This window comes from Rhododendron vialii, chromosome 6a, assembly GCF_030253575.1.
Source record: "Rhododendron vialii isolate Sample 1 chromosome 6a, ASM3025357v1".
NCBI classification, from domain to species: Eukaryota; Viridiplantae; Streptophyta; class Magnoliopsida; order Ericales; family Ericaceae; genus Rhododendron; species Rhododendron vialii.
The window spans coordinates 9,866,577-10,010,755 of record NC_080562.1 but is presented as its reverse complement, the minus strand read 5'-3'; the positions used below and the strand labels follow the sequence as shown (position 1 = coordinate 10,010,755).

Sequence of the window (144,179 nt, the reverse complement as noted above, 5' to 3'; positions counted from 1 at the left end):
GAGCGGCTCTGATCATCTTTGCGGGAACCGAGACGAGCGCAAAACGGATCTGTGCATGACTGCTGTGCAGCAAATGTTGTACCTGTAGCTTTTCTGACTCTCCTATTCTATTAATCAGGGCGGAAAGTCTATGGGTACATACATTTATGTACATACATCACATACATACGCACTTTAGACCTGTCTCGGGTCCTATAAAAATAATCCGAACTGCTCATTTTGTTCAAAATAGTTTATTTACAATCCTCGTAAAAAATCAACTCAACGCGATACAGGTAAAGGCATTTATGATATATCCAACTTTGCTTTAGAATTCAGGCCTAGATTCTATAGCAAAAATGGATGTTTAGTAAACGCCTTCACCGATATCAGGTTGAGTTAATTTTTCATAGAAATCATAAACAAACTATTCTGAACAAAATGAACGGTTCGGATCTTTTTTGTAAGACTTGATACGGATTTAAAATGTGTATGTACCTGATGTATGTACCTATAGCAACACTCGAATGATCAGGGTTTTCTAGCTCTTTTCCTTCTCCGACAAAAAAATACGACGGTATCAGAGCCTCTCTAGGGCTCCCTCTTCTCTCCGACGTCATACGACGACGACCGGTGATCAACTTCTGGCCACCGGCGAACGACTATTGCTCTCGAAATCAACTGGTTGAAGACACCATGGACGAGACAGATAACTCAGAGGGATTCAATCAGAGACTAATCCAGTAAAGCTCAATTACACATATTTATGTAGATATTTGTATCTATATGTGTGCGTGCGTTTGTATTAGTGCTGTTCACTTATGTTTATTGGACTTTTAATAGTTCAATTATTTCTTTGTTTAAGCAAGAATTCGACATTCGAACTCGGTTAGGGTTGGTTCTTGTGTTGTACCGAGACGGGGTTAAGTTTTGATGTATTGTTTTATTTGGGTTGTTTCAGAGAAGCTCCCCAGTTAGGTGCATTATTGAAAGAAATGAAGGATGGACTAGACGCAGTGAGAAGTAAAGTGCAAGCCATAACTGCAAAGGTAAAAATTTCATCTTTTGATTGGGCATTTGAGGCATGTTGCTCCTCAAAACATGAGCATATATTCACTTTTAAACTGGAAAAAGGAAAACAGAGAAAGAGGCAAGTATTGTATTTTCCATTGTTCCTTTCAGATGCCAGTTCAAAAGCATCAAGATACAGTCACTTTCCTTACCAATTTAACCTTGTGATTAACACTGCATCATTGCAAACTCCTTGCTTCTGTAAATAGCACATGGTCAATCCACCATTAACACATCATGCATAGATGGCAATCATACCATCAGTACTCCCTCCGCGGTTCATACTACCTCAATTACTACCAGCATTGCTCTTAATATCATTGCTCTCTCCAATGCATGGTTCGAAGTAGCAGTTTAGTCTGCACGTTTTGTTGTGGAGAAACACCGATCAGACGATTGTTCTTCCTGCATATGAAATTTTCATTTCAAACAGTTTCATTGATGTGCTTTATTTGGGATTTTGCTTTGTAGAGGTTATATCACATCTCTTGTTAATTTTTCTCCTACTGGCCAGTATATGGGCAATGGTTAACCGTAGGTTTGAGTAGGTGGTTACTATAATGAAAATTTTCCTTGTTAGGTGAAAGCAAACCATTATCCAACTGCTGATGGGATAAGTTACCTTGAGGCCAAACATTTGCTGCTTCTAAACTATTGCCAGTCAATTGTCTATTATTTGCTTCGCAAGGCAAAAGGATTATCAATCGAGGGACACCCCGTTGTTCAGAGCCTTGTGGAGATAAGATTATTTTTGGAGAAGGTATTGATCAATTTATTATTGTTTATGTTACGTCTGTTCTCAATCAGTAACTCACGAAATTCACCGGCATTTTGTTTCATTCAGGTTCGTCCAATTGACAAAAAGCTGCAATACCAAATTCAGAAGCTCACAAGGGTTTCAAGTAGTGTAGTCGATAAAGGAGGACTGAGTGAGAAGGAGGAGGATGCAACTGCAACTCAGAAGGAAGAGGATCTGTTGAAACACCGCCCAAACCCAGACATGCTTGTGAATATAGCTCCTGAGGTGAGTGAACCATATTGAAGAATTACGTCTACATTATTTATTTTCTTAGCATTCTTTTTAACGTTTATATTATCGAGGAGATTAAGGTACTAAGGAATTCAACGATTATTTAAGTTTGTATATGAAGTTGACATGGTTGGTCATTTCTGCCACGTTTTCCTAAAATTCCATCTCCATCAAATATGATAGGATGGTGTCCATCTGTATCGACCTCCGAAATTCGCCCCAACTTCTATGGAGGAAGAGAAGATCTCTAAACAGGAAAGAAATGCACTGAGGAAAGAGAGACGAGATGCGCGACAAGCCAGCCAGAGTGGATATGTGAAAGAATTGATGGACGATCTTGAGGGAAGACCCGAAGAGGTATGTTGAGGATTTGCATTAACTGTTTGCTAATATTGGATGACTGCAGTATTATTGAATTGATTTTCAAGTATCTATGGATGAAATTCAGGTGAGAGAAGTTGTTGGAAATGAAAGTAGGGAAGTTACCAGATATATGGCCAAGATGGACGAGCGGGCCAGGCAAGAAGAGGAGCTTTTTACCCGTGCTCCTCTCACCAAGGTGGAGAAGCTGAAAATGAAACACGTGAAAAAGTCGGGAAATGGGTAAGTGCAGTAAAATGTGAAAAATAATGTAGTGCAGTCTTTCCAACCATGCTCCATACGAGCTTATTAGTCTCATAATCCTGAACTCATGGTATTTATGTTTCCCTCTTTTCCACACAACCTGTAAATCTTGATTTTCTCTGCTTATTTGTTCCCGTACGTGCCACATTATTTTTTTGTACACAGGTTGGATGGTCTCACAGACAGCTTTTATGATGAAATTAAAAGTTTACCCTTGGTGGACAATGCTAGTGAGCAAATGACAAGCTTTGGTAATCACAGTGGTGGAGAGAGAAGACAAAGGAAGTGGAAGGTAATTGAATAAAGGAATTTATATGATATTTGTGCTTAGAAATTATCTGCCTTGAACTAATATGCATTTCTTTGGCTATTATTTTGCAATTTTTGCTAATGCATTAATTTAGCATCCTTTCCAACTTAGGCTCTGTTTGTTTCGTTGCAAAACATTATAATCATTTTCCAGTGTTTTTGATTAAGAGGTAAAGTAGACAGAGCCTAAGTGAATAAGAGGTCAAGTAAATATATTACTCATTTTCTTGCAAATGACCGTAAATGATTTACGGTGACAACCTCCGTAAGTCATTTTGGCACCCTCACCTGAATTCGACGTTGAGTCCACTGACGATTCCTTCACCCCTACCCCACCGATTACTCCGTTACCCTTCTATTGAACAAACCCCGCACCCTTCACTCTGTCTCGAACTCAGATTTGTTCTGAATTCAGATGCCATTGTGCAGGAACCAATTTTTAACATATGCTCTGAAATGTATTTTTTCAAGTGTCAAACCAACATCCAAAAATAACTTGAGAAAAGATTAATTTTTACAAAATCATCTTGGATGTGAAATATTTTACGTTGAAACAAATGGACGCTTAGTCTTCTAATGACTTCTCTTCTAGCTTTGAAGTAAGAAGCACCTATTGCATTGCTTGATGAGGACGACAACTAGAGTGGGTTTTGTTGGCCTAAGGGTCTGAACAACATTGCCCGGAGATCTACCTTAGGCCTGTCATCCATATTTCAACCTGATCATTAATGTAGATGAGTAATGAAGTTACCTCTCGATCTCTAGTTCTCTACTACCTAAAGCTTTTAGATAAGCTAGTTGTCAAGGACATGGGTTGCTGTCAAATTTGGGATTGGGTAGGATTTGAGACAGCATGCCTGATTGCTTGGAAAATTCGGTTGTTTTGACGGGTTCAGAAAGCACACGTAAATGGACCAGCCTTATGAAGTTGCCACCAACATGCACACACTTACAGAAGTTCATGCTGTTTCAGTCTGTGTATAGCATTTTTCAAATTTATGTTATGGAGTAATTTAATTGTAAATTAGTATATTTTGTAAGCCTATCTTTTGCTTCAAATTCAGCTTTTATCCATTGCAAATACATTTTGAGAATTTGTGCTTAGACCTTTCGACGATTTTGCTCATTTCAGAGGAGGCACTAAGGACAAAAAGCTCAGACTCCGTTTTTATTGCTGTTGGAAAATATGCAATACCGCCTTTTGAGTTGTTTGCTAGAGGAACTAGAAGCTTATATTGGTGCGTGAAATGTAGGTTTCTAACATGATTCGCATGTCATGTTTCTGCTGGCTCTGGGACCTCATTTGTCAGACAAATTTTGTTCAATGTTAAAGAGGACTTGGTAATCTGAGTAACTTGCGTCAAAATTTTATGGGAGCATGCCAAATTTCGATGTGCTTTCTATTGGTTGGGTCACTTCAATGCTGTTTTATTTCTGAATGCCGTCTTTACTTGATCGGGTTATTTTATTTTTGGAGGCCTATCTTTATCGTGCACATCCGTAGGGGATTATGAAGAAATTCTCCAGTGGCTGCAGGTAATCTTATAGCATACTACATTTGCAAAACAAGTTTTTATTGAGTGCTGTATACCTACCTTTCTTTTCGTTCTTCTGTTCTTACATGGGTACTTCTATGCCCGGTAAACCAAAAAGAAAAGCAGATATTTGCTCATTCTTCCTCAATTTTCAGCCCAGTAACATGTTAGTTTCTTTTACTATAGTTGCTCTTTACTTTGTTATATCCTTGATGAATCCAATGTACAAGACAGAGTAATGGTTAGGAAGAATGGAAAGAAGATAGTATTATTTTGATCTTTAAAATATGAAACAAGACTATTCTTCAAACATTCATCTACGTAACAAGATTGAATCCAACTTGAAAAAAATAAAAAAAAATGAAAAAAATGAAAGTAAGAATAAAAATGCAAAAAATAAATAATAAACCATTGAATTCTACCATGAAAAGAAAGGACCTGCTATGACGCATTACTTATATTTCCTATCCCTTCATTTTTTTGGTGTAGATGTTAAATTGCTCATACGCAATAATCAAGTTAATTGGACATCAATAGGTATCTCAACAAATCACATTTGAGAGGAATTCTAAAGATCCATTTTAAATTCTAATTTTCCAATTCTCTTGAAACAAGTATGCTTTGACCATCCCTAAAAGAAAAAAGAAGTATGCTTACCGATATCTGATTAACCTATTTTTTCACATAAGTGATTTATACATAGTAACTTGCAAAATAAACGGCTCACATTATCAAAATAGAACCTGTGAGTTCCATATCTTTTCATATGAGAATCACAAGTGCAGATCACGCGGGAGGGTTCGAATTCTTATGCAACCACCTAATAACAATAATAACGTATGGAAGGATTTGATGTACGCAAATGCATTGGCTGAAGAAACTATGATGAGATCCATATTTACAGGATGATATTTATCAATTTTCAGAGTCCTGCTTGAGAGGTTGAGGTATATTGTATACAATGAGACCAGCCAAGAGAATCATGCTGCCAAATACGAAGAATGAGCTCAGATTTGTAGCTTCAGGCAAATAGGGCAATGGAAGGGAAAGAACGTAAATTGCAATTGGAACTGCAAAGTAAGAGAAACACCCTCAGTCAGAAAGAAAAAAAAGTAACACAAAACTACTAAATAAGAGAGAGAGAGAGAGAGAGAGAGAGAGAGAGAGAGAGAGAGAGAGGGAGGACCTGAGGACATTGCAACAATAGAAGAAAGGACTGCAGAGGAAATCTTTAGAAGATGGAGCACTGATATGTTGAATGCTATGTTGTTCACTATATAAAGGATGGGCAATAATGGAGCTCCATCGCAACCTGATGGCAACAGACCGGGAGAGAAACGTTAAAGCCTATGTATGTATCATTCGAAGGAAGCAAGTCCAGACTATTTTCCCATATGAATCGAACAGACCTTCTATTTACCAAATTTACCAAAAAATCTGAGCAGTTAAATGATGTTGTGGCTTTTGTTCACGCAAAAATTTATATGTAGTTACTGACTCCTAATCTGCTTGTGAAGAAACCACATGAACCCAATCACTTTTTGCGAGTCAAGAGGTAAAACCAGTACTTGCAATTTGCAAAATTTCCTCATTGCTGTTAAAACTTCCCAGGCATGCTATCTTATTTAATTGTAACAACTCCTTTGAAATAAAAGGTAACAGGCTTTCCATACCTGTTGAAATTTGACAGTCAACTCAAGAAAAAGTAAAAACTCGTCAATTAACAGCGGGAAGAGATCAAATTTGCAGTAATTGTGGAAGAGATGGGTCAAAGTATAGCACCGTTTTGGATTCAAAATGGCAATTGACTTCTCAAGTTTTACCAAACGTGTAACCAGACCTTGAAAGAAATATATTCTGCCAAAAGTACAAAATTACTAATCACTACCTTGATTTATTTCTACACAGAATCTGTTTACGTGGCCTAATAACGGTTATAAAGTGAAGTCAGCGATTATTTCCACATTTCAGGTACCACATACAAACACAGATGCAAAGACCGACCCATAGTTTCACTATTTATGTCCATCCATACACGCGTGTGTGCATATGTGTGCGTGTGTGTCCATGAGCAAAGGAAGTAAAACCACAATATAATTGGCTATTTGTTTCCGTAGAGAACACATTATCCGCCTTTCTCCAAATGTAAGAGAGATTACCAATAGTATGGGCTCCCATATTGAAAAAGCAACCAGCTCCACTCTTTATGTACGAAGGGAGTTCAGAAAATGGGATGCCTCTTAAGTTTGACAGGAAAGGCAGAAAGAGAAGCACAAACAGAGCCTGGAAATCAAATCAAACGATATGATTCCATGATGATAAACACAATACTGTATTAAAGCCCTGAAGCTTCATCCAATATCTAAAATCAAGGAAAGTCCATCCATTTTTATGCAATAAGCAATATTTGTTACACGGATTGGCAGATAAAGCTCCACAAAAAAAAAAATTGCAAGATAAAGCTTAGTCATTCAGCCAACTAAATCTACAGTTGCTCAATTCAAAGGTGGGCAATGTACAGCTTAAATTTGCTAAATAGAATAACCAAAACCCAAAACAAATTTTTGAGGAATCTCCTCTCCAACGGCTGCAATTCTTAGTGGGTCTTAGAAGCTTGCAGTTGGCAGAGTTTACAGGGCCACAATTATGACCAACTACCAAAACTAGACGGTTAATCATCTGTAACCATATGTGGAATAACACTTCACAAACTTCCCTCCCTTCATACTGTAGGAGTGCTACCATATATGTTACCAATCAAAGCATATGCAGATATGGTTCTTACTGAAAATGCCACAGAAAGCATTAGTTATCTGCCTCTTATCTATCTTCCCCCAGTCTCCTCCTTTCCCTTCCCTCTTGGTAGGCAATGTGTCCAGGGGGAAGTGTTCTACTTAATCGAAATTTACCAACCATTGCACCAATAAAAGAAAAACAGAAGTTCTAAGGTTCTGAGTTGGAAGCTAAAACTTGAGGCACCAGACCTCATAAGGGTGTCTATCAATAGTCTTATGCCACAACAAATCCTTGAATTGCACAAGTTAATTGCTAGAAGCACAAACTGACAGCCAAAATATTGTTCATTTAAGCTTTTACATGGAGATATTGTACATGCAACAAAGAATATAAATATGCACATACAACAAGGCCTTCCAGCAAGCTATATAAACATTACCTGAAATCCAGATCCAAATGAATTCACAACAAATATGTCAAGCACCTTTCCCTGCATAAGTTGACAATTTTGTGAGACTTTGAACTATACGAACACATAAACACCATTCATTGAGTGGAAAGGATCTCATCATACCTTAAGGCGGGTTGCAGCATCAATAAAAACAGATTCCTATTGATATGCACATGGCAATTAAAGGTTAATTATTTTCTCATAAAGAGTACCTATGAATGGGGCAACAACACCACAAAATACAACCTTGAGAATTGATGCTCCAGCCTGAAAAGCACTTGAAGCAATCATCAACACTGGCCACAAGAACCCAATTCCAGACAACATTTGGCCGGCGTCTGACCCACTGTAATAATAAACCACAAAAGGAACTATGGGACATAATCAATGGCAAGAGGAAAGGATCATTATACAGAACACAGAAGTTTAGTGCACAAAAATACCTTTTATTTTTATTATAAATAAATAGTTATATTAAGAAGAAGGCATTAAGGGAATGCCAACCCGTACACAAGAGAAGGCCACATAACAAAAAGGCCCTATACAGTGCCGAGAGAATAGTAAAGCTCAATCCAATCTAAGAATTGGTCAAGGGATGGAAAACAATCTCCCTTGTCCCAACTATACAAGCTATTCACCAAAAAAGATTTTATCCTAGACAAAGGTTTTTCCACCCCTTAAAAACTCTCGAATTTTTTCTCACGCCATAAGACCCACATTAAACAAAGCGGAATCATGGCCCACAAACTCTTCCTTCTCTTACCCATTCTAACACCCCTCCAAGCAAGAAGTTCCATGACATTTCTAGACACAATCCACTGTATCCCAAACAAAGAAAACACCAATGCCCAAATATCCCACGCCACCAGACAATGAATGAGCAGATGGTCAACCGTCTCCGCATCCCGTTTACACATACAATACCAATTGATAATGATTTTCCGCCTTCTAATCAAATTATCGAACGCAAGAATTTTGCCTTGGGCCGCACACCACACAAAAAAACTCACCTTCAACGGCACCTTCGTTTTCCAAATCGAATGCCACGGAAAGGATGAATCACCATCCTCGCCAAGCGCTTGATAAAAGAATTTCACTTGAAAGGATCCTGATTTTGAAAGATCCCAACGCAACTCATCACCCCCTTCTCCTATCCCAAGGGTATAAGACTAATTATTTGCACTCAAATCAAATTTCAGAGACAAGACCATGCGTCTCAAACCAGTGGACCATCATGATTTACAGGAAGTAACAAGAGACTATCTTATGGGAGACGAGAGATTTTACTACCAGAAAAGGACATGGTAATATGTACAATCAAATCAAAATGTTCTCGCCAGGGTTTCCTTTATATAGCATCATAGCACACCATTTCACCCTATCAGGAATGTTCATAGGTTAGAAATAACATTCCCTTCTTAATGGAACCCGATCTGCAGATCCATTAGACAAGAATAGTTCATGAAGTTTAATTCTACAATAGTATTAGAACTTCAGAATCATCTCAAAACCAACGTTTTTGACTGAATCAACTCGATTAGTCAAGTTTGTCTTACTTTGTGTAGCAAAAACATGCAGAGCATGGAGACTTGCTGCAATCCGTAAGAGGCTATGAGACTGAAGAAAGAAAAGATGTGGGCATTCCCAGGTGGCCTTTCATTTTTGGGTTTTTGGGTTAGAAAGCTCTGGCTAAATTATTTACAAGCCATACTAAGTTTTATGAGTCGAGCTATATAAACAATTCCAATTTATGCCTCTGGTTGTTTTATAGTAACACTAGATACTTATTGAGACCATTTCCTGTATTGGAGGCCTAACACTGTGGGAGATCCCCAATAGTATAAACATACACATTTTTGTACAAGGCTTGTTATTGCAGACAAAATCTTGTCTAATGTCTAAGGCATCAAAGTATTGCTGCTTCTCTTTTTTTGAAAGGAAGCATTGCTTCTTTTTGTTTAGTTACTAGTAGTCTCAAAAGCTTAAGCTGTTAGGAAATGATTCCAATAGTGTACATCAAGCTACCCCTCCCTCAAGTGCAACCCCTTCTTGCACATGAAGATGCAAATTTTTATAGATAGAGTTAAACAGAATATGAAGGGATGGAGAGGAATGCAACAGGGGAAGAAATGCAAACGGAAGGTCTTGAACCCAAGACCTCTCCCAACCAAAGCTCTGATACCATGTGAGGTGGGCCGGATTTTAGGTCCCGAATTAATAGGGTCAACATAGAGGATTGTGCTAGGGCAGAGCATGACCTCGACAGACAGGGCCCGGTTGGGATCGACCACCTCAATGGGCAGAGTAAGTCTGGACAGTGTAAGAATATTCTAAAAGGTGCTTAAGGGCAGTACCAGAGATCTCGTCGAGGTGGAAGTCCACCCAAATCGGGGAAGCTATCTTGATAAGCATTATCAAGTATCCCGATAATAAGGGTGAAGCTCCGGAGATATTGGGATAGCATGTATCCCAGATTGACTAGGTATCTTGCACACTAAGTAAGGAGAGCCTACTAAAACCATAGTTTCCTCTTTTCTCCTTCATACGATCACAGACTTAAGCATCGGAGGGGCATTCCAACCAAAGCACGACCGGGTAGCCTAACGTTCTTTGAATCCTGCAGGTTCACTTGCCGGAACCCTACTCAGTAGGACTTTCAGAGGCTTGCTTTCTTAAGGTGAAAACCTACCCCACCGCAATTGGTGCCTTCTGTGGGAAAGCATATCTATAGGCTTTTTGTGTTCATGGCCGGGACCCGAAGGAGGAAACTCATTCCAGAAGGACGGAAACAACAACCATGCTAGCAACCACCCGAGTAACGAAGATCAACGTCAAAAAGAGCCTTCACAAGAGGTCTAACAGAAGAATGGTGAGAGGAATTCTCACCATCATGAGAAACCAAGGCGACACTGTCGCCAGCAGCAGTACTCCGCCTCTAAAGCTCGCACTCACTAAGGGATACAGATGAGTGAGATGAAATTATTTGGAAGAGGGGAGTGGAGATCGTAAAGCTTCGTGGCGCGATAAAAGGAAAGGAAGCTGATTGCAGTCGTGCTTCGCAAGGACGGACTGACAATCGAGGCTCTAAGTTCAATAGGAGTCCTACAGCGGTCCGCTCTAGACAAACTAAGTGCCACAGCTCTCTCAACAAAGTTCAAGAAATCATCAAAGAGTTTATTCCAACCTGGAGCATAGAGGATAGTAATTGTTCTCGTATGCATGAGGAAGAAAGTTCAAAGAGACAAAAGACAATTACGCATGTGCCGGTCTCTTAGAAGACACTGGCTCCACCAAAAAAGGGCGGAGGCAACCTACGATCAATCATCCTTTTGTGCTCTGGATAGGCTAGTCCACTCTCCGTTCTCTCCGGAGATTGAATCCTTGGTTCTCCCAAAGGGTTTCACATTGCCGAAGTTTACGTATTGTGGTGGAAAGGAGGACCCCTACAAGCACATTGGTCCCTTTCATCAGATGATGACCCTTTTACAGTAGAAATGATGCCCTAATGTGCAAAGTTTTTCCATCAAGCCTAGGAGAAGCTGGATTCCGGTGTTCGATAAGTTACCGGCAGAGTCCATTACAAGTTGGAAGCAACTCTCTGCAGCTTTCACCGCAAGATTTGGTACGCAAAAAGCGAAGTCCCCAAAGAGGTGGATGCTTTGCTTACTTTGAAGAAGGGCAAGAAAGAGCCTCTTTGAGACTTTGCTGGTCGCTACTGGGACACCTTCAATGACATCGAGGGTTGCAATGAGGAGCTAGCGGTAGCCTCTTTCAAACTCGCTCCCTCATGGAAACCACCTCAAGGACTCTCTCACCTATCGAGCGGCTACTTCCATTGAGGAATTGATGGAGAGAGTGGAATGACATGCAATGATAGAGGAGGGAGACAATGCAAGCAATTCATCGGGCAGAGGGAGACGGGGAGGAGTCTTCTCCTAAGAGCAATGGCCTAAGAGAATTCAAGAAGGGTTGGAAGGGAGGATCCAAGTATGGCGGAGGTTCAAATCAGGACCAAAGGGAGAGAAAAAACCCTAAAAGTGTTCAAAGAGCATATCCATAAGATACTCCCAAAGATCATCCCTAATTTTTATGGCCACCCAAGATGCCTGGCAACATGACAAAAAGGAACTCCAAGTGGATGAGCCATAATGAGCCATAAAGATGTTCTAACATACTATCCACCATTAATTTGTAGCATAGCTGCTACGAGAGTGCCACTCAAAGCTTACCAACACTAAGACATTTACTACATGAACATCCGTGTCCATATGAATCTTGCTGGCGCCGCTCATTATACCGTATTACCGTAATTCTTTATGGTAAGCTCATAGAACATATGACAGAAAATTCCAAAAGCTACATTCATGTTCTTTCTTAAAATGTTGGTGACAGAAAGATTGAAGTACCTTGCAACTGCTACAACTACTCCTGCAGCAACAAGCAAGCAGCCACCAATCTTACTCCACGAGTACTTTGTCCCTAGGAGAAGTGTAGAAAAGGCCAATTGCCACACCAAAAATGTCTGGAAGGAAAGTCCACAAGAAGAAGCAATGTTAAGGAGAGAGTAATCAGTGGCGTTGCGTTTCAAGGAATTTATGTGAGGGTAGTCGTTAGGAACTTGCAATCAATCATCATAAATAAAGGTTGACTCCTATCATGTAACTACGTTTTGACCTGAAAAATGTTGGAGCACACAAGTTATGGCCTATAGCCAAAACCACTAGCTAGAATACTGGGAACAAGGGATAGGTGGTGTTATATGATGAGGTGAAATGGGTTACATAAAGAGTTGGGTCGAAGTTAAATTGGCGTTTGGAATATTAAAGTAGGTTAAGAAGTTCCATAATTACAATGGTTAAGCAACTCATTCAGCCAGTTCTGAGATATTCACCACAAGACTATTCCAAAATAACTCAAATCACAAAACACTATACAGTGTATATTTGAGTAATTTACTAGGCTTTTATACAAATTGATCATACCTCGATAAACAGAAAAATGGTTGTTATCAATGAGCAATAAGAAAAAAAAGGTTTATATAGTAAAACAATAGTATACGATTCAACAGACTAATCTTTCCAAAAAGCGCACGAGTTATTACTTTGCCAGCAATCTTGGCTTGAGATACACATTACAGTTCATATTACCTGATTCAAAATAGGTATAGCTGGTCCAGGTAGCATGGCTGTAAAAGATACATGACATTCAGTTTTAAGGTAATGTTAAAATCCATTGTAAACAAATACAGCTTTCCCATTTCTCATGCGGAAACATTTTAAAATTGCTTTCTGATTCCCTGCTTTACATCTGTTGACCCAACCCCAAATGCAATACATAATATGTCCATAATGAATACATCACACAACATAATACTCTGACTTTTGAACCAAACCCAACCATGTCCATGTCTAATAAGTGAAATTCTACAGTGATTCAGGAGATTATATTTCAGGAGGAATCAATATTCAAAATTCTGGTGAGTCAAAGTGTCAAAATTTAAAGTTCGTGATACCTCCAGCAGACATTCCAGCTGCAACTCCTAGGGCCTCTAGAATACCAATCATCACAAAGGGTGACTTGGGAATGGCCATCATTGCATCAGTTACAATCCCAGCACGATATCGCACATACAGTATGGTAAAATAAATAGCCACATACCTGTATTTCAGAAAACCAGTAATATGTAAGATCACACCAGTTCACAAAGAAGTGAACATGGATAAGAAATCAGAACTATACTACATAGAGATAGATCAGTATGTCCACACAAGTTTCAAAGTTGTGATACAGAAATCCTTCCACTCATTCCATATGTATCCAAAGTTCAATTTAATCCACATCTACGAAGATGACCTAAACTAAACTGCCGACATGCCTGATAAGATGTACTAAGAAGCTATTTATCCCTTCAGACTTCTGAATCTAATTGCAGAAGTATAGTAGTTCTTCACCTTTGCTAAGTTTAAACTAGTCCAGGCATTGAAATCATGTTTTGCTGTCTAAGAGTAGAATTTTACAACATCTTTCCTCCCCTTTCTGAGTTCTAAGAGTACGGGAAAAAATATTGAAACTCCAAGTAACTAGGTTTAACTAGAGCTTTAACTCTTGAAGAACATTGAAGAAATCAAACTATGGCTACCATGCAATTGTAATATATTAAGCCGACTGCAGGTCACATCGATAGTGAAAGTTATGTTGAGATCAGCTTTATAGTCATTCGAGAAGCAAACGGGTAGTGAATTCCCATTAGTTTGCCATTATTACAAAGAATAGCATGAAATATCAAAATAGCTCATACAAGTTCCCCAGTTTAAGCCGTAATTGCAGCACATAATTGAAGCCTTGGATTCGGATTAGCATGCCTCCTTGAACTGAAATGGCTTTCAATATCTACACAAAGGCTCAAATTTCATGCTGCCAAACACACCTTTAGACTCATGAAGATTAATTTCTTATCTCTTATTCCAATGTGGAAACAATAAATTTGGGGCCCCTTGATTGGTCGGACTATCAATGGAGGAGATAATATACCACCTGTCTAACGGTGAGGCACTGGAGGCTCCACATGTTAATGAAGGTGTGCACTTGAACAGCCTTCAAAAATATCAATAGGAAAAAATAACAATTGATTTTGTTCATGGTTTACTATAAACTTTGATTATCCTAAAAAATAATGGACACTCTAAAATTTGCTATTCGTACTTGAAGAGATTTATAACAATTTGCGAATCTAGTTCAATATTTTAAAAACAAATTCATTTGAAAACCGTCAGAGACATAACAGGTACAGGAAGTATATGTTCTTATACAAATATATGTCCATTAAGCCGTCCCTACCCAGATATCCTGGCTCCGCCACTGTTAATAATAAACATGCCTGTACGTTTTCGTTATGGATATGAAGATTTCAAATCTTACCCGAAAGTGGTGACTTGAGCTAGAAAGAATGGGTACTCCTTCATAGGGACAAGGGCAAGTTTATAGAGCACGCGATTCGCGATGGCTAACGTCATGGTAATTACAGAGCTAATGACGATGAATTTAGTGTCCGCCGATGAGGCCTTTGAATTCGGCTTGATCAAAGCTCGGACTAAGAATTTAGGGTTTGGCGGTGGACGGTGTCGAGTGGGAGTGATTCTGTGGTTGATTTTGAAGTGGGCGTTGGATTTGAACGGAAGGTGAGAAGAGGTTGAACTAGGGTTTTGGGGGGAAGACATGAATGTGAGGGGAGAAGGGTTGGGTCCATGCATGCAATGGGTTGTGGTTTTGAAGTGCAGGGTGCTGGGCAGTGACGAGAGACATGGTGAATATCCCATGAAAAAGGCGGGGGGAGAGAGAGAGAGAGAGTAGTTACTCCGTAGTCCGTACCAACGATCAACTGAGGGCACCACGTTGAGAATCTGAAGGGATTCACTTTGTATAAATGCTTTTTGAGAAAAAAATTCATTCCACGCACAATTCTCAATAGCTTTCTCTGTCCATCTCTCCACTTAGAGGAGGTGTCTTCGGAGGTAAAAATTTTGTAGATTATTATTTGTAGTTAAAAATTTGTTAGGTATTTTCGATAGTGAATAAGTTATTGAGAATGTCTAAGTTGTTTCTAATAGCGGATAAGTTGATAGATTTATGAGTATGATTACTTTAGCAAAAAAAAGTTTTTGTTGGCAACTTTTTTGTTAATGGAAATTGTAACGACCCGGATTTTTGACCCAACTTTTTTTTATACAAATTTATATTTTTAAATTCCTAATTCAATAATTAATTAGATTGAATAATTAAAATATATTATTATGTGTGCAATTGATATTATTTGCATTATTGTATAAGATATGTATTTAAACTTTAGATATACAAGAAATCAGTGATTCATATTCATCTCTTATCTTTCCTATCTGAACCCTAAGTAGAACTCTATTCAAACTAACTCTCCACTTCTCTATCTCTCATCCTATACATAAAAGCGTCCAGATACATTCTCACCCTGTACATACATGCGTCCACATACATTAGAATTAAAACCCCCCCAAATGTGGCACTTGTCCCCTATCTTTTTATCGTTATCAGTATCACTCTCCTTCCTCATTCCACCACTTTTACACTTATCCTCTCACCTTCTTACTACCTTATTCTCTCTCATTATACATACCCACATAATCCGAAAATTGAACACCAGTATATTATTTTACTCTCAATTATATTGTTGAGTCTAGAATAGAGAGAGAAAGAGAGAGAGAGAGAGAGAGAGAGAGAGAGAGAGTTGTGAGTTTCGTGGATACACCGCTGCTACGGGCCCTATCAGAGTGCCGCCGGACGCTGCCTCGAGATTTCAAAACCACCACAGCGATCTACGGACACCGTATAACACTTATCCGAACTTAGAATCGCGTTTGAGGTAGTTTTCCGAAAACCCAAAACCTTTATCTGCATTTTAATGGAGTTACTTAGATTTAAAGTTTATTGAAGACGATGATCTGCTGTTAAATTGTTAATTTATTTTTAGTCCTGTTTATATTAAAATTTAGTCTGGTTGTGCTGGAATGATTAGTGTTATACCCTGTGAAAATTTATGATCGTTTAACAAATGTTTGATTGTGAAATTATTATTGATGTTGCATTGTTAATTTGTATTTGAATGGACGTTTACGTGGTTAATAAATTATTGGAGTAGATAAATATTTATGAAACATTAACAAGAATATTTTATAAGTAAAACTTTATTTAGATTGTAAACAAGAAATATTTTAGATTATATATTAGTTAATCTTTAACTCTAATAAATATTGACTAAAATAGCCTCGCATAATTTTGTTGTTATAAAAATCTCATATTAATATTTAATATAGTTAGTAAATACTAAATTTAGCAATAAGTATTTTCCAATAAAAATTTGTTTGTAAAATCTATGAATAATACGATAATTAAAGAAAAATGTATAAATAGTAGAAATGTTTTATAAAATTTCTAAATGAGGGAAACAGACTTAATTTTAAGTGTAGTAATTAATTGTTTGACTGAATATTATTTTGTTACTCGCATGATTAATTCTATGACATGATTAATTTTATCGCATGGTTATGTGTTGTTAGTACTTTTAGTTGAAATATTGAACCGTGCGATATTTTGTTGTGGCTGTAGATTGGACAAATAGGTTCCCTGGGTGGTTACGAGTAGTGACTCATGTAGACGATGTTAAGTAAATGGAAATTGATAAAGTGTTGGAAGTGTGATTGTGTGGATTGTGATTTGAGCCATGGTGATGGCAAGGGTAACCTATGGGGCCCTGTGTTGAAATGGGTTACCTGAGGGGCCCGGTGTTGTGACGCTAACGTATGATACGTCATGGGAAGTTTCTCTTCGAGGAAGAGAATGGGTCCCATGAGACGGTTATAGTTAGTGAGACGTTAATGTATGATACGTCATGGGAAGTTTCTCTTAGAGAAAGAGAATGGGTCCCATGAGACGGTTATAGTTAGCGTGGGGTAGTGGATGTCCGACCCTAATGTACGATACGTCATGGGATGACTCGATCCTCCTGTTATGGTCTTAAGTGAGAACATACTCGGTACATAACTTAGATGCGCTCACCTAGGACCCTGGTGCAGGACAAGCAAGAGGAAGGGTGGACCCATGAGACGATTGTAGTTAGTGGATGTGGGAGGAAATGATCTCGCGGAGAGAATCCTTAGATTACATGTAAGATGATGGATAGTAAAGAAAAAGACGATGTGTTATTATTTTGTACCTTCGGTGTATTATGAATTATTATATTGTTGATCTGCATATTGTGGTATTGGGTTTTAGGATTTCTACTTAGTGAATTATCACTCAGGATACGTTTGTATCCTGGCAAATCGTTTGCTTCGGCGTTCAATTTGCCAGAGTGTGCAGGATTCCACAGTGGAGCAGTTGATACAGGTGGGACCCCCTGGAACGGAGTCTGGGCCAACATTGCTTGGAATTTCGTATCAAAACTAGAGTCGCTCTGGAGTTGCTTTTGTTACATAGATTTTTGTATTATTTTGAGATTGTAATTTTTGTATAAGGATAAATAGGGGCCTAATATTTTGTAAAATTCAGTGTATTTTAGGGTTAATGCTTCCGAAATTCTTTGGAAAATCGGGGCGTTACAGAATGGTATCAGAGCATAGGTTCAACTCTCGGCCTTGGGTAGATTGGGTAGATCACTTTCCGAGAGCGTAAACCTGAGTTACTAGTTGTGGTTATTACTTATTTTAAATCTAAACTATAATTATTATTTAGCCGTCGTTCAACTTAGACTTCGAGAGCGTACTGTGAGAAAACATAGGTCTTACTTGCTTGACTTTTATGTGATACGTTAATTTTTTTTTTTTTTTGTTGAGTGTAGTGTTGTCGTTTGACTCTAATGGTTTTAAGATCAAAAAATAATAATTTGGAAATTATAATTTCATGGTTGTTATCAAAATTAATTTTCATTAAAAATTTTTATTTAACATACAGTTACTCATCATTCTTAATCTCTTTGAATAAATATCTTTTTGGAATCTAAATATATCTTTCAGGGATTCTTAAAATGGATTCTTTTTCAAAAACTTAAAAAAAAAAAAAATTTGAAAATATCTTTTACCAACATAAATGAGTTATAAATTTTTTTATTGTTTTAGTTTGAAATTCCTAAACACACAATTTCGAGGACGAAATTATTTTAAGGAGGATAGATTGTAACGACCCGGATTTTTGACCCAACTTTTTTTTATACAAATTTATATTTTTAAATTCCTAATTCAATAATTAATTAGATTGAATAATTAAAATATATTATTATGTGTGCAATTGATATTATTTGCATTATTGTATAAGATATGTATTTAAACTTTAGATATACAAGAAATCAGTGATTCATATTCATCTCTTATCTTTCCTATCTGAACCCTAAGTAGAACTCTATTCAAACTAACTCTCCACTTCTCTATCTCTCATCCTATACATAAAAGCGTCCAGATACATTCTCACCCTGTACATACATGCGTCCACATACATTAGAATTAAAACCCCCCCAAATGTGGCACTTGTCCCCTATCTTTTTATCGTTATCAGTATCACTCTCCTTCCTCATTCCACCACTTTTACACTTATCCTCTCACCTTCTTACTACCTTATTCTCTCTCATTATACATACCCACATAATCCGAAAATTGAACACCAGTATATTATTTTACTCTCAATTATATTGTTGAGTCTAGAATAGAGAGAGAAAGAGAGAGAGAGAGAGAGAGAGAGAGAGAGTTGTGAGTTTCGTGGATACACCGCTGCTACGGGCCCTATCAGAGTGCCGCCGGACGCTGCCTCGAGATTTCAAAACCACCACAGCGATCTACGGACACCGTATAACACTTATCCGAACTTAGAATCGCGTTTGAGGTAGTTTTCCGAAAACCCAAAACCTTTATCTGCATTTTAATGGAGTTACTTAGATTTAAAGTTTATTGAAGACGATGATCTGCTGTTAAATTGTTAATTTATTTTTAGTCCTGTTTATATTAAAATTTAGTCTGGTTGTGCTGGAATGATTAGTGTTATACCCTGTGAAAATTTATGATCGTTTAACAAATGTTTGATTGTGAAATTATTATTAATGTTGCATTGTTAATTTGTATTTGAATGGACGTTTACGTGGTTAATAAATTATTGGAGTAGATAAATATTTATGAAACATTAACAAGAATATTTTATAAGTAAAACTTTATTTAGATTGTAAACAAGAAATATTTTAGATTATATATTAGTTAATCTTTAACTCTAATAAATATTGACTAAAATAGCCTCGCATAATTTTGTTGTTATAAAAATCTCATATTAATATTTAATATAGTTAGTAAATACTAAATTTAGCAATAAGTATTTTCCAATAAAAATTTGTTTGTAAAATCTATGAATAATACGATAGTTAAAGAAAAATGTATAAATAGTAGAAATGTTTTATAAAATTTCTAAATGAGGGAAACAGACTTAATTTTAAGTGTAGTAATTAATTGTTTGACTGAATATTATTTTGTTACTCGCATGATTAATTCTATGACATGATTAATTTTATCGCATGGTTATGTGTTGTTAGTACTTTTAGTTGAAATATTGAACCGTGCGATATTTTGTTGTGGCTGTAGATTGGACAAATAGGTTCCCTGGGTGGTTACGAGTAGTGACTCATGTAGACGATGTTAAGTAAATGGAAATTGATAAAGTGTTGGAAGTGTGATTGTGTGGATTGTGATTTGAGCCATGGTGATGGCAAGGGTAACCTATGGGGCCCTGTGTTGAAATGGGTTACCTGAGGGGCCCGGTGTTGTGACGCTAACGTATGATACGTCATGGGAAGTTTCTCTTCGAGGAAGAGAATGGGTCCCATGAGACGGTTATAGTTAGTGAGACGTTAATGTATGATACGTCATGGGAAGTTTCTCTTGAAGAAAGAGAATGGGTCCCATGAGACGGTTATAGTTAGCGTGGGGTAGTGGATGTCCGACCCTAATGTACGATACGTCGTGGGATGACTCGATCCTCCTGTTATGGTCTTAAGTGAGAACATACTCGGTACATAACTTAGATGCGCTCACCTAGGACCCTGGTGCAGGACAAGCAAGAGGAAGGGTGGACCCATGAGACGATTGTAGTTAGTGGATGTGGGAGGAAAGGATCTCGCGGAGAGAATCCTTAGATTACATGTAAGATGATGGATAGTAAAGAAAAAGACGATGTGTTATTATTTTGTACCTTCGGTGTATTATGAATTATTATATTGTTGATCTGCATATTGTGGTATTGGGTTTTAGGATTTCTACTTAGTGAATTATCACTCAGGATACGTTTGTATTCTGGCAAATCGTTTGCTTCGGCGTTCAATTTGCCAGAGTGTGCAGGATTCCACAGTGGAGCAGTTGATACAGGTGGGACCCCCTGGAACGGAGTCTGGGCCAACATTGCTTAGAATTTCGTATCAAAACTAGAGTCGCTCTGGAGTTGCTTTTGTTACATAGATTTTTGTATTATTTTGAGATTGTAATTTTTGTATAAGGATAAATAGGGGCCTAATATTTTGTAAAATTCAGTGTATTTTAGGGTTAATGCTTCCGAAATTCTTTGGAAAATCGGGGCGTTACAGAAATGAGATGATAAAATACTGAAACCTTTTTGTTAGTAAAACGAGATAATAAAATGCGTTAAATTTTTTGTGATTTTTGTTAATGGAAACACTCCGCGTTACCAACAAAAATAAAAATCTCAAAACTCAATAACAAACAAAGTGATTCTTCTTTAGTTTTTCCATTCGGGTTGGGCTCATCTCCACTACGGAAAGGAACAGACTGGACAGTTCAATTTTGGTGTGTATAAATTTTGCGGGCTTAAGCTCCGTTCCGCCGAGTGAAATAACTATTTATTTTGTATATTAAAATGATATATTGTGAAAGAATTAACTATCTTGTAAAACGAAAAATAAGTACTTAAAAATAAGAATATTAAAAAATGAGGCCTTAGATTTTTGTTTTTGTCTTGCCCTATGGTAGTGTGTTGGTAGTTATAATAGGAGTGGAGCGATTCGAACTCAAGACCTCTTCTTCAATAGAGAGAATAAGGAACCAACCACACTAGGTGGTGCTCCCCGAACTTAGTTCAATGATTGAAATAATTTACTTTTTAAAGCTCGTTAAAATCATTTGTTATTGGTAATGAGGAATGTGCGCAAATTGATTTTCAATGGGTTATGAGACGAATTCTCAATCTACCCGGACCTGGTGAATGTATCTGCAACCAATCCGTGCAGGCATCAAACCAATGGGTTGATTGAGTTTTTGAGTGACTCCAAATCATGGATTAAGCAAGTGGATTGGAGTGCAGTTGGTGTTTTCCAAATATTCTCATACACACGGGCAGGGTTCGATTATTGTAAACACCCATCTCCCTCCCCAAATTTCCTAGAATAGAATATATTAGGTTTGACGAATAAAAAACAAAAACCATGGATTAAGGAAGGGAAGAACCCGAGTAGCAAATTTCAAAAAAAAATAAAAAATAGTGAAAATGAGAGTACAGTATTAGGGAGGAAAAGAAAGAAAGAAAAGAGGATATCAGCAAACAATTAATAAGATAGTTTAGTAATAATAGTGAGCAAGTTTAACAACAAAATCACATTAGATTTCAATTAAAAGTTTAATGCCAATGTAGATATATTCTTCGACACAAAAATCTAGCGGATTGGGCGAGGTCAATGACAGTTTGAGATATTTGGGAGCCCACTGTATCTCTATATTTTACTCTTCCGATAAAGTATTTTGGAAGAATAAATGATGGATTAGAGCAAATACATCCTCTAAAATTAGGAGTGAGCAAAAAATCCGTCAAAACGTGAATTCAGTCCAAATTAATTCAAAATGAAAGGTTTTTTTTTCGGTTTTTTAGTAGTATGGTTTGGTCATGATTTAAAAAAATTAAAATCCGCTTTATATGGTTTGGTTTGTAGATTCATGTTCAAGGTTATGGTTCCAAACCATATAATACTAGCGAATGCCCGTGCCTGAAGGCACGGCGCAACATATTTGGAATACAACTAAAGATATTTGTGGAACAATGAGCAAAAGGAGGGCATGTTAAAAAAATGGGTAGGAACAAATTAAACTTTGGAATATGTGCAGGACAATTCGAGATGCAAATAATATTCTAGTTTTACACAAATTTTCAAAATCAATAAATCACCCAACACACGTAATAAAAATTAACTACGTCAAACCAAATATATTCTTGTAAAACTTAACCTAACAAATAAAATGTCATTATCAAATTTTCAATGTCTTAAAAAAGCTCTTATCATGATGAATCCAATGTCTCTTTGCCAGTTCTCGATTTCCCTACATAAATAAGATTAAGAATTATTAAATTCATCGCAAATAAATATGAACTGAAAATTAAATGAAAATGACAACTTATCACCCCTACAATAATTTAAATCGTTTTATTACCTTTAAAAATATGCCAACACTCTTCTGACCAATCAACTTTTAATACAAAAGTCACCACGGGAGCACAATGGTCAACGCATCCAAACTTTGGAGCAGGAATAATAAACACGTATGGACATTCATTAAATTGAGAAATGTAGTCTTTGAGCATTTGTGCCCCATTATCCTGGCAGAACATCACAAATAAATGTATTAATATATTATTTTAATTCTATATACAGTGTAATTTATATATATAGTTTTTTAGTATTTACCTTTAACATTAATTTCTTCAGATATGAAGGGACACATTGTAAGATGAATTCTGCCTTCGTGTCATTTACCAAGAGTTCCATTGAGCCAGTGGAGTCTTTTACAACCATCTTTGCATTATACCTACAATAAATGCAAATAAGTTGTATGTGTTACGCATAAGTTGTATTACTCATTAAAGATGTATGGATTGATTACCTGGTTACAGTCTGCACATCTTCTTGCCACAATGTTTACACATACACCAGCCGTACTGATTGTCAACTTGGTTATAGCATGTATTGCATAAATCAATCCATAGATGTTCAACATATATTTTTTCAATGCAGCCAATAAAGCGATAATAGTTTACCTACAATAAAATTTCAAGTGTAGTTATATAATGATGCATGCCCAAATATTAACCATGAAATCATGTAGGGAAAAATCTTACATTGGTCCGAAACGCAAATTGGTTTATTCGAATTCTCCTGGCATTTGAAATTATTAATGCCTGTGGGAGCGAAAATCCATGTGTGCGGTTCCATGTTACCAACTTTTGTGCATTTTCATCTTTTGCAAACCTAGATAAGCACGATTTTTTTAGAACAACTAATCGAACAAAAAATACTAATCTCCATATAGTTAAAGACTAAAAAACATACAAATTGATTTGCTCAATATCCAACTTACCATTCAGGAATTCCGTCTGTACGAATTGAGTGGTTAACGTATAATTTGCTTTTCTTGCAAGTGCTAAGGTACCTAGACGTTAAAATTTCAAAATTATTAATTAGTTTTTAAAATTATTATTAAAAAAGTTCACACAGGTTCAGAGAAGTATTACCGTGAAAATTATCGACCTTCAATCCTGTAGCAAACAAAATAGGAAGAAGATACATCACTCATCAATAATCCATCTGGTGGAAATGCCATTTCGAAGAAAAAGGAAATCATCAAAGAAACTCCAGAGCCCGGAGTACATTTTACGACAGAATCTTCTAATTGTATTCTTGTGATATGTACAACATAAGTGCAGTAGTTTCTTTATTCTATTTCCAATTTTATGAGGCATTTTTACAAACACATGGAATGCAATAAAATCTTGATTGCATTACGGGTACTAATTAGGTTTGCAAGAAACTTCACAATTATATGGAGACTTACCTCGGGAACATGTACGGCATGTTGGTCTCGCCCATCGGCTCTAATATTCCCGTCTTGGAGAGGTTGAATCTTTACGTACAAAGTCAACAATTGAGAAAGAATTACATTAAAAAAAACATGGGTAGAAAATGTAGATAATCAAACACGATTTTGATTAATAAGAGTCTTACACTTGTATTTATCGGTGAGTGTTGTTCCGATCGCCTTTCAGTGGTTTGCTTAAAAATACGTTCTCGTTCTCGTCGGGCACGTTGCGCTAGTATTCCTTTCGATATATCTTTACCGGATTGTTCCGAAAATACGTGTATAAACAAATTTGAGAAATTAGAATGTCGTTTAGCTAATTGACTATAAAGACATATAGAATAAAATAAGCAAAGCATAGGTAAAATTTGTTGAAAATTCATAAATCACACAACACGCATATTAAAAATTCAGTAAAGTTAAATTGACTAAAATGTTATTGGACCATTCTACAATGCTTTAACAACAATGTTTTCACGATGATCTCATTAGTCCTTTATCACAATTTATAAACCAGTTTATGTAAAATCTAAGTGTGACAATGGCGTCCATGAGAGATATCAAAAGATCAACTCCTTTTTATTGGGGAAATTATAACAACAAAAATACCATCAACCACCATCACAGCTCTAATTATGCAACAGGCTACTTATTGCAATCCAGATATTAAAAAAAATACACAGGAAAATCAAGAGTAGTTTGTGATTCTGTGATTCAAAACATACAGATGGAATGCAATAATCAGCCATAAAAATGACAGAGTCCACATTTCCTAATCATTCGATTCCATATGTATGAGGCATTTTTACAAACATATGGAATGATAAGGAATTATGGAGAATCAACCTGTTATCACTTGCGCGCCACTTGAGACTGGTGGTTACCAAAGTGAGCCTGAAGAGGAAGAAGATACATCACTCATCAATAATCCATCTGGTGGAAATGCCATTTCGAAGAAAAAGGAAATCATCAAAGAAACTCCAGAGCCCGGAGTACATTTTACGACAGAATCTTCTAATTGTATTCTTGTGATATGTACAACATAAGTGCAGTAGTTTCTTTATTCTATTTCCAGTTTTATGAGGCATTTGAATGCAATAAATCTTGATTGGGATTGCATACGTGAAAAGGAGAGAATGAAGTCCAATAAATCAAGCCTTGATTGACTGAGAGCAACGGAAGTGGTCGACGGTGGCGGAATCGATGGTTCGTTGAACACCCTATTAACCACCAAAGAGATTTCTGATCAATATCAAATTCATTTTTTTAAAGCTGTAGAGAGTCCATTACCCCGAAAGGAAGGACCGGAGGAGAGTCTAGGAGTGTTTTGCACGCAGGAGCTGCGATGGTGGTGGTTGATCGCAGTTGAGGAAGAGAGGAGGTTAGTAGAGGGTTGTTCAAAGAGGAGAGAGAGAGAGAGAGAGAGAGAGAGAGAGAGAGAGAGAGAGAGAGAGAGAGAGAGAGAGTCGTGTAAAAGGGGAGCTAGGGTTTAAAGATCCATACCTTTTTTGTGAGGGATGAGAGATCGTTGGGGCCGAAAACTCAATCATCGTGAGGTTGTCAGAGAGAGAGAGAGAGAAGAGAAGGGGAAAGTAAGAGATAGGAGTATATTACGGGTTTTCAAATTTTGAAGGAACATTACCTGCTCTATTTTTGTCATAAAAAAGCCAAGTATTTACGGACATGCCATTTGTAGAATGGAGGGTAGAGATTTATGCAGGAGGAAGAGATAAATCTGGAGCGTTGGTTGTCTTTTGGATTCAAACACTGCTCTGTTTTATTATATAGATATATATATATATATATATATAATTATGATTCACCAAATAAATATGGGAGCCTTAGTCAATTATTTTCCCGATTTATTGATCCAATTAAATTCATCGCAATATTTAGTTTTTTTCTTTCCTATCAAGATATTATTGGTTTGTCTTGATGAGAGGAATCGAAAAAAGTAAAAAATTACGACTTTTACACAAATATTTTTGAAAATATCAAAAAAAAATCAAAAAAGCCAGTCTTTTGGATTTTTGCTTGGATATTTTTTAAAAATGCTCGTGTAAAATTTATATTTTTTATCTTTTCAATTACTCTCGTTGAGACGAACCAACAACAAATAAAAATTTGGCGCAAAACTAATATGAGGTGCACAATTTTTTGGTTAGAGAAAACACCCCCTTATATAATTATGAATGATCAAAGAAGATGATTAACATAATAATTACTTTTTCAAACCCGCCCCCAGCACACGGAATCAGCTAATTCTGGATTGGGTCCTTAAAAAATAAGTACTTATTTGCAATTTTTAAGCTTAAAAATAATAGGTGTACTGAAATAAGAAAATATGTAATATGGATCTTGTTTAATAGATTTCGATGAGATATATCAAACCCTGCAAAAAAAAGATAACAAATTATTTTTGTAAGTCCATTATTTTTAAATTTGAAAATAGGTCTCTATTTTTTAAGTACTTATTTGAGAAAACGGAACGGGGAACTGGTTTAGTTGGTTTTGTTATTTTTTGGGACGAAATTATTTGGGCATGTTTGCGATAGTCGTTGATATAGATTTTAGATTCTACTACATATTTTTTATTTCAGATTTTAGTAAAAGTTGAGAAAACTTGTTTGTTGCCCTTGCCAAATTATGCGAATTGCATTCCTTTTTTGAAATTTGTGTTGTATAATCCCAGAAACTACCCAAACCCAATTTTAGAATTTAGAATTTTTTTTGCCTTTTCAGGTTCTCGAAATCAGTAGATTCTAAAAAATAAGTTATGTAGAATTTTTCACAAATATTATACATTGATTTTTATAAGTTAGAAACTAAAAATCTTTCAAAATGTTTTTTTCGCTAACACGCACTTAGTTGAATATAAAAATTAATCACGTAAGCATTTGATTATCAAAGCCCATCCACATAATTTTTTAAGACCTTATATTTAATTTTGAAAAGCAAACAACATGAGAAATTGTAAGAAAAAATCAAATGTACCTCATTGTATCTCATTTTAGTTAGAGAGACGATGCCTTATTTGAGGGCAAAATAGGAATTTTACACTATTGTACCATATCCACCCACTCATACAAGCTACAAAATAGATCAAATTAACTTTTAATCTTCCCTTCTAAAATAATCATCCCCAACCATATTCACCTCTTTATCCCCTTCTATTTTATCCTCCTCATTTCTTCCAAAACATATTCAGCTAACAAACGAGCCATAAAAGGTGTTGGGGCACTATAGCAGTGCCAAGATGACCAATGTTGTGTTTGGATAAATTTTTTTAGAAATTTTTGAAAATTTTTGTAGGGTTATGAGTAGAGAGAGAAATGAGAATAATGATTGAAAATATGGGTAATGATTAAAGAGAGAAATGAGAATAATGATTGAAGATATGTGTAAATAATGATTGAAAGTAAGAGTAATGAGTATTTTTTAAGTTGAGATTTTTTTTTCAAATCACTGTTCAAACAAGGCACAAATAACTTTTCTCTTACCTTACCAATGGAGAAGTTTTTCAGTACCACATGCCACATGGTGCCGAGCACGATTTTGGTCGTCTAAACGTGTTTTGGATGATCCAGATTTATTTCGGTAATTTTTTAGTGTAAAATTACCAAAACACCTCCTAAAGTTCAAACAAATCTGAACCGTCAAAAACACATTTGGACCGCCGAGATGTGTACTTGGCACCACGTAGCCTGTGCCCATCCGGCGCTGGAAAATTTCTCTTACCTATGAGACAATGGGCCCATTATATCCAACAAAAAAAAAAGGAAAAAGAAAAAAGGAGTGGTGGCCACGCGGCAGCAGTCGATTGGTCCCAGTCCCACGTCATTATTTCCTGCATTTATTGCCCATGGACATACAAGAGGACCCAAAAAACTCTCAAGTCTACTCCAAGTCGTTTCTTCTTCGTTCTCTTTCCATCCACACTGATCATTTGACAAAAAAACAAAGAAAAAGAAAAAGAAAAAAGAAAACTGGAAAAAGTGGATGGGAAGACGATAGCAGGAAACAAACAAGAAACCCCCAGAAGATCAAAAAAAAAGAAAAGAAAAAGAAGAAGAAGAAACCCCCAAAATATTAGTACTACTCTTATTTGAGTTTAGGTTTTCGTGTCTCAGAAGTCAGAAGAATGATGATGCTCATATTCTTCAATGTTTTCTTCAATGTTCTTGCTTGGTATTTCCTCTTTCCTCTTCTTTTCTTTCTACTTTTTCCCCTTCCGCTTTGGAAGTTATGTACTTTCCAAGTCCATGTACAATCTCTGATGGGTTATCATATTCATGAGAAATTTTTGGGTGCCGAGCAGCGCATCCGGGCAGTCCATTTCGATTTCGATTTCAGACAGCTCGGATTTGAAGAGAGAGAAAGAGGAGAGAGTGGTGAGGTGAGAGAAGAAAGAGAATTTCAATCTGGACCATTCAACACACTTTTAGCCGGTCCAGATGGGCTGACCCGGCACCCAAAAATTTCTCCATATTCTTTGTTAAATATTAGTATTACTGGTGGTTTGGCAGAAGAATTTAAAAAGTAAAAAGTTATGTTCAAACTTATTTTTTTAAATGAAGACAAAAATAATCCAAATAGAATTTTTTTATATCTAATTTGGATTATTTTTGTCTTTATTTAATTCTTGTTAATTTTGAAGATACTTTTTTATTCTTAAGATCACTCTATATCGAACCAGTAATTTACAAAAAATTGATGCAGGACTAATAAATATAGAAAATATTTGAATAAAATCAAAAAATAATCCAAACGGATTATTAAGCCAAACCACCCCTTGGTACACTTTTTCCGGAAAGTTTTGATTTTGGTTGATCATAGTAATATATAGTATCATAGATATTGTTAGAAATAAAAAATTTCCTATGAATCTTAGAAACCCATTTTGTTTTTTGTTTCCAGGCCTGCATTCACTCTGTTGTGTCCTCTGTAAGTACCTCTCATTATCCCAAAACAATGTGCTTTTCCAATATTTGCCTTGATTTGTCGACAAAAGTGGGGATTGAGATTGGAGAGATGTTACATTTTTTGATTGACTATAATAGGTATGCTTCGATCCGGGCAATAGAGAGCAGTTCACAATCCAATTATCAGGCATGCCTCACCTATTGGGTTTCATGTATTGCTATCACAATGTTGGAGTCCATGTTTTCAAAGCTTCTAGCATGGTAATTTTAAGTGTATTTACTTGTTTTATTCACATGAAAGTTTTTAGGAGAACTTCCTCATTGTTGCTTGGGACTTTGGGAGTGGCAGAATGCATGAAGTCAACTTCGTATGTATGCGTGTATGTATGAAGTTGCGGTTTGTGTCGGTCTGGAGTTGAAATCGTTAGGAGAATCCAGAGACCAAACCATTTGTTTCAGGTTTTCATCTTCTAAACAACACTACTAAAAGACCAAACCAAAATGCCTCATTTGGACTGGACTCGTGGTTCAACGTTTTTCTCCCCTTGCCCCTAGCTTTTTTTAGGAACCAATGGATTTTGATTGCCTTGTTTGCCTTCAGGTTCCCCTTTTGGCCTTATGCAAAGGGCATGGTCATCCTCTTGCTGGTGGTACCTTGCTTTCAAGGTGCTGCTTATGTCTATTTCCACTTCATTAGGCCCTCTATTTATGAGAATTCACAAACGCGTGGCCTTCTACTCATCCCTGAGACAAAAGTTTCCAAGTCGAATGAAGAGGGATGCAGTCTTGATGCTGCAGAGAGCTACTATCATAGAGAAAAGAGAGAGGATGAATCAGAGAAGTCCGTCATTTACGAGGTAAATTTGTTGACATTTGAATGACATCTACATTGATAGCTATTATTGCTTTCGATTTAGAGAGTAAGGTGTTAAATTATTAACGAAACAGGTCCACATCTTATTGTCATCTAGCTTGTTTAGGCCTACATCAAAGCATTAAATTGGATGACATTATATTTGATGATCCCGCAAAGTAATTTGTGTTCTAAACAATTGCTGTAAATTGCTTCTGGAAATAGTTTGCTTGGGTTGATAAAAGTTAAAACCATTAGGCTCCGTGCCATCATTGGTTGTTGATAGAAATCTGCGATGTATGTTTGTGTCGCAGGTTGGATCCAAATCTAGTCATGATAACGTAGAAACTGATCTGAAGAAAGGTCAGAAGGGCTGGAGCTGTGATGTGTGTCTGATCAGCACTAGCAGCAAAAAATGTTTGGAAAAACATTTCAAGGGAAAGAAGCACAAGGCCCAGGAAGAAGAAAACAGAAGGAACAAAGTGGTAGAGAGCAGAAGGGTCAGCTTTCCCTCCAAATTGAAAGAAGTAGATAGGATGACTTCACTCGGTAACTTAAACGGAAATAAATGGGTCAACCTTGATAATTTGAGCAGTCTTTTTAGCCCAATCGCAAGATCAATTGGTTGGTCCACATGGAAAAGCCCAGAATCCGGGTGGATAAAATTGAATACAGATGGATCAGTTGATCGAGAAAATGCTCGTTTTGGTGGTTTGCTCCGGGGATATAAAGGTGATCCGATATGCGGTTACGTCTCCAAATCTCCTGTAGATGACATTTTCTTGGTTGAGTTATGGGCTATATGGAGGGGCCTTGTTCTTGCATTGCGGTTAGGGATTAGAGTCATATGGGTTGAATCCGATTCAATGAGTGTGGTGAAAACTATTAACAAACAGCAGTCGTATAATTCAAGGGCTAGTAGTTATTTGGAGCACATTTGGGTCCTTCTAAAGAAGTTTGACAAGTACGAAGTTTCTCACGTGTGGCGTGAAAGTAATAGAGCTGCCGATTGTCTTTCAAAGATGGATCGTGTGGAAAACGATGTTGTTATTTGGCCAGACGATTTTCCAGAGAGACTTCGCAACATTATCAAGGATGATGCTCAGGGAAGGTGGTATAATCGTAGAGGGCCTAGAATTTATTGAAAATTTGAAACTTATCTGGTGAAAGGTACTCGTTTGAGCAAGGTTGATACAAGGTTTACAATTATTGTGGTTCATGCAACGGGAAAGGGTGAAAGCTTTTGACTTGAAAGTGCCGGAGAAGATAAGAAATGGAGATTTGTCAAATTCTACTGGCCTCATACAATATCAAAAGCCTTGAGACACTTGCTGTGATTTCTGATAAGAGATCAGCTAACAAGAGCCTGGCACTCTTTGAAAGGTATCTTGTTTTGCTTCTTCCATCTGTTCATGACTGGGTACTAAAAAGCTGTAGTAACAGAACCAGTTTGATGAATTTCATCATGTCTAGTTTCAGAAGCCCGACTTGGACAACATTTCGATTTCGCCCCTCGCGATGTGAAGAAGGGGGATGATTCTTTTGGATGGAAAATGAGCTGATAAATTAAACAGCTGCTTTAGACCATCACACGTATGAGATGGCAAGTGCAGGTTCGAACTTGTTCTGCTTGCGCCTTGGTGAGGTGTTAGAAACATATGGGTGGCGATTGATCCTTTCCGATCATTGGCCGCAAATTTGGAGACCCTTTGGTCACGTCCAAGGAAGTTAGAGTTATGCCGCTTGCCCCTCCTCTCTCCTACCCTTTTTCCCTTGGAAGAAGAAGAAGAAGAATTAGATATCACAGTCATGGCATTGATGAGATCAGGCTTGAACATACCTATCAGTTCTTGATCAGATACATAATATGTACGTTTATTTGTTCTTGTATAATGGGGGATGGGACAAGCTCAATTATCTTATCTTGGGACCACTGGAGGTTTGCCTGGCTATTAACTTCGGGTTTCTGAAATTAGTCGAGTTGTGCGCAAATTAGTCCGGACATTCAATAATCAAATTAAAAAAAGCTCAATTATCTTATTTGCGCAATCTAGAATTGATAAGAATGTAGCAGCATCTCCTCATACTAGGCACCTGTTTTCCCATTTCTCTACTCATATCTTCTGAATATTAAGTTGATCAATTTGAAAGAAGTGGCTAAGCTTTTACTGAAGCAGGACTAATGAAGATTTTCAACAATAAAGCAATATAATTAGCAACAATGCCGCTCAAGTTAGGTGTCCTTTGGTTGCTTCCAAAATCGTCTTTTTTGCATGATACTTTTAGGGGAACACCCAAGGTATCCCCCAAGCAAAAGGGATACTGGATCCGCCGATCAAACGGTTGAGACCACGCCACAGATGTAAGTTTGACCAAACATGACCAGTCATCCTAACAAGGAGGGCTGCTTTTCCCCCCCCCCCCCCCCCCCCCCCTGACACCCCACCCCCCCGGCCCCACACCCCATTTCCCATATTACCCCCTCCCCTCCCCCCATTTTACTTCTCCTGCCCCTCCCTCCTCCCATTTACTTTTTTTTTTCTCTCTTCTTCTCCTGCTTCCCCCCTCCGTCCATTTACTTTTCTTTTTCTTTTTCCCTCTTTATTTTCTTTTTGTTTCTTTTCGGCTGGATTTTTTTTTGTCGTTTTTTTTCTCTTTATTTCCTTTTATTCCTTCCACTTTGAATCTTTTTTTTTTTCAATTATTTTCTTTATTTGTTTCTTTTCCCATTTACCTCCCTTCTTTTTTTTTTTTGGTTAACTCAAATTCTATTTTCAATTAAGATTACAATTAGTGTTCGGGAACTAATTACGAAATGTATTTTGCAAACGACATACTAATCCAAAATACAAATGTTATATTTAGGATTACTTTTTTTTAACTATAGTACAATTTAATAAATTTGTTAACTATTATTTAGCATAAATCCTCTTAACTGATTCAGTAGTATGTTGCTTCAAATCACGTCTCTACTCCATAGGATTGCAAATGGCTGGTTTCTATTTTTTTTATAACTAAAACAGAAACGTTTTAGGGGCTTCGTAGGGGCTACTATGCCAATGAGGGCAGTTGAGCCCCCCGGGTCCCACCTATTTTTTCATTTATTTTTTTATTTAATTACTTATACCTTATTTATTTAATTTCTATAAATACACCATTTGTATATTTAAAAATATAATTCAAGAATTAAGTGTTTTAATTTTCAATTCAGTTAAATCAGAGCAAAGATCGTTTTTATTATTATTTTATTTTAAATGGTCATAATGAATTTTTTGGTTTAAGGCCTTTCAACAAATACCCTAAGACTCATTATTTAGTTTCAAAACTCTCTTAGGGTGTCCATTGAAAGGCCTTGGAGCCAAAAATTTACTAGATCCATTTAGGATGAAATGATCAGAAAAATAACAACTTTGCACCGGTTCAAACGGATTGAAAATTGAAACACTTATTTTAGTAACTATATTTTTTAATCTATAAAGGTCAAAAAAATAAAAATAAAACAGTCGGATAAACATGATCAATTAAAACACTTTTTTTTTCTCTCAATTACTTTACAAAGCCTAGAATTAGACTTGAACCTATTATTAAAGAGAGAAAAAAATTCAAACTGGAAAGAACGAAAAGAAAATAAAATGAAAAAAAAAACGAAACTGAAAATAAAATGAAAAAAAAAAAACGAAACTGAAACTGAAAAGAAAAAGAAAAAAAAAAAACCAAACGGTAAAGAAAAAAAGAAAGAAAGAAAGAAAAGAGAGAGAGAGAGAGAGAGAGAGAGAAGAGAGGGGGGTAGAATGGGAAAAGGGAGGTGGGGCCGGGGGGGGGTGTGTCGGGGGGGGGGGGGGGGGAATAGCAATTTTCCCTAACAAGTCATCTACTTGAGTGCAACAATATCACTAAATGGCATAACAAGTTATACCAAAAAAAATAAAATACGTAACATGAATTTAATGGACACAACGTGAGTATAACTCGATATAAATAATGACCTACAGTACTTGCCCAATTTAATGCCCAGCTGCTCAGGTTTTAACACATTTTAAAAACTTGTCACTGTAACCTTAGCAATCCCATGTCATCCCATTCATACTGGTATTCATTAATTGTTTGTAATGGAAAACATATCCCGAAGTACAATTATCCACTGTATTTGGACTTTCCTAAAACCTTGGCAATCCCTTGTCATCCCATTCATAATGGTATTCATTAATTGTTTGTAATGGAAACCATATCCAGAAGTACAATTATCCACACTGTATTTGGACTTTCCTGTAACCTTAGCAATCGCATGTCATCCCATTCATACTGGTATTCATTAATTGTTTGTAATGGAAAACATATCCCGAAGCACAGTTATCCACTGTATTTGGACTTTCCTGTAACCTTGGCAATCCCATGTCATCCCATTCATACTGGTATTCATTAATTGTTTGCAGTGGAAACCATATCCAGAAGTACAATTATCCACACTGTATTTGGACTTTCCTGCTTTGGGTTAAGGGATACTCAAACCTCTGTTGTTGTGCAAATAAGGTAAAAAACATACAGACATATATGATCAATGAAAATCAAGGACAATACAATGTTGTCACCAAAATTGTTTTCGTTCCGCCCAAAATTTCACATCATGTTACAATCATTAACTGAACCAGAGGACATAAGAAAATTGCTACAGAGAGAGAGATTGAGTCATTCTTGAAAAAAACTTCATAAAGTTCCGGACGCAACTCGAGATAAGAAAAGAGGGACTGAAAGCAACAGGTGGGGTGATCCATATTCTGTTTTCACCTTTTAGACAAGGAGAACTGCATTTATACAACCATCATTCTCAGGATTATTCGTCACTTGAGCATACTTCCCTGCACCAAGAATTTACAAATGAATGAGAATGAGAAACGCAAACAAGTTTAGGGGGAAAAACCCATCCATAGTTGAACGGAAATGAAGGACAATCTTACCCCATACAACTTTTCCTGCTGGTGTGACCAGACCTAGTTCACTGACATTCACCTGAAAATAATGCAATATTACCAATTATTGATATCATTCAATTCCTATCGCAACCCAACCAATGTGCTAAAAGCACCACAATACTGAGGTACAACATGAGACTGCTATCATAAGCGACATAGAAAGAGAAAAAAATTTACCTCAATAATGGTTCCTTTAGTTACGACGCCAAGGGAGGTGTACATTGGACCATTAGGATTCTTCTTTATTCCAATCATCTCAAGATTGAAAGTGCATTTGAGTTCAGGGTGTGTTACATGGGCTTTATTGAATCGTAAACCCGTGGGACGAATAAACCGCTCATACTTGGGAGGTTTTCTAGTAAAACCTGGTCCCACAAATGTAACTTTGGTGACCATCCTCTTCCACTGCTTGGCTGCAAAGATAGAATCAGACATGGATCAGGGACATTAACCTTATGTTTTTTAGAAATTGGATCACCATAACTTTGTTACAAATGTCATCCTCCTACTAGTATAAGAAGACACTACTAGACCTTGATAAAGATATCATATTTCCCTTGGTAAGCTTTTATTCACCGGTTGAGATACACTCACGAACGCATGGTCAGTAGTTGGTACACATCTTAAAATCGTTGGCAAGTCATTCCAAAATGATTCTGGTAGCAAAAATGGTGTAACCCAAAATATTTCGATCATTAATAATCATCACCAACTTGCAGTTAGCTACACATAACAGTGATCAAATATCTGGCAACAGCAGAACTCATCAGCCATTTCAAAACAGTGGAGATCACAAGGCAAAGACGAGTAAAGCAACTTTAGCAGCAAAGTCCCAAAAAAAAAAGGAAAGCAAAGTCAATAGACAGGATACATACTTTTCCTTTTACCGGATCTGATCACTTTAAACATCTCATCTTCAGCAACAGGCCTCACCTGAAGAATTAAACACCTCCATTTAAAGATATTGCTTCTGTGATATTGAGAACAAAATGCAAACTTAATCAGGTAACCATACATTTGAACACACTATGGTAGCAAAAGAAAGCCAATAATAAGGAAGATGTGCAGTAAAATCAAGATAAACATGCAAAGATGATATTATGTTCCATAGTAAAGTTGACTCTACCTTGGGTAGAGGAACCTCCCATTTACCAGCTTTCTCTTTCCTCTTTTGCTTTATAGTGTTGCTAAGAACCTACAGACAGCATAAAGTGATGATCAATTGTGATCCATGGCCAACCTAGTATTATTACAATATTCAACTTGCATAAAAGGGGTCACTTAGTATGAAGTGATATAACTAAATAGCATACCTTTGCCCGTGCTGTCGTTTCACGATCAAGTAGATAAGCAGGAATAGCTCCTTCATGGACATTATCATCCACCTTTCGCCTGGTTGATGATTCTTCATGCATAGCCAACCTGTAGAAAATTAGAAATGGTACAAAATGAACTAGAACAGTCTCTCAAAGGACAAAGCCACAATGCAAGAAATAGGGAAAAAGTGATTCATAGATGATAACACACGGAGAAAAAAAAAAGTTGAAGCAAAGCAAGGATTTAAACAAAATCACGACATTATTGACTTTCGGTGAGGGGTAATAGGGAGAAAATGGAATTTCCTCAACTCCTGTTGAAAAATGGAATCAAAGCCATCCATTTCTCATGATCTATCTTCACATCCTAAATGACCATATTATTAGGGGAGAAACTGGCATATGCGCTTTAGGTTTTTGTTTATTAGAACTCCATAGTACACGAACAAGTCTTCGTGAAAGAAAATATAGATAAAAATGCATATCATAAATAAGTTGATGACTACTCAACCGAGGAGTAGATCACCTAAGGTGAACAATAATGCCCTTAAGTATAAGTCAAAGACCAAAACTTGCTAATTTCTTTCTGCAATACAATCAGGGTTTACGAATTTCCGTTTGACCCAAAAAAACAATCAGGGACAGTTTCCAAAATCTTCAAGGATAAACATGAAACTTTCGGTTGTCTCCCTTATCAATTGTTTAAAATGCACAAAACTAGAGATGCCATCAACATTACAAAACAAATTTATGACCAAGCAACGAGCTCAGCCGACACTGATTGACCACAAGTATCTTTTGCTTGCCGCAACCCCATTAACAAATAAAGGACAACTTGGGAATGATCTTGCACACCCAACTTCACGTATCCAACTGATGATTAACGAAATCATTTCACAACCACCCCAGCTCAATTACAAATTTAGCAACAGCAAGAAAAAAATTCCCTTGCTCTACATCCCTCCATTGGAAAAATATGCAACCTGCTCTTAAAGCTCTAATAGAAGAAGCTGCATGCAAAGACCCTCCCAGTGATGGATTAGATGCTGTAAACATAAGCCTTGCTCCTATAGAATTTGTATTTATAAGGTTGTTGTCCATCTCTGAGTATGAGCTCTAAACATCAACTAGGAACTGTTAATCTTGTCAAAACAAAACAAAAGATCACCCGTACCCTTGCAAACGTTGGTGTGGACTCGGTGCATGCATCATTATTCAATTTCACAAATTGTAAACTCACAGAAAGACAAATACGCGGACCAGCATGAAAGCATCTTATGTACCATAAAGTAAAGCCACGTAAAAGTAAGAAAGAACTCACGTTTTCTTCATTTGGGCCTTCTCAGCATAACGTTTCTTAGCGAACATCTTACCCTTGATACCCAGAGCCTGACCAATTCAAAAGTGATTCATAAGATCAGAAATTAACAAAATCTCATAACGTAAAAAAGGAAAAAGGTGGAAAAGAGATTGAACCTTCTGAGCAATTTGAGACCGCTTGTGGACTTCCCGAGCCTCTTTCTTGCGTTTGCGCTCGAAGTGATCATGGCGATAGCCATTTCTCTTCCTGTGAAGATCTATGTAATCACCTTGAGGCTACACAAATATAGATTAGAAACAAAGAGACAGCCAATCAACAAGTGTTCGAACGATATCGATAACAGAAATATCGTATGTTAAGGAAAACCAGTTGAGAAACGTACCATGGCGGAAGAGGATTATCTTACGCTTCTGTAGTGAGGAGACGCACAGGCTCCCCGAGTTTAGACGGTGCTAGGGTTTAAGAGAAGAAGAGAGAAGAAAAGAAGACGGTGCTAGGGTGCTAAACCGATAAATCTAGGCTATTCATTTTGCCTCTTTTTTTTAATTTTTATTAATGTCCCTTCATTTTGTATCTTTGTTATTAGATAGTTTATTTTATGAGAAAAGAAAAGTGACATTAAAAAAAGAAGTGATAAAATGAATTCCCTAAATCTAATGCCCACCGAATAGCCCTTAGTTGTCTCGGCCAGGCACCGAGGTGCAAGTACTCGCTGAGTAATTTTGAGTTTTAGAACACTGCATCGAGACTCATCGTGACTTGGTCCCAACCCATCTCGTAGTTAGTCACTGCAACAAGCTATGTGATGATCAGTTGATCACTATTCTGGAATAACTTGGTCTCAACTCATGTTGTAGTTGATCGCTGAGACAATATGTGTCTGGATCACTGTTCTAGAATGGCTTGGTCTCGACCCATATTGTAGTTGGTCCCGACCTACATTGTAGTTGGTTCAGACCCTCGTTGGAGTAGGTTGTCGCATCAGACTATGATTTGATCACTATTCTGGAAGGCCTTGATCCCAACTCATTTTTGTAGTTGGTCTAGACCCATAGTTGACTTGCACCTGTTTGTTGAATTACATGATATGTTTCCCATATTAAAATAGTTATACGTTCTCTCAGCAAAAAGCAAGTAGATAGTGATAACAGAGAAAATCAAATCTTGGGTTGAGGGCAAGTTCAATAAGTGATAATCTATGAAGCACACGTATTTCTAAAACCCTGGTGTGCTCATATCTGTAACATATAGAGCACAGAGTACTGATATTTTACATGGTATTTTTAAATTCATACCGGGTACACGAAACGTTCCAAAACTTTTCTCATCGACTATTACCATATGCTCAAAGTACTGCAATATATAACAAGCCGTACCCAACACAAGATGAAACTAAGTTGATAAGACTTTTTTTTTCTATGCTCAGCATGATTGTACAATAACGATTTTTGGTCTAAAGATTCTTTAGTATAATGGCATTAAACTTTGATTTGAACCTCAAGTTTGGTGTTAAACTACTATTTGATGTTAGTTTCCGAATTGCCTGAGTCATTTAGCTATTTCCTTTAGTTGAAGCATAATTATTACGTGTAGTACATTGTTCTAAGTTATAAAAATATATTTGTTATAGACGTACCTTAACTGTACCTGTGCCCTGCATTTTTTAGGTTTTGTTGTACCCACACTCATACCCGTACACGTGCTTTTTGGTGATAATAGATCAAATCAATCTTGGGTTAAAGGTCCACACTTTCACTTCGAAAAGTCGTTACTCAGTTCTTTTTTATTGAATCATAGGTAATGTTTTGACCTCGTCGTACAAAAATCATGCCTCTGTCCTAGAAACATGCACCACTGAATGCAACTAAAGAATTACATACCAATTGGAGAGAGAGAGAGGGGTGACGCTGGTGTAGTGAGAGAGAAGGGGGACGATGATTGTGGGAGGAAGTTGGGGATTAGGGCTTAGTGGTATAAGTAGACGGCATTTCTAGTGAGGGATTAGCGTGAGAACTTTTAATCTCGGCCAGGATCCCTCATAGAAAGTGGACATACATATATATGAGGGAGATAAAGATTGTCAACAACAAAGCAATATAACCGGCAGCATTGCAGCTCAAGTTAGGTGTCGTTTGGTCGTTTCCAAAATCGTTTTTTTTTTTTTTTTGCATAATACTTCGAAACTTATTTTCTGCCAATTTTGGATGGATAAACTTTTATTACTCCAGAGAGAACATCAAGATGTTTATTTCAGAATTCTCCAAATCAAATATAAAAGCAAAACCTGTCAACCTGCTACGAATTCCCTAGTGTCAATTTAATCTTAGTGATGTTTTTCATTTCAAACTGTCAAGTATTCTATTCATAGAACATAATCTTTTATCATCAAATAGCAATTCCTTCTACTGCAATGAGCAATAATAGAAGAATAAGCAAATTAGCAATCAGTCGCAAATGAATTTTTTTTCTTGTTATTGATGTTTCTTATTACTTGCTCACAAGAAATATGTTAATAAACAATGCGAAACCAAACAGGCCTTGCGTAGAGTGTCGAGTGTCTACCCCTACGACAAATCGACCGCTCTAGAAATAAATGGGGATGACCAAGTAAATTGGGAGCGATATTTAGCTGCGAACGAAATAATCCTATAAAATGGTTCTCGTGATCTCTTTCCAAGCTACCTAGCCTAAGTAGAAGCAGAAGGACCTTCCAAGCGAATATAATCATACATAATCCCTTGGAAAGGACTGGTGTGCCTTGTTTGTGTTAGGTAAATGGTATTTATTTTGTCATCTCCTTGCATTAGTTGAGCACTGGGCACCTCCACATTGAACAGCCAATAGAGCCCATGAATCCCATGCCTTGCAATTGCGTTATCCTTCCCAATCTCTCCAGTTGAAAATAGAGGTGGATTTGCTTCTGCATCATTAACCCGGACCTTTCGGAAAAAAATAGAAGTTGGGTATAGCGTCGGATTACATATAAGATGGATTTCTATCTATATATCTATCTATTCGTTTAGTTGAGCAGTTTGTACCTGCAATTCTGAATTATGTGCAGATGCAAGTGCTAGTCTCAATTTGTAGGTTCCATTTTGATCCATGGTGCCAAGTTTGAACTTGATTTGCCATGTAGTTCCTTTGTATGTTTTTTCACTTATTTTCCTGCAATCCAAGAACTGATAAGTACTTCAAAATCTGCAATATGTTAGCGAGTAGGGAGAAAGAAGGCCAACGGTAAATACTAGCCAGAAAGGAAGCACTAGCAAAACAACACCATGTACTGATTTTTCAGACACGCAAATTTGTATAGTAGTTAACGACACTATACCATATACCAAGTTACTCTAACGTGACTAGCTTTCGGCTCCCTAAAGATTGTTCGAGATTGGCTTGTTTAAACAAGTGCATCTGAAGCTTAGTGGTTTTTAAAGCTCATAAAATTCGGCTTTGTAAGCTCATATACACTTTACTACTCTTTCAAAACCAAACTCGATTGAAAGGTCATTTGAGATCAAGTCGAAACTCAAAAGACATAAAGGTTGAACAAATACCGAAACTCATCAAATGTTTTATTGAATAGACCACAGGTACGATAAAGTCAGCATGTTTCTCGCCCTAATTTATCTTTTCCAATTGCATAATTCATGGTTGTGCAAGCAAGGTGTATCAAACAAAATACATTATCACCCATAGTCTATGAGGGAATCTTCAATTTTCACATTTGGGAAGAATGTGTTGTTATTGAAAATAAGGGATGATACTTGGACAAAACAACGATAGGAAGAACGGTACCTGGTTACTTGAGCAAAGAACCAATCTTTCTTATAATCACTAACTCCAATAGTGTACACTAGATCATCATCATGATATAAATCAGCATACCTCTCCCACAACCCATACTGCCTAAACCTTCTCTTAAAGAAAAAAAGAAAGCATGTTCAATAAATTGTAAGCTTGGGAATTCTAGTATGCATGAAAAAATTTTATTGTTGAGAGCAAACCTGTCCGGATGGTTAACATAAAGTTTGTTTATATACATTGGATTTGGATCGGGAACATAGAATTCTGCGGCGGAACGATTGGGAACGCCGATTTCCCACAATGTGGGACCGTCTCTTGGGGGCCCATATACAAGATCACCTGTTTCAATTGCCTCCCCTGCCAAAACAGATTGCCAAGACCACATAAGGTGTAAACTTTGGGGTGTAAACTTTAGAACTTGGACGATTTACATGGAAAAACAAAGGATGGGGAAAAGATGTAAACTTTAGGGTGTATTTGATTATCTTTTTCCATTGCTGTTCTTTTCCCTCCAGAAATCCATCCACAAACATGAGATCCAGCAAGACGGATAAATGTTCTATAGTTGAATTGGACAGATTATCAGAAAGTGACAGGTCAATACCTGCAGTTATTTTTATAACGACATCATATCGGTAATCTCCAATGAAACCAGGGACCGATGCATACAGATTATAGTCGCCTGCACGTATACCCTCGATGGTAAAATACCCTGCTTCATCTGTTCTTGTCCAGAATTGGTACCCCTAAGAAGAGATTAGACATCAGAAATTTGAACACCAATTTGCAAAAACTGGAACTTTGATCCCAACCACATGGGTATTGGAGGGCATTGTCGACTAGCCCAAATATGGTTGCGTTGATAATTTGTTATTGAACATTACCTTGCATTCTCTTTGCCAAGATCCAACATCTCCTGGTGCAGCCAATCCCACATAAGCACCCTTTGCTGGCATGATTTGCTTGCTGATGTACCTAATCAAGTAGAGAGGGTGAGATAAATTTCATTACCTACAATAGGCAACCTACATTGAAGGATGATGTGGAAACTTTATTTTTGCATAGAGAGAATATTAATAGCAATATAAGTACTCGAAGAAATTTTTCAGTAATTAGCAACAAGAAATGATGGTGGCATTAGGCATGCTAAATCGAGAATGAACAATATTAGGGGCCATTCCAATTTTGTTTTGTTTAAGTAAACTAATGCAAGTACAGAGCACATCATGCTCTATTTGCATGAAACTGCAAAATCTAAAATGTCTTTTCCCAAGGCGGCCACTCATTTGATGAGTTGTAAACACCAACTGATTAACATGGTGGCTGATTTTGGCCAAAAAACACACAAGAACATCAAGCTCGTGTTTGCTATTTCTGCAGTCCAGAGAACAAGTGAAACTGAGGAGAATGCAAGAGCCTTTATATGTATCTACCTGTCTTGGACTAGTAATCTGCCACTTAATATGCCCCTCTGATTAGAAAGTGGAAAATCCTCAGAAGCTGGGAAATTATAAGGCCAGCTTTGGACTTGAATGTTCATCTGAAGAAAAATTGCAGCATTTGTTTCTCATAAAAAAGGGCAGAATCTCTCTATATTCATTGTAACTATAAAACTATTTGTCTTAAAGAACCTCTAGAATTGATGCATGAACTAGCAGACATGCAGATTTTAACCTGTTCTTTTGCATTATCCCAAAGAGAAAGCCCCTCATTCTTGTCTGGCACAGAGTTAAGATATATAAAAACTGGCCCGTAAACCTTTTTCCATATCTCACCAGCTTCAAATTTCACTACAAGATCAGCTCCCGCATAATGAGAAGTTACAAATATCTGATACACATGCAGTTTGGATCAAAATTATTTCGCCATGTGATCCGGGCTACCGGGTAAGTAACATGGGAACTTGAATCCATTAGTCAGAAAAAATGGCAATGGGACACTTACAGCAAGGGTGGTAGGGTTGACATGGGAGGTTAGGTCTTGCTTGAAGGGCCCACCCGTTCGGAACTCATTACTGGGAGTGATTTGCCAGAACCCAACGGGTGGGTCAAAGCTTATCCACCCATGGACCCGATTATCTTTGTCCTCACAAGAGTACTGGTACTTGTCATCCACCTGCACATCAGGAAATAACTCAACACATAAAACTATTTGGCTCCACCACTTTTCTTGCCCTTCTTTTTGTTCATTCTCTTTACTTGTTGCCTATAAGTGACATTGCATGAGAATTTTTGTGCATCATTTTGGAACCTTTGGGAGAAACAAGATTTTTCTCTGAAGCATTGGCTAAAAAAAATTGAGGTAAAAAGTAGACAACTGTTTAATATTAATTTATGCGCGGTTTGGATGTCAGGAATCTTGAGATTCTAAGTCTCCATGATTACACGCTTGAGAGAGAGTGGAATGAGATTCTAAGTCTCCATGATTACACGCTTGGAATTCACTCTAATAAGAAAGCAATTCCTCATTCACTACCCAAACTGGAGTCATATTCCTAAACTAAGCACGACTATGATGCACACCTTCCCAAGTCAATCACAAAAAGAAGGAAATGGCAGGCTCTAATGAATTTTCGTTTACAAAAAAAAACAAGTGAATAAAACTCTCAAATTATCCGGACACCAGAATGAATTACTGGATTACTAGCTACTTAATTCCTAGTAATGAAGATTTCATCTCCACTACAAATCACAGTCAACCAAACATAGTCAATGGGAAAAAGAACTGGGCGACATACTTCTCCTTGAAATTCAGGCTCCAATGGGTCGACAAGTAGGACTGCTTCTGGGTAGGCCAATACTTGGCTTCTGTTTGGGAACCGGTCCTCTGGATCGGGCATGAATCTTTGTCTGTTATCTGCTACCACCATGTAGTGAAACCTAGTAGTTCAAAAAGTACCATGGCATTCACCAGTTTTTATTCCCAGGTGAGCTATCAATAAAAATTTCGAAGGTTTCTCTTATAAAAGGATTGTACTAGTAGCTTGTTAAAATTACAAACTATGAAATTTATCAGATTTACAGCGCGAAATTTGCATACTTGTCCTTGTTGAGCATGAATGCAATCCTGGTAGTGTTAATGATGAAAGCAGGCATGTCTTCTAAGTGTTCAAAAATGGCGTAGGAGTAAAATCCGGAGCAACCACGAAGGACTACAAACCTACGGAGCCATAAGAAGTGACAAATATTATTCGTTGTCAAACACAAGAGTAATTATTAAACTAATTATCATTTCATAAAACAGGATTCAAGCCAAGACCTTTTGTCTATCTTTAAGGGGGCCTGCTTGCCCTGTAGTGAGGGATCCCAGATTCTTGTGAATGATAGCTCCACCTGTTCCTCATTTTCCACTACAACTGTAATACTTGTTCCTTCAATCCTGCATTGTTAATTGTAGATTCGCTAAACGAGCTTCCTCCAGTCTGTAATCAGAACCAACCTAATCATAGTGCAGAGTTCACATTTCTGAAGACCTTTGGCTCTTCAAAGAAGATATACTGTCAATTTTTTGTGTTTGTTATCAAAATCAGTCTACAAAAATATGTTCCATAAACTACTCAAATTGGCATCACTAAAATCCGATCACCTGAGTGATTACAATTAAGATGCAATCAGAATTTATTGATACACTAAATTTAGTCATTACTCATTAATCTAAGTTGTGCGATGGAACGAACTAACAAATGTTCAATAAGTTAGGTTAAATCATTATTCGATATATGACGTCCAAATTCTGATAATCTGTTAAATTCATACGCTAATGACTGACTGATAGAATGATTCATTATTCCAATTTGATGAACAAATCTTGAATATTTAATTTGCTGCTGGTGATGCTTATAGGCCTTCGGCCTACTGTAGTACTTGCTCCATGGCATGGGATCCATTGTCCCCTAATCCTCATGTCCATCGATTCCAACTTCAAAGGCATCGGCAGCCACAAGACCTTATGGTGAAATTCATTTTTTCCATGGTTACAACCATATCGTGCGACTGCTAGTGTATTAGGACAGTGGGATGAGGATATTTGCTGAATGATGATCACTTACCCCCTCTGATCAAGGGATAGACACGAGAGTCGACAGCGTATTTGTTTTTGCCTGATAAAGAAGTGTAGGAGGGGGAAACAAATGCGCGAACCTAGACGGGTCCCAGTCCCACAATTCGTGGTACTGCACACTGGCATCCCAATCAATTACTTCAAGGCAGACTTATTAACCCATAGTCAGACTATACCCCATCAGGGCCTAATGATAAGAAGCCGAATGTGCATTTCCAGTAAACTAAATGGACTAAGGACTAATGGCAATAATCATGTTGTTTCCGCTAAATGGTATTTTAGTTGATGTATGTGAGGAGAATGAATTGCCAAGAAATTCGTGAAAACATGGGCTTCCATTTAATTTAGCGGAAAAGACTAATGGGCATGATTGCACAAGACAAGAATCTATATCCCACTAGTCACAAACCACAATCTCCCATCTTATCCATTGATGGAAAAGATTGGGAAAAATTATTCTAATGATTACATTGTCATTGTGTGTGTGTGTGTGTGTGTGTGAGAGAGAGAGAGAGAGAGAGAGAGAGAATTACATACGTATCGAACTTTCCCCTTGTTCCTGGACTTCCTGATTCGCTCCAATTAAGATCCCAGAACCTGCACGCACTCCTCAGGAACACAGAAGTTAGCACATAGTCATTTAACTGATTCAAACAAATTTACCCAAAAAAAAAACTGATTCAAACAAAAACCTGATTCTTTGAAAAGAAAATTGAAATGTTTCCTAAAATAAATAAAAATAGGGCAGATAATGAATCAACGTGCGTACGTACCCTCCATTCAAGTCTTTGTTACGGAGTTCAATCAAGTTGTCAATTCCACCGTATCTGATTCCAGTCACAATTCCTCCGGGATTTGACAGTGTGAGTTGGAATATGCCATTGTCTATCACCACCTGCACCCAATATGAATGAAGACAGAAATCTCAATAAACCAAACACACTCCAATCACCAATGGTGCATTTTTGGCTTCGCATTTGTTTTGTTTACGAGGTGTCTTGCTAGCTTACGCACGCCTCAATTAATCCGCATTTGAAGTCAGAGCAAAACTCTGTATATGGACAGGTCCCACAGAGTTGATAACATGCGAGGATAGAGCAAACCTATCGTCGTCTTCGCATTCGGAGACCTCATTTGGAAGCACATTTTGATGGAACAAGACTGTAGCTTTCAGCTACCGCCCAATAATGCGCTCTCTCTCTCTCTCTCTCTCTTAACTACCGCCCAAACATACTCTCTCTCTCTTTGCCATGGTTGAGAACACTCAAGTACAAAACCAGAAGTTCAGCTCTGTTTGTAACCTAGGGAAAGGAGGGAAAGTTTACTATTTACTGTACTTAAAATTCTTATTTTCTTTCCTCTTTCTCTTCAAACCAAATAAAGGAAAATTTTTCTTTCTTTTTCTTTCCTTTTTCTAGGTTCCAAACAGAGTCTTCAAAAAAAAAGTACAAAACCAGACCCAAACCCTATCTCAACCTCATCCCTCCCACACCAGTGACACCACGACACCATGAACCCACTTCTCTATCACAACACAACCAACCCCTGTAAACGAAGCCCCGGAATGATCTCTATCTAGAACACCCCAAATTCCTCCAAATTGCGGTCTGACCCCACTACCTCAGGACACTCTCAACCATCACCTCTGCCTCTAGACTTGAATATTTTTGTACTTTTTACAAAAGGTCAAATATTTTCAAAATAAAAGAATTTCATGTGATTGATAACAATTCGAGCAAATGCCATTCTATTACTATTATTGTGTTCTCTATATTTTAGAAGCCTAGGTCAAATATTACTTTTTTCTTTTATCATTGATCTCATATGTATTTATTTACTTTTAAAATTCGTGCTCTTAATAAACAAACATAACATGAGTACAATATTCTGATAGTTTTATGCACCAAAATATTTTATTTTTTCCATCCAATTAATGAGACAACTACTAACTAATATTATATATACTATATATTTGAGATGGAGGGAATATATGCTACTTTGTCTTGGTCATTTTTTTCCCCAGAAGGACTCTCCCATTTCGATAATACTTGTTTTATGTAAAGTTTTGATAGACGCTAGCTTTCACGCTCGCATTACGTGACTTAGGTGCTTAATTACCAAACAAACGATAATACATCAAATTGATGTACCTGGTCATCTTGTACATCCAGTTGCACCGCGGTATTTGACATTGCCGGACTCGAGAGCCAAACTATGATCACAACCACTGAGATTTTCAAGAAACCTTCCAATGAATTCTTGAACATGGAACCTGATGATGTTACCATATGCTATTATTCATTTTCAGCCACCCAGAAAACTGGACATGACAAAATGAAAGTAAATACCAATTAGAACACCACACGTTACAACTCACAAATTACTACAATTTACCTCTTTTGCAGTTTGAGAATGGAGAAGAAAAGTGTGGAATCTATTTCTTGTGCCTATTGGGGATGGGGTTTAATTGGAGGGGGAGACAACTGAGCATTCTTTTCTTCACTGTTTGTGTTTCTTTTTCTTTACTTTGACGCATCTGCTTTCTGGTGGGTTAGTTATATAGGCGAGCAGGTAAATTACTTACCATGCAAAGAAATCCAAGCATGCCATGTTATAAAAAGTCAAGGGATTTTTATAATAATCACATCAAAATCAAAACGATTAGCCCCACGCAAGGCTTTTGAAGAAATGACTGTCTCATTAATGAGCAAAGGATATCTGTCCAGGGCCGACTCATAAATTTTGAAGGTCCAAAGCATATTCTCTATATTGAGACCCTTATATATTCATGAATTTTTTACAAAAATGATAAAAGTACAAAAATAACAAAAAAAATCCAAACTAAAAGGATACATTTATGATAATATAAATGTAAAAATATATGATTGCAAGAGTTTTTGAAGAAAATAAGATACAATTGTGTCTTCATTTGAAAATATTCTAATATTAATATGTAAGTTACATTGCAGTGAGGCCTCAATTTTGGACCAAATTTCGGAGGCCAAAAACGGTCACTTCTCTCAACTCCCCTATGAGCCGGCCCTGTAACTATCTTTCTGCTAAACAGGATGCATGTGTTAACTCTTACTTCACATAATTCATTAGCGACTTTCTATTTTATTTACTTGTCATTTTAGGAAGGGGGGTCAGCACTCCAAACCTGTTGAGTTGATCCTTTAATGCGTCGATTTCTTCGTTTGTGAAAACATTACGTTGAACATCAATGAGTTTTTTATTGGATTGTCATGAACATCGATGATTGAACGACTAATATAATTTGAAATGTGCTCCAATCACATAGCTAAAGTATGTTCAATCAACATGATCTTTTCATGCAGATGACCAACTCAACGAACTGAATAAATTGAGCGGGTTTGATCATGAAATTGGGTCCAGAAAGAGCTAAAAAAAAGAAGAAGAAGGCACATAAGGCCCCTGCCTCCCCTTCTTTGGTACAGACAAAGCTTATAGGACGTTGGTGCTTTCAATGAACGGTTTTGTTTTATTTTTCTCAAACCAAAAGAACGGTTTCAGGTACACCGTACACCACAACATAAATTTTAGTAATAACGAATAAATAAAGTGTTGACGTAAGTAAGCAATTATGGGCATGTTTGACTAGCGGAATTGAGAGATTATTCAGTACCCTTGGGGCATTACGTGACGGTGCCTCAAGCCTTTTCCCACCACATATTGTTGTGAGATCCTCACACTAGTCTCGGACTCCACAAAAATATATGATTAAGAAGAGAACTGGACGGTGCTCAAAAGGCGTTGAATAATTTTTTTGTGGAATCATACAAGATATTATTTAATAATGCGAAATCTCATAGGATCATACGTTTAGCATATGAATAGAAAAATTGTTGGGAGAATTGAATTGGAACAACAAATCTCAAATATATTGAATATCCTACCTTTAAAAAGGATATGGTATGGGAGTTTACCAATTTCTATTCCAGCTTTCATCCCATATAATGTCACCCCTTTCTTTTTTCTTTTCTTTTTTTATAACTCACGCGTAAGAGTTAGTTCACGGGGACTTCAACACCACTCCGGAATGGCAAGAGTCTAGGATTAGCAACATTTCGACACCCAAAATGCTAAAGACACAAACCAAAGTGCATAGACATAACCATTTGATGTGTACAGGCTCCTGATCTACCATGTGAGATCCACGGATATCAAAAGACTCCGGAAACATCTATTTCCGAGTCTGTGCACTACCATTTGTGTCCATAGCATTTCTCTTTCGACACACACAAAGGAGAAACAATTCACTCACACCCGATTCTCTTTCCCCATTATCCCCTGGCTCCTGTCCAAAAAGTCCTCTTCCAGTTCCATAAATAGAGAGGAGTTTTGAAAACAGAGGTGCCACGATTGACCAGCACACCTCTCACTCAAGACTCAAGAGTCGAGTGGTTTGATTCGAACCGGCCTTCCTTTTCTCTCTCTCTCTCTCTCTCTCTCTCTCTCTCTCACAGAAAGATAGCCACTAAGATTATACTTGCGTATATGAAATCTTTTTTTTATTGAGTTCTTTTTTCAGGAAAACGGCGTTTTACCAGTGCGCGGAGCCCAACGAGGACCTTTGGTTCCCCTCCCTCTTAATTCTTCCTCTGTAATAGCTGCCTCGCAGTTCAGATTTCAAGTCGGTTCAGTGAGGGCGACCGCTCTGGCCGCCTCAAACTTTCTCACCTGCTCCCTGATTCCTATGGCAGGATGCTGTGGCAGAGTTTTCATATTAGAAGTGGTAAAAAAGAAAAGCGGTAGTCAGGGTTGGTTAAAAATATAGGTTTGATTCCGGAGAGTGAAGAGAGGAAGGAACATGAGGCATCCTTCTTGCAGGAGCTCACATCCATTTTCTTCAGAGATGCCACAAGTGCCAAGTGCTACATATGGATAGAGCAAGCTCAGGAGAAGGGCGGCAAGGAATAGATTAGTGGCATCTGCCGAATTTGGTTGAGATGAATTATGACTATACGGTATCACGGTTATCTCTATCTCACCGTCCGTGTTAGCAATTAATGGTCTTGAAAGAGTTTTTTAAAATTCGGACCGTCCAAAATACATTTGGACCGTGAGATGAGAGCGGTAAAAAGTAGGTGGCGGGCATAGACCTTTTTTGTTTTGGAAAATCCAATTAAACAATCCACCGTTCCATCACTCTTCAAGTGGGAAGGTATGACAATTTGTCTGTGTCTGTTAACTTGCTGAACTTAAGAAAGAGATCTCCTTAAGAAATATCACACGCCAAAACATGGAAGAGAGGAAATATAGATATACATAATACATGCACACTACAGGTGGAAAAAAATTCAAATAAGAAATACTTGGACAAAAAATACCAGCTCTCTGTTATTTTTTCTGACTTTAGTGTTTTTATCTATTTTGCTCAAAATATAACAAAAATCCAAAAAAAATCCAGAAAAAACGAATGAAAATATCAAATGAACATGGATGCGTACCTTGATGTCAATCAAGGGTTGAACCTCGAACTTCGGTGTTGTTAAAAAGCATGTCGGATGGTTGGGCTTCAAAGCAGCGAAAACTCTTCGCGAACTTGCTACAGAAGCTTTTTTAAGTCGATAAACCCAGGGAACATATAGACTCTGGGCTTAGCCCGGTAGTATAGATGTCTCCTTGAGTTTGGATTCCAAGGGTGAGGTCGTGAGTTTGAGCTGGCCGGTGGGGCAACGGCCGGTCTATTATAATAGTAATCTAACAAACTAACAAATGCCCCCCCAAATGAAAAACAACGAGAACACATATACATGTAATGCCAATCCTAAAAAACCGGTAATATCACTACGATAGTTCTTTGGTCATATCAGTCGGTACCAAAGATGGTCACCATAGCATTGCTTATAGCACTGTTCTAGAACAACTATATTATGTATGTATAAGAGAGCTTAAAGCAAAACCGGAAACAACAATGTTCTGAAACAACTATATTATGCATAAAGAGCAAAAGAAAGCAAAAAACAAAATGCTGATTCAAACAGCTTCTTAATTATGTCGCCTTCCAGCACAAGACCAAAAGGAACTCATATTGCAGCCTTTGGAACATCAGTCGAGGGACCTTCGAAACGAATGTAGTCATACATGAGATTCTGCCAAGGGGTCTGGCCCCTTGCCTGTGTCATATAAATCGTATTATTCTCCCCTTTCATCAAAACAGCATTCGGAATGTCCACATTAAACAGCCAATACAGTCCATGGATGCCGTGTCTAGCCACTGCATTGTCCCTTCCGAAGAGTCCACTGGAAAACAGAGGCCGGTTTGTGTTTGGATCATTAACACGTACCTAGTAGCATAATTTGATTTAGTAACACGATGAGGAAAGAAACAAATTCGGTGGTGATTATAAGTTGAAGATTTGTACCTGCAATTCGCCAAGAGTTGCAGATGCTATAGCCACTCTTAGTTTGTAGGTCCCAGTTTGATCTACGTTGTCAAGTTTGAACTTGATCTGCCACGTAGTTCCTTGAAATGTGTTGTCATTTTTCCTCCTGCAAAAGAAAATTTCCAACAAAAAAGAAGCAGCAAATAACATATTTGAGAATGTGCCTAGTTTGTTTATATTGGAACTTCACTCAGTTAAAAGCAAGTCTAACTGAAATTTGTGCCTACCATGGTGATTATTAGATTGTTAACCACCAGGAACCAACTCATCTAAAAGCTTAAGCTGTTAGACAGAGGGGTAACTTTATTATTTATACCTTCAACATGCCCCCTCATGTGTGGCTAAGCTCTCCTCCATAAGCGGGCTAAACAAGTGTAAATATTTTAACATTAGGTAAGCGGTGAGGTTCAAACACATTAGATTGTTAACTACCAACTCATCTAAAAGCTTAAGCTATTAGAGAGAGGGGTAACTTTATTATTTATACCTTGAACAGTGATAAATGGAGAACCTGAAAAGTGTGCCGAGTTCTAGTTGGTTGTTGGAACTTCTCTCGGTTAAAAACTTAAAAGCAATAGCAAATTACACCTAGATTACTGTAGCTAACTGAAGATTGTGCCTCATTTGTTGATAATTGGAACTAATATATAGGCTAAAGCAAGAACAAACTGTTCCTCGTTTGTTGTAGCTAATGGGACTTTGTTCCGTGTTTGTTTATTATTTGGAGTTAGAACTACTATGAACTAAAAGAAAGAACAACTTGTGCCCAGTTTGATGATAATTTGAGACGATTCTTACAATGTCACCCGTGTATTTCAACACTTATAAAAACTTCACCTACTGAGTTTTTTTTTGGAATACCTAAAAAGTTTCACGGGATTACTTGAACTAATGCTTGCAAATTTCAGCAGAAAATGGGGAAATGACAGAAAGTTTAGTGCAAAATGCAATGACCAGAAAGACTTAGAACCATACTTGGTGACCTGAGCGAAGAACCAGTCTTTTCTATAATCGCTAACGCCGACAGTGTAGACTAAATCCTCGTTAGGGTATAGCTCTGCATATCTCTCCCACAATCCATACTGCCTAAACCTGCAAAAAAATCAAAGAAGAAGCTGAATATTTCATGTGAAAGATTGTACTTTCAATTCAAGGGTCAAAACGTAGAAAAGAGTTATTTTAAGCGAGATTCATTTCATAACTCTGCCAAAGAAATCCTCTGATATTTGATTCTTAAAAACCAACCTGTCAGGATGATTGATAAAAAGTCTGTTTATATACTTTGGATCAGGATCAGGCGTGTAAAACTCTGCAGCAGAGCGATCGGGAATGCCGATTTCCCACAACGTGGGTCCATCTCTAGGAGGCTCATATACAAGATCACCCAAGTCGATGTAACAACCTGGTTTCCAATGGACATCAGAAAGCTAAACAAACAGTGATAATCTAAGAAGTCTAACAGGACTAATACAGGTCTAATTTTTCTACTATGTTTTCCGACTCAGACACGCTAGGGACACTCACGCAACACGTTAAGAACACATATTAAAACTTGCTCAGAGTCGAAAGCTCCGTAGAGGATAAACACTTATACAACGACTTCGATTTTGTATCTTCCTAATGTTAATACTACTTTTAGTTTTATCTTCATTTAATAGAAACATATTTTTGATACGTTATATGAGTTCGTAAGATACATCAATCATACAAGATTATATCTTGTTTATTCAACGTGTCCACATGTCCGTGTCCTAATTTTTGAATAAATGGTGTTTTTCGGTTTCGGTGTCCGTGTCGTGTCGTATTCGTATATTGTGTCCGTATATCTGTGCTTCTTTGGTGATAATCAATCTATTTATGAAAAAGAAAGAGGGAGAATTAAACCTTGGGTTATGGTAACAGCAACATCGTTCCGGTAATCTCCAATAAATCCAGGGACCCATGCATAAAGATTGTAGTCGCCAGTACGTATAGCATTGATGGAAAAATAGCCATTCTCATCTGCTCTCGTCCAAAATTGGTAGTCCTGATGTAAATAAAGAGATACTTATGCCTTTCGATGATATTTCGGATGAGGGCAGTATTTGTGTAATTACATCTATATATTAGTATATTATCCGGTTATAAAATTTGGGTTGTGACATCTAAAGTGAACTGGATGAGTTTTTTGCATAATTTTTTTTTTTATAAATCACGAGGACACTCCTCATTATGTAACCCTTGCATGGGAGTATAATATAGTTAAGCATCACAAGTCATCACCTTGCATTCTCTTTGCCATGATCCTACATCCCCAGGAGGGGCCAACCCCACATAGGCACCGTTTGCTGACATATAATCATTGCTCATGTACCTGAACAGTTTGTTAACGAAACAATTTGAGAAAGAGATGTAGTCAGAAATTCCCAAATAAAATCAAGAAAAGTAAAACCTTAGTAACAGGATCCTTCTAAAATGGGTGCGCTCCCTAGACGGGAGCTCGAATCGGCACTCCCAAGATGGAAGCTCGCTCCTAACTAAGATGGGAGCTTATTGGGCTATTAAGGCAGTTATTCTCTTACTTTTAAGGGAGTTATGCCATTGTGGAAACAAGAATATGAGAATCATATTAGTTAAGAACTATTGCAAATTGAGAATATATAACTTCCAATAATTACACTTTAAGATCTGGAAAAAATTTACAGTAACACTTTTCCTTTAATGGTTAAGTATTTAAAGATATTTTATATACATATTTTTATATAATCTATATACGCTCCTTAGGCGCTCCCAACCTTAAAAGCTTTTAGGTGCCTTCACTCCCCCGCCCTTGCTTCGTGCTACTAAGAGTAAAACTAGTTTCAAAATAAGTCCTTACCTGTCTAGTACTAGTAATCTACCACTAACATATCCGCGTTGATCTGATGACGGAAAATCCTCTGATGCTGGAAAAGTATAGGGCCAGCTTTGGACTTCGACCATCATCTGAAACTCATTGAGGTTGTTTAGTTAAGGTTTTGAGGGAGGTTTTTTGGGGTAATAAGTGGAAATAGATAGATAGAGAAATTGGAGTAATAAGTGGAGAGAAAAAACTTATTGGAAACCGTGATGTGTGTGTGTGTGTGTGTGTGAGAGAGAGAGAGAGAGAGAGAGAGAGAGAGAGAGAGAGAGAGAGATGTATATTGAAATCTATCATCTGTTGTTATCCATGTAATTATAACTTGTCAAGTCAAACCTGTGTTTTAGCATCCTCCCATAGTGTAAGTGCGTCATCTCCAGATTCTCCACCCACCACAGAATTGAGATATATGAAAACGGGCCCGAAAACTTTCTTCCACGCCTCGCCCTGTCCAATTTTTGGAGAGAGATCATCCCCAGCATAATGACCACTGAGAAACATCTGTTAATGGCATCAACTTTGATTAAGTCAGGTCATACTATAAGTCAAAATTCATCCACAGAATATTGAGACAATGTCACTTTTGTAAACAAATTCGCCCTTATTGTGTTTGTTTTCAAGTTAGAGGTCCACATTGAGATCATCATTCTGTTCCGAAATTCTCTAGAAGTGTTTTGTTTTCTCCGTGTATCATTACTCATCCAATAGTTTTGGACACCTATAATTCCCAATGGTGAAGGTAACCAGCTTCAAGATATGTTTCTTTACACCAAAGAGAAAAAACAAATGTCATAATCAGTCTTGGAAGGTACAAGTTACTTACAGCAAGACAAGTGGGACCCACATGGGAGGAAAGGTTTTGTTTGAGGGGCCCACCCGACCGGAACTCATCGCTGGGGGTAATCTGCCAGAAGCCCACAGGAGGAGATTCCATAGATATCCAACCGTGGACACGGAGATCTTTGTTCTCGCAGGAGTACTGGTACTTGTCATCCACCTGTGAGCATTGTATCAGTCAAGAGTTCAGGCACCACTTTAGTGTGACATGTTGGGTAAGTTAATAAGTTCTCAGGCGGAAAAAGAAGGTGATCATCAAACAACTGTAGCAAACCAAACCAAACCGAGCCTCGTGTCCCAATCAATTGAGGAAACAACTGTAGCAAAATATGCTTAATGCATTCATGTGTTAGAATGAGATAATTTCTACTACACTTGCACAAAATTATGTATTGAAGAGTATACTCTCATAATGTGTGGTCTGCTGGAATGATTCTAGGAAATAATGGAACCGGGTCTCCCACTATAAGGGCATTCATCACCAGTTGTAACATACATATTTTTGTTGTTTTTCAGCAAACAAAACATTGGAATGAGTGTTCCACGATAATAGCCATTCCATCTCAGAGAATCAAGCACTTTCCAGTATTTTATGCCGTAAGTACTTCATGACTCAGAATGAGTTCCAACAATAAGTTTTGGCTCGCATTTAGCAAATCAACTGCATAGGGAACGAGGGAAGAGTTACCTCTCCTTTCAACTCAAGCTCTTTAGGATTCACAAGGAGGACTGCTTCAGGATATGCCAGGGGTTGGCCTCTTCCTGGGAGCCGGTCATCAGGCAATGGCATAAATCTTCGCCTATTATCTGCCACAGCCATGTAGTGAAACCTAGATAGTTCAAAATCACATTATTTTTGTACCATCAGCATATGTTTTGAAAAGGAAACACGGGTTATGTTGTGTTAATGACAAGATACAGATTACCATGTGCTTATTACAAACTAGTGATTAGCATTTAACAAGTTGAATTTTAATATCCTTATGCATTCTCCACATCTTGAATGCATTCTGAATCTCTATGACACTTTGACTTTAAAATACTCGGATCGGCTTTTCCAACTATCAACCATTTTTATGATATAGATGGAGTAGGAGAATGGTTGTACTTCTCTTTTCTGAGCTTGAACGCAATCCTGGTCTCACCAAGGCTGAAAGCCGGCCATTCTGGCAAACCTAAATGTTCATAAATGGCATAAGAGTAGAAGCCTGAGGAACCGCGAAGCACTATGAACCTGGAAACATCATTGTATTATGATTTATAAGGACAACATTAACAAATCACTCTCATCCAGACACTATTATAATACAAAGAAAGAACCTTTTGTCAATATTTAGGGGGACAAGCTTGCCCTGGAGGGAGGGCTCCCATGGTCTTGAGAATGACACCTCTACTTGTTCCTCTGTTTCCTTTATTACTTCAAACTTTGTTCCACTAATCCTGCACAATGATCAGTTGGTTGTTGGATACTTCCTTTTGCTGTTATTGGTCATTGCTTGAGAGAGAGAGAGAGAGAGAGAGAGAGAGAGAGAGAGAGAGAGAGAGAGAGAGAGAGCATACACTTCAAAAACTCCTGTTTTGCCTCCATCTAGCGAATTCCAAACAACATCCCAGTAACTACATGCCCGATATGAAGAATTAGCAAATCTCTGTGTCGTGAAGTACCGTCTAACAGAAGCTAAGTGGATAACTAGTTCTTTAAATTACAGGATAATAGTCAGTGAATTTTACTTGTTCTGCAATACATTTCCTAGTTGTGGGCCTTTGGTCATTCAAAACTAATGTGCCATATTAATCATTAAAGTACAATCAGGATTTCAGAGTTTTTCAATGGTGTACTACTAACAATGGACAAATATAGAACCCCAAAAAAGTAGTATTAGAAAGCAGTTGTTTACCCCCTATTGCTTTCATCGTTGAGGACCTCGAGCAGATTATCGATGCCATTGTAACTGATTCCAGTGACAATACCCGCAGGATTTGATAGTGTAACTTGAAAGATGCCGTTATCGATCACCACCTGAATCAGATGGTGGAAAACGTTGATGACTTTTGTCATTATGATGAATCATATGCACAATCTGGAAGCCTTTGAAACTAAAATGAAGTTAGGTGTCATTTCCACTAAAAATTAAGCATCAAAACGCCACTATATTTCAGAACACCACTGTATTTGAAAGCAATAACCGCTAACAAAGTTAGTAGTAATGCAACATTATGTACATGGCGATCTTGAATCTGCAGTTTCACCCCCCGAGGCGACATTGATCCAAAACCCTTCTTATGCCCACTGGTTCCTGCATAAGAGAAAATAGTCATTCTGGGCAATAACAAAAGCCTAACGGGTATTGTTTCTGTTTTCTGTTCTCCCACTCCAAGAAACACTAGTTTCGAATAATTGTGTCCCGAGAACATGTCGAAAACAACAAGTTTTTTCTTAAATAGCTGAAAAGACTTCATGATTGTTGGAAAGAAAAATGCTGCTCAAACAATACTTACCTCTCTGAAATCTTGAAGAGGTAGTTATGTGAAAGGCTATATATAGTGCCAAGGCTCTTTCCTTGAACTATATATAAAGCAAGGAATTCCCTTTATGGCTTTTCTTTTGTTTTATCTTTACTTATTAGTCACCACAGTTTGGTGGGGAAAAAAATATAGCTTGCAAGAGTCGTTATGTAAAGAAGCCAAAAAGCTATCATTACCTTTGAAAAAGCACTAGTCATGAAATCATAAGTAATCCTTTGAGACAGATGTACTTCTTTTGCATGATCTCTCTTTTCAAATACAAGCTTAACCAGATAAGCCTTTAATTCAGTCCTGTTTAGTGAAATCTTGCTTCATGGCAGAGACTGCAAGATTATGAAGTAATATCTTCTTTTCTTTTCTTTTTTAAAGAAAAAATGCTCGAACCTTTTACTGACCTAAAGAAGTAAACAAAAAGGAAAAAATGAATCTGTTGCTTTTAAGGTGGAATTAATATAAGATGAGATATCCAGGACTTTCTGCAACGCCATTGAGTAAGAAAACACAAGCAACTAATAGACGTGATTTGTAATCTGAAAATCTGCCCCAGGCAGGGTTCTCATTAGATGTTTGCAACGTTCATGAACAAAGAAAACATAAATTCCAATAAAGAAATGCATTTTCCAGTGGTAATATGAATGAAGGCTTATCGCTTTACTAGAGAAAGTTGTCCATGGCACAAGGAATTGCCAGGGTACATATATAGCATTTATATTCTATACTTAGATCATAAGGCAAAACATAATTAATATTGTTTCCAAAAGCATATTATGAATATCCCACCACCTTTTTCCAAAATTTTAGAAACCAAAAAACACCCAGTGTTGTAAATATTGTATCTACTTAAATGAAATCTGCCCTTAGAGCCCTCTTGGACAGAATTTTAGAAAAAGAGACAATGAAAACAAAAAACAAACCACAATTCCACTTAGCAGTAGCAATTATCTAATATGATTATATGGCCTTTGGAAAATTGGATGAGAAAACACGCATCTATTTCCGTATGGATTTCCTTGGTCATGTCAATCCCATGCACAACTTATGTCGCCTTACCATGGGAACCGTGTGAAGCTCAAGTATTTTTTATAGATCTAGCTTCTTTTCAGTCCACCAAATGCACACGACTCAAGTAGTTCATGTGTGTGGGCTCCAGATCACTACACAACTCACCCTAATGGCACAATTCAATCGTTATCTAGCCATTGTTGGAACAAGTTCAAATAGTGATTTTGATTATTGTAGCTCAATAGTTTTTAATACTGATCTACAACAATTGATGATTTATTTCTAAAAGTTATGATTTTTTCTTTTGCAAGATTAGGATTATCGGGTTAATTCTATCTTATTATGACCTACAACGGTTTGAAGCGCAGTGAAATTTATAATGGGCCCAAAATCAAGGTTGGATGATTCAGTCGTCAACCATATTTTAAGTTCGGAACTGATCCAAACTATGTTGAAATTATCTTTTTATCCTTTTAAACTAAGGGATTATTTTTGCATTCCACATTTCTATAAATGCACCCCAAAAATCGTCTTAAATTACTTCAAAATTTAAAAAACAAACAAACAACAACACTAGTGGACAAATTTTAGAGTGCAATATAAACAGAATTTGTCTTACTCTAGCAAGACAGAATTTCCCTTCACCCAAAGTAACATACTTTTAACAAATTGGGGGTTACCATATAATAGATAAACTTGTAATGGTAGGGACACAGTATATACACAGATCCTGACACAAATATGTCCGGAACAGTTTGATGTGTGTGCACCCCACGTTTACGGTGTGAGATACACGTGCATCGGACTGTCACAGACGGATTAAATCTAAACCTGTGTACACAAACATCTGTGTTCGCAGGTGTTCATAACAAAACAAACGAGCTTTAAAAAATACAAGCAGGAGTATATATAATATATAAAATTGTGGCGCGGTTATAGTGGTTACCTCTTTGGAAATCTCCGCAAGTGCATATGCTTCTCATTAAGCTTCCAAAATTACGCCGACCTCCCATTATCCTCTTAAATTTAACGTTAATTTAATAACGAGCCTTTTGCTTCACATGATCATGATCGATCAACAACGACAAACATCAATTCCCATCCTCATCATCACTAATTTTCTAGTAGCCTCCACTCCGCCACCGCCACAACCGTCACCCTCTCACCATTTTCATTATTGTGACCACGAAAACTGCTATCATCACCCCCACCACCGCCACCGTCGCTTTCCACCACCACCACTGCCACTGCCGTCCGCTTTTTTTTTGTTTTTGTTTCCCCCTTCTCTCTCTCTCCCCGACAGACGGGAATACGATCGCACTGGAAAATATGTGCAAACGGTTAGAAACTAAATAGTAGTAGTAAGAAACATCCAAATTGCTACATCAGAAAGCATGTTAGGAGGGCAGGGCGGTTGTACCTGAAAAATTGGGCGTTGGTTACGCGTCCTCTCCATGGGAATAGGCCATGCTGCTGCTGCACTCATCATTGGATTGAATGCGTCTCGTTGAAATTTTTACTCCTATCTCATACTTCGGTGCGCCTAGTGGACACGCACGATATCAGATATTTTAAAGCGAACTCAGATTTGATGTTCAAGGGAAGAGAGAGAGAGAGAGAGAGAGAGAGCAAAAAGAGAGCTCAGCTTTCAGTTCCGAGGAGGGCAAGCGAGTAATTTCACGTATTAACTCATCAGAACAATTGCTGACTAAATAGTGACATAATGAACCATTTAAACAAACATAAAATATCCAAACTACCGATGTAGGAGCCTCGCCACTAAAGAGTGGTATTACGACAGGAACCTAAGGGGCCTGCACCAAAGATCAAGCACCCAAACCACAACATGTGGCCAAGACTTGATTGCTTTGAAGAAAGGCAAGAAGGTAATATCACATATTACCTCACTTAAACAAGCTTTTAGTTCACAACAACACCCCTACCTGAAAAATTGGGCGTTGGTTACGCGTCCTCTCCATGGGAATAGGCCATGCTGCTGCTGCACTCATCATTGGATTGAATGCGTCTCGTTGAAATTTTTACTCCTATCTCATACTTCGATGCGCCTAGTGGACACGCACATATCAGATATTTTAAAGCGAACTCAGATTTGATGTTCAAGGGAAGAGAGAGAGAGAGCGCAACAAGAGAGTTCAGCTTTCAGTTCCGAGAAGGGCAAGCGAGTAATTTCACGTATTAAATTGCTGACTAAATAGTGACATAATGACCCATTTAAACAAATATAAAATATCCAAACTACCGATGTAGGAGCCTCGCCACTAAAGAGTGGTATTACGACAGGAACCTTAGGGGCCTGCACCAGAGGTCAAGCACCCAAACCACAACAGGTGGCCAAGACTTGGTTGCTTTGGAGAAAGGCAAGAAGGTAATTTCACATATTACCTCACTTAAACAAGCTTTTAGTTCACAACAACACCCCCGCACCCCCCACAACAACACACACCAACCCCAACCCCAATCTTGTATCCATTAGTAGGTTTAGCAGGATATTAGTAAGTTAGTCCACATAGTTATCCATAGTCCTGAATTCTAAATGCCAACGACGTGGCTCAAACTTTGGTCTCCCACATGGAGAAGACATGAGTTACTAACCGGGACAAGAGCCCATTGGTCTTTTCGCCAAGATTTCGCCCATGAAAAAAAAAACCCGCCCTCAAACGTTTATTGACGTGATGGGGGGCGAAGAGTAGTTTGATTTGGACCTTTAAAATCAAACATTCTCTCTACGCACGGTATTCAATAATTTTTTTATTAAATTTTTATTTTTATTTTTCTGTCTATCTCACTTCAGTTATTACCTAAAAAATCTCTCTCAAAGCTCAAACAAAGAGGCTCCGTTTGGGATTGCAAGTAAAAATATTCCTTCCTTCCATTGTTTGGTTTCTAAAGAAAAAAAGTGGGAACTTCAAGTTCAATTTTCTCTCTAATTTCTTTTCCCTTTAATTTTCCTCTTCATTAATTTTTTCTTCCTTTCCCTTTCCTTCCTCAAGTTCCAAACAGAGCCTTCATTTAACTCTGTGTGCGTTTTAGTTAACAGGGTAGATAATGGAGAAGGATGCTTTGAGCTATCACCACAATTTTATTTCGCAAATTGTAACACCCACAGTCAAAGCATTCTGGGAGAAGTTTCAGCTTGTATTAAAACTCTGCTCTTAGCAAACTTGGTTTCGGATTGGCAGTGTAATGCATTTTCGGATGTAAAATGCACACTAGAACATGGACAGTCTCTAGAGCATTTAGGCCTTTGAGGCCAAAAAGAAGAAGGAGAAGGAGAAAATCCCTGGTATTTAGGGGTGGTTGGCTCAATAATCCGGTTGAATTATTTTTGTCTTTATTTAAAAAAAATTATCTGTTAGTTCTGGATTAAATTTTTGTGAATTATTGGTTTATCTCGATGGAAGGAATCTAAACAACCAAGGATCTCGCTTCTTAATTATGCATCAGCAGTTCTGTAACTTTTTTTGAACTAAAGATAAACTGCATTAAGGCTCCGTTTGTTTTGAAGTAAAATATTTTTTTGAAAAAGAAATTTTAAATTTTTATTTTCTGTTATTTGGTTGGCACATGAAAAATATTTTTCAAAAGAATGGGTTTCTTAAGAAACATATGCTCAACAGCTGTTGAAAGAAACCAATTGACAGGTGTTGCCATGGTTTTCTTGGTTGTGTGAAGCCACTGGTTGTTGACAAGAGTGCTGCTTGTCCACCGAGGGCGAAGCAAATGAGATGATGATGGATTACGTGACAAGTGTTCATAACTTCGTCAATTTGGCTTTCTCCTCCTAAGTCATTTTACGCCAACTAGTGTAAAATAATTTACGCGGTAAATAATTTTACCGAGCATTTGTGCAGCCAAACAAGTGAAAATGTGGAAAATGTTTTTGCTGAAAATGTTTTACACCCAAACAAACAAAGCCTAATATCAAATAAAAAAGTACATCCATACCGACCGTACACACATAAGCAATTCTATAAACTTACGAACAGTGGAAGAGCAAACCAACCATGTTGGTCGTTGGTTGCTACTGTTTTTGAAAAAAAAAAATTTCAAAATCTGCCCAGGCATTGAACTGAAGTGTTTCCCCTTGCAAAAGGATGAGGAATGTTTTATTGCCCCACAGAATCAGGCAGTGGTCTTCTGCATGAAAAGGAAGACAACCAAATGCTACATTGTTCTGCTGTAAAATGTAAAGACAAGTCTCTCCTCCGGTTAACCAAACGGGAGCATAACACACAACCGAGAGAGAGAGAGAGAGAGAGAGAGAGAGAGAGAGAGAGAGAGAGAATTAATTGTACCTCCAATCCTGTTTACTTTTTATTGAAACGAAAAAAACAATTTCACATCCCAGTCTTGTCCTGAACAACAGTACACAACACATAAGATTGGTAGCCAACATTGCATTTGACATCATATTTCAATGTTTGTGATACTTTACAGACAACATATTTACTCGCAAGAAAATGGTGGAGGCTCATCCCATAAACAGATTGGATAGGCATAACCTGTCTGATTAGCAAAACGATTCCTAACAGTTCAATGGTCATCTCGAACACAAATCCTGGCAGTTGAAATAAGCAACAGGGCACAAAGGAGAACGGCCAATGCGTTCCCCTCAGAAGCTAATGCACTTGGTTGTTCTCTGTTTTCCTCTGGAAAAAAAGTGAACCCAACAGGACAGCAATGCCTGTTATTGCAATGGTGAAAAGAAAACGTCTCCGCGAAAACTCGTGAGCCGGCCTTCTTTGAGCATCGTTACCTCTTTCAGCTGCTCTTGTGCCCCTTCAAATAAATTTAAGAGATAAAAACAAAATAATTCAGGATACTGGTATAAAACATAGTAATAATTAAGTAAATTCTGATGGGGAACATAGGCATGGTACAGTTAACTAAATCAAGACAGCTGAAATGCTGAAATAAGAACAGCATCTATGGGGTTGCAATGATAGTTTCTGAGAAAGGCAGAGCCATAGCATTCCAAACTCTAAGTAACTTTTTGAATTTACTTCAGGAAATTCTTTGTTACATGTTAAGTATTTCACTTTTTAGTGTGGAATTTGACTGAAAAAACCCCTACAAATCATGTCTCTGAGATTAGACTAATTTTAGCTTTCCTATCCTCCAGGTGTTACCAACTCAATTGCTACCTTTGGCAAGTTATATATTTCCAAATAATGTCAACAATAGTTTCCGTTACCTTACAATAAGATTCATAACAATGAAGAAGATTAACCCAGACAGCATAAATAGGTCAGAAAAAGTTTTGACGGTTTTATAATGATAACACTACTGACACATGCTATCTGAGATCACTAAGTAAGCTACAGGCCTATGAAGATGCAGACATGTGGTAAGGGTTCTTTTCCATGGTCCATGAGAACTGATGGATCCTTAGTTATAGCCACTAAGATTACATCAAAGTAAAATAGAGCACTGCAGAAAAAGGTAGCTATATAACAAATAGATTTGAACTCAGGCCATTCTTGAAATACCTTTTCCAATTTTACAACTGCTAGTCATGAAGGCTCCAATTTGGTCCATTTTCCCATCACAATGACGACAATTTTACCGTCAGTTTGTATATATAACTGTATAAACTGTGATGTTCAAATTTGATGGCATGTCAGAAACACACCCTACATTGCCTTTCCGGCTTTCCCACAAGGTCACAAGTTCACAACTGGTGGGCAAATCCTGATTGCCTTCATTTACCATTCAAACTAGTCATTCAACTCATTCCCCATCTACCAACTTACATAAATGAGTAATGCATTAGTGCAAGGCCTCAAATGGGACAGTGTTAACTTTTCCAGAATACGTTCTCACCTTTATCCTACAAAATTCGGACTTCAAAACTGGACTTTAAGAATGGGACTGAAAGAAACATCGATATCATACTGACAAAGCACCACGAAAGCTTAGAGAATAACAGAAACAGATAGGCAGGCATCATGGTCAATAGGTATAACACCCCATGGTTCTTAAGTATCAGGCCTTCAACCCATTAGAAGTTAGATAGGTAATAACTAGACAAGTGTTGCTTGTTTGGCTTAAAGCGTAAATTCATGATTTCCTTTGGGAAAAAAGAGAGAATATAAAAAGCACTACAAACAATACTTGTTTTACCTGGAAGATTCAGCAGTATTATCTGGGACACCATTGCATCTGCTCTCATGGACAATTCTTTCACGCAGTCTAATATATCTGCTGCACAGATGACACAATTCTGTTCGGTTCCCACATACTTCCTGGTGTCACAATCAGTCAACATTATTCACTACAGGACGGATACTATAAGCCACAATTTCAAATAAAAAAGCGATTTTTCTTTTCGCTTTCGATCAGCTATACTTCAGATTTCCTCTTAGTGACAATCCCTACCTGATGCTCAAATAGATCAATTGCAGGCAGAGGGAACTCGCAGTATTCGCAAGTCACTATTCTTTGGGGACAATTTTCGCCCTTATGCACAGCCAAAATCTCACGTTCCATTGTCTCACTGCAAAGCGAACAGGATACCTGCCCAAAGGTAATAGCCACAAATACTTCATTTAATAAGTACGCCATTATCAGAGTAATTTTACTACTGCCAAACAAGTCTGGTTCGGGTAAGTACCCTACCACCAGCCATTATAGGAATCAGGCTGAAGATAGGCAATCCTGGAGCCAACCATTTTCAGCAAGCAATAATCAATTAGACCCCGTTCGTTTAAGGATTTTGGATTCTAATCATTATCCTATTTATCTCCAATCATTACCCCCTATTTCCAATCATTACTCTATTTCTCTCTATACTCATTACCTACAAATTCAAATCCAAAATCCCAAAACGAACGGGGTCTTAGTGGTCTTCTACAGGGATCCTCATCCTCCAATAGAAGCGTAGCCTCAAAATATGACATAAATATTTCATGACAAGAAATAAATAAAGTACAATAAAGGCTTTTCCAAGGGAATCATAATGATTCAGCTTTACTCCCAGGGAAGCATAATTATTCATCCTTACTGAGAATCAGGTAATAAGTTATATTCAGTAACAAAAAAAAAACTGTTCCCATGTTGACAGGAAAATTAATAAACAATTTCTTCCTTCTCAATTCTTGATATGGTAAAACTGTAAATTCATAACCACCTCAGTCGAGAGTCGACAGGCCTTACAATGCTCCATAAAAACTAGGTGATAATCATGTCCAGAGAGGTTTGATAAGAAAAATCTGATTTAGGTATAAATTCTTAATTTCTAGTTTAACAGAATTGTTTCTAGCTTCCAAAATGCTCATCGCATTGAATTCTGTAATTTCTACCCTGCTAAACACAGTTTTGGGAAGGACAGAAAACCTAAGTTTTCAGTTTTGTTCCACAGGCTCTTAGGAACATTGGGTCCACATGATTGAGGCCCACAGTTAACCAGTCTTGGATATTTAGAACCAATTGAACCAAGGTTAACGCCGAAATACACGGGGTGGGTTAGGCATGAGTCCTTTGGGCCTATCTCTAGGAGCACTAGATGGGCTTAACTTTGAATGTGATAAGGTCGAGTTATTTTGCATTAGTAGCCATTAGTTGAAGTGCACCAACCCAGTGGCATTGTGTGAAAAAGAGGATTTGGGTATAACATTGTAAAGGGCTTAGTCTGATGTGCAGTTTTTGAGCACATTAAGTCCATCTGTTGTCCAGCTTTGCTTCGCTTCTGGGAGGACTTTGTCTTCCTACGGAAGGAAGATGCAGCAAACAAAACAAGCCAAGGGAAAGGGAGGGGGGGCAGCTGGAGATGAAGTACGTTAATGCAAAAGGGCAGGGAAATTCAGCTTGGTCAAGGAAGGAAGGGAGATTCAGCAAAAAGACCTTCCTCACGGGGATGGTCTCTAAGCAGAAAGGGTGCAACTAAGGAAAAGGGGGAAACAAGCCATTCAGAAGTAGTTATTTAAGGACAAACAGGCAACCACTGGGATCCCCATGAATAGGGGTGAGTAGTAGGTTACGGAAGACGATGGTGCAGGTGGAAGTCCGTTGCCAAAGGGAATGCAGACACTATTGAACATATTAAGATTTGTCTCTGTTGGGCTGTGAGGTAAGTTCTGCTGTTTTAAGTGTACTCAAAGTCTTTTCAGAAGCTACATTGGGTCGCTGGAAACACAGAAATATAGGTGAGGAGGTTGGCAAATGCGAATCAGATTTGTTAGTAATTGGCCGTGTTTACTTCTTAGAACCCCGGAAGCTACATTCTTTTTTTTTTTCCCCCTTCTTCATTTTATTGGCCCCCTTGAAGGTTGAACTCTGGCTAAGGTTTGTTCTTTTGGCCTTGTTGAAGGAATGTGCTTCCTACTAAGGGTGGTACCCACTTTGGCACCTTCTTTGAATAGATGAGGTTCTCCCCATTTTTTTTTTTTGGTGTTAAATCTACCTCTTATTTGCTTATCAAACAGGGAAGCAAAGGTTTGTGAGCATAAGAGGATAGTCTTGGATATTACTTATTTAGGAAGGAGAGGTAATATTTAAGATTTTTCCATTTCAATTCAGTTCTTTCTATCCCAATTAAAATTTACTACATATCAAACTTCCATCTATAAGAAAATCATTTCGTTCCGCTGATCCAAAATTGCCAGTTTTCCATTAATGACCGATGGTTGGACCAGCAAAAAGGTGAATGCTCCACTCGGCAATGGCAGAATTTTTTTGCCAGCCTTCAAAACCAATAACACAATCAAAAAATTTCATACTAATAATCTGCTTGTTGTAATGTGCTGCACATCCATGTAGGTGAATAGAAGCATTAAGATGCATGGAGGATCTAGGAACTTGACATATAAACATAATACAACATAACCATGATTTATCTGCATTCCAAGGCTATGATCAAGATTTCGAATAGTGGTATCGGGACACGTAAAGGTAACAGTGTAACAGTAGCGGGAATCAAAGCTAAAGGTAGTGAATTTTCTAAAATCATTAGCAATCCCATTAAAACTCAATTATATATGTGTTTTGGCTATTTTAATCTTAAGTTTTTATGAAAGTTAAAAAAAAGGAAATATTTCATTAATGGGTAAAGAGGACAATGCTTGTTTGTGTAGTTTGATTGGTAAAGCTAAACTGTTCTCTCCCACATCAGTCATAAAAGAAGCTCAAGTTTCCCGAAAACAGTTTAAAATAACTCCCAATGAAACCTTGTCCCACATCGATCAAAATGTGTAAAAAACACAAAGGCTCAGAACTTATTATAAGCTGTCCAATGGTGTAGGTTAGATCTGCCGGCTTGCACACATTACCCATTAGGTGAAGCTTCAGTGCATGAGCGGGCCAGTAAGTTAAAATTTACAGTTGTTAATGCGTGAACCAGTAAGGTTTGCTTCTGAAATACCATTTCAGGCTGGTACACAGCAGGGACCGGTTGGTACGGTAACGATTTTTGTGTCACACTGCTATAGCAATGTATCCAAAGTTCCGAACCGGAGTTGCAAAAAAACCGGTTCAAACAGGCCGATAAGCAACGATCGGGTGGTTTTTAAATCCTTGGCTGTGATATGTCCTTTTTGTTGTTCTTAATTCCTTGGCTGTGTCAACCATTGGATTTCTTCAAAAAACAACCATTGGATTTCTTCAAAAAACTCCAAAAGGAATCAAGGAATGGATCTAGCTTTCCTGTTTAGACAAGCAAATCATAATTTCCTATGCAGAGAATTTTTAATATAACTTGGCACTCCTTCAGAAAGTGTTGGTGTCTCTAATTTTAAGATCACACTTGATATCTTAGTATTTCACTTTTTCCAACTTAAAGAAAACTGACACAAAAGTATCCACGTGCAAGAAACAACAAACAATTTCAACAAATAAGACCAAGATTTCACCACCACTATTTAATGAACAAGGAAATAATGCTCTGAATCTCCAGCTACCTAAACAAGACTATTCAGACAGGATCCTACATCCTCTCCTAATAGTATCATTAAGGCCCGTTTGTCGGACGGATAAAGTTTGGGTGGATAAGGAAGAAAGGTGGATAGGAGGTGGATATGATATGAGAGGGGATTGTTATATAAGGTGGGGTCCACATTTATAGGAGGAGGATTTGTACATCCAGTGTTTGTTTTGGAGTTGACATGGGTGGATATGAGTTGGGGAAAATACAAAAATGTGGTGTATATTACCCTTGTTAAGTTTTGGAAATGTTGAAATTGTCTATCTGGATTTTTTAACACGAGAAGGCTATCAATATAATTTTTAAATGTTTTCTGGGTGGAACCTTGTAATACATAAACATTAAGGGATAAAATTCCTAATATACATTTATATGTAACGATCACTCACTTTTGATTCAGCATCTCCTTGCAACTATCGCCCACCACTGCCACCTATATTGTCTTCACCGGTCCTCCCACCCCTACTTTTAATGACAACCATCAAGCCCAATCACCACCTTCCAGTTTCAAAGCGCCATAGTAGACTCTGGCAAAGGCAACGATCTGAGACTCCGGCAACGGCAACAATCAACGATCTCAGACTCCGGCAACAATGGACGATGCCGGCGACAATCTGAGTCTCCCTGCAACAGCAAATCAGGTGCCTCTTTCTCTCTTCCATTAGATCATGTAAGGGGGAAGGTAGGCTTGTCTTTTGGTGTCTCGGATATAACAACGACAGGGCATGGGGTGGTCTTGGTTTATCTGGCTGCAGGACCTAGGATACCATATCCGGGAGCTTAAAAACCACCCACCGGATATGGGTGGACCCAGGATACTACTATATCCAGCCTCTCCCATATCCAGACTCCTTCTCCCTCCAATAAACAGGCCGTTAAAGTTATTGGCTGGCCTTAAAGCATGCGACAGAGATAAGGCCCGGAGACCAGAGGATTTTCAATAGCTCTTTACAGAATTGTGAAGCATCCTAGGGCTGACCATTATGGCTCTTTTCCACCAGTTTCATGAGTTTGGCTCTTTTATTTACAACTCCACGTCTCCACCAATGAATTGAAAACTGTCTATTTGTACTTCAAACTCTGCCGAATGGGTGAAAGACATAGTGGAAAGGCCGAAAATAGTTCTTCAATCAAAGGCAAATCGTCACACTAAGGCACATATTGTTTCATACCCACCCCTCTCCAACCCCGCTTTTCAAACTCCCAAATATTCTCTTCAATCTATCTAGAGGAGAGTCCAATAACGGGTATAAGTATGTGTACCATCAATCTATCATGCCAAAATACACTAAGACGCAGCTAATTCCCTTTTTGTTAAATATTTTTTATATTAACTTAGCATACAAATATCGACAAAAGAATTATGATATTGCTAAATAGCATTACGATAATCAAACCCCTTTTCCAAGTGGCATGCAATGCCCCTATTACTAGCACAGGAGCAACTGATCCAAGTCCAACCAAAAGGAGGCCCGAATCTCATTCGTTGCACAATGTTTAAGGGTGTTAACTAATACCTAGTGTAATGTAAAGGACTCAAAAGACATAGCTAATTAGTTTGGAGCTTGCTCACAATGAGACAGCCAAAATAAACAACAAATGTCCTCTGACACTCAAAACTATGAATGGCACACAAGCACGTGAATAAGAACGTTCACCACTCTCCCTCTCAAATGCTTTATTCTAGAACTGGGGCTTCTCAATCACCAAATGACCTCCCAAATTAAACAACTATAGTGGGTGACGACCATACAAAGAAATGCAAACAACATGGACTTTGACAACATCACTAAAAACCATTACTTATAAGCCTATAGCCACGCCCACATACAACTACATTACAACTTTAGGTGCTTGTACGCGTTGGATAGCAGCTTAAACTTTACCTCGTGCTTCTACCTTTTTTGCCCAATATATAAATATTCGCTTGCAAGCAATAGGTCTTAAATAACTTAATATAAATCGTTGGACCCATTACCGAATAGCTTAAGCTTTTGGGCTGATCGGTAAATTAAGAGTACGAAACCAAGATAACTATATGAGCAGAGCTACATGTAAGAGAGATAGTGAAACAAACTCTAAAATATTTAAGAGGGGTAACATTACAATTGACTGTATGAGATACCTTTAAAACAATATCCGCTCAAATCAGTAGCAATGCACCTTCACCCAAACATATGTCGGAAGTGGGTGGAGAGAAAAAAAGGAAAAAGAATTTCTAACGATTAAAAAGTAGATGTGCAGTATATGATTTTACTATGAAACATTTTGTCAAATTAATTCATACCGGAGCATGTGTGCTCAAGAAATGATCCTCAGCAAATTTTCTGGGAATCATATCGCCACAAACTTTACATTTTTCTAGATTCCGGGAGCAGTGAGCATGATGTAGATCAATATTCGAAGAAGGAATAGCTCTGTCACTGGATACATAAAATAAAACTTCATCAATGGGCAGCACATTTTGGGTTAGACCACTTAGAATAAAGTGCACTTAGGAGACCCTAAGAAAAGAATATCGTGAGCACTTGTTAGGCATTAAAGAGCTTTAAAATGAGACAAGGAAAGTAAACAAATGGTACTTGATCTCAAAAGAAAGTAACTTTGAGAACTTCTACAGAAAATGTAACTTCAATCACAAAATGGTGGTTAAACAGCAGTTATATCACCACATTTCTGCAATCAAAAGGCCAAAATGAAGTTGAAGAACATATGATTCATATCTAAGCACAATCTATGTTTGCAAACTAAAGTTTGGTCACAATAACTCAAAACAAACATATATGAATTTCAGAAATCAGAACTAGTGAGCCATGACCTGTCATGTGAAGTCATCTTTTATCATCAGTTTGGACACTAATCGAACAACTCTTGAAGAGTGCCATCGAGAAAGCAAGAACTCATTTAGCACCAAAATACAGGGGCCATGCAACAAAAGGAAAATACTTGAAGGAAATATGAAAACACGGTGAGGAACCTAACAAGATTCGAAGGCCAAAATAATGAGAGAAACAGTACGAAAATGGGAAGAAAAAAAAGGGAACAAAATCAAAAACATTTTGGATAGATGTTGATACAATTTTAATGGTTAGAAATGGTATGCTATTTGCTATATCCATTAACAGTTTATAAAATCTTCTGGAAGTCCTCAATAAATTGGAACGCAGATTCCATAATGCCCTTTTCAGGGACTAGTAAAAATCCCTTAACTTTGGGAATAGTTTTATGAATGATAAGCCCACTTAGGCTGTAGTTAGATCTTGAAATTGCGAAGGCGTTTGTGGAAGGAAAAGATAACTTTAGGGAAAGACAAGGAGGAAAATCCCAACACAGCCATAAGATGAAACTTTGCCTACTTAAGCTATTATTTATTTCACACCAACTTCAACTTAGAACTTCAGCATCCTCAAGAAATGCTCTCTTAACGCCCTAAGAGTCTAAGACATAGGCATAGACAAGATAAAATATATACACTCAATATAAGATTCACATTCACAACAGCTTGAACAGTGGTGTTGAGCCATCAACCAGCCTAAGGTATCCCTACCAACTTCTAGGAAGATTGTTGACGCTATATATTAACTGCTAATACACCAAATACAACATATACAGATGAAAACATGGGAAATGCTAAAGTAATCAATACAGGCTTTAGAAAGTAAATCATAGCCCTAAATATCTGATAGGATTCTTATAGATGCCTACATTTCTGATAGGATTCTTATAGTTGCCTAAATGATTTTGCATTATTTCTATCTATGCATGATTTTAGGTCTAAGCGATAGAGTCTAGTATATTATTATCAGTCAATTATGTCCTTTGATTGCATTTCCTTTTTATTTGAAGCCTATAAATATGTTGATGCTGTATGACTCATTATGAAAAGAATAATGTTGCAATTGGCTAAAGGCTTTGAGTGATTAGATCCCCTAGAAGTGATCTAATAGGAGGTTCGATCCCCTCAAAGCTTCTCCCCATTCTCTATTTTTCTTTCAATTTTCTAAAGCCATCCTATCAATATCACGTGATACACACTGCGCGATCCTAATTTCAAGTCATCAACCTGGAGTGTCAGTCTTTGTTGTGCACGCATTTGGTTATCAAAGTTATGAAGTAACTAATCAAAACATGCATCAAAAAAACAAGGGCAAAAACTTACATCTAATTAAAACCTAAAACCTACAATCAAATCAAGAGTTCTTCGTTTTACACACCACGGAAATTGATCAAATTACACGTGAATATTACGAGATAGACCCCCCTTACCAGTGGCTGCAGATCCTGGTTAATGCCTGATCAGAAGGTATAGCCATTCGAGGACTTGAAAGCTCGAAAGATAACTCTGTCTTATCAAAAGTCTGTTCAATAACAATAGATCATTAAATCAAAGAATTAGGTACAGAATAAGGAATAAGGAATTAGGTAAACGAACTGTGCTGGTTTGATTATTAGGTAAACGATCGTGATTTTATAATAAAAGTAATAATTTGAGCTCGTAATTGTACAAGAGAAAACAACCTCTGAGAGAGACACACACAGAGAGAGAGAGAGAGAGAGAGAGACGGAGGAGGGGGGCGGCGAGGTCGATCTCTATTTTGGCCGAAGAACGGAAAATTGAGGATGACTTGCGAACCCCGAGGCGAGTAGTGTCCGAGATAGAGTAAAAATTATTCAGTGCCCCATGGGCAAGGACAGGACACGTGTGTTGACGATTACTATGTTCCGTGGTTTTGGAAAAATAATCATTCTACTGTCACATCCATTTACACATCCAATTACCCAATTACACACTCACACTCACAACAAGGGTGTAGTGTGTGCGGGTCCCACTCTTGTTGTGAGTGTGGGTATGTAATTGAGCGTGTAAATAGGTGTGGTATTAGAATTTTCCTTGGAAAAACAATTATTCAAATGCCTCAGCATACCGCTATATAGTGCTCCAAACTCAATTCTCCACCACACATTTATGTGGTCACCACTATAAAGTACGTGGTAGATAAAAGTTTAAAGCACCGCCACATTATATCTCATGTGGGGCTGCTAAACGAACCAAACAGCTCAACTTGACATGACTTTTAACTTGTTCAAACACATTTATAAAAAATATAAGCCAAACTCAATCATTTTTTTCGATTGTTTATGAATTCAAACCAAAGTCGAGCATATGAGTGTTTGACTCGATAGTCTCGTGAACAAATGAGTCATTCCTTAAGTACTAAAAATATAGAAGTAGATCAAAAAAATATCTCAAAATACGAAATATGAGTCGACAAATATTTTACCAGGTTTACTTTACACTACTATTGCATCCAAATAGAAACCTCGATATGGAAACCCAAGGCTACATAAAATTCTATATAAATCTTCCATGAAGCAATTCAAAGGGCTTATCGAGGAAAATTGGAGATGCTATCATATTCTTCTAGTTAGGGTTTTATGGTGTTTAATTAGTCCATTTTATCTTGGAACCTTAACGAGTGCTCAAGGTTGAACGCTCGAAACTTCACGAGTTTAAGTTCATATTTTGGAGTTTGAGATTGACTTGCATATTTGACAAGCCAATCCAAACTTACCACAAATACAAAACTTCAAACTTAGTCAAGGTTAAACACATGTAACAAAGAGTCGTGCTGTAACGCCCCGATTTTTCAAAAAATTTCGAAAGCATTAACCCTAAAATATACTGAATTTTATAAACTACTAGACCCCTAGTTGTCGTTATACAAAATGTACATTAAAAAAAAATACAACAAAAAGAATCCAACATTTTATTTAAATATCTTCAGAGCAACTCTAGTCTTGATTCAGATCTCAAGCATACTTGGTCTCCGCTCTTGGTATTCTTCCTGTGTCAAACAGCTCCACCATTGAACCCTGCACCCTCTGGCAAATTGATCGCCGAAGCAAACGATTTACCAGGATACAAACGTATCCGTGAGTGATAATTCACCCAGTAGAATAATCCCAATCCTACCAACCCTTTACTCTACATTTAGCAGGTTAAGAATATATCAATTCATAAGAGGTACAGAATAATAACACATTGCCCTTTCTTTTACTATCCATTATCTTACATGAAATCTAAGGATCCTTTCCACAAGGTCATTTCCTCCCATATCCACTAACTTTGACCGTCCTATGAAATAACTCTCCCTTTATTTATCCTGCACCAGGGTTCTAAGCGAATATTACTAAATTATATATCCAGTCTGAATTCGCTTACAACCATAATAAAGGAACAACTCACCATGATAACTCAGCATTAGCGGTCGCACTATCTCATTGTCAGGATCCTTTATCGTCTTTCACCTCTACACACTGGGTACTTTACCATACCTCTAATCTACACACTGGGTACTATACCGTATTCAAGGATCCTTTACCGTTTTCCAAAATACTGTACCCGGAGTTCTTTACCGTCCTCCACACACACTGGGTACTGTACCGTATTTAGAATCCTTTACCGTATCCCAAATACTGTACCCGGAGTCCTTTACTGTCCTCCACACACACACTGGGTACTGTACCGTATTTAGGATCCTTTACCGTATCCCAAATACTGTACTCGGAGTCCTTTACCGTCCTCCACACACTCTGAGCACTTTACCGTACTCGGGGTCTTTTACCGTTCCCCAACTCAACTAAATGTACTTTACCGTACCAGGGTCTTTTATCGGCACCCAACATCCTTAACCAACTTTACCATTTTATCATTTACTTAACCACGTCTACTTGTTCACTACTCGAAACCACCCATGAACCCAAGCCCATTCCAACACGAACAACATGATACAATCAATAACAGCTCGATTCATAACATAATACATTTCAATGAGATAAAAAGTACATATCAAATAATATTGTGCGAGTAAGTAAACACATAATATTTTATGATTGGACCGATGCCCTTAAGATTCGTTGAACAAGTAAATTAATTAATTATAACATGTGCTTATTCTACTAAAAATAAATCAACCACATAGTTTAGGTTCAAATTGAGAACTAAAGTATATTCAGGGGGCAAACTGCAATTTCATAATATCTCACTTTAAAAGAAAAACGTGCATGTTACAGTAGCCTTCGATTTTCAATTTTTCAGGAAACAGAGTACTTCTGATTTGATTCGCAGGTATGACAAATCCCATTATAACTTTTCAAATTCATCAGATAGAAATTATTTAATACTTAGGAGAAAATAGGAAAGCAATATTCTACCTTAAATCCGGCCGAAAGAGCGGGTACTAGTTTGCGGACGATTTCGATAAAATGAAAAAGACGGCGGCGACAGCAGGGGACTCGGGGCTAATTGGAAGATGGTTTGTGGATACTTGGTGATGTAGTGGTTGATTGAGAACCTGAATATGATGTACGGAAGGATTTTATGTAGAAATCCGTCCCTCTTTCTCTCTATTCTAGACTCAATAATAGAATTGGGAGTGAAATAATATACTGGTGTTCAATTTTCGAATTTATGTGGGTATGTATAATGAGAGAGAATAAGGTAGTGAGAATGTGAGAGGATAAGTGTGGAAGTGGTAGAATGGAAAAAGAGAGTGAATGAGAAAGATACTGATAATGATAAGAGAGATAGAGGACAAGTGCCACATTTGGTGGGGCTTTTCTTTAATCTAATGTATGTGGACGTGTATATGTATAAGATAAGAATGTATGTGGACGCGTTTATGTATAAGGTGAGAATGTATGTGGATGCATATATGTATAAGATGAGAGAGAGAGAGAGAGAAGTGGAGAGTTAAATTGAATAGAGTTCTAGTTAGGATTTAGATAGGAAAGATAAGAGATGAATATGAATCCCTAATTTCCTGTATATCTAAAGTTTAAATATATATCTTAAACAATAGCGCAAATAATATCAATTGTACACGTAATAATATATTTTAATTATTCAATCTAATTAATTATTGAATTAAAAATTTAATAATATAAATTTGTATTAAAAAAAATAGGTCAAAAATCCGGATCGTTACACGTGCCAAGCCTAAACAATAATGTGTTTGGCTTGGCTCGATTAGTCCTTCTAGCCCCATTGCATGAAATAATTACTCGTGATTTTTTTTTCTTGAAAGATTAACCAATTCATTTATAATAAGGATAAAGTAGAAGGAACAACATCAAAGGCAAATGGCCAGAAAAAGACCAACCAAACAACCGAAAAATCGCCTACTCCCAAAAAAAAATTGCAAAAGCAGCTAAACCAACCCACATAAAGGAAGAATACGACCTTATGCACCTGCAAAAAATATGAGGAGTATTAGGGACAAAAAAAATGGGCAAAGAAAATATTTTCAAAGTGTACATAAACGGTTCAGATTCATTGTATAATGCATTTGAATCGTTCATGTACACTTTAAAGATATTTTCTTTGCCAATTTTCTTTGCACTTAATATTTCTCAAAAATCATTAAAAGATAAGGAGCAGACACATGTGAAACACGTGTGAGGATAGTTGCAATTATCTTTGGTATGCGTTTTTTTTTTTTGGAACCCGCTTACTCGCCGTACATCATACCTGCGTAATTGTCCCCACGCGTCTTGAAGAGCGTGGTTAACGCGCTCCGAAATGGGGATGTGGGCTTCACTGGAGGAGTACCTTTGGGCTGCCTTTCTTTCTTTGGGTCAAGATGTGTTTTGTGGTTGCAGATTTTGGGCTATTTGGGTGCAATTGCTTGAGCTTTGGTTCAATTCTCTCTCTCTCTCTCTCTCTCACACACACACACACACACCATCCGACGAATTTGACATCACTCTCTCTCTCTCTCTCTCTCTCTCTCTCACACACACACACACCTCTGACGAATTTGACATCAATCAGCTTGAAATATAATTAATATTTAATTTTGAATGCTAAAATCATTACTTCTCACATCGTACAGTAGATGTTCCAAACCACTATTCACAGCTTTCAAAAATCATCTAGATTTTGTTATTTATAGTATTTTTTTTATAATTTTAAAAATTTTGTTTAATAAAACTAAGTGAAATCTATTAAACAAAATTCATATCTTTCATATTTAAAGTATTATAAATTAAAAAATATTGTTAATTTTGTGAGAGAAGAGAATAGTGGTTTGGAAGTACTTTTTAATTTACGAGTAACAGTCAACTCAAACTTTAATACCTTTTACTCTGGTTGTTTACAATAACTATGATTCATGATCTTTATCTTTTGATTGATAATTCTATCTCAAATCATGAACTCTTAATTGTTATTCTTTTACGTTCCATATTGAAGTCCAAAAATAAGAAACACGATTCTTGACACTCAAATCGTGCACAGAAAAAGGAAAATTCCGTTCCACTAGGTAATGGCCGGATAAGTCATACAAAAGGTACCAACTTATCAAATCATATTTGATTGGACGGTATGAATCAAAAGTTGTATTTATAAGCTCATTTTCCTTTGAATCTTTGACTATGTAGTGCAGATTTTAACGTTATTATATTTATGTCACTTATTTTCCACGTCTCATACGCACCAAATCACATTTTTTGGGTAAATGAACTTGAAATAGAAAAAAAAGTTAACCAAATATACAGTCTACAAAGAGCATATCCCAAGAGAGAAGGAAGAGAACATGACGACAATGTCAGGTGGCTACATAGATCTAATGAAGAAGGTATCAGTGTTTCGTTCCATCTACAAAGAGGGACAGAAAATACATGGCAAAACTGTTAATACACAAAGGTGACCTAACTAACCGATGATATAATCCTCAATTACAAAATGCTTCAATTACTGCAAAACATTGCAATGAGAGACGATACTGATGTAGAGAAATTAGGGGTGAGTGGTCTGGATTGGATCGGTTTTGTAGTAAACCAAGAACCAAACCAATACCTACAGATTATGAATTTAGATAACCAAACCAATCCAATCCATTAAAATACTGTTTGGTTTCGGTTTGAAACCACGGTTTACTTTGAACTAAACTATCATCTTCAAAGAATATTTAAAGTACTTAAAATTATGAAGATAAATTAAAAGAAAAGTTATATTAAAAACCAGTTTCATTCAAATTACCAAAATATTATAATATCAACGAACTAATTAAGAGTAGAATGTCAATAATTACCTCAAGTCTTAAACTATGAAAATGAAATACTAGTAAGTCACTAGAATGAACTGTGGAAGTTAACTGATCTGGTGATCCCATATGTTTTCTGTGTATAATAAATATTAAATCACAGGAACTTAGAAATGGATTGTGATATATTTAGAAGTTTAGTCTAAATTATTTTGGCAGAGAAAGAAAACTAGATATTGCAATGAATTTAATAGGATCGATAAATTAGAAAAGTAGTTGAAGAAAAGTAGATATTGCAATGAATTTAATAGGATAGATAAATTAGAAAAGTAGTTGTCTAAGGCTCCCATAATTATTTGGTGAATCATAATTAAACAATATATATATTAAAATGAGGTGGTCCTTATTAGAAGGGGACTCTATATATATATATATATTATACGGTTTGGATCGATATGAAACCATAACTGTGAATGTGAATCCACAAAGTAAACCATATAACACGATTTTTAATTTTTGTAAACCATGACCAAACCAGTAAACCATATAACGCGATTTTTAATTTTTGTAAACCATGACCAAACCATACTACTAAAAAACCGAAGCAAAATTTTCGGTTTGGACTGATTTGGATCGGATTTGTGATTTGACGGATTTTTTGTTCATCCCTGAGAGAAATATGGCTGCTAGATTTCAGCAAATGCCACATAATCCACAACAGCTTCCACTAATCACGATCCAATAAAATTCAAAGTCACTCCAATTTGAATAGAGGACAGATCCACAACAGAGTGCACAACGGCTGAACCGTATGCAACATTATCCACAACAGCTAATTGCAACCCAACTAAAGTTTGAATACATGAAAAAACAAAAAAGAATCAATCACGAGTAATTTGCGTAGACGATGACTTCATCTAATCAATGGCGAAACGACATCTAATTAACCTTCTCTCTCTTATATTTTACTTCCAAAATGGTCAATTTAAGTTGTAGTACACAATTACTCCAATATATAGGGAATCCCAAGAGATATCATTTTCTTTCATATATGGGTACTAATTAAAGGTGCCGACCGTGAAGAATCTTTATCTATCTAGCCCGGTCTCATCTTCTTCACTCTACCTAACAATTCCCCATTTGCTAATAGGTTTAGCTTTGTTCGTGGGAAAAAAAAAAAAAAAAGGTTAGCTTTGTTGATAAAAAAAGAAAACAAAAGAGGTTAGCTTTGTCCAGCTTTTTTTTTTAATAACTGGATTTCCGAACCAGTTTACGCGCCTTTCGACTAATTTCGGGGTTTTGAAGGTAACGATCAGACATAATCCTCAGTGGCCCCAAGGCTTGAAATGTTTGGTCTCCGATCCGTAGAAATGAATTGAAACCTATGACCTTATGAATGAGCACTTATTTTGTTCTCATAACCACTTGGCCGCTTTGTCCAACGTTAGATTCCGAGTTACTTTATAACATATCCAATACTTTACTTGAATTTTTTATAAGTACTTTTCTTGCTTTTGTATGTGGCAACAGAGTACTTTGCGCCAACCTTTGTACATAGCCAAAATTATGAATTATCATATCACCCAATTAGAAGCTTAAAATGTGGGCAACAATTAAATCTTGATCAAGCCATGTTAATGCGTATAGTCTAACTTTTACTTTATTGGAGTATCGATTTGTAGAGGGTGAGAGAAATAGATTCCTCGTACATATATATCTTGATTTATTTTACAGATATATAACTCATAAAATAGTCTATATTCTTGCCGATCAAAAAAGAGATTATATTCTGGCCGATCAAAAAAATAAAAAACGTTATGTTCTTTTTCCGTCCCGATTTATATGTTCCTTTTCACTGTCCTGAATGTTTAGAAAAATGTTTTATATGGTTGCTAACATATTCTTTTTGTTAATTTCAAAAACGTTGTCTACAAGACTAGTTAAAACATTTTGATAATTGAAAAACATCCTCAAACAGTTCAGATCGAAATTCAATATTGTTGGCCCCATTAAGAGCGACTATTGAAAAAGGGTCAAACAAATCGAGACGGAAAAAAGAGACAAAATTAGCTTCTAACAGATGTTTCTTTAATTTTCTTTTTTTTTATCAGCTTTCTTTTATGTTTTTCCCATGGTCGACCCATTACTATTCTTTTTTCTTGCGAAATTCTTCACAAATCAAAAAAATATTGATTGGTTGGCGGGGCGGTTCCGGGGATTTCTAAAAATCTCAAATCTCAATCTAATAGTTTCCGATCAAATTTTTATGATCCGAACCGTCTAATGTGTTTAGAATGTGATTTTAAGGGTGCTCGCTTGAAATTAGCAAAAAAAATGACCTGGAAATGCTCGATTTGAGTAATTTTTATTTGAACAGTTCAATAAAAAACTGTTTGAAACTGTTCAGATCAAGCCCTTTCCAGTCATTTTTTTGCTGATTTCTCGCGAGTATCCTTAAAATTAAGTTTTGATCACATTAAACAGCTCGGATCATTAAAATTTGATAAAAAATTATGAGATATTTTTTAAAATATTTTTATAGATATCTCTGGAACTGTTCCAATTGGCTAGTCTACTGCTTTTTACATAGAGATGTCTAAGAAGATGGCACAACTTCTATTAGTTTCTCTTTCTACTCTTGTTGTGCATGTGGCATCGTGACATTGATCTCATGTGAAGTCTTCTTATATATATTTTTTCTGCTGAAAACAAATAAATTTATAGAATGAATGCATGTGATGATTTCAGAGAACATTTCTTTGTTCATATTTAACGATCGACGTAACTGAAATATGCAATTTTACCATTTCTGTCCTTTATGACTAGACGGACCTTGACCCACGAAGAAGGGGACGAACCAACTGTCTTGTACTGTCTTGTACTTTTTGCCCGGAAAAGAAAAGAGTACTATTAATTTATGCTAATTTTTAAGAAGAGAAAACTTAGGGGGTGTTCCAACTCTAAAAAAAGAAGGTTTTGGAAAAAAGAAGGTAATTTCAAGCTCAAAAATTATATGTTTATGCAAATAATTTTCCTACCAATATGGATCTTGTTTGATAGATTTTATTGAGATCTTTTATACGGTGCAAGAAAAATCAAAAAATTATTTTTTATTTTCATTATATTTGAGTTTGAAAATTGAAGAAAAAGAAGTTTTCAAAAAAGAAGGTTAGTTGGAACGGGGCCTTTAGCCATAACGACGCATCAAGTAGCTTTTGTTTAATTGGAAGATGCTCTGAGTTTTATTGGACTTTGTCGATCAGACAGGGACGTTGATACTGCTCTGAAAATTATTAGTATATTACAGTAAATGGGTACATTTCCATGAATAAATCTGAGAAAGATACCCCAACCCCAACAAAAGAATGTACGCATCTTGCTATTTGTCAGCTTTAGCCATGGTAGGTGTTGATTGTTTTTTTAAAACAGCTTACCGGAAACCTGATTTCGTGCCACCTGTTTTGGTCTTTATCTTAGCTTTTTATTATTTATCGGAGGTATCTTTTTTTCCTATTCCATGTATCACATTCATGTATCTGTATATGGTGTTAGACTTTCGTTATCTTTTTTTGATGTACACTTATCAAGTTTCGAATAAATTATTATTTTTCCAATCAAAAAAGAAAAACGATACGAGGACCGAAAGATTTGTAACAGACGAGGAAAAAAAGGAAAAACAAAGCGGGGAAAATGTTAAACGAATAGACTATGATTAACATCGTCTTCATCGTACAGTTTCAGCAACCAGATATAGAGGGGAAAAGGCAGTGGAATCTAGAGAGAGAAAATTAAATACCATTCGATCCTTTCTCAAAAGAGATAAAGCCAGCTCAGTTGCTTCTTCCTAGTACTCCTAAATGATGCACACATCACAGACCGCAGAGAAATGATTTTCAAAAGAACTCGTCACTTTGTAAAGAAACATTTTCTGACTGCTTGGATTCCAACGAGATGGCATGTTATTTTGGGAAGTCACTTTCCTTTATATACTCATCATTTGGCTGATGATTGACACTTGTCCAACGCTTACAGTTGGAGGCATGTAAGAAATTACTATTGTTTTAATCCCTGCCCTCAATTTTTCGGTTTGATTTATTCTATCGACAAACGAATCTAATTGGCCAGTCCAGCAATTATTGTTTATAAAATCCGCATGTGCCTAAGCTCGCTCAAACATTTTGGGCGTGTTTGATTGCAGATTTTGTTTTGGAGGAATTCGTAATGAGATGGGATTATGATTGTGATTAAGAATGAGGTGAGATTATTAATGAGGGGATGAATCATTTATTCATATTTGTTTTGCACAGAATTAGAATTGGGATTGGAATTGAGAATGAGGTGAAATTGTAAATAATATGTTTGTCTTGGCTAGGATTAGGATTGGGATTGGGATTGAGATGAATTTTTAAACTAGTCTTGCTCAATCCCATGGGGATGGAATTTGTAGTAACACCCCCCCCATGGTATTGCTAATACCCCCATTTTGGAGGATTAACAATCCCACGGGATAACTAATCCCCATCCACAAATACCAACCAAACAAAGAATTAACAATCCTATCACATTCTCAATCCCAATCCCTTCCTCCAAGAGAATTATCAAACACGCCCTTTGAGTTATCAGAATAAAGAGAATAGGCATGAGTAGACTTGGGTAACATGTCGGGTCGGGTCGGGTCGGGTCGGGTCAGTCGGGTTCGTTCACAAACCACCCAACCTGAACCCGACCCATTTAGAATTCGTATTTCTCGAGTCGTGTCATTTTCGTGTTTCGTGTCAGAAATACTCAACCCTAACCCGTTAATTTCGTGTCCGGTTCGTGTCGTGTTATCGTGTCTGTTGTCTAACTCTATATAGAATTACAGATATACCATATTATATATATATATGTGTGTGTGTGTGTGTGTGTTTGTGTTAATGGGTGACATAAATTAGTAACCGTATTGGTCGTGTCAATTTCGTGTCTCGCGTGTTCAACCCGAACCCGACCCATTTAGAATTCGCGTTCTCGAGTTGTATCATTTTCGTGTTTCGTATCAGAAATGTTCAACCCTAACCCACTAACTTTGTGTTCGGTTCGTGTCGTGTTATCGTGTCCGTTGCCCAGCTCTAGGCATGGGCCCGACCCATTTAGAATTCGTGTTCTCGAGTCGTGTCATTTTCGTATTTTGTGTCAGAAATGTTCAACCCTAACCCGCTAACTTTATGTCTGATTCGTGTCATGTTATCGTGACTGTTGCCTAGCTCTAGGCATGGGCACGGGCACAGGCACAGGCGGAGACACAAGCTCACATGATCGCAAATCTTGGAGATCAAGAGCACACATTGGACTTTTTTTTTTTTTTTTTGTACTTTGTTGCAATATTTGCGTTCTTAAATTTGAGTGAATTTACAATTTTGTCATTTATATTGAGAAAAAACTATGCTTTTACTGTATCCATTCCTGATTGAATAGGTGTGTGTACAATCAGACTAAAAAACTATGAAATTTTTGAGGATAAAATATGATTTCCTTGCCTGTAGTAAAATGTTCGATTATGAGATATTCTTGCGAGGTACCTACTGAACCGAATGAAACAACTGTCACAGCTCCACTAGGGCGCGCGTGAATTGCAAAGAGATCCTATGTAAAGATCATATTGAACTTTGTAAAAAATTCAAAACACCCCCAAATTTTACGCTCAATGTCTATTAGATTCCCAAATTTTTAAAAAAAAATCAATTTTACTTCCAAAGTTATCTTTCTTTATTCAAATAGACCATTTCCGTCAAATTGATAATAGAATTGGTTCCGGTTGAACGAGCTAAAAAAAAATTTCGGGAGCAGATACAAAATCGAACAAGATGACGGCAAAGGGGGACTTCGGGGCAGTGCCGGTCCCGACGTTTGGGTTGCCCAAGTCCGACCTCAAGCTTGGTTGCCCGCTTATTATTGAGTCATAAAAAATTTAAAAAAAATACAAGGCAAAAAAATCAAGGTCACAATGTGCTTTTAGTTTGAATTCTATCAAAAAATTAAAATTAGAATGGAATTTGGGTTATGGTGTTTTATGATTTAGCATGATTCGATTCAAAGAAAAAAAAAATGATGGGTTTCTATTTATTTTAACTTTCATTTTTTTTAATCATTGTTCTATATTTAATGCTAAATTGAAAAAAAAATATTATAGACCAACTTGAAAAAATACAAACCTGACTTTAAAAATGGTTAATTTTTTTATTGAAGTTTTTAAAATTGGTGAGTTCTGTGTATACAGTATATACATATACATGTATATTTTTCATATTTGCATACATCACTATGTGAGTATGCGAATACGAGTAGTTGTTTCTTTTTCTTTTTCTTTTTTTGGAGGAGTTTGCCACGTTCCATTAAAGTTCTTATTTTTTAAGTACTTATTTTCTCTTTTATAAGACATGTTATTCTCTCACAATACATCACATTTAATTTAAAAAATAAATATTTATTTTAGTAAGTGGAACATACCCTAATTGTTGATGTAGAAAAAGTATCTTCCAAAATAAAAAATGTACACCAATAATAAATGGCCCTTCTCTTCTTAACAAATCATAAATATATATAATAAAAAAGCAGAGAGAATAGTGGGTGCAGTGAGGGGGGGATCTTTAAAAGGAATAGACTCCTGGGCATACGTACACTTGAGGAAACTTAAATATGCCATACTAACCAACAAACCAGCACAATTCTTTATGCTATGTTTTAGTCCAAAAAAAAAAAAATATTGGTTGCCCTAGTCCGGGGGTTGCCCAAGCTGACGGGTTTGTGGGGCTTACCTGGGGACGGCTCGGCATGAATGGGGGACGGCTCCAAGATGCTCAAGGTCAAATGTGGAAGATTGGAGACACGAATTGATGTTCGAATTTGTGTATGACCGAAACCCACTTCGTTTCTCTCTCTAGACCACCATTTTTGGAACCCAAACTCTCTCTCTCTCTCTTCTCGATTTCCAATGAAAGTGGTGTGTTGTGTTGTGATTTTCAGAGCTAGGGCATGGGGTTTATACAGGGAAGTGAGTGAGAGAGGGGTGGTGTGGTGGGCAAGTTTTGGAAGTGAGGAGGACGATGGCCAGCTATGGAGGTGGCAGTAGATGGTGGCAGGATGTGTAGGTGGTCAGCCGAAAATGGGGGACGTAGGTGGTGAGGTGGAACGGCCATGGAATGAGGAAGAAGAAAAGAGGTGTAGGGAGAGGTGGTTTGGCTGGAAAGACATTTTGTTTCATGTTTGATTATGCTCTTCGCAACGGAGTAAAACTGTTGGTTTTGGAGTGTCTGATCAACGATCCAAATTTAATAGAACGAATGGGTGCCTTTCAAACGAATAGGTAATAAAAAAGAACTAACTCTTCAAGGAGTGTGTCTTCGAACAAATGGGTGTGAATGGAACAAATTGTTCCAGGGGTGTGATGTTTGAACGAAAGAGTGTGAATACATATGTGTTCTTTTGAAGAGGTGTAATCTTTCCCTAAGGACACATCTTTCTCAAAGGGCACTTAGGACTCTTATATAAACTTCTCCACCCCTACGTTTTTTTCACTCCTACACAAAATCCATCCCTCTCATAATAGTTAGTTACAGTAGACAAAAGATTTCTTGAAAGTCTTTCAATTTTGTTGGTTGCAATTCTTCAACCTTAGGCTTTGTTGAATCATGGGGACGACTTTGCCTTAATCCAAGAACAAACTCTATCGAGTGGGGGCAAATTACGTTCTAAGGATAGTATCTTTAGATACACTTCAAAGTCTTCGAATCTTATCATCTTAACGTTTTGTCCCAACAAAAAGAAAGGAGAGAGAGAGAGATGTATTCGGCCAGAGAAGGAGAGAGAGAGAGAAAGGCAGAATTTAACGAAAAAACAATCCCTGTTACCCAATCTATTTGAATAACAAAAGATAACTTTGAGAGTAAAGTTAATTTTTGAAAGTTTGAAAGTTTAATAAACATTAAATGTAAAGTTTGGGGGATATTTTGAATTTTTCTCCTGAACTTTAGAGCAATGTTAGGGAAATAGCTTTAATTTACAGTATAACACAACTTCAAACATATTTTGTTCTACAAAATCATTCTATGCAAGTAAGTTTTCATGCATCGAACGATTCCAAATATAAATTATGTTCAGAATTGTGTTTTGAAATATTGATTACAGACTTACAGTATAAACTTTTTGCGAAGTTCATTTGATAGCCGCAGTGTGCTCTCCAAGAAAATGCAGGTTGTTCGGAGTGGGAAGCTACCTCGAATATTGGCCAAGGCGTGAGTCCTCTCAATGCATACATATGCATGTCAGTCAGCGTATCCAATCTGGACATCTGCCTTTCTGATTCCCGTGCATTTGGACAGTTCAATGAAATGTCAGCCACTCAACTTTTATACTACTACTATAGTTTTTGGCAACCACCACTAGTTTTATATTACAAAACAATAACAAATGCCACATCATCTAGAACATAATTAATTATCCATAAGAGAAGTTTAAAATGTAAAAAATTATAACCAAAAGCAAAAAAAAATCACTAAAGCCAAAAATAATAGCTGTATTTTTACTCTAAATTGTCGTCTTATATATACGAACTTTTTTCAACATCGGTCCACGTTTTGATACTTTTCTAATTCATCTCGTAGAGACGAATGATTAATCTCAAAAATTATGATAAAAAGCTCAACAGAAAGTTGCAAAAAGTAAAGAATACCGAAAAAATTCCAAGACAAAAAAGTTCACAAGAAACACAGCTTTAGTGTATTGTAGGTATTTGCTGCAATTGAACTTACTTACAACAAAAAATTAATTTTGTTTTTTCAAGTACGGAGTGTTCCAAACCGTTGATTTCCTTTTTTCTGCTAAGCAATGGAAAATTTATTGATACACATGACGTACAAAATAAATCAAGAACCTAAAAGAGGATCAAAGCACGATATAATCATCCCGACTATGTCAGCACGAGAGAACGACCTCTCGTGTTCATTAACTAGTTGCGCGCAACAAGTGGCAAACATCGATCATTTGATATTGTCTGAAACATTATCCACCAAATTAAAAGTAACTTAAGTTTTACGACACAAGTAATTAACTTGCTATTAGTAGATAAAAGATACTGATTGATCGCAACAAGCTAGTGGTGGTGGTGGTGGACCTCTACTTGGATTAAGGGAAAGGGCTATTGAAGTACTAAAAATGGGTTAATTATTGCATCCTGAATTATTATAACACAAAATTGTCTGAGCGGGCATGGGCAAGATTATGACATCAAGCAATATGATTATGGAAATCATTTGTTTATGTCTTGTTTTAGTATAGTGTAGCTATTGATCTTGGCATACCCTTGGTCGAGTCACCTTTTTACGGAGTTGGCCTGGTGGGTCCCTCGCCTACGCATGATATTTGAATTCGAGAGTCTTCATGCCGTGACATGTAATATAATTTTCTTTTCCTTTAATTATATGGGGAGGCTTTTTTCTCGATCACAACTACGTACCACAAGGTTTGGTGTAACGTATGCTTGGTTTGCATTTGAAGTAATCTTGATTATTAAATGCTACTAAGGTTCTAATATATATTAATGTTTGAATATACATACATATATATATATATATATACACACACACACATTGGTGGAGATAGGTCACCAGACAAGTGGTCGTTTTGCTCAATTCAGCTATAGCGATCAGTAGCAGTCTCGCATTAACAAACTTATCTGTCTGCTATTAAATTCTTGTTACTCAAAGCAGCTAGCTAGCTACATTGATCAATAGTTTTGGCTGATTCAACGTGTTTTAAATATAACAGTTGAAATATAATGGCCTTGTTCGTTTAGCATATTTACTTTGTTTTAACTTTGTTTTTCAATCGTTACCCTATATCTTTCTTCAATCATTATCCTATTTCTTCAATTATTAATTTCATTTATCTTTCTATCTCTCTCCACTCATTACCCCTCTCTCCAATTATTACCCTATTTCTCTCTCCACCCACTACCAAAACTAAAATACCCAAATGTGCTAAACGAACAAGGCCAATGGAATCCTAATTCGTGGCCTGGTGAACATTTAACAGTAGTTACCCAATGTATCTTCATTATCTCCATCGACCAATCTTTAGAGCATCTGCAACTCATACTCCATTTCTTCATTTTGGAGGAAAAACATTCTCCAACCCATTCTCTAAAATTCTCATCTATTTGGGAGGATGAACTTTGATCCTCTGAATATAAAAGATGAAGGAAAAAATAGAGAATCTTCTCCAAATATGTGTTGGAGTTGAGAAATAGAGTGTTGAGTTAAAATTGAGATAAATATTACAATCCTTTAAATCTACTTTTCAAATAAAATAGATTAATTTGATCCTTTCAAATAGAGATTTGAAAGGTGTTGAATTGGAGATGCTCTTAGCCATGAATACGCCATAGCTAGCTAGTAAATTCTTGGTTGACGAGTTGAAGACGAGGAAGTATAGATACTGATACATAAATACATATATAGATCTGTAGCTAAATGTTTACTATCAGCAGCACGAGATACGAGATATGCTGATGGGTGACATTTACAACTTGCAATTGTTGTTGAGAGAGAGAGAGGGGGGAAGAGAGAGAGAGAGAGGGGGAGAGAGAACAAACATCAGAACATGGAAATTAATATGGCTTTGAGGCGTGCTCCCTTCAGTCCCTTGTTTCCTGAAACGGCAACCTTAACTTAAAACCTGAAATAGGGAAGCACCATCATCGTACATTACTTTTCCGTTCTCCGAGTAATGTGCTGACACGTGGACTCGTACTAACTTTGGAATTACTTAATTACCCTCCTTTAAAAACTAAAATCTCACCCCAATAAGTGACGTAAAGAACATTTTTCCTTTGGAAAATATAAAAAGATGCTTCTGAGAAACTTAATAAATTGGGAATTCCAAAAAACTGGAAGGGTTTTTTTTTTTCTATGCCTCACAGTGTACGAATCAAATTACGGTCATCTTTACTAATCTTTAGAGGGCGAAACTCACCATTCATTTGCAGGAAACATGATTAAAGCCGGGGCATAACCTTATATGGACTAGCTTCACAGGAGTTAATAATATATTGAAGATTTGGATCATGAAATCTAAGGAAGAGCAAACTCTTAAACTTTTATAAGCTTTGACCACCTAGTTGATCCCTTGGAGATTTCCAAATTAAGTAAAAGTTTGATACCAATAAGAAAAAACCATATGATTTTGTTAGTTTACAAAACTTTTTTAGCTCTGTGTGTGTGTGATACCAGTACATTAACTAAGTCAATTTTTGTTATAAAAGTGATTTTGAATGTCACCAGCTGGCACAATGTGATCTATATTTTAATTTAATAATGACAGTTGTTGCTCTAATTTTAAAAAAAAGTATGCGAGAAATTCATGCAATATATGTTTGACAGTTTGAGGATTAAGGAGTTCGTGGTGACCAAGACTTAAACCATTGACCTTATAGTTTTAGTTAAGTATCCAACCAATTTTGGACCACCATGCAAGTCCATGGCATTATTACTTAAAAAAAATAGTAGATATTGAATTCCCCGGCGTCTTTAGAAACGTTGTTTTTGAATCCAAAAGCTATGACCTATACATGGAGATCATATTCCTATAGGAGATAAGACCTATTACACATTTGATGTAGTGTCCCGAATTTATACTTTGTACTTCATGTATGATGCACATGATCTCTTCTATCGATTGACAAAAAAAAAAAAAAAAACCTTAGAGCATCTCCAACCCAATTCTTACCCATATATCCCCCATTTTAGAAACTCTAAAAAATGAAATTTATCAAGCTAGAAAGAAAGTATAGAAGATTTCACTACTTACACATATTCCAATATATCCATTTTCTTCTCTAAAACTTTCCTCCAAATTGTTTCTCCAATTTGCAATGTTAGTTAAACACGATCAATATTGATGTACATCATTGGAAACATATTGCCAATATGATTTGATAAACATTAGACTCGTGGCATAAAAGTTGTATCTATTTACAAAAAAAAAAAAAAAAAATCCCATTGGTAATTGGTATTGCAATTAAAAGTAAAAGAGAAAAAAGGTCAAGTGAGAATTCTAAAAACTATTTTTTGAGACATCAGTCTCCAAAAGTTCTAATGAATCCTAATTAATTTGGAGACTAAAATCCACATCTCCATTTGGGGATATCATCCAATATCTATTTTGGAGATATCATTCTCCATTCTGGGGAACAGGATAACTGGGTTAGAGATGCTCTTACGTACTCAATGTCCCCTTTGTTATATTTTATAGTTTCATGCATGTCTCAAAATATTATACACGAAAATATTTTATTTTTTACTCTAAAATACAGTCTTGTCAAAATGTTTAATTATTTAAGATAGGTAAATTATTGTGTAACATATTATTTATTAAGGTGGAGAAAGTTAACAAGCAAGCCATCAATCATTTAGGCTAACTTGCAATTTTGATGCATATTCTTTTCGATCCTACCAAGGTTTTGAAGCCAATGGGTATAATAGACAATCTCAAATAACTTTAAAATTGTCACTTTTAATAACCTACTCCTTGCCAAAAAAAAAAAAAAAAACCTAATACCACTATTATTATATTATTATATTTCCATTTCGAAAAAGCGAAATTCCCCAAAAGGGGAAGTCCCACGATTCGTCCCACGCGTCAGCGATCCATACGACGAATGTGTACCATCCGAAGAGACAATAAATATTACTCTATCTTGTCAGAGCATATTATTCAGTGCACCCAAAGCAACTTCACGTAATATCCCAAACCTCTCATCCGCCACACATTCAAGCCGGTTGTAAAAGTCTTAAGTCAACACGTGCGGATAAAGATCCCGGAACACGACTTGACAGTTTCCGAGGGGCACTGAGTAATTTTCCATCCGGTCTCCCCATTTGTCCACTTGCCGGGCATGGTGCAAACCACTAGTGGTATTGTGGAGTACAATGGCGGTATTCTGTAGTACACTGGTTTCTAATATCTTCAACACAAAACAGGCTTTCCTTAATCAGAAAACTGCCCAAAACCACGATTGCTCTAAAAGTCTCCAGCAAAGTTAGTCCTCGGAAAATTTCTCTCTCTCTCTCTCTCTCTCTCTCTCTCCTCTCACTCTCTCACACACACTCAATTACGCAAAACAGTTCTCGTTTTCATTTATTCTCTCTCTCTCTCTCAAAACTTTGATTTTTCGATTTCTACGCACTGACACTCTTTCGATTTTCCTTGATCTCTTCTTTTTTCTCGGTTTCTACCTCTACTCTTTCTCGATACGTATGTGCGTATAGGATGGGGCGAGGAAAGATCGTGATAAGGAGGATCGACAACACGACGAGCAGGCAAGTGACTTTTTCGAAGCGGAGGAACGGATTGCTCAAGAAGGCAAAGGAGCTAGCGATCCTGTGCGATGCGGAGGTCGGAGTCATCATCTTCTCCAGCACTGATAAGCTCTACGAGTTTGCTAGCACCAGGTCAGGTTTCTCTCTCCTCCTTCTCTCTCTCTCTCTCTCTCTCTCTCTCTCTCTCTCTATACTCGATGCTTTTCTTTATTTGTTTTTGATCGGCAAAAGAAAAACTTCATTGTCATAAACATAAAGATCAAAAATGGAAATCACAACACTAGGAATCTTGCGTATTTGAACGTCTGTGTTAGGTAATGGTGATTTGTTTACGTGATTGTTTGAGATCTGTACGTTGAACTACTTGAATCACTTCTTATACGGACCTCCATATTTAATTCGCCTGAAATATGTGCCGTTCTATAGTTGATTGTATTTCCGTATCCGTTTTGCTGTGGATTAATTGAGAAGTTTAAATGTGTGGATTTGAAATAACAGTAGGTGGCATTTTGTTTTCTTGCAGTTCGAAATCGCTTGCTTTTACGGATTATTTAGTTGCGCTTGTGGTTATTGTACTTTTGAATAGTACTGTAATTTTATTTTATTTTGACACGGAGTAGTGTGCCGTATATCAGTGTATGAGTTTAATTAGGGCAAGGTTTCATGGTTGTATACATTACATGTTTGATAAATTGTCTAAGCGTATATATGTATAGCTGGTTAAAAGCCAAATTTGGAGATTGTAGTGGAGGTTCTTATTCATTTGAGGATTTCTTTTGCAACATTTTGGGAAAGGTCGTCGTGAACCTCCATGGTGAGTGAAATGAAGTTGTCAAATCGGTTCTCGTAAGCTTGGTCTTTAAACTACGTAAGCTTGGTCTATATAGTTTAAAGGTTAGTCAATCTGTTGCATGCCAATTGATTTTAGAGTAGAAGTTTTCAAAAATCTATCATAGTTTTAGAATCAACTCTTGGCGGCCTCGCAGTCTAAGTCTCTGTCATGCATCCGTTTCTCTGTGTGTCATCTTGATAAAACCAAGTACTAATTAATTTGGCCTACATAGAGCAGAAGTTTTCCACTTATTAACAGTTGATTTTAGTATGATTAAGTTTCTTGTTCCGCCATATTCCGACTATCTGTAGTAAATTATACTGTAGTACTTTAACTATATAGAATGAAATCAGATAGATCACAAGCTAGCTGTCGAAAAAGAGTAAGAGTAGGAGTAACTTTCTAGAATGAAATCAGATAGTCCTGTTTCTTTACTCGATCGAGAGCATATATCCATTCTTCTACTCACACTATCGGTCGCGTATAAGAGCCAATGGATCGTGGAGTCACGGGCGTATTCAGGATACTTATACAGGATGGATTCGTAGTAATCTTGGCGTACATATTACTAATTTAGGAGTACATACAATATGCGTCTCCAATTTTGTAAATTAACATATGGAAACTTAATAAATATATATCTAAGGGATATGGGGGGGGGGGGGGGGGGGGGGTGGGGGGGGGTTGGGGCCTTTTACTGATAGAGGAGTACTGAGAATGAATCGGAACGTTCTTTTACTCGCCAGTACAACATCTTGGCATCTCAATCGGAAAAAGTATATCAAATGTCATTTACAAAGTTTGTAAACAAAAATACGAAAACTCAATAAATAGCTCAGATTTAAGGGGCCCTTTGCCGATAAAGAGAATATACCGAATGAAGCAAAACCTTCTTTACACTGGTTATAACATTTGGTGGTCCTGTGGCAGATTTGAGATTAATGCTAGGCACTAGTAGTCTAGTATCATTTTTTATGTGTTAAAACGAGAGCATTTTTTATAGATAGGGAATATATATATGTACATATACATCACGGATCAAGTGAGGGATCTCTCACTTTGTTAAAATGCGGGTTTTCATTTCTTGATCAAATTTTGAAAATCCGAACCGTTCAATGTGTGCAAAACATGATTTTAAGGGTCCAAGCGAGAAATCAGCAAAAAAATGACCGTTCAATGAAAACTGCTCGGATGAAGCCCTTCCCGATCATTTTTTTTGCTGATTTCTCGCAAGGGCCCTTAAAATCACGTTCTGATAACTTTGAGTGGCTCGGATCATCGAAATTCAATCGGGAAGGGGGATCCCGCATTTTAATAAAATGCGGGATCCCTCACCGGAACCTGACTCTATATATATACGGGACGGTTCAAGGGACACCCTAAAAAAACACCCCAAATCTCAATCTCATAGTTTTCGATCAAATTTTTATGATCCGAACTGTTCAATGTGTGCAGAATGTGATTTTAAAGGTGCCCGCAAGAAATTAGCAAAAAATATGACACGGAAAGGCTTGATTTGAGCAGTTTTTATTTAAATCGTTCAATAAAAAACTGTTTGAAACTGTTCGGATCAAGCCCTTCCCGGTCATTTTTTTTGCTGATTTCTCGCGTGTACCCTTAAAATCACGTTCTGATTACATTGAGCGACTCAGATCATCAAAATTTGATCGAGAGCTATGGGGTGTTTTTTTAGGTGTCTTCGGAACCGCCCCGATATATATATATATATATATATATATATATATATATATATATATATATATATTTGAAAAGCCACACTGAATCCCCCCTGTAATGGAGTCACTATGACCACCTGTTCTATTGATGATAGAGATCATGACAATTAGTTGCCATCGTCTCTAGCTGAATTGGAGCTTACTGTATCAAGTCGTTGGGAAATTGCATCTTTTTCGCAATAAGGAATATTTTTGCGAGCCTTAGGCAATTGGCTAAGTGGCCCCTTTCATAAAAACGAAAAAATGTGAAAAAAGGGTCATGCACTCATGCATATTATTACCCTAAGGAAATTTGTCGCAACTGAGCTTCATAATATGATAAAATCATATAGAGACATCCAAAAGTCACGTTAAGTGACTAGCATATAAGCTTTCAAATGTAAGAAGTTGGCTCATTTTCATGGCAAAACACACTTCAATAAAATGCTTCAATGTTAGCAAGTGAATTTCGAATATTGCATGTCATATAATTAGTGTTTGGATTCTGTGGCTTTGAATAGTAGACTTTCAATGGTAGTTAATCCTTTGAAGATAAAGCCCACGCCAGCCGCAAAAAGCAAAAGTAGTAATCGGTGGTAGAAATGCATGGACCATGCACGCCTATTCTGCCGCCAGGCCGTATCTTGCCGTCACTACAAGAAAAATTGCATTGGGTGACGAATAAAAATCGTCGCAAATTATATGTTTTTCGTCACAAATAATATAGGTGACGAAAAAAAATTTGTCGACTAAAGGTTGTCGAGGATTCCTACCTGGTGACGAAATCTATTTTTCGTCACCTATAGTGCCTTTTGGTGACGAAAAATTTCGTCACGGAAAAATGACTTGGTGACGAAATTTTCTTCGTCACCTATTGTGCTTTTTTGATGACAAAAAATTTCGTCACAAATTATTCCCTTTGGCTCGTCAAAGGTGACCCATCGGTGACGAAATTTTTCGTCGCGAAAGACATTCTTATATGTGAAAAAAAATCTCACTTTCTTGCTCCTGCGGAGTTTCGAACCCGAGTCTCCTAAGTTTTGCACGCAAGCTTTAACCAATTACACCACACAAACTTTTCAGCATATGTTTGAAATATCTAATGTATAACACATACATTGAACATTAAAATATATTTTGAACTATTAAACATTAAAATTAGCAATTTTAATAAACATGAAAGTCATAGCTCTATATGTTATTGTTCAAACCTAATTTAAATTATCTCAATCGGAGTTTTGAGCAAAGAATTATGCCCGAAATATATTTGGTGACAAAGCGTAATTCATAAATTTTGTCACCAAATGATAAATTTTTCGTCACTGAAAACGTAAAAAGAAGACGAAAATATTTTTCGTTGCCAAATTGGTTCATTTGGCGACAAAATATTTTTTCCGTCACCGAATAGTTATCTTTGGTGACAAAAAATAATTTCGTCTCCTTTTTTACTCTTTTGGCGACGAAAATTTTATTTCGTCGCCAAATAGAAGCCTTTGGTGACAAAAATATATTTTTTGTCGCTAAATAGTTATAGAGAAATGATATGTATACCGATGGCATTGTAGGGATATCGTACCGACCGGCGGCGCGGGGCCGTCTCCGGCCACCGGACGGCCGATCCGAGCCGTCCAAAAATTTTAAAAAAATGTACACACGAAAAATAGGGTGTTTAGATCGAGCACCCTACACACATCGGATGCCGTTGATTCCCATGTGGTCCCCTCGGTTTTTTTTTTTAAATTTTTGGACGGCTTGAATCGGCCGTCCGGTGGCCGGAGACGGCCCCGCGCCGCCGGTTGGTACGATATCCCTACAATGCTATCGGTGCACATAGCAGTTCTCATAGTTATAATTGGTGACAAAATAATTTCGTCAAGGAAGTTATCAAAACAGTGACGAATTTATTTTTTTGTCGCCAAATATACTCATTTAGAGATGAAATTAAATTTTGTCGCCACTTTTTCATCACTAAACATACTTTTTCTTGTAGTGCGTTAAGGCAAACTAGATATACCCAAGAATGGTAACCGGTGGGCGACCAACGGAGTAGAAAGGAGGTGAAAGCCAGAGGAAAGAGATCGGTGCCAGGGACAAATAGACAGTGAGAGAAAAGTATTTGAAGGGTAGGGAAAGGGAGAATAGAGAAAAAGAAGAGGGGAAGAGGGAGAGATAAGGCAGAAACCCTAGCCGCCGGTGTGTATATACTAGGAGAGAAGGGAATGCAAATTTCCTTAGGGTAATAATATGCATGAGTGCATGACCCTTTTTTCACATTTTTTCGTTTTTATGAAAGGTCACTTAGCCAATTGCCTAAGGCTCGCAAAAATATTCCTTATTGCGAAAAAGACGCAATTTCCCAACGACTTAATACAGTGAGCTCCAATTCAACTAGAGACGATGGCAACTAATTGTCATGATCTCTATCATCAATAGAACAGGTGGTCATAGTGACTCCATTATAGGGTGGATTCAGTGTGGCTTTTCAAATATATATATATATATTCCCTATCTATAAAAAATGCTCTCGTTTTAACACATAAAAAATGATACTAGACTACTAGTGCCTAGCATTAATCTCAAATCTGCCACAAGACCACCAAATGTTATAACCGGTGTAAAGAACGTTTATCGGCAAATGGCCCCTTAAATCTTAGCTATTTATTGAGTTTTCGCACTTTTGTTTACAAACTTTGTAAATGACATTTGATATACTTTTTCCGATTGAGATGCCAAGATGTTGTACTGGTGAGTAAAAGAACGTTCAGATTCATTCTCTCAGTACTCCTCTATCAGTAAAAGGCCCCCCCGAGGTGAAAGCCAGAGGAAAGAGATCGGTGCCAGGGACAAATAGACTGTGAGAAAAAAGTATTTGAAAGGTAGGGAAAGGGAGAAGAGAGAAAAAGGGAGAGATAGGGCAGAAACCCTAGCCGCCGGTGTGTATATACTAGGAGAGAAGGGAATGCAAAAAGTGCACCTTGTGCGAACAACCCATAATAAACATGGCATAGGATTTAAGGGTAATGCACAAATTCGAACTTTGTGATACACTTTTTGATAGCCTAGTTGACGCATCGTACAACTTGAACAAGAGCAAATCTCCTATAATAAAAAAAAAAAAAAACACAAATTGGCAAAAACGAAGATCTAGGAAATAGGTAAAGCTCAATCCGCTCAAATCAAGGAATATTAAGCTCTAGGAAGATCAAACTACACTAATACATACCTAACAATCTAATCGATCCTATATAAATGAAAATAGGTTATGATTATTAATTACTTAAAGGAAAAATCTAAAATTAGCCCACTGGACTGACAATAAAAAGTATGAATGTATATTAAAAAATGTAAAAAAATATATACAAATATGTGTTTTCCTTATTCTCTTGTGTGCTTATTGTCAACCCACTAGGCTGACAACAGAAAGACCGTTACTTAAATTCACACCTTGCATCACTAATCTTAATTTGAGCCTCAACTTAACGTTTGAAAACATTACTTTAGAATTTTGACCACCTATGGCAGTTGGCAAAGTTGGATTGAGATCTATCTCTTCTCCCATATAATTGGGCAGTTGGAGGAGAGAGGTTTTTCTTCAGCTTTTTTGTGTGTAGGTGGTGAAGTCGTCCCATTGAGGGGAGGCGTCACTAAAATGATTGTTTTATTCCTTGTTATTGGTGAGAACAAGGTAGTGGATGCTTTCTTGAACCTACTAGGAATCTCATGATTTGTCTAAGGACTCTAAACTATTACTATCTCTGCATAAAGGTATATTTAGTTGATCCTTTTCCCCGAAGTAGATAGCTTTCATCCACTCCAATAATTTGAACTGAGGACCCTGTCCATATATAGAAATTAGAGCCATTTTCCCCCTTCTATTTAGAAAGTAGAGCCGAGTATCAGTACTAAACAAGCCATTATCATCAATTAAGTCCGATAATTGGTTTAAAATAGGAAGAATCCGAAGATATGGGAAGAATCTTGCCACTCATCCAAGTTGAGCAACACACTATGTTACCAATATTTTAATTCCAAATTAACCCTTATCTGGAATGTCAAGCTTATACCACCACCCCTTCTACAACCAAATTTCATTGGAACTCCAACAATATAATGGGACAATTTGAGATTCTTCCTTCTTGTTGTGATGCCATTATGCTCTTTGGTTCCTATTAATCTTTGTATTCAATGTTCGAAATATAATGGACAATCTTTTTTTTTTTTTTTTTGCTTGGCAAAAAAAAATATAATGGACAATCTTACTGGATTAGTACGGAGGAAATTAAGCAATACCACAACAACATGCATGATTGCCTTTCCAAGGATGTGCAATTTCTCTATAATTGATTCTTGCATTGAAACATAAAACATGACCTCTCACAATATTTATAATTCCATCTCATATTTAATTTGGTCAATTAAACAGACCTAAAGGGTAATGGCGTAGGAACCATCCATACATAATTTTAGTACTACCAAACAATGTACTATTTTTGGTCAATTCGTGCCAAATCAAAGAACTCGCACTCGGCTGCTATTATTGCCACATTGCTTTGGATGATTACCCTTTTTGGAGATCCCACTTTTTGGCATAGGATGGCGGTACTCTAGTCATGGAAGAACGATTTGACATTTGCTAAGGCCTTGCTCTTTGTTAGGTGCCAGGAATTTGGGCTTTTAGTATCCCTAGGTATGAGAATCAAAGAGGGGCCGTGGCAAGCGCAGGCCTCTAGATTTGAATTCTTGAACAATCAAGACTTAAGGCGTGCTGAAGACCCAAATTGGCTTATAAAAAGGGCCGTTCATGTCTTGAGTTATAAAAAAGATTTAAATAGAGAATAAAGTAAAACACAATTTTTGGGAACAATTAGCAACGAATACACTCTCCTTTATGCTAGTATTTGCTTTCCCTCCCTTTTTCTTTGCTCATGTTTATGTTGCTAGTTTGACACATAAATGGTCTTAAACTTTCTTTGCAAGGGGGCATTTCAACAAAAAGTTGCAGGTCTTCCACAAGAAAATCACTTCAGGAAGAGATCATTGTACATTTTAAGGGTTGTTATATCATCACATAATTTTGTTTAAACTCATGTGTGCCATGGACTCATTACCCAAATTTCAACATTTTCTAAATGAACATGTAATCTCTATTTAGAATTGTCTTTGTTGCTTTATACAGCCATCTATCCTCTCCTTTGTGTTCCTAAATGAATTCTAAAAAAGAAGAGAATAAAACAATTCTGACAAAAGGAGAAATTCGACCAGGTAGAAAGCGTCCAACTTTAACAAAAGTGAGTTGTTAAATAGTTGAAACTACTGAATTTTCAAGTACGGGTACAAATAGGATCATGATTACTATAAGACCAATATGAAATTAATTCACCCATGTTCTACAATATAAGTCTGATAAGAACTGTTAAAGAAAAAGGGTCTTATGTACCCATTGGATCCCTGCCTTTTCACCCTTGCTTTGCCGAATTGTACAATTCTTCCAACATGGAGCTGGAAATGTAAATTCTCTCCTCTTTTTTTTTTTTTTTTTTTGTGTGGCCAATATGGAAATGTAAATTCATAATTTACTACAACAATGGAATAAAGCTAGTATTAAATTTTACTCAATGTGTTCTCTTGAACCACAAGTTCAAATCATTCGCTAGTTACTATTTAGGGCTAAATTGTGTAAGTAAGGGTTTAAGGATAATCTTGTCTCCAATTTAGGAGAAGTGAGATATGCCTTTGGGTTCTGAGCAAGATATCAGACCAATTGAATTCTTTCACACTTTTGAGTACTTATTTTGGAGACAAGGGGAAGAAAAAGGAAAGGAAATGGTAGTACTCTCTCCGTTCTATTTCGATGGTTCATCTTTTCTTTTTTGGACGTTCTAAAATGAGTGTCCAATTTAAAAAGTCAACACAAAGAAGCTTGAACGAAACATTTTATCCTTTCTTATTTTAAATTTCGTAAATGCCCGCCTATTTTTGTCTCCAATTGGTTGGCACCCATTTTATGAAAAGATTCCCAGTCAAATTCAATTTACTTTACTAGAGGGGGCTATCAATAAGAAATGGCTCCAAAACTTTACTTTTCCTTGTGATTTGTGAGGGGAATTTCTCAGACAATTTAAATATCAACACAAGAGAAATAAAAACTACTTATGGGTAAAATAGGAAATTTAAAAATCTGTCAAGGTAATGATTAAACTTTCTCTAAAATAGTTGAATTTCCGAAAAGAGACTCTCAAATAAGAATGGAGGGAGTAATAAATTAGTCATCCAGATTCATTTTTGTGGTATTGAACTTCTAAGAAATGCCTTTTAATTAATGTTCAATTTCCGGAATCAAATAAATAAAGAAAATAAATTTCTTCTGTTTCATTTTCTTTTCTAGTTTTCTATCCTCCACGGTTCATAAGGGAAAATTTCTTTCATATCCCTTTGACTTTAAGTGAAATTTCAATTTGGTCCTTCATGTTTCAATTTGGATAAACATATACTTCCATTTTCAAATTGGTTTCAATGTCAACCATTGGTTAGATGGCATTAGGTTTTTTGACGACAAATTTTTAGAGGCAGAATCGCTCTTTCCCTTCCATAGGTGGTCATAGGTGTGTATGTATTGGCCATGTCCACCATATCCAATAACCATTTCGAAAAACAGGTTCCATAAACATAGTAATAGCACCGTATCTGGATATTACACAGGGGCCGCACCATATTGCATCAAAAGGGTGCCAATTAGTTGCAACAAAATGAGTCCTATAACAGATTCCTAAACTTGCCTCTACCTTTCTAAAGCTATTTCCATACTAAACCTACATCCCATTTTAACATGCCTCCACCTTCTTCCACCACTTCCACCTTCCACCTTCAAGCCCACTTCAGTTTTTCCTTCACCAGATAGAAGAGGAGCACTAGCACAATCATCCAAGACATCCCTAAACCCACCACGTATAGCTTCTCCCTTGCCCTGCAGCTTGCCACATTCTTCTCCAATAATGACATCTTCCTCAGCAATACGGGTATCAACGGCCTTGATCTCTCGCACATGGAAGGGTCAAACCGATGGAAAAAAACCCACAAGACCCAGACCCAATTTCCTGTAAAACCAAGAGAAAGTAACTATGTCCAATCCATTCAAAAGTTCCATTGTATCAAAGAAATCATGAACACAGGTGGAGAAACTCATATATACCCCAAATTTTGTGCAGTGGAGAAACCTTCTACCTTGATTTGTGGGCGTCCAAGAGGTGGTGAGGCAAGCAGGGATGCCGCAATCATAGAGCCTAATGTCAAATTTTGATGGCTTTCTGACTGGTTTTGGGACGACATTGCAAGGGGAGGGAGAGATGAGATGTTGGGGAAAGGGCAATTTTGCCCCTAAAAATTGTCTGTCGAAAAACTTAATGCCATCTAACCAATGGTTGACATTGAAACCAATTCAAAACTAGAAGGATATGTTTGTCCAAATTGAAATGTGAAGGACTAAATTGGAATGTTGCTTAAAGTCGAAGGGATATAACATAAATTAGTAGATCCATTTCTTCGTTGGAGATCATTGCTCTACCTCCATTTATACAATGCTATCATGTGTTCATTTAACATGAATGTTTTGCTTATCTCCTACATAAGGAAAAAAGTAATGAACCTTGCAAACATTCAATAGATCTTTTTCGATTAATGCCTTTCATCAACATGTTAGAATAAAAATTTGGGTTCACCACTCTAATATCATGACATCATCTTACACACATTTAGCACACTTTCAAATTTGACAAGTTTTTAAATCTAGTTTAAAAAGCTACTTGTCCATTAGTTTTGTAACGCCCTGATTTTCGATAGCATTAATTAGACAATTTTTAAAAATGATTAAGTTACTTAGCACAATTTCAGTATTTTAAACATAATAATCCAAATAACAGAGCATAGTACAATTACAGGCCCAATTGAAAGTACTTCAGTGCAAAATACGACTACAACAAATTTTCAAAGGGAAGATGATCAGAGTGATATATGGGCATGAGCATAGTACAATTACAGTCTCTGAGTCCTCCTATTTAGCCACTACTCCTTTTTGCGGATACTACTCATCTGCTCATTCATAAATACCTGATATCAAATGCCAAGGCCAAAAGTAGCACCATGATTATAGTTAGTACATAATCTCCTGTCTTACTAACCCATACAACACATAGTAACATATGCAACATTCATAACAATAAAAGAATATAATGTCATAAGTTTTCTTTACTACTCTCTCCATCCCAATTTAATGGTCCCTCGTTCTATTCTAATTGGATAAAAAACTAGTTATATCTTTAAATTGGTAATTAGCTATATATCTAATATGAATTTTGTTTGATATATCTCAATTAGTTATATAATACAATGTTTTAAAAATCACATAAAACATTATAAATTACAAGATATAATCAATTAAAAAGTAGCACGAACTCCCAAAAGAACTATTAAATTGGGACGGATGGAGTAGTTGTTATCTTATGTGATTTTTGATCCCTCTTTGAGACTCCATTTCTCCCTTTAACTCTAACTATGACCGTTCCATGATAATACTCTCCTTTTGATTGTCCTGCACCGGAGTTCTAGGTGAATACACCTAAGTTATCCATTTAGCTTGGATTCACCGACGACCATAGCAAGAGGTCTTGCCTACCAAATTTAATCATGTTGTGTCATACTTAGGGTTCTGTCAATCTCTCTACTTAAAGTCCTATCGACTATCGGTCTCCTTATGATCCGCTAGGTTGCTCTAAACAATGCTGGGTTTCCTCAGGCTGCCCTTCTCCTAAGGGTCTTGGTAGGCCGCCCATAACCTATTGTCACTGTTCATTTTTATTCAAGTTGTCCTATAAACGTTTACTTTGATTTTCCCTAATCAAATAATCCATCCAGTGCATCTATTTTCGATGATATGGGTTTCATTTACAGTAGTCTAAGTTTGTTGGTCTAGATTTAGGAATTTTGAGGTTTGATTGGTTGCAATTTGGAGATGTAGGGGTGCGATTTAGAGTTTTAAGATGCAATTTGTATCTAAGCAATGTGAAATTGGGTAGTTCTAAAGTTTAGGGTTAGGTTAGGGTTGCTCCAGCGAGATTTCCAGCGACTCCAAGGTTCCAACGAGGTACTTTTTGATGAAATGTAAAGCTCTGATACCAAATGATGCAAACCAAAATATAACTAATTAAATCTAGAAACGAATATATTAGACAGAGAATCCCCAAACATGGAAAACAAGGAAAAAAAGCTCTTGCTTGTGACCTCGCGTGTCATTGAATAGGCTGCCTTAAACGTAGAGCTAGGTTGATTGTAGCACGATAATTCAAAAGTCCGAGGTCGAATCACAGGAAGGTCAATGTAGCTAGGCGAGAGGCTTGTTTTACGTAGAGCTTTGGCGTTTAGGATGGTCAACCTTTGAATTGATTTGGGTGGAATTCTCTCTCTACCCTACTTTAACTGGAAAATGAAGTTGGATATTAAATTTAAAGGAGGCAAGGTCTAGGAAGTTTAATCCACCCATCGATAACTCAAGTGAGAGTCAAAGTCATTTGCTCTCACTCAAAGATTTAGCCATGAAAATCAAACGAAAAGAAACTCATTTAGACATTTTATCAAACACTAAGACCCTGTTCATTTTGGAATTTTAGATTTAAATTTGTAGGTAACGAGTGTAAAGAGAAATAGAGTAATGATTGGAGGAAATAGAGGTAATGATTAGAGAGAAATAGAAAGAAAAATGAAAGTAAAGATTGAAGAGAAATAGAATTAATGATTAGAATTCAAAATCCAAAACCCCAAAACGAACGGGGTCTAAGAGTGTCATGGTTTCAAGCATTGTGTGTGCCAAAGAGATTTGTCGACACACAATCAAAGATATAAACAACCCTCACTTTAGATCGAAGATTAGAGTGTTCTATCTGTTCTCAAACCAATATTAGCACAAAATATGAGAGAAACCATTAAATTACCCAAGTCATGAGGTAGAAATCACCATGACCTAGCCTTGGTGACTACTCATCCATGGAGGGTGAAAACATCAATAAAGGAGATGAGGAAATACAAACATTCAGAGTAATGGAAATAAAAGCGGGATCTATTAATAAGGAGAGTACTTACAACTTTAATGAAAACAACTACCTCAACAGGTACTAGCCTTATAGTAAGGCTGGTACCGCTACCACCTGGCTTTCACAGGCCTTTTTTTGCTTCTTCTTCCCGTGGCCCTTCGACATCCCGAGCACTCTCCGATACTTCTTTTGATGACTCTTGGGACTTGGTAGCGGAATGCCATGTGGCCTTGGGTACACACACACACACACACACTCGCGAGCTATTTATGGTGTTCAAACGCGTCTTACTCCTACGATTAACCTATATATGCCAAAAAATATAACTTTCGCGAAATATCAACCAAATCAAACAAGTTGTGTGCATGTGTGTAACAAAATGATAAAGATAAGCCCCAATTATTTACACTATTTAGGGTTTATCACACCTCTTAACTTTTCTAGTTCCTAACAAACTAAGATAACAAAACTATGAGCTATGCAATCTTCCCACAATTCAAGATATGTAAAATATGCTCAGCATCAAAAAACTAGGCAACAGTCACATCTATCCCTTCGAATTCAATCAAATACAATCTCCAAGCACATACATGTTATACAAACTAGGTTGAACAAACTATGCCAAATCAAAACAGTCAAGCTCAAATGCATCTCAACGAGTTTCAATTCCAAAATTCTCATCGTGGATGTGCTCCAAATTGAAATTCACACAAGGAGGCAACAAAACACTTTCCTTGACAAGCGCTAGCGAGTATTGTGATAACAAGAGACAAAAAGTTACGCTTGCTATCAAAAGAGCGCTTTGAAACGACATGAAAAACTAATTATTGACAAGTATGAAAAGACCAAAAATATCACAACTTAAGCAAAAATAGCTATTGACCATGCATCAAATGGAGTTAACAAGCTTACAAAAGAGACTGCAAAATGTGTAGTGGTCATATTAGCAGCATGGTCAATCTATACCCTTGGCCACTACCAACCCTAAACTACCCAAGGCATGGCCACATGCATCGGTCAATCACCAAACAAAGTTACAAAGAAGAAATAAAGAAAAACTACTAGTTATGCCCTACTAGAACTGCTACTACCGACTCTACCACACCTAGTCGTCATCCTAATCCAAAATATGCTTACTCAAATGTCTCACCAATCCTCTTAACATAATAATACTCTTTCGAATCTGCTTTTGCTCTTCGTAATATTGCTTTGAATCTTTTCACAGAGAAATGGAGAACGGAGGTGAGATTTGTAATGAGAGACAAAGAAGCCAAATTTGAGGGTTTTGGAGAGGGAGATGAAAATTGGGCTTTTGGGTTTATATAGTGGGAGGAGAGAGAGTGTGTGTCAAGCACAAAATTTTTCAAAATTTTGAAGATGGCATCGGTACATGGGTTATGGGTGGTACTGATAGCAAACTCTTGCAATCTGCTTCTGATCACCTGGTACCAGTACCTTCTAAGCAGATTTCATACATTTTTTCTCCTCCACTGTTTTGACCTCCTGTCACTTCTAGCACATTCACCCTTCCCCCCTTCAACATCCTTGAATCATTGAAACACATTCAATTTCCTAAGTTTGATTAATAAACAAGATTCGGACTACGGTTCAAAATAAGGACAAGGGAGACTCATATGTGGTTTCATTATTAAAAATACCTTGTATCATTTCCTACGTACGCCAACAATTCTAATATGATGCAAGAAAGATATTTACACTTCTCAAGCATGGACAAAAAGGTATTATTTGCGCAATTGCGGGAAATGAGAATAAAAAGCTTAGGATGTTGCAATTTTGAATCTCCACTCTAAGTGGTGCACAATCTTAAGCTGAACTTGTTCATCAAAGTTTATGTAATCAAACATACAACTGAAATTCGATGCGGTGCATGTCTCTTGCCATCATGCGAACTTACTTAATGTTACTTCTAGAATAGTTTGGCTCCAATGGATTTAATGCAATAAGTGTCACCTTCCTTCTTTTTTTTTTTTTTTGATAACCGAGGAACAACACTACAGTCAAGCCACAATTGGACCCGACTGTGTAACCCAAACCTCAGGGGGAACTAACGCGGCCACACTAGTCACGGCCCCCTACTTACTATTAGGGTACTCACCTGGTGGGAAATCGAATCCCTGACCAAGGAGAGTACTCTCAAAGTCAGTCATTCGCCCTTACCACTGAGGCAATCCCTGGTTGTGTGTCACCTTCCTTATTCCATGCCTCTTTGTTGTAACGACGACAATGCTATTTGGGTTGTTGCCCACAATTTTGCTTCTTATGAGCACGGAAAGAAAATTAAGATTGATTGCATATCATTCGCCATCATCTTAAATTGTGCAAATACTGATATGTTGTATGTTTCATCTTCATTACCGTTGGCTAAGTTGACTTCTTCTTGTAGACTCACACCGTTGCTCTCTTTCATTTCCTTAGCAAGCCCTCGATGTTCTCTGCACTCGCAACTGAGTTTTGTTGGAATATTTGAGTAGTTATGAGTCTTGTCCCACATTGGTTAAACAAGTCTTGTATCAAGTTATCTCGTAATATAAATAATAAATCTCTATATCCCTATACACTTTTTCTCATATTTGACAACATGGTATTAGAGCCAAACCCTAACCTACCACCATAGCCACTGCTGCCCTATGCCACCCAGCACCACCGCTACCTCCGCCATCATCTTGACACCAAAAAAAACAAAAACAAAAACAAAAAAAAAACCCTAAAACGACCTACCCAAACCCTTTGGAATCTTAAAACAACCTACCCACACTCATCAAAACCCTAAAACGACACCGTTCATCGCAGTACTGTTCATTGCGGCATCTGTTGGCGTCGATCTGAAACCCCTATTCAATCTACTTGTCTCTTGGTGATATGATTTAAGGTGATTTTCTGAGATACAATATGTTCCTCGTTCGTCCTTGGTTGTGCCAAGTTGTTCTCGATGCGGATTGGTGTTCATGGATGGTCTGCAGTACCATTTGGTTGTGTTGGTTTAGTATTTGGTTCAGTGTTTGTTTGGTGTTGTTTGGTGTTGCTGTTGGTATTAGCCTTGAGTTTTTTGCACTGGCAGCATAATAGTTATTGTTGCGGTCTTTCTTGAGTTGATGATTATTTCGTTCGTATTGGAGGTTGGTTACTGATTCGTTGTTCAATTGTTGTTTCTCTCGACTTTGATGCTATCGGATCCTATTTATTTGGGCCATCGTCTTGTCTTCTGAGTTAATGATGTTCATTGTTTGGTGATCTATTTTCTTGCTTATTAGTTGTCCGGTGGTTCTTCGTCGGTTGCTAGATTGGTGGGTTGATTATTTATTGGTCGGTAGTTGGTGACATATTTGGTTAGTTGATCTATCGATAGTTGACTAGTTGCCTCTCTTTGTATGAGATTTTTGCAATGAAATCTGATTCTACTTCCGCCGTTTCTGGTGCTTTAAGTTCTTCATTTAGTCGTGGCCGTGGTCGTGATTCTAGTCATGGTGGTTGTGGTTTTCGTCCTAAGGGCCGCATGTCAGGGGGAGGTGGGCATAGTCGAGGCCGTGTTTGCAGACTGTGTACTCATTGTGGGGTACTGCTATGACCTACATGGTTTTTCTTAGGCTCATCGGGTTACTCCTTTCAAAGATGTTCGGCAGGTTACTCATTCTACTGCTATGGTGACTATTTCTGTAGAGGATTACCAACGCCTTGTGTCACGTCAGACAAATTCCTCCATTGCTACGCTATCTCAGATAGGTTCTTCGAGTGCTTGTATTGCATCTTCCCGTTTTTCTATTCCTTGAGTTATTGATTCTAGTGCATCTGATCATATGACGGGTACTTCTTCTATTTTTTCTGACCACCAATCTATTGATAAACCATCTCATGTTACCTTAGACGATGGGTCTACCACTAATATTATTGGTTTGGGTTCTGTTTCTGTTACTTCCTCTCTGACTTTGAATTCCGTATTGCATGTTCCTCGTTTTTCATTAAATCTTATGTCTGTTAGTAAACTTACCAAATCTTTAAATTGCTCTGTCATATTCCTTTTCGATGGTTGTGTGTTTTAGGATCTCAAGACGGGGCGAAAAATTGGTAGCTGTACTGAACGTGGTGGCCTGTATTACTTAACCGACGCTGTTCACCCTAGCTCTGTTGCCCTACAGTCTTCGGTGTCACCCAATCAACATCATTGTCGTCTTGGTCATCCATCTCTTCAGAACCTTAAACGGCTAGTACCTTCATGTAGCCGTGTTAATGTTTTGCCTTGTGAAGTCTGTGAGTTTAGTAAACATCATAGAGTGTCTTTTTATCCTAGGGTTGAGAGTCGTGTGTCCCGTTCTTTTCAATTAGTTCATTCTGATATTTGAGGTCCAATGCGTGTCCCTAATGTTTTTGGCTTCCAATATTATGTTATCTTTGTCGATGATTACTCTCGTGTCACATATCTTTATCTCATGAAAGAGAGGTCAGAGTTGTCTTCTATTTTTAAGTCATTTTATACAGAGATCAAAACTCAGTTTGATACATGCATTCGTATATTTCGTTCTGACAATGCGGGTGAATATTTTCATAATTCTCCTTCTAAGTTTTTTGATGATCATGGTATAATTCACCAATCTTCTTGTGCTCAGACTCCACAACAAAATAGAGTTGCTAAACGCAAAATTAGGCATTTATTAGAGGTTATGCATGCTCTGTTATTCCAAATGCAAATTCCTAAGTCTTACTGGAGTTATGCTGTTTTTACAGCATGTTATTTGATCAATCGTATGCCATCTAGAGTCCTAGGCGGCCAGATACCCCATACAGTTTTATTTCCTGGTGCTCTCCACTCATTACCCCTACGAGTGTTCGGGTGCACTTGTTATGTTCGTACTCTTGATTCTGACCGAGATAAACTTGATCCACGGTCAATTCGGTGTATTTTTCTGGGATACTCGCACACTCAAAAAGGGTATAAGTGTTACTCACCATCTCTACGTCGTCATTTTGTTTGTGCTGATGTCACGTTTAATGAGTCATTACCCTTTTACTCGGGTCACCGTACTCCAGTTGACACTCTTGAGACTGAGTCTGTGTTTCCTATTTGTATACCATCTGTGCCACCCTTGCACAGTGTATGTTCGTCGGCAGAAAGTATTAACAGCCCCATCAGTGCCTTCCGTCGCGCCTCCTCCATCTCAAGATCTAGTTCCACAATCACCGCCACCACCGCCTCCACCACCTCCACCTCTATCATCACCTAGCCTTCCTATAGCTCTCCGCAAAGGTATTCGGTCTTGCACTTCTCATCCTATTGATCGATTTATTTCTTATGATCACCTGTCTCCGTCCCTTCGTGCTTTTACTACTTCTGTTTCGTCCATTTTTGTTTCTAACACTGTTCAGGAAGCCTTATCTATTTCTGAGTGGCGGATAGCTATGGAGGTTGAGATGTCTGCTCTTCATGACAATGACACTTGGGAGTTGGTTCTTCTTCCATCAAGAAAGTCTACTGTTGGTTGTCGGGGGGTATTTACGGTCAAATATCATCCCGATGGGTTTGTTGAGCGTTACAAAGCTCGTCTTGTTGTCAAGGGATATACTCAGACTTATGGTGTTGATTATGCTGAACTTTTTCTCCAGTTGCCAAGCTTGGTTCTGTCTGCATTCTTATCTCTCTTGCAACCAATCTTGGTTCGCCTTTATTCCAGTTGGATGTTAAAAATGTCTTTCTTCATGGGAATCTCCAAGAGGAAGTTTATATGGAGCAACCACCTGGGTTTGTTGCTCAAGGGGAGCGTAAATGGTCTTAAGCAGTCGTCTTAGCAAAACACTAAATGGTCTTAAGCAGTCTCCTCGGGCCTTGTTTGGCAAGTTTAGTGATGTAGTTTTAAAATTTGGGATGAGTCACTGTCAGTCTGATCATTCTGTTTTCTCTCACATCTAACCGAGGGAAAGTATTATTGATTGTTTATGTGGATGATATTACAATTACGGGCGATGATCAAGAAGATATTGATGAGTCGAAGAAATTTCTGCTGAGTAAGTTTTATACGAAAGATCTGGGAAGGTTGCGATATATTTTTGGGTATTGAAGTTGCACGATCTAAAAATGGCATTAGTTTATCGCAGAGAAAATGTGCTAGATATTCTAAATGATTCTGGCTTATTGGGGTCGAAGCCTGTCGATACTCCTATGAATCCTAATGTCAAACTATGTGTTGATCAGGGGGAGCTGCTTTCTAGCACTGACCAATATCGTCGCTTAGTTGGTAAATTGAACTATCTTACTATTACACGTCCAGATATCTCGTTTGCAGTTAGTATTGTGAGCCAGTTTATGTCTGCTCCTCGCCTTCCACATTGGGAGGCTGTTCTTAGAATTGTAAAGTATCTCAAAGCTCATCCAGGACGTGGTTTATTTTATCGAGCTAATAATCACTTACGTATTGAGGCTATTACTGACTCTGATTGGGCAGGAGATCCACTATAGGATATTGTGTTTTTCTCGGCGGAAACCTTGTCAACTGGAAAAGTAAGAAACAAACAGTGGTTGCACGGTCTAGTGCGGAGGCAGAGTATAGAGCCATGGCCCACACGACATGTGAGATTGTATGGGTGCGATCTTTTCTTGAGAAGATAGGATTTAGTATGCAATTGCCAATGAATTTGTACTGTGATAATCAGGCAGCAATTCACATTGCATCCAATCCGGTATTTCATGAGAGGACTAAGCATATTGAAGTTGATTGTCATCTGGTGCGTGAGAAGTTAGCTAGTGGTGTAATAGCTACTCCCTTTGTGTCTACAAGTGTGCTCAGTTAGCTGACATGTTTACTAAGTTATTGTTCAAACCCTGATTAGAGTTGTTATGTAACAAGCTGGGACTTTGTGATATCTGAATCCAGCTTGAGGGGGAGTGTTGGAATATTTTAGTTATGAGTCTTGTCCCACATTGGTTAAACAAGTCTTGTATCAAGCTATCTCGTAGTATAAATAATGAATCTCTGTATTAGGGTTAGTTAACACCCAATACACTTTTTCTCATATCTGACAACAAGTTTGAGCGAGAATGTGGCTGTATTGTTGTTAATATAGACGCACTTGTTATTTCTCTTGCAATGTTTTAAAAATCAGACTGGACCGTCCGATTCAACCGGTTGAACGATTCTTACACCCAAAAACCATCTTCTTTTGAAAACTGGCTTCTATGGTAAGAACCATTCCAAACTAGCGGTTAAACCTCTAAATCGGGAAAAACAGCACCTGGCTAGCCGACCCAGAATGAGAATTCTGAACGAGGTACTTAGCCAATCAAGGGCCATTGCATTCACGCAAAAGTTGGGCGAGTGATGTACTAGGCACACTTTTTTTTCCATAGTGCCCAAGCATAAGTCTACAGTACAAAAGGAACCTTTTATAGATGATGGAGGTCAAAAGAGTTCTGAATCCAATCGATGTGGGATTGAAACAAAAGTATCCCGAGATTTATTTTTCTAAGATTTCTACATATCTGTATTTATACATGTTCATTTTAATTATCGATATGTTTTAAATATATTTTTAACATATTTATAGCATCACGGCTCAATTTCGGTTCGACCGCGGTTGAACTAGTGACCTATCCGCCCGATCCCTTTTCCGGTTCGTTCACCAGTACGATTTTCGCAACATTGTTCTCTTCTTCTATGATCACAATTCAGAACACTTCTTCCTTAAAATAATTTAAAATCACAATAGTTGTTAGTTGAGATATTGAGCCAACTTCACTTGCATTGTTGCTATTAAAAGGGCTAAAATGTGAAGTCACTTTTGAGAGTTTGCGGCTCACTAAAGTGTGCTAGTTTAGTAATGCATTTCTGAGTGAATTGCACCTAACTATCATCCAAGGTTCAAAAAATTAAACCTCAATTCTTTGGGAGGAGAAAACTCAAACATCATCATTTTAGCCCTGTTTCCATGAAATTGGTGTGTGAATTCAATTACAAATTCAACATGCTCATGTGTATATGCGAGTGAGTGGTATATAGCATGACCTTAATGGACCGGACATCGCTATGCCAACCCTTGTAGACCAAGAAAGAACAATTGCTTCAAATACCCCTACGGATGCAAGATAAAGAAGTCAATTAACAATATTAGATCGAATCCACATAAAATTCAAAAGAGAGAACTTGTCTGAAATCTTATGAAGCACCAACACCTCTAGAAGTCGAGGTGTCGCCGTGTCATGACACGGGGACACGCGTGGGACATGTGTCCGACACCACGTGGCGTGTTTAATAATTTAATTTAATTTTTGGAGGGGGACACGGATGGGGACACAAGTTGACACGTATGGGACACCCTGGGGACACAAATGATGACATTTAACTTAATACATGACATTTCTTATCTAATATAAACGAATACATCAATCATTAAGAATTTCATAATGAACCACTCGATGATATTGACTATTTTCAAAAATTGAAAAAATATATATGTATTAATATATTATATTAATAATTAATTAGGGATGCTAAGTTGAAAGCCTATGATGGAGAAAAGATTATTTATAGACTTGCCAAGTTGCGAGAAAGGAGAGCTAGAGACGTTTCTTTAGTTAAGTGTATAAAATGTATTGATTCGGTGGTGTTGGTGAAAGACGAGGCGATCAGGGATAGATGGAAGTCGTATTTCGAGAAGTTGTTAAATGGAAAACATGAATGAGGGTTTGGTGGGGAGGAAGAATATGTACCTGGCGAGAATATAGAATATGAATTTTATTGGAGAATACAAAAATTCGAAGTGGTTAAAGTTTTGAAAATGATGAATCGAGTAAGGCCTTAGGACCAGATGGTTTCCCTATTAAAGTGTGGAAAAGTCTAGGTGACTTGGTTGACGAAGTTGTTTAACAAGATTATTATGACTAGGAAGATGACCGACGAATGGAGAATGAGAACTCTAGTACCTATCTATATGAATAAAAGAGATATTCAAAGCTGCAACAATTATAGAGATATTAAATTGATGAGTCATACGATGAAATTGTGGGAAAGAGTTATTGAGCATCGCTTGAGGATGGTGTCTGGGTGTCAGAGAAACAGTTTGGGTTCATGCCTGGAAGATCAACTATAGAAGCTATCTACCTATTGAGGAGAATGGTAGAAAAACACAGAGCAAAGAAGAGGTTCTGGAGAGAAAGGGAGTGACCAAAAGGTATATCAAGGTGATTAGAGACATATATGAAGGTACTGTCACTACCATTCGATCACCAGTAGGGGAAACGAGTGAATTTCCAATGACTGTAGGATTGCATCAAGGGTCAGCCTTGAGCCCATATCTCTTTGCCTTAGTTGTGGATGAATTGAATAGAAAATTTTAAGAGGATATCCCATGGTGTATGATGTTTGCAGATGACATTGTCCTTGTAGATGAAACCGCTAGAGGTGTTAATACGAAACTAGAAATTTGAAGAGAAGCATTAGAGTTAAAAGGTTTTCAGATAAGTAAGAGTAAAACTGAGTATATGGTGTGCAAATTTAGTGGTACCGCAGTGCGCACGAAGAAAGAGTGATGATTCAAGATCAGGAGATACCTAAGAGTGATCATTTTCAGTACTTAGGCTCAATTATTAGTAAAGATGAAAAGATTGCCGATGATGTGACCCATAGGATCCAAATGGGGTGGCTTAAGTGGAGGAGCGCTACTGGTATACTGTGTGACGAGAAGGTACTCATAAAATTGAAAGTAAAATTCTACGGAACTGCCATCAGACCAACGATGCTTTACGGGACAGAATGTTGGCCTATTAAGAAATAACAGGTGAACAAAAAGAGTGTAACGGAATTGAGAATGTTGAGGTGGTTGTGTGGTAAGACTAGACGAAACAGGATTATAAATGAAATGGTTCGTAAGATGGTTGATGCAGCACCCATAGAAGAGAGGTGGAGAGAAAATAGGCTAAGGTGGTTTAGGCATGTCTACCGTAGACCAGGAGATGCAGTAGTTAAAAGAGCGGATAAGATAGCTTTGAGCAGCAATGCTATGGGGAGGGGTAGACCTAAATTGACATTACATGCTGTGGTGCGCAACGATATGAGTATAGTAGGTTTGTGTGAACAAATGGCCCTTGACAGAGCTCAATGGAGGAAAATAATTCATGTAGCCAACCCCAAGTAATTGGGACATAAGGCTCGATTTGATAATAATTAATTAATTAAATACACATGTGGCATGTCCCGCGCAGTGTCCGTATCCCCATTTTTTTAGAATTGTCATGTCCATGTTCGAGCATCATAGCAGAAATCATAAACAAAAGCATACACTTGAAAGAGCTTACCACAAAAGGGCTTGAGGGGAACGGCAAACAACTCTATTGTTTCAACGTTTCAACGTATTGGTACCTATTTTGCCAAAAAGATTGAACACCAAAGAAAAAAAATAGTGTGTAAACTTGTCACGACCCTGACCTGTCCTTAAAGGTCTTAGCCATAGCAAAGTGCCAGTGAAACCATCACCAATGCCATATCAAACATACGACATCTAATAATCATATGATTTAAAGGGACAACAGTGCTAATTTAACAATATCTTACCCTTGCAGTAAGTCTGTAACCTTAAATTACACCCCAGAGCTGTGCTTAATCACAAGGTTTAACAAGTCACTTACAAGTATAATAGAGATAATAGAGTTTAACAAATAACTCAAAAGCACAACTAAGAGCCGCGTCATTTTCTCATTTCCTAAAAGGTGGAAAATTTCATTAGCCGAAGCTCGTATGAATGATTAATACGCAATTCACATGCTTTCCATAGACAATGATAAAACCATTTGAAAATGAGTCTCTTTTCATAGCAACATAGCATTGTAATGCACATCCTCATATTCATTTTATGGCTACCAGGTGTCCCCGGTAGTGAATAAGTTAAGACGAATTTACGTTATCCCATAGCATAGTCATATCTTGCTAGCCTTTTAGCATGTGTCCCGTAGCAAGCTGGGACGTGGGAGGATGCCATTAATAAATAGAAAACATATCCACCTCTCATTGATATTCCATGGAGTTCATATCTTAGCATAAAATATCACCAAAGCAATAAACTTGTACAAAAACATGTGATTTGGGTATTAGATAACTCACACCTCTATTCCAAGCTTTCACACCAATTCCCTATATAAAATAAGCATCATGAACACATATTAGATACAATTCGAGATACTCTAATCGTATCCTAGTGTCCTAAGTACTACTAAAAAGATTCTGGGGTCAAGATATGAAGTTAGGTAACTAGCCTCGGAAAAACAGTTGCAGAGTCTGTGACTTCGCTAACTTTAAATCAAAAACTGCTTTTGCTCAGGAATAATTAAGTCACAAACTTTACATATTTTGAAAGGTCAATGTGTCTAGTTTCAAAATCAGAAAACAGTTCGAATTTTCATCACTCGAGTTAAAAGATATGGCCGTTTCCCCAACATGTGTCTGTGTTGACTGCATAGTGACGAATTTGAGTACTGTTTGGTTACAAATTTCTACAAAACTCAAATACTTCGAGTTAAGCTCTAAAATTTTTACATGTATGAAAGACACAAAGGAAATCTCAGTAAAAATCTCATAAATTTCGGAGTTTTAGAAGTAACTCAACAAAAATCCCTAAAATCAGTCAAATGCATGATTTCCAATTCTGCACAATAACTTCACTTGCATTGTTGCAATTAAAAGGGCTAAAATGTGAAGTCACTTTTGAGAGTTTGCAGCTCACTAATGTGTGCTAGTTTAGTAATGCATTTTTGGGTGAATTGCACCTTACTATCATTCAAGGTTCAAAAAACCAAACCTCAATTCCTTGCGAGGAGAAAACTCAAACATCATCATTTTAGCCCTTTCTCCATTAAATTGGTGTGTGAATTCAATTACAAATTCATTGTGCTCATGTGTGAGTGAGTGGTATATAGCATGACCTTAATGGACTGGACATCGCTATGCCCAACCTTGTCGACCAAGAAAGAGCAATTGCTTCTAGTACCTCTAAGGAGGCAATATAAAGAAGTCAATTAGCAATATTAGATTGAATCCACATAAAATTCAAAAAAGAGAACTTGTCTAAAATCTTATGAAGCATCAACACCTCTAGAGGTCGAGGTGTCGTCGTATCTGGACATGGGGACACGCGTGGAAATGTATCATACACCACGTGGCGTGTCCAATAATTTAATTTAATTTTTGGAGGGGGACACGGATGGGGACACGGGTTGACACATATGGGACACCCTGGGGACACAAATGATGACTTTTAACTGAATACATGACATTTCTTATCTAATATAAACTATCACATCAATCATTAAGAATTTCATAATGAATCCCTCGATGAGATTGGCTATTTTCTAAAATTTTAAAAATATAATAATATGTATTAATATATGATATAAATAAATAATCAATTAAATATACACGTGGCGTATCCTGCGCCGTGTTCGTATCCACATTTTTTTAGAATTCTCGTCTGTGTCCGTGTCCTTGCATCATAGCTGAAATCATAAACATAAGCGTACGTTTGAGAGAGCTTACCACAAAAGGGCTTGAGGGGAACAACAAACAACTCTATTGTTTCAACGTATTGGTACCTATTCTGCCAAAAAAATCGAACACCAAAGAAAAAAAAACAGTGTTTAAACTTGTCACGACCCTGACCTGTCCCTGAAGGTCCTAGCCATAGCAAAGTGCCAATGAAACCATCATCAATGCCATATCAAACATACGACATCTAATAATCATATGATTTAAAGAGACAATAGTGCTGACTGCATAGTGACGAATTTGACTGCATAGTGTCTAGTTTCAAAATCAGAAAACAGTCTGCATTTTCGTCACTCGAGTAAAAAGATATGGCCGTTTCCCCAACATGTGTCGGTGCTGACTGCATAGTGACGAATTTGAGTACTGTTGGGTTACAAATTTCTACAGAATTCAATACTTCAAGTTAAGCTCTGAAATTTTTACCTTGTATGCAAGACACAAAGGAAATCTCAGTAAAAATCTCATAAATTTCAGAGTTTTAGAAGTACCTCAACAAAAATCCCTAAAATCAGTCAAATGCAGGATTTCCAATTCTACATAATTTCTAAACCAAGCAATCCTTTTGAAATTCATATGAATCCTCAAGAGTTCGTCATGAAGTCTCCCAAAACTCAATGAACTCTCATGGCCTCTAAACTCTGCACCCTATGTTAAGGTATCAAATTGAACATGGAAACTATGAAATTAAGGACAAGGACTCATGTGCTTTACATTCTAGGGCTTCAATCTCTTTTAGGAAAGAGACAAGGACTCATGTACTTTACCTTCTAGGGCTTCAATCTCTTTTAGGAAAGGTTTTTCCCAATCTCCTTCTTCTTCTTCTCCTCTCTCTCTCTCCCCAAATGGTGATAACGATAAGAACAAAGGAATGAATAACACATAGAGGAATCCTCTTACTTAATCAGGCCTTAAGAAAAATTATCACGTGTGGTGCTCCCATGTGCTGTCATGTGCTCCTAAGCCTTTTTGCAAATAAAATTAAGTCTAAAGCCCACCCAATTAGCTAGAACTCGACACGTACACCAATTACAGAATAATTGAGGAGCTGGGATATTACAAAACTCTCCTAAATATCTACCTCCTACCCATTGGGCAAATACAAACCTCCAAAATATCTTCTCAAACTAGTCCTCTCATCCGAAAAGCATTTTAGAAAATAAGATGCAAAAGACATAACAATCTCACATAGTAACAGGCCAATGGTAAATTGCTTTCACTTGTGTCCATGTTTAGAAACATTTTAAATGAAAGGCTTCTAAGCAGAAAACTTAACAAATCGTCAAAAGGGTCAAGGTATTAAAGATAGGTAACAAAGCGTACGTAGTGGGGTTGTGGAATCATGATTGTAGTCTCTTTCATGCCAACATGTATGAGTTTCTCTATTGAGTAAATAGGATTCTTGGTATTTAGCACTAGTTTTTCTATAACTTGAAGGCAAGCCATTTCTCTAACTAAATGGAATTTTTAGGAGAATTATGTTGAAGACAAAAAATTTAAGGGATACTACCCCTTAGTTAAGTACAAACTCCATTGAAAGGTATAAATTATGTTGGTTGTATTAAGGAGCTTGAGTAGTGGGTCAATAAGAACATCTTTCTGATGTGTGGCTATCGATAACTTACAAAGTGCCTCTTACACAAAAAGGTCATCATCGTGGTCTCATTATTGCTCATCAGGTGATGTGTTTGTTAAAACATATGGCGTGTTGAGGCTGGGCTTCCCTAAGTAGTCTAGAATGTATTGTGGAGTCGTGGAGTCTAATATTATCATTGTTATAGTAACAAGTATCATTTGCATGTCTTACTCAAAACAAAACTCCATTGAAGGGGAAGAATCCTGGTTTGATTGAAGGTGCTTTAGTGGTAGGAAAATGAAAAGAAGTGCCCAGTGAAATTATAGATTACTTGCAAGTGCAGCTCACACAACTTGCGTCAAGAGGATCACATTACTGTTCCCATCTGAAATGTTTGTTAACACTAGGTACATCGCTTGCACGTCTGTCATGCCTGTTGAATTGAACAATGTTAAATATTTTTGAAAGCGCAGGCTGCATAAGTTTGATGAACTACAATACATAAACTGGCTTTGATGGGAATGCTGTTTAATGCTTTTGATATCCTTTACATCTCTATAACTGATATTTCTGCATTTCTGTGGCTGTATACATACTGTTATTGATGGATTACTGTCAATGGTTGAAGCTTTAAAATTGCTCTCTTATGGACGCATTCAATTCTTATGGTAAATACATAATTTCTCATTATTCAAACTAACCAATCCTCAATCTAGGAGTCCCATTTTTTCTTCTCCAATGGTCATGCCAAAACTCCACTCTGGTTGGATTTTCTCATTGTGCAAAGATACGCATTTCTCAAACTATTTAAGGGAAATAAGGAAATCACATTTCGAACATTACAATTTTACTTTTACACGATTCAGGTCATTTGAATTCCCAACTAAATATGTTCTGATGACCAAACGGAAACTTCCAAAGAAAGTTTATCTCATGCACAAACACAATCAGAATTTCACATCCCATTTACCATTTCCTCACTCCATGTGTAGCTTTTAGTAGTATATACAATTAGCAAGTAAAGAAGAAGAGGTCTTTACTTTTACCTACTGGCATCAGGAGGTATGCCCGAAATGTCGCAATTGACGAGAACCGCCAACAGAGGGACGCTGCCCACATAGATTGGCAAGCTCCGCACAGCGTTGTCGTTTCTTGATACCAAGTCAGCCACCCATTCCCTTCTCAGCTTCGGTCCTCTGTAAAAGCTAAACGTTATATCTCAACGCTATTATAAGGCGCTGAAGGTAAAGCTCTTAAGCTGCAAATAGCTGCTGGTGCAGAATGCCAACACAGAAATTTCAGCAACCCTTTTCATACCACAAGCCAAAATGCCAACACTAACTCAAGAGAGAAACAAAATTTCACCAGTTGCTAACTTTTCTTTACTAAGACCTCATAAAGGTATACTTCCTGCGTATAATCCCATGTAAGATATTAGGGAAATAAGGAATACGAATACGAAGACACAATCTGTACAAGGTTAGGAAGGAAGCAGGAATGTGAAGCCATGAAACTTTGCGTGGAAACCTATAACTTAATGCAACAGCAATAACGAAATTGCTGTTTCTGCTTGTAATATAGTTTTGAACACGTTCTATGAAGAATGCCATAAGCCTTACATAACACAGATTGCTTTCACGAGCTTTATACAAGATCAACGAATTAGCTTATTAGTTTTACCCTCAGACACGGCTTCGTTTTCTAGAACATAAAATCTTATGAGTTGTCCCTTTATTAATGATCTCAAAAAGAAGGGGAAAGCTATCCTGTGAACCTTTTGCTTGCTCTCACCCAAGACAAAAACCACACTGATGCTTATATGCCACATACAACGCATTATTCCAGCATATCCAATAGTGACTTCATCTCAAACAATCATTAAATCCCTAACATTACAACTATTACATGACTGCAATTTACCTCTTCGACGAGATCATCCAAAGCAGATACACCCAGACATCCAACATCAGTATACACCAGATTTTTTTTTTTTCTCTTTCAAGCGTCTACCTATATCTAAAACAAACCTGCAAATAACATAGAAATGCATACAGTTAGTCTCGGAACATATACTTTATTTTCAAAATGCAGTCTGCAGCAAACAAAAAAAATCCCCAAATGATGCTTATCAAAGCAACTAATTTATTTCACAAATTATCAAAATCGTGTCAATCTACCAAAGGAAAAAAGTCAGTAACCACCAAAACTCAAAACGGAAGCCACAAACCTCTTACTTTTAAAACTCAGTCTACAACAGCAAAAAGGTAGATTGTGAAAATGATTCTAACAGTCTCAGTTGAAAACTCTGAATTTAAGATGTTTTTCAAGCTTTACATCCCCTAATCCAATGTTTGGAATTTGGATCTTCAAATTCATCTAAGGGAAAAGAAATTACCACTGCATATGTGCTATATATGGGTAAACTACTCAAAAAGAGATTTCTTTTGACAAATCTAAAGCCCTTTTCTTCTATTTTTCCCAACTGAAACAAAGAAGAGAAGATTTCATCATCTTTTCCTATCTCACATCCCTTCCCCTTTACTTTCCCTCCGAAATCCATGAACTGAAAGGATTTATCAGCTGAAAATCTACTTTCTCATGATGACAAGCACTGAATGATTCAGAAGTTCTCAGGGTATGCTTCTACACCTCATGGTTCAAAAATCAAGATTCCACCCATAAGTCAAGGTCAAAAAAATGACATGATGCATCTTTTGGACGACTTAAAAGTTAATTGGAAAAACTGGCAAGCTCTTGTTTTAAATCTAATATTTCATATTTGTCACTCAACTTTTGCAGTGGCCATCAATTTGCCTGATAAAAATGGGTAAACATGTGGTAAAAGAAGAAGATAAACAAAAGGATTCTTGCAACCTGAAAGCATCAGCAACTTGTAAGTTACCAACTAACCAAATAGAATAGATGCAGAGGAACAATCATGTATAAACCACAAGCCGTATCAGTTGTGTTTAATGAATTCAACAACATAGTCAACCCACTACAAGCTTTCAGCTGAATGAAAATCTCTATTTGAAGTTGAAAATTGTTGCAGTTGGTTCAAAAACATGGGACAAACAACAAACATTCTTCATTAGGACAACCAAAATCCTAAAGAGTCTAGCATGTATCCTCTTTCCTATTTAACATATTGCAGTTTTCGAAAACATGCCCCAAACTATGAACAGTCATCGTTAACATGAAATGTCTTTCTTATTACACCTATCCTCTTTCCAACTATTACTAATTCCATACACATAAAATTTCTTCAAACATAATTACATAAGGGGTTCAAAGCAGCCACTTTAAATAACATGACTACAAACATTCAACACAAAGTAACACAAAACCCAATAACACAGAAACCACACACACAGAGTCATACACCAAAAAACACACAGATCGCCACCAAAACAGCGAATCATAACACAAAGAAACGGAATACAGAATACTTAAAGCTGTGGAAATTTGATCACAATAGTAGACTCCATATCCAGCGTTCCAAATAAACCGCCAAAGAGTTTTGTGTACTCCAACCGAACAATTAACCAACCTAAAATCAACCAACGAGAAATAGTTCAATAATTAGGGATAAGAGACATGCATGCTCAGGGCACAAAATCCAAAGCACCCAAAACGCAGAGAAGCCTGATCCCATTAAAACACAAAGATGTTCTTCTTTGTAAAAATTTCCCTAATCTGAATTAACTCAAAACACCACATGCAACACGCAAATCTTTTCAATTACAAAAACAAAAAACAAAAAACAATCCACATGTACTTTGGTAGCGAGATCAGGAGGCAGGGCCCAAACGACGGCATTGTGCATTGTGGCACGCTTTTTGGCAGATCTCTTGCCGGCTTTTTGAGGAGCACATCCCAACCTCATTGCTCACTCGATCATATCATTCTGGTCTGAATCACAAGGCCTGGACTCAAGTAGGCGGTTGAAGGAGAGGTCTAGAGAGAGTGTCAACGTCGAATAGGCTAGACCTAGGAATGGTTCCAGAAGCCGGTCCTTTGGATCCCGTTTGGAAATCAAAACCCTAGGCCTCGCAGTTACGACGAACGGATCAGATGGTGGCAAGGATGAGGGTATCCATATCTGGTGGAGAGAGAGAGAGAGAGAGAGAGAGTGTGTGTTTTGAGACAGTTCAGTAGAGAGAGGGTGGGTGTGCTTTGCGTGGTGGTGAGATGACGTACAACACTTGTGAGTGAGGCGCCTGTATGTTGGTCGCCAAGCGCGAAGATCGCACCACGTGGGTAAGAGTCAAATTACAATTCTGGACAGCAGCGACAATACACAAGCCCAGCTATCCAGGGGTAAAATCGTCCAAATCAGCCAAAATTGGCTAGCGATTCCAATTCCCAAACTGATTTTTCTTATAGAGGGTTAGGAAGTCGGCAATGTAGTATACTGGTTCACAAGAACTTTAGATAGATGTATGTCGGCATAAGGACTCCATAACAAACTGCTATGTGTTTCAAGCGATGACACCTAAGCATAGACGGGTAGATGCATTTCAATAAATCAATCTTGAGGATGAATTCAAAAGTAGACTAGTTGCTATCCCAAAGGCCAGCTGTGCATGAGCTGTCCATTTCTTATTGGACTCTAGTCCATGTGTTATTGTTAGAACCTCTACTAGTCTGTCTTTACATTTTGGAAGTTCATATTGAGCGCTGGTTCTCCTTGTACCCCGGATTTAGGACAACTATGTAGATAAATTAGAATTAAAGTAAGCAATTGGCCTGCTACTGAATTCCAAGTGATTCAATAAAACCTAATCTGGTAACTATTGGTTTCACGTAGAATTGATTGTGCAACATTCTGAAGCATGACACTTTGCTCGGGTAACCATAATGTGATGGAAAAAATTTAGATGACAATGTACATAATTTTATATGAGATGATGATATAGACTATTGTAACATTACAGTATCCTAAGTTATCATTTTCACATTTACTTTCTAGAGCAGTGTAAGTTGTTTTATGTGGATCATTAATCTGAACACATATCAAGTTTGAAGAACTGTTACTTGTGTATAACTTCATATGTCGGATGTCTGTTGTCTGTGTGTGTGCGTGTGGGTGGGGAGACTCTCAAAACATGCATGATCTGAATTTCTTTGATTTTGTGATCTGTCCTTCGTGCATATGTTATGTGGTTTGTACAGCAGCAACTGTTGTTTTTAGAAGAAAAGAAAAAGTAAAAGAAAAACAGTTCTCTTCTGGCAAATGTCAACGATATAAAGGAACTGATACCTTGTTCTGAGATGTAAAAGAGACCATTTATGTGGAAGTGCAAAAGCTGTGTGTCAAAATTTGAAATGTTTTTCCTGAATATGTCACAAATTGAAAACATGATTTCCAATAGGGATGTGTCTGTCTAATTTTCCTAAATATGCAGAATAATGCTACGAAAAGTGACAGTTGAATTTAGACAGAGTCAGATATTTTGGAGGAAAAATTGGCTGCACTTCGAAAGTAGAGTGATCAGGAAGAGACCAGTAGCTAAAGCCTAACAAGTCCAAAGAAACCTTAAACAGATGATTCTGTTAGAGGGAACAGGGAACAAAACTCGATGATGACTAGGAAGAACAAACGTCTATTATACTCCCCCTTAAACCTTCAAGAATAGATACATTAGGTGTTCCGCCTATTGTTTAAGCCATTGGATAATGTTCTAACAAATATAACAATGAGTCTACCACTCCCAATTTGATTAAATCTTGTTGCATATATAATTTAGTATGCAACTCTTGCTAAGGAGTTAACCGAGGTATAAATAATAGATAAGAAAACATCAACATGATGTGGAAAGATTCTGTAACAAAGCTTGGAGCCTGACCTTCCACCTATTGCCAAGTACTAAGGTTGCACAAACCCCCTTCTGCCTGTTGAATGTTGATGGACATCAATATGTCACACAGTAAGATAAAACTGACATTCATGATAAAATAGGAGGAACATATTGGATGAAAAGCTTCTGAATGGTCCCACCTTACAACTTTTGACCACATAACTAGATTGTAGAAAACCACCCCAAGCATCCATACCTGTTGGATGAACAGATTATAAGACGAGTAGTCAAACTTGCGTCAGAAAGTAAGATAGCTGACTTCAACACAGTCATAATAGCTTGAGTGTTCGTGGGTAGTCTGAGTAACAATTAAATATATATGAATAGTGTTGGTACAAAATGACAATTTACGAATTTTACAGTCTTTAACTTAATATCCACTTCTCAGGAATGATGACTTTCTCAACATGAGCCAACTATGACACCTCATCAGCTTTATTATTGCTACAAACACTTAAGACAGAGGGATTACGTAGCTACACTAAGTGTACTGAGGGAAGCGACTGGGAGTTACCTCCTTTCTCGACCTTGGCTTCCTATCCTCAGGATTTACAAAATTCTAAACTTGCAGCAAAACAACCGTTGACTTTGTTCCCTCATGGCCATAGTGTATGCCATAACCTGAAAACAACTATGATTCAAAACAGGCATTAGGATATTGATGTGCATTCTGTGTTTGCCTCCAATTACTGCTAAATACACTTTTACCACTGCCCTAAGCATGGCCACATTTCTCAGTTCAAAGTGGTCGAAAAGCACTGATTTAAAAGAAGCACTGATTAGACATTTGAACTTCTTGCAAAGTGTCCATGGGGATACTAATAAATAGTCAATAGGACTAGGGAACATGAAATTTGGGTTAAGTTACATGTTCGCTTGCATATATCAAAATTTCTCCTTACATATACTGTTGTAGTTGTCAGTTGAAACAACCTTAACCATGAGTATAAGCAATTGCAGCTTTATATAAACCAGAAGTATGACTAAGTCAAAGCAAAGGGAAAAATTGTGTGAAACGATTGAAAACTACTGCACAACAAGCTTCAAAATGTATTATTCCTAGAATGAATGCATGGAATTAGTTCAGAGAGATTGTATATGAAATGTTCAGATACTGCATCTGACACAATTTACTGCTTCTTTTGACCAGCATGAAGTCAATAATTGAACGGTACAACAAATCAAAAGAGGAACATCATCAATTGGCAAATCCAACTTCCGAGGTCAAGGTAACCTCTAAGAATTATTAGCTATTTCTGCTAGAAAGTATGTGTACGATCTAAACGTCTATATGAGTTGTAAAATCCATTCTTCTTTGCTCGAGTATAAGATATGCTTCGAAAAGGTGAAGAAATGCCTTTTCTGCACAAGTAACGCACGAGTGCCTGGAATAACAGGCACCTACTTATTTTTTGCAGTTAGTAGTTGTTGAACCTTCTCTATTTTTCTTTTTATATTATTTCCCCTTCTTTTCTTTTTTATCTTTCCAGAGGTGAACAAAGAGGAGTAGGAGGGAAAGACACTGACTCTTTTAACGAGATCTTTGCTGTGTTTGGAAATTAACTAAAGATGATATCTTATAGATGAATTAGGTTCAAGAAACAAGTATGTAGATGTCAAGAACTCCAAACAAAACAAAAAAATTAGACATCCAAATGCGGCAATCACAAGAAAATTGTAAAAACACATGACTTGCTTACATATAGAATTGTCAAGGAAAAGTACATATCACTGATCAAAGTTTGCCTCTCTATGCCATTTTCCACATAATGAGTTAGGCCAACCTTGAAAATGATATGCTAAAAATGTTCTCTCCCTTATTTCAACACAATCAGTATGAGAAGATGGGGGAAGTGGAAGCAGAAATATGACTCGAACCCAAGCATCGTGCCTTGAAGCCAAGGCCAGGCTAACCCTTTGGTCTTGAAAACCAATCAATATTAAGAAAGCACGAATACATGCATGAGCCACGTACACAACACCTACGAAGCTGACATAGTAATTCCAGAATGTCTAGGACACAAATACAGCATGGACATTTCTATGATGAAAATTCAATATCCATGAAAGCAAAAAAAAATAAAAATCACTTATTGTCTTTAGACCCAATGATCAAATTTCACTTATTCAGGTTACACGAACATAGCATTGAGACCACATTTTAAAATACTGGTCATTTTTTTTAGATGTGAAGTGTTCTTACACACCATTGGAGTTGCATTCTTCAAGTGTAAAGGTGCACGTGTCCATGAGGCATGAGAGAGCGATGGACGTGGTTGAAGCTTCAAAAAGAGGTTTTCAAGGTAGAATGATGACTTGTAGGCCAGAATAAATGTTTAAGTATGCAACCCATGTTTGCTCTAAGGTGTGCCATGGTGAGATGAAACTTGTAGCTACCAACAATGTTGTGGGTGAGATGAAACTTTCTGTCAGGAGCTCTACTTCCCTTGTTTGCTTGCAAATAAAAAAATGAAAAACTAGAATTCTTCTAATTGTCAAAACTATTCACCAGGCACTACAAAGACTTGCTCATCTCGACAAACATCCAAATGTCACGTCACTGCAATGGTTCTTCACTTTTTTGTGTCAAGATTGACCGCTCCACACACTCACAATTACTTCAGTAGTAGTTTGAGTCCTCAAACCTGTGGTGGCAATTTCAAATAAAAAGGCCGAACCCACGACATAAGGCTCCTACTTAACAGTAGGTTTTGGGAGAGGCAACAGATAGGAAGTTTTCTATTGCTTTTTTCTTATTTGGAGACTACTTCCCATGACTTGAACGTGCTCCAGCAGATAAAAGTTCCCATCATACAGGGTAAAACTTCTACTGGGAAACAAACAAGCAATAGAACCTCTTTTTGAACAGCCTAGAATCCTCTGTGTAATTCACAAACTGACAAGAAATTAATACATGACTTGCCATATTCTGGAATTAAGACTGATTTATGATAAGCCCTCAACATCTGTTTTACGATCTTAAGGAGCTCTTATCAGGAAGACTGGCGATAATCTCATGTAATATATGACAACAGAATACAATAGATTTCTAACTAGAAATAAGACATCAAGGTCCTATTAGCAAGACCATCTCACCTATTATAGAAGCTTTCATTCAGATATCATCCGAGTGAAAGTTCTTTATTCTACAGTACTACAGATATATTTAAGTATTTAACTACAACCCCATCAACAATGTGTGCAATTTTTTCCTAGAAGTCACTTACATACTGATCCTTGAGCCCATTATGAAAGATTTCAAACAAAGATGAGTACTTTCTTCAGATATGATAGAACATCACATTTACCAACTCAATACAATGCCGTGAGATTTTAACATCATACAAGCTGCTCTAACTCATCACTGGGTTAAAAGATCATCATATAAGCTGGTCTACAATGCTGTAGGATACCTATTATAGGACAATATGTGTGGCTATTATAGTTGTTTATAACTTCATAAAACAATTCTGAACGACATACTCTGCCATTCAAAGAGAGAACAAAACATACTATCGTTAAAGCAGTTCAAACCTATTACAAGTATCTCGGAGCACTATCACATGACATTAGTTGTAAATGACTCAGATTTAAGTAAAAGCTTAGACCTTATTTACCCATCCACCCACATGCATGCTCACATGGACAGACACATAATTTGAGGCTCATCAAACGATTTAGATTTGCATAAAAGCATGCAACTCATTCCTAAATCCATCCACATGCATGCTCACTTCTATTAATTCACAATTTCACATTAATTACGCACTTCGTGGAATGCACTATCCTTTAGATGCATCTACTTGTATTAAAGACAACGTGTACCTGTTTCAACCTAGAGAACAGCTCATCAAATCAATCTAGAGTCCTAGACATGTTGATTGAGCATCTGAGGTTAACATTGAATCCACCTTTTGCACTTGATAGTTCTGGCAAAGGGAGGCAGCAATGATAAGGCAACAACTGCAGAACCTGCAAGAGAATCACCGGTAAATCTTTATGCTCTGATCTTTTTCTTTAACTGGAGATATAATTGTCCCTTTTCTTTTAGATACCTGCAAGGCCACAATGTAAACAACCACATCCCCCCACACACTTGAATCAGTTTTTGTAAAATTAATTCCTTTAAAAAGTAAGGTATATCAAACAATAATGGGAAAGGGCACTCAAGTCAACATCTCAAACAACGAATTCCTATCGAGAAAAAATGTGTCAAAACTTCTATAGTAATTACATGAGCAGAAAAAATGTGTCAAAATGTGTTATTTACTATTAATGTTTTCATGTGATTGACAAGCACGCTGAAGGGTCTATGTTTCTTTGCTCATCATGTAGCGGTAACTTTAGACCTAATTCTTATCCTCTGTGTATTTTTCTTGATCAACAGAGTCATAGTTAAACATCTGAAAGGTAACTTTAGACTCATCCTGTATATATTTTTCTTGATCAACAGAGTCATTGTAACACATCTGAAACAGCAACATTGCACCCGAGTTATGATTAAGCGGCCGTGCTGAATACCAAAGCCTATCAAACCCTGAAGCCCAACTCCATAGCATAAATTCTCAATTACGAGTAAAACCTTATCGCATTTTGCCTAGCTTGAGATATCTGAGTTAAATAGTTTGCTACTTTAGTTAAAAAATAGGGCCAATAGTGGTCGGGTCTCCACCTTCCATGTTCATAGTGGGATCTCAATCCTGACATCCTGACCCGTTCCGTCCCATGTAATACTGAAGTTCTTACAAACAACCAAAAAACTGCAAAAGAAGAACCCTACTGATTAAAAGGAAGTCGTTAAGAGGAAAAAAAAATCATTGAGATACAGTCAATGTAAAAAGCTTCTAATTGCCTTTTATGACATGACATCAATTAAACAGAAACTAGACCAAAAGAAAGCATGAAGAAAATTTTCCTAATCAATTCAGTAAAGTAAGCCATGTGGACAATCTTTTGGCTTCAACATAGACCAACAATAATTATGTGAGTCAAAAAGTGGCGAAACATGACAATTACTACAAAATAGTCATGACTGTAATTTACATGCCATACAAATGCATTGGGACTAAGTACCACATCTCATTTCCAGTCAAACCCACCTATGCGAGGAACAAAAAATGGGAAATTGACCAATATGAGCTGCCCAAAAATCAGCTCACCTTAATATGTAGAAATCATCCTTAAGTAGACAAGATTTTGACCTAAAGATAGAGCCAAACTTCTTACAGGCATTGAAGATTTAACCTACTAAAACTTGAAATAATAAGCAGCCACTTTTATCTCACAGATGTGCCTCTATTGTGGATAATAAACAATGGTAGGGTATGCAAATTCATACTATATTTGCTCTTGACTGTTACAGGCAACTGATGGGAGAAGAGCTATCTGGTTTAAATGTCAAAGAATTACAGAATTTGGAAAACCAACTGGAAATGAGTCTTAAAGGTGTTCGTTCAAGAAAGGTCTGAAACTTCCATACCCTATGCAAATAGTTATCTGATGATCTGTTACATACATCCACAGCTGGATTACCCTAACACTTTTAATTTTGTAGGACCAAATGCTGATTGATGAAATTCAAGAACTTAACCGAAAGGTCTATTCTAATAACTTGGCCACTAAAAGTGCTTTATTCTCGTACAATTTCACCTTTACTAGCTTAATTTGATGGAATTTGTTGTAGGGAAACCTCATTCACCATGAAAATGTGGAGCTGTGTAAGAAGGTAAACCTACTTCGTCACAAAAAAAATGAGTTATGTAGGAAGGTATTCAGATAGACAACTAACAGAAGCTTAAGTGTAATATAGAGTACTCACTGTCCATCCTCGAACTTATCTTAAGAAGCAAAAAGCGTTGAATTTTTACACTTAGAGCAAGCGTTTTGCACATTGCCCCAGGTCTATGGAACAAGGGAGATAAATGGAGGAAATAGAAATTCTCTTCTCACAAGCAGTTTAAGCTTTGGAGAGGACTTGCATGTACCAGTCCATCTTCAGCTTCGCCAGCCACAACAACAAAACTATGAAACACCAGCAAGAGCTACAAAACTAGGGTAAAATCAAAACTATGCAATTCAGTATCTCTGCAAATTATTCTAAATGAATCATTATTTTGATCCCAATTTCTCTTTGCGACAATGTGGCAGACTACAACTGCATTAGAGAAGATGGATCGACCATTGGATGCACGTAATTGATCACTTATCAGCAAAAGGCTGCAATGGCTACAACTTATTCTTCCATTAGGGAGAAGTGGTATAAAAACCATAAATCAGTACGCAGAAAAACTTGATTCAACATTGTCAATGAAATCAGCACTAGAATGTTTGAGGTAAGGAAAGAAAACAGCTATGTAAGTAAAGTTGAGATGACAAACAATAAGGAAAGGCTAAAAGCACTGCATGTGACAAGTGATTTTTAGCTTCTTAATATATTTATCACCTGAGATGGACAATTGATTATAACTATTTTGTTCAATGTTTTGTGAAAATTGTGGTAAGAAGTACATATTGATTTGTGTGAACATAATACCGCTGCCAATCGTTTCCATTGGTGATAAAAATAGCTGATGCCAACTCGGTAGTGCTACCGAAACCACTGGTTCGTGCATGTTGCGTTGTCGAGAGAGAAATATGTGTTGGGTCAGTCCGGCTCGGCACGCTTGCTAATATATTTAAGAAACTTCATGTCATTAAAAATCAGGGGGGAAAAAACTAATATATGCTCCCAAGTCCCAACGATACAATCAACATAAATCAAGAGCATTTCATGTAGTCTAAATCTGTGCAACCCACCCTCCTTTCAACCAAAAAAAGAGCCATGTCAACAATAGATGCATTTTTCATTCAGTTAATCATGAAAAGGGAAAAGTTCATGTGTACCTTCTTATTTATCATTAACTTCATAGTCATCAGACAAAAGCAGTTCTGTCGTCATATGTTCTACATTGCAATAATAGGTGCCTGCACACATATAAGCAGGAGGACGCCAATACTGATTACTATAGTAAAATAAATATAAAGAACAAAAGAGTTATAGAGAAAAGATGCAGGTACAAGACAAGCTGATTTTCAGTATGTGCCAATGGATACAATTTGATAGATACGGTTGTAAGTGTGATCTTACCCTACCAATCTTATGATAAGAAAAGGAGTACTGAAGTGTAACTGAAACTGTAAATCCACAGATAATCTGTCAAACTTGCAGCAAGCTGCCATAAAGTTCAATAAGAATGGACCAGCTAAAAATGAATAGAGCCATGCCATAAGATGTCATTCTCCAAACAGGGCGTGTCCAAGAAGACTCCTTTCATGCTGCTGATGGGGAGCGATGAAACAAGTCCCATGCAGAGATGAGAAGAAGGGGAGCACATTTTATAGATCCCTTCCATGGCTCAAAATAGTTGGCAACCTCCAACCATTCTGGACCTATGAGACAAGCAGTGGAGCCTACCAGAAGAAACAAACACATTCCTACACCAGTTCTGCAACAAGTAATGCATAGGTACGATTGTTCAGTGCACTTACAACACACTACTCTCTGATTGAGAGGCAAACTCCCAACCATCATAGACATGCATACATGTATATAATTGTCAATACCAAGATGATAGAGAACAGAAATCAGAATATGACCCAAATATTTTAAATACACATTACTTGGAAAAAAATCATATGGTGGGCCAACGGCAACAAATCTGATAGCAAATGGCCGAACAAGATATGTTCTAATAAGATAGGGCTCAAGTTTGAAATTGAGCTGCTGCACAAAGCAAAAGGGCAAGTTCTCTTTAGTTGAGAGGGAAATGGATGGAGTGGTTTTAATTGAGAAGCAAAAGTTCACATCCTCTTTATAATTGAGAGGACATGGATGTCAGTAAGAGTAATTAATGAAGAACCTTTTCATAGAGGAGAGCTACAGGACAGATATAAAAACTCTTAACCAGGTAGTTGGGAAGCAAATGCTGTATCGAAAATTAGCAAGAAAAGTATTATCTTTACATAATGAAGATAAGAGACATTTTGATAAACTTAACAAATTCGGGTAATTTATAGGAACAACAGCCCGGACTAGAGATCAAACTTGATTTTAGAAGGGACAAGATAACAAAATAAAAGTAACAGGCTCGTAATGTAACATCGGTTGAAAATTTAGGTGACTTTACAATCTTCAGAACTAGATGAAATCTCTTAACCTGAAAGTGCCCCAAGTAGAAAGTGACATGCAACACTAGGTGTGGAAAATAATATCGCCAAACAATGAACTACAATCAACAAGAGTATTTTAACTAATATCCATCATATTGTTTCCCCTACAGATGCAAAATCGATTAAACAGAAGATTCTCAAAGGATTTTCTTTGTATACGTAGGGTCCCAAACATTTTTGCCGAGGGTTGCAAGTGGTTGTCACATAGGTGGAGGGCTGCCGCAGCACCAAATAATTACAGGAACTATTATCCAGAAAGACAGAGAGCCGAAATGTGGAGTTATTGAGGAAGGCTTCTTCAACTTGCTTGGTTAGAGGTTAGCAAATGATAAGCTAGCTGAAATGCATTACTAACTGTATGAATTACTTCAATGTGGCTGATCAAAAATAAATAAAAAATTCTTCAATGTGGAAAGTTTATTTCCCGTCCCATAACCACAAAATCCTAGTCGATTGGATAGGGATTCATTCACATGATTAGGAATAGGAGGGAGGCAAAACAAGTCAAAACTACCAAAAAAATTCAGTGGATCCCTAACATCCGTAACATGACTACTCTAGAAACAACATACCGCTTTTTAACCAAGCAATATAGATTCCAGAGCATTTTCAAAGCTATCATCTCCAAAAGCACTATAACAAAGACATTAGCAAGCAATAAGACTAAGAAAAAGGGAAGCCAGACATTTATGTGACGCTTGTCCAAATCATATAGGGCCGCAAAAGAAAATGACAAGAATATGACTTGAATTAAGCTATATCCAATGCACTAAGACAAAAGGGGGAGCCAGACATTAGTCACCCTTGACCAAATCATATAGGGCTGTAAGAGAAAATGAAAAGAATATGACATGACTTGAGCTATATTCAAGTTATTAGCACATGGAGGCTTCTTGAAAAGTCGTACCCCAATGTACAAGTTTAACAACCCGTTTAGCTAGAAGGGAAGGATTGAAGGTGGTCAATCTATGTCATACTGCATTTTTGAAGTTTTGTGAAACTATTTTGCTTGACTTTTGTCAATTTCTTCCCTGAAATTACATTAGGGATAAGAGAAACTAAAGGTTCAACTTTAGCAAATGCGTTGACCAAGATGCTCAAGTAAGAGAAAATCCAATAGATAGACAAAAGCTTCTACACATAATGAAACAAAAGAAACAAACTTCAAGGGCTTCAACCAACTTGGAAGGTTGCTTAAATTGTGTTAAGTTTCACTCATTATTCGTTTATAAGCTTTGTTGGTACCTGGATCTTCTTATTTCCTATGGGTTTTCGGAAGGTTATTGCATTTTACTAAGTTATTTTTTTTCTAATACCTACTTAACTAAGACGAAACCGAGTTAACTTGCAACATAAGTATCGGATCGCGTCACTACTAGAGAGACTGTTATTTTCGTTATTTTCATGTTTTGTTTCTTTATGATAAGTAACTAAGGTATTATTCACTTTGTTTGGTTTAGATTTTAGAAAGTTATTTTTGAGAGTTGGAGTGGTAATGAGTGGAGAGAGATAGAGAGAAATTTATTGAAAATTGTGCCGAGAGTTAAAAGTTAATTCCAAAATGTCAATCCAAGCAAGACCATTGTCATTGCTTTGGCATAATATATAAATACGGGCAGATTACCTTAATCATTATCTCCATATGGCTAATACTATAGCCTATGTACTTACCTTGAGGAGATTAGGATGGACTAATATCTTCATACGATTAATGACGTGGCATCAATGCCCAGCAATTTCAATTATCGATCGGCAGGTAATTATGGTGATTTTGGTGGAATAATTTGAAGTCATTGGAAGGGTCTTGCGATTTTCTAGTTGATTTTGAATTAAATCAAATACCATAGTTGTTCAATTTGAATCAAGCATATTTGAGACACTTGCACACCCCATGAACCAGAGGGATGTTTTAGTTACTTGGTTGTCTTACTTCTAGTTGAATGAGCAAATTGTAATGACCAAGATGCATAAGAAGCCCTTGATTGAGTATTAAAATAAGCTTAAGAGTTTCTAATCAAATATTACCATATCATCACTTCGCTGCCTACTTAGAGCAGCAAAAGTGTAATTGGGAAGATTTCAGAATTCCATCATCGATCTCTGATTTGAATCCCAATATTCATATTTTCAAAGAGAACCTTACTTATTAAATGATCCCCTTCCGCCTGCTGTTAATAGATGTTCTCTATTGTTACATTCATCCTTGGAACTACCAGCTAATATGTCAAGTTTCCTAGCCCTTGCTCTCGAGTCTTCTACTTTAGATTCGACCATCAGTGTTCGTAAATGTTGAATAGCTTGATATACATTATTGGGCCCATTTCCTAATAGCTTTTGGGACTACAAGTAACTTAACATGGTATCAAAGCTCTAGTTGGGAGAGATTTTGGGTTCAAGTCTACTACTACAAGACGGGGTTACACATGAAGAAGGGTGTTGAACAGCTTGATATACATTGTTGGGACCATTTCCTAAAAACTTAAGCTTTTGGGACTACTAGTAACTTAACAGTAATAGTGGTCCACTAATTTTGTGGTGCTGTGGTAGGATGGACGGAGGAGGTTGGACAAAGATGACTGTCCCACCCAAGTTCCAAAAAGCCTCATATTATTGATGAAGCACAGGCACTTATTGGAGGTCATTTACCAGCATCACATACTCCCCAGACACCAACACTCTCCGAACACGTGTCTCCGAACGTGTGTCTGATGCTCAACAAAAGCATCCTATATTTTCCCAATTTTTTTGCAAGACGGTAGTAAAGGGAAGTTCCCTCAGGCAGATGGTTGGCCACGTCTCTAAACTCAAACGACATAAGCCAAGAGAATGGGATAGGTCAGAGGCCCCGCAGTTTAGACACTCGCCCACCCACGAAGCCAAAAATGTTGAAGTTGAGAGAAAAAGTTGAAGTGGCAAAGTAATGCTCAGCAAGCAGAAACGGGAAGAGGACTTGAAACCAAACCCGTCTAAGTTTGAGCTAATCCATTTTCAGCTAACCTCCGCCCCGTTCATCCCGAAAATAGAGTTGGAAAGGCTGCCAATGGAATCCACTCACCTTATGTTCAACAAATATATGTACTAAAGACCTTCATGAACTTTTCTTGTTCAATACTGACCGATAATGTCCTCATTGAATGATGCTTTCATGTATAAATTGTTACCTTTTAGCCTAGGTGAACATTGGCTATTTTGGTTCAACAAACATCTTGAAGGGGTGTACCCTTAGTTGCAGGAACTTCAACTATGTCCACGTTTCTTCGACAAGAACGCGTTTCCGCGTTTCGGAGGAGGAAACTCCAAGAAACTCATTCCAATGACAACAGGAACTCGTTCCTAACCTATACGGGAACTTAAACCCAAAAAATTGTTGAGAGACTTACGATTCGAGCTTTCAATTGGTACCTTTAAAGTTGTTTTATTCTTGTTGGTGTGCATATGATCTTAACCTTCTAGAGTCATAATAATACCTTTAACTTTTACGCTTACTTGATATGCACAACAGCTCTATTCTGTAATCATGTGCTACAATAAAAATATTGAAATTTAACTAGAAACTCATAATTTCAATAATACTTTATGTTGTAGAATATATTTTCATTTTGACATTTAACTAAATGAAAATCCATAAAAATATTTATAATTTTAATAATTTTTCATAACCATTCCCAATGGTGCTCCCACACTTCTATGATCATCCGCTTCCCTGTCCCCACTCCCGCCCCTGCTCCCGCTTCATGCAACTATAGGTGAACCTCTGATAGGAAGGAGCAATCAATTGGCTTGAATCGTGAACAACATTAAGTAGAAGAAAGAGGTTGATTCTTTACTCGAGCCTACAGAAAGGCAAGAATGAAACATTCCGGACAAATCAAAGGTTATGACCCCAAGATCATCGTGACATCATTCAAACTCGGATGTGATTCTAAGGGTCCAAACTTCAAAGTCCTCTTTCTCGTTCCCTTAGCTAACATGAATGAGCAAATGAGTCACATATTACAAGCTAGGCTAGAAGAAGCAAAGGAACATCAATAAGCGGCTAAGGAGAACTCATCCAATAAGGAGGGAGGAAAAGAGACCTAAAAGAAAGCAAACAACTTACAAATTAATTCTTTAAAATGGCCATAGTGTTTTCCTACATGTGGTACTTCAAAAATTTTACAACGTGCCATTCTTTGAACAAACCGAGAAGTTTATGGGGGATCCCAAATTTAGGGATTAGAAGTTAAGAAAGAGGACATATGAAAACCAATTGGAGGATTGGCGGTGGTCGGCCACTTGAAGAAGTTCATTAATGAAGAGAAGACCAAAGTCATGTCACCAAAGAACCAAGACAAACCCAAAGATATAGATGCAATCAAAACCATCAATGGCATGGTGAATGGCTGTGCAGAGGCTTATAGCCAAACTCTGCTAATCCCAGTAGAACAGCTTGTGATGCAATTTGGGCTGGCAGCCAAAAGGAGCCGAGTAGTTAAGACATCACTATAGAAGATAACCTTTGCCAACAAAAACCTCGAGCGAATGCAATTTAGGAATAACGAGTAGGGTATCCATGGATCGGGGGACCCTATTCTACCCCCGTTCCTCACTTGGAGAATCTTTTACCATCTCCGCCCCCATCCTCAATGGGGATATGAATAAATCACCAAACCCACCTCCGGATGGGGATCTATACCCAAACCACATAGTAGAGAAGAAATAAATTAAAGTGCTAGAAAAACATCGAAACCAGCAAAACGTAGAGGGAAAAAGTAAGCAAAAAGTAAAATTACAACTATGGTACACATACATATTGTCTTATCACACACCAAAAGCCATTATCATGACATCTGCAAATGACATATAAATCATCCAGCCAAATAGTAAAGGGACCAGTAAAGCCATAACGTAAGGTAAAAAGTTCAGAAGTTAAAAACGTCAAGTTGAAGGAAAGCTGAACTGACACACTAAAGATTACTTTTGAACAGGCAAAAACATTAAGTTGTAGGAAAGCTGAACTACATAACATACTCTTAAACATGTACTGTTAAACAGTTGATGTAAAGAACCACAAAGGGAAACATTAATCTGCACCTGATAAAAGGAAGAATATCCACATCTGATCAATGTCCACCTTCCTTCTCCCGTTGATCTAAAATCTTTCCAAAACAAAAACAAACAACAGAATCCTAAGATAACGATATGAACACGTAGTAAGTAGTTATATAGAAGAGCATACGTGCATGGTTATTCATTGCGAGTGCAATGAATAGCGTGAAGTGCGCATTACCAGAACGGAAGTGATCGAGATGAGATCATGGAGAATCGCAATACCGATACGAACAAGTTGTAAGTTGTTTCAGGAACAAAGTTGTACGTCGTACTTATAAAAACAAAAAAAAACAAAAAACAAAGTTGTACGTATAGTTTTATAGCAATAGAAAGAAGTACTAACTGGTAAAAACATTGAAAAGATTTCAAAGAGAGAGTAGAACTGTAGAAGAATATATTTAAGAAAACGCTGCAAACGCATTCTTTTACTTTTCCCCCTTTTTTTCTCTAGTTTATTCGACAACCAAATGTAGAACACACGAAATCAAGAGCGGTTAATACACAAGAATGTGAGAAAATTACCCGGGCAAAGAATAGCGAGGAATGCGCGTTACTAGACTAGACCTAAGACGATCGAGACGAACATAAAATAAAAGAAAAAGGAACGCATTCATTACTAGGTTTTCATCTTTCCCGAGTTTTGTCGAGAACCAAAAGGAGAATAGCGAGATCGATCAAAGAGCGTTCAATACAGAAGAACTGAAAGGTGCAAATTACCAACGCAATGCATGGCCGCGGCGTGTACGAAACTACGCATTGCCAGAACGAAAACGATCTGAGACGACAACAACGAGGATCACGCCAGATCGAGGATATGAAACGGGAGATAGAATCTGAATTTCAAATACAACCAGAGAGAAAGCACAGGCGGCGGAGATAAGAGAGAGAAATAGCCGTTATGCTTCATAGGCATTTGGGGAAGAGGGGGACGTTTTGCGTTAGATGAAGGTTAAGACTTAAGTATAGAGAGAGAGAGAGAGAGAGAGAGAGAGAGATAAAGATAGAGAGAGGAGTACCTAGACCGATATATATAGTACTGTATACTGTAGGGCAGGCTGGGATTCATTCGACGCCCCCACGGAACTAGTAGTAATCAAAAAAGATTAAAAATTAAAGCTACTGTTCTTTCTTTTTTTTAACGAAGAACAATTTTAGAGTCAAGTCACTGTATACATTAATTGTGCAATTCAAATTTTTTGAAAAATTAGCACGATCACATCAGTCACGGCTTCCATTTATTTTAGGATACTTACCTGATGAAGAATGGAACCCTAGACTATAAAGACTAAAGAGTACTTCCAAAGCCTCCATGATTCGATTTTGATTTGTAGGGCTTCGGAATTCTGCAGTGGAAACGGCTGGATTTAGCGGGGAACAGCTGCTGTTTCACCAGGGCAAGCTGCCAAGCAGGGGATTATAAAAGAAGTGAGTCGACTACTTGGTGTCGGTGAGTGAGCCTAGTTTATTGGGCCCAGGTGAAATCTGATCGTGAAAATATGAACCGGCTTACATGACCCGACCCGAAACCGAAGAAAATAAAATTGTTAGAAAGTTGAAACGGAGCGCAGCTAGAACTGCAACATAATGATTTAGGTTTGGCTCATTTATTAAATAAGAGCTCGTTCTAGAACCGGAATAAGAATTTATTTTTTGTCTAATAATAAGGTGTGTTTCACAAAAGGGTGAATAAGTACTTATTTTTAAAAAAGGTCATTTCAAGCTCAAAAATCATGTGCTTACGCAAATAATTTTCCTATCACTATGGATCTTGTTTGATAGATCTCATTGAGATTTTTAATACGGTGCAAAAAAAATTGAAAATTTATTTTTCATTTACATTATTTTTGAGTTTGAAAATGTGAAAATAAGCTACTTATTTGAATTTTGTGAAACAAAGCTCCAAAATAAGTACTTATAAAATAAGAAGGTTTCTGGAACGGGCTCTAAGTCTACAATTGAGATTTAGGTTCAGTTTATTTAGTATTCGAATCAAACGCGAACGAGTCTTTATCGAGTCGAGTCTCGTAGCAAAATGGTTTAGGTTCGGCTCATTTATTAAACAAGTCTAAAATTGAGATTTAGGTTCGGTTTATTTAATATTCGAATCAAACACGAACAAATCTTTATCGAGTCGAGACTCGAACAAATCATGACAAACGGCTCAGTCATTTGCCGCCCTAGAAGCAATATAGCAAAATAAGATAAGGCTATCCTTATTCCATGCATTGTCAATTTGTGGAGGAAATAATACAAAATTCACGGTAGAAAACAAAAAAAAAGTTCTCTCTGTCTTTATGTTGGTTAATTTGGTAAAATAAGAAGAAAGGAAAATGAAAACCTCATAGTCGAATACAATTTATAGTGAAGGAAAATTTTCAAACTTAAATTTTCCTTTCATTTTCAAATAAATAAATTTTTGATCATTGAGTTATTAATATCCAATCGACTTGATTTTTTATGGAGATGCTAACTATTTAATTAATACATTTTGAGCTGCTCGGATTAAATTTGTTATGTATTGGTTAGATTCAAAGAAAAAGATGACATTTACACTAAATTTTCTACAGTTATCAAACTAGACATAATTGGGTGCAAATGCAATCTTCCACAAAGGCTAGCGTGATTATGTGCAACAAAATTGAATGTTGGGAGATGTATCTGCTCATAAGCATGTATGATGGACATTCAATCACACGTCAACCCAACCTAATCAAATGGATTCAGGTCCCTATAGTGCACCATGGACTACTGATTGTAGTGTGTTGTAGTGGCATTCATTGAGATATCATTATCACCATCCGAACCGCTCATCTTTGTAGAGCTTGCCTATTTGTACAAGGAATTTGATTAATCAAAAATTTATGACTACATACTTGGAGAGATTTGTCTAAGTACTAACTATCTATTTCTTTTAAACATTTTGTTGTCTAATTATGTGTCTGCGAAAATTCGATCAACCTTTTCTCCACACAAATAATGTGCTCGTCGAATACTATAATATTAATGGCTCAAATCGTGACAATAATATCTTGAAGAGTTCTACTAAGAGGCACTGTAATCTTGTGACGCGTTAGAGCACAGACCCCAATTTGGACTTAATGGAGTCCCTATAGTGCAACAACACACTATAGGAGTCGTAGCACATCTCGAAAGGGCCCTGCGAGATATTATCATCAAGATTTGGACTGTTTATTTCATAGAATTTGTCAACGATTTTTGTATAATACAACAAGTTTAGCGGACGTCAATAACTACATGACAGGACAACATATGAGATTAGTCCCCAGGTTAGTCTAAGTGCCGGTAAGTTGCTACAGACAGAATGAGTTATCATAAAAAAACATATATGTTCTCAAAACATGAGTAAGTATAATTTAGAAAATGTACTATAAGACAAAATCTCTCTCCATCATGCAATTACAATGTCCTGCGTAATTTGATTTTTTTGCACCAATACAATGCCCAACGAATTCTACGAATGACCAAATTTAGCTCGTGAAGAATGATATCGTGAGAGGCTTCACCTAAATGCACTATAACTCCGTAGAGCATTTGCCGCGCTGCAGGGACACTCAGTCTTAGGGGTGAAACGGGAGGTTCAGTTCGATTTTGGGGGTGCTCCGGACCGAATCAATCCGTTCGAGGTAATGTGCCAGGAACCGACCCCAAACGAAATCGGTTTAAGATGGTTCGGTCCGGTCGATTTTTTACGGGTTTTTCTAGTTTTTCGGCCTGGCATTAAGATTGAAATGGACAATTGAGATTACAATGGACGGCTGAGATTTTTTATTTTTTTGTTTTTTGTTTTTTGTTTAAGATTCTTTGATTGATCGGTCCAAATCGGTATAAATTTGGGATATATCGGTTTAGTCCAGAGAAAATTTTCAAGTAACCAAGACCTAACCGAAAATTGATCGATTCGGTTCGGTCCAAACCAAAACCGATCAAACCTACCCTTACCCCGACCGAAAGCTTTTTTTTTATCCATCGATTTTTCTTTCACCCCTATCAGGTCCCGTTGTCCCAATTACACTTGGAACCTGAAAATGAACAACATAAAATAATGAGTCGGGCAGCATCATCCGGGCAGCTATCAAGCACGCCCATAGTTTTTTGTCCGGTTTTTACTTCCGGAGAGGAGCCAAGCCAGCTGGCTAAAAGCCATTTAAGTTGCGTGTTCAAGATCGAAATCGTCGGCTTGTGAAACTAAAGGAAAACGCGTGGCCGCATGTTTGACTATCCACGATTACTCGCCTATAACCACTCTAAATTTGCTTCTTTAATCGTTTTATTTTACTGGAGTATTTCTTGAAAGAGAGAAATGGGATGTTGGTTCTTTAATCCTTGTCTCCACGGAAATCCACATTAGACACGTAGTCTCCTCCTAGACCTTTCATTTTTTCAAATTAATTATAACCCAAATGCTAGAAAAACCCAATCTTCGATGCACAATAAAAAAAAGAAAAGAAAAAACAATTAATAAAGGTCCGATAAAAGGCTTATTAAAGAGGATAAAGTGTGTGAAAGGGAAAAGTGGGAAAAATTATTCAATGCTATGGGACATCACCACATAATGCCTCAGGCTTCTCCCTCAATCATACATTTCTGTAGGGCTCAAGATTAAGTATGAGAACTCCACAACAACGTATGGTGAGAAGAGACTTGAGGAACTGCCACGTTGTGTCCCGAGGGTACTATCGAAAAGAGGGGTTGAATGAAATATTATAGGAGGAAATTTAGGAATCTAGCACAGAAACGTGTTAAGCCAAGGTTGGTGATCATGGAGGTGAGTTTTGTTCACCCTCCACTTAAGAAGGTGAATATTACCCTCATTTCTATTGGTGGTTAAAATGGTGTGAATCTCATCACAAAATAATATCATGCTTATCAAAAAGTGTATTGCATGGTAAGCATGACATCACTTTGTGGTGGAATTCACATTATTTCAACCAATAAAAAGGAGGATAATGCTCATCCTTTTTTAAAGAGGGTGAACAAAATTGCACTCGTGATCATGTACCACATCATAATTTCCTCTTAAATTTATAACAAAGAGTCCAGATTAGTCCCATGTTGGAAGAAGATATTTCTCAGGGCCACGAGCAAATATGAGGACCTTTTATGCTTTGATGACCCATGTCGTGTACCAAAATATTTGTCAATTGGCATGTGACTATGGAATAGGATACTCATTTCTAAAGTTCCTTTCTTCTTCTTCTTTTCTTTTTTAAATGTCATTTCGGATAGAAAAGCTTGTCCCTTAAAGTGAAAAGGTAACTCATAGTTAGAGGTAAAGATGAGAATCTCGCTCAAACTGATAATTACTCGAACCATACCGAACCAATTAGTGCAGTACATAATTACCCACTTTTAACAGTGATTTGGGTTTTACTCCTACTTCTTTTTATCTAGAAAGAACAATCGGTTCGGTTCTAAATTCGATTCGATATGATACTCGCACCTAAAATCGAACCAAGCCATAACTATAATCGAATGGTAAGATAATTACGTAACTATTCTTAACTCTAAAAGGTTGGCTTCGCGGTCAAAAATTGTGGTTCAGATATGAATAGACGTCAAGTAGATATATGTCGGTAGAAACATAATTTGTACGTGTCAAACGCGCCCTCATTAACTTTGGAAGTCTTTGGTATACTAATTTTTTTTTCCCGGCAAGATTTTATACATTAACGGAAGTTAGTGAGAGAGTTAATCGGTTAGTTCACAGAAAATTTTAGAGACTATCCATAACTCTAAAACTCAAAATGCCCACAACAAAATTCGAACCATAGCTTTCCACAAAAAAGACCTTTTTTTTGGGATGAAACAAGAGGTTCTTCGACCAACAACTAGGGGAAACTGCCGGTGGCAATGGAGGGTCGCAGCGTAGTACCTTTTGTTTCT

General features: G+C 37.2%; 9 protein-coding genes and 1 long non-coding RNA gene across 37 annotated transcripts; 3 read left to right on the top strand and 7 right to left on the bottom strand.

Annotated features, from left to right (window-relative positions):
* Positions 1-497: 497 nt before the first annotated feature.
* Positions 498-4,414, top strand: LOC131331346 (uncharacterized). The gene is made up of 8 exons (XM_058365236.1): positions 498-722; positions 941-1,028; positions 1,631-1,810; positions 1,895-2,074; positions 2,264-2,437; positions 2,529-2,683; positions 2,870-2,996; positions 4,146-4,414. Exons 1-8 carry the CDS (start codon positions 676-678, stop codon positions 4,155-4,157), a joined length of 963 nt encoding a protein of 320 aa, XP_058221219.1. The 5' UTR covers positions 498-675; the 3' UTR covers positions 4,158-4,414.
* A 782-nt stretch (positions 4,415-5,196) lies between these two features.
* Positions 5,197-15,144, bottom strand: LOC131331345 (protein CLT2, chloroplastic). Of its 2 annotated transcripts, none has more exons than XM_058365234.1 (10): positions 14,654-15,144; positions 13,248-13,393; positions 12,883-12,920; positions 12,142-12,257; positions 7,982-8,081; positions 7,859-7,894; positions 7,724-7,774; positions 6,708-6,831; positions 5,735-5,860; positions 5,197-5,618 (listed from the first exon to the last, which is right to left on the bottom strand). In XM_058365234.1, the coding sequence occupies exons 1-10, from the start codon at positions 15,049-15,051 to the stop codon at positions 5,464-5,466; spliced, it is 1,290 nt and encodes a 429-aa protein (XP_058221217.1). In that variant the 5' UTR covers positions 15,052-15,144; the 3' UTR covers positions 5,197-5,463. The 2 variants fall into 2 exon arrangements, with proteins under 2 accessions (XP_058221217.1, XP_058221218.1); XM_058365235.1 differs by lacking the exon at positions 14,654-15,144 and adding an exon at positions 14,034-14,160.
* Positions 15,145-24,981: 9,837 nt separating this feature from the next.
* On the bottom strand, positions 24,982-25,690 carry LOC131331344 (uncharacterized). Its single transcript, XR_009201363.1, has 3 exons — positions 25,651-25,690; positions 25,270-25,367; positions 24,982-25,041 (listed from the first exon to the last, which is right to left on the bottom strand). It is a non-coding gene; the product is annotated as an uncharacterized LOC131331344 (long non-coding RNA).
* Positions 25,691-28,051: 2,361 nt separating this feature from the next.
* LOC131331343 (uncharacterized) lies at positions 28,052-31,962 on the top strand. 4 transcript variants are annotated; one of them, XM_058365232.1, is made up of 5 exons: positions 28,052-28,335; positions 29,065-29,091; positions 29,208-29,330; positions 29,671-29,926; positions 30,237-31,962. In XM_058365232.1, the coding sequence occupies exons 1-5, from the start codon at positions 28,289-28,291 to the stop codon at positions 31,065-31,067; spliced, it is 1,284 nt and encodes a 427-aa protein (XP_058221215.1). In that variant the 5' UTR covers positions 28,052-28,288; the 3' UTR covers positions 31,068-31,962. The 4 variants fall into 4 exon arrangements, 3 of the variants coding, with proteins under 3 accessions (XP_058221215.1, XP_058221214.1, XP_058221216.1); XR_009201362.1 differs by having other exon boundaries at positions 28,092-28,335; positions 29,065-29,330; positions 30,237-31,305; positions 31,396-31,962; XM_058365233.1 differs by having other exon boundaries at positions 28,296-28,335; positions 29,208-29,256.
* A 2,542-nt stretch (positions 31,963-34,504) lies between these two features.
* Positions 34,505-38,062, bottom strand: LOC131331342 (uncharacterized). Its single transcript, XM_058365230.1, has 9 exons — positions 37,912-38,062; positions 37,685-37,804; positions 37,530-37,597; positions 36,206-36,314; positions 36,019-36,087; positions 35,768-35,825; positions 35,070-35,305; positions 34,878-34,929; positions 34,505-34,778 (listed from the first exon to the last, which is right to left on the bottom strand). Exons 1-9 carry the CDS (start codon positions 37,912-37,914, stop codon positions 34,711-34,713), a joined length of 783 nt encoding a protein of 260 aa, XP_058221213.1. The 5' UTR covers positions 37,915-38,062; the 3' UTR covers positions 34,505-34,710.
* A 1,914-nt stretch (positions 38,063-39,976) lies between these two features.
* On the bottom strand, positions 39,977-47,897 carry LOC131331341 (probable rhamnogalacturonate lyase B). Of its 2 annotated transcripts, XM_058365229.1 has the most exons (16): positions 47,787-47,897; positions 47,543-47,664; positions 46,166-46,287; positions 45,930-45,989; positions 44,592-44,711; positions 44,373-44,492; positions 44,071-44,212; positions 43,278-43,448; positions 43,008-43,163; positions 42,767-42,873; positions 42,218-42,308; positions 41,938-42,079; positions 41,534-41,690; positions 41,325-41,441; positions 40,568-40,694; positions 39,977-40,468 (listed from the first exon to the last, which is right to left on the bottom strand). In XM_058365229.1, exons 2-16 carry the CDS (start codon positions 47,657-47,659, stop codon positions 40,217-40,219), a joined length of 2,001 nt encoding a protein of 666 aa, XP_058221212.1. In that variant the 5' UTR covers positions 47,660-47,664; positions 47,787-47,897; the 3' UTR covers positions 39,977-40,216. The 2 variants fall into 2 exon arrangements, with proteins under 2 accessions (XP_058221212.1, XP_058221211.1); XM_058365228.1 differs by lacking the exon at positions 47,787-47,897 and having other exon boundaries at positions 47,543-47,695.
* Positions 47,898-51,185: 3,288 nt separating this feature from the next.
* Positions 51,186-60,601, bottom strand: LOC131331340 (probable rhamnogalacturonate lyase B). The gene is made up of 17 exons (XM_058365227.1): positions 60,466-60,601; positions 59,992-60,365; positions 57,741-57,814; positions 57,416-57,537; positions 57,078-57,134; positions 56,838-56,957; positions 56,626-56,751; positions 56,206-56,347; positions 55,504-55,677; positions 55,017-55,181; positions 54,660-54,766; positions 54,065-54,155; positions 53,687-53,828; positions 53,048-53,204; positions 52,778-52,894; positions 51,782-51,908; positions 51,186-51,703 (listed from the first exon to the last, which is right to left on the bottom strand). Exons 2-17 carry the CDS (start codon positions 60,056-60,058, stop codon positions 51,443-51,445), a joined length of 2,049 nt encoding a protein of 682 aa, XP_058221210.1. The 5' UTR covers positions 60,059-60,365; positions 60,466-60,601; the 3' UTR covers positions 51,186-51,442.
* A 2,754-nt stretch (positions 60,602-63,355) lies between these two features.
* LOC131329348 (uncharacterized) lies at positions 63,356-73,604 on the bottom strand. The gene is made up of 5 exons (XM_058362440.1): positions 73,249-73,604; positions 71,270-71,405; positions 65,445-65,582; positions 65,190-65,311; positions 63,356-63,845 (listed from the first exon to the last, which is right to left on the bottom strand). Exons 1-5 carry the CDS (start codon positions 73,293-73,295, stop codon positions 63,686-63,688), a joined length of 603 nt encoding a protein of 200 aa, XP_058218423.1. The 5' UTR covers positions 73,296-73,604; the 3' UTR covers positions 63,356-63,685.
* An 18,364-nt stretch (positions 73,605-91,968) lies between these two features.
* Positions 91,969-131,500, top strand: LOC131328816 (MADS-box transcription factor 27-like). 5 transcript variants are annotated; one of them, XM_058361738.1, is made up of 9 exons: positions 91,969-92,099; positions 92,330-92,512; positions 126,127-126,205; positions 128,904-128,965; positions 130,339-130,438; positions 130,531-130,572; positions 130,660-130,701; positions 130,876-131,030; positions 131,124-131,500. In XM_058361738.1, the coding sequence occupies exons 2-9, from the start codon at positions 92,331-92,333 to the stop codon at positions 131,137-131,139; spliced, it is 678 nt and encodes a 225-aa protein (XP_058217721.1). In that variant the 5' UTR covers positions 91,969-92,099; position 92,330; the 3' UTR covers positions 131,140-131,500. The 5 variants fall into 5 exon arrangements, with proteins under 5 accessions (XP_058217721.1, XP_058217718.1, XP_058217720.1 ...); XM_058361735.1 differs by having other exon boundaries at positions 130,660-130,743; XM_058361737.1 differs by lacking the exons at positions 91,969-92,099; positions 131,124-131,500 and having other exon boundaries at positions 92,143-92,512; positions 130,660-130,743; positions 130,876-131,034.
* On the bottom strand, positions 101,576-139,277 carry LOC131328817 (uncharacterized). Of its 19 annotated transcripts, none has more exons than XR_009200532.1 (11): positions 138,993-139,271; positions 138,258-138,322; positions 133,757-133,817; positions 131,859-131,939; positions 130,136-131,025; positions 128,802-128,948; positions 125,491-125,597; positions 125,117-125,172; positions 124,965-125,010; positions 122,894-123,610; positions 122,581-122,665 (listed from the first exon to the last, which is right to left on the bottom strand). XR_009200532.1 is itself a non-coding variant. In XM_058361741.1 (6 exons), the coding sequence occupies exons 1-5, from the start codon at positions 129,681-129,683 to the stop codon at positions 123,005-123,007; spliced, it is 411 nt and encodes a 136-aa protein (XP_058217724.1). In that variant the 5' UTR covers positions 129,684-130,129; the 3' UTR covers positions 122,581-122,665; positions 122,894-123,004. The 19 variants fall into 19 exon arrangements, 1 of the variants encoding a protein (XP_058217724.1); XR_009200533.1 differs by having other exon boundaries at positions 138,258-138,315; XR_009200528.1 differs by lacking the exon at positions 133,757-133,817 and having other exon boundaries at positions 138,993-139,277.
* Between the last annotated feature and the right edge of the window lie 4,902 nt (positions 139,278-144,179).

Coding starts and splice junctions, on each gene's coding strand:
- LOC131331346 (XM_058365236.1), top strand. CDS start 676: ATGGACGAGACAGATAACTCAGAGGGATTCAATCAGAGACTAATCCA. Junction 2,438..2,528: donor TTGAGGGAAGACCCGAAGAG/GTATGTTGAGGA, acceptor GATGAAATTCAG/GTGAGAGAAGTTGTTGGAAA. Junction 2,684..2,869: donor GTGAAAAAGTCGGGAAATGG/GTAAGTGCAGTA, acceptor TTTTGTACACAG/GTTGGATGGTCTCACAGACA.
- LOC131331345 (XM_058365234.1), bottom strand. CDS start 15,051: ATGGGATATTCACCATGTCTCTCGTCACTGCCCAGCACCCTGCACTTC. Junction 7,895..7,981: donor CTGGAGCATCAATTCTCAAG/GTTGTATTTTGT, acceptor GCATATCAATAG/GAATCTGTTTTTATTGATGC. Junction 6,832..7,723: donor CATTTGGATCTGGATTTCAG/GTAATGTTTATA, acceptor TTTGATTTCCAG/GCTCTGTTTGTGCTTCTCTT.
- LOC131331343 (XM_058365231.1), top strand. CDS start 29,119: ATGTGCTTTTCCAATATTTGCCTTGATTTGTCGACAAAAGTGGGGATT. Junction 29,331..29,670: donor TTTTCAAAGCTTCTAGCATG/GTAATTTTAAGT, acceptor GTTTGCCTTCAG/GTTCCCCTTTTGGCCTTATG. Junction 29,927..30,236: donor AGAAGTCCGTCATTTACGAG/GTAAATTTGTTG, acceptor TTTGTGTCGCAG/GTTGGATCCAAATCTAGTCA.
- LOC131331342 (XM_058365230.1), bottom strand. Junction 36,088..36,205: donor AAACGACAGCACGGGCAAAG/GTATGCTATTTA, acceptor TGCTGTCTGTAG/GTTCTTAGCAACACTATAAA. Junction 35,306..35,767: donor CAGATCCGGTAAAAGGAAAA/GTATGTATCCTG, acceptor CTATCTTTGCAG/CCAAGCAGTGGAAGAGGATG.
- LOC131331341 (XM_058365228.1), bottom strand. CDS start 47,680: ATGGTAACATCATCAGGTTCCATGTTCAAGAATTCATTGGAAGGTTTC. Junction 42,874..43,007: donor GGGATAATGCAAAAGAACAG/GTTAAAATCTGC, acceptor ATTTTTCTTCAG/ATGAACATTCAAGTCCAAAG. Junction 41,691..41,937: donor CGTTATAAAAATAACTGCAG/GTATTGACCTGT, acceptor CTGTTTTGGCAG/GGGAGGCAATTGAAACAGGT.
- LOC131331340 (XM_058365227.1), bottom strand. CDS start 60,058: ATGGGAGGTCGGCGTAATTTTGGAAGCTTAATGAGAAGCATATGCACT. Junction 57,135..57,415: donor AACGATGAAAGCAATAGGGG/GTAAACAACTGC, acceptor TCGGGCATGTAG/TTACTGGGATGTTGTTTGGA. Junction 55,182..55,503: donor TGGGTCCCACTTGTCTTGCT/GTAAGTAACTTG, acceptor TGCCATTAACAG/ATGTTTCTCAGTGGTCATTA.
- LOC131329348 (XM_058362440.1), bottom strand. CDS start 73,295: ATGGCTATACCTTCTGATCAGGCATTAACCAGGATCTGCAGCCACTG. Junction 65,583..71,269: donor TCTTGAGCACACATGCTCCG/GTATGAATTAAT, acceptor ACCTTTGGGCAG/GTATCCTGTTCGCTTTGCAG. Junction 63,846..65,189: donor AATACTGCTGAATCTTCCAG/GTAAAACAAGTA, acceptor ATTTATTTGAAG/GGGCACAAGAGCAGCTGAAA.
- LOC131328816 (XM_058361735.1), top strand. CDS start 92,331: ATGGGGCGAGGAAAGATCGTGATAAGGAGGATCGACAACACGACGAGC. Junction 92,513..126,126: donor TACGAGTTTGCTAGCACCAG/GTCAGGTTTCTC, acceptor TCTTTTGACCAG/CATGAAGTCAATAATTGAAC. Junction 130,573..130,659: donor TTCAAGAACTTAACCGAAAG/GTCTATTCTAAT, acceptor AATTTGTTGTAG/GGAAACCTCATTCACCATGA.
- LOC131328817 (XM_058361741.1), bottom strand. CDS start 129,683: ATGTCAGGATTGAGATCCCACTATGAACATGGAAG. Junction 128,949..129,648: donor TCCCACTATGAACATGGAAG/GTGGAGACCCGA, acceptor ATTCTCTTGCAG/GTTCTGCAGTTGTTGCCTTA. Junction 125,011..125,116: donor ATGTGGTCAAAAGTTGTAAG/GTGGGACCATTC, acceptor AACATTCAACAG/GCAGAAGGGGGTTTGTGCAA.